The sequence below is a fragment of the Lissotriton vulgaris genome, chromosome 3_1, assembly GCF_964263255.1.
Source record: "Lissotriton vulgaris chromosome 3_1, aLisVul1.2, whole genome shotgun sequence".
NCBI lineage: Eukaryota > Metazoa > Chordata > Amphibia > Caudata > Salamandridae > Lissotriton > Lissotriton vulgaris.
The window spans coordinates 735,634,829-735,779,007 of NC_141689.1; positions in this window are offsets into that span (position 1 = coordinate 735,634,829).

Genomic DNA, 144,179 nt, shown 5'->3' on the forward strand with positions numbered 1-144,179 from the left:
CAAAATTACTTTGCTGTGCGAGCTCGTCCTGATTAGTTTGGCAGTATGAGGGATGCATAGTTGAACAATGATGCTTACCTACACAGTTTGGAGTACTAAAGTTTACAACAGCATGACCTAAAATAATTTCAGGTTCTCAAAAGTATGTGAGAGAAGTGTGATGTCACATTAGCAAATACACGTCAAGAATTTTACTTGGAAGTCCCAAGCAGGATCAAAAATGCGCGAGTAGAGTGGCTGCTCCATCAGCGTTGAAGGCAGGATGAGCTCTCACCTGGATAATCAATGAGCAGACAAACATGCAATCAAGGAAAACAAAATGGCAGTGCCTGGGCCAATTGGGCAAAAATGGGAGGAAAAGGTTGCAGGAAGCTCCTCAACCTATTAAGCCATGAGGGATGGCAGGGAGGGCGGGGCAGAAGAGGTAAGATAAGGAAGGGTGGTGGGCACCCTAATGAGTTGCATCATTTCGGGGCAAAGGGAAAAAATGACGCTTGTCCCCTTTTAAGTAACCACCAAAGTAGAAAAAACTAAAAGAAATGAAAGGAGACCTAATGTGCGTGGTAATGCACCAGCATAAGTGCCTAATGAGCAACACAAATATACTCCAGGTGATTTTCACCAAACGAAAACACATTGGGGCAATTGTGAGCTAACACAGCGATTCTTGTATAATCACATAAACAAATAGCCAATCATCAAAGGGTTGTATATATATTGCGCGCATCTTTCTAGTAGTCCATTCTAAGATGGCTCCTTTTGTGAGATCTGATACGCGTCATCTAATGTGTGACGCGTAGTAGTAGTGCGGGATAATTTTTACTAATTGGGCAATTATCCAATTTAAGAAATGTTTAAAAACACGCGGTTTCTTGCACCATTGTGAAACCTTCTTGAACCAGATAACATCATGATGACGGGAGTGAATATTCGCCGTGAGTACACTTTGAGCCTAGGTGCATATAGCTATGATTAGGCAAGGGGACTGTGGACTTTGCGCAGATTGTCATTAATGGTGAGCGTCAGGGGTCGAATTTTTCTAGCTTTCACTATAAATTATCCAACGACTGATTCTTTGACTGCTAAAAAACAGTTGATATTCTACAAAGATGGCTGCCATAGAGTTTCTGTTTGAGTAGTACAGACATATAGACCATGTCATCGTATATTAACGGTGAGTGCCATGGCAGCAGTCCTTCTAGGGTTTTAGCTCTGATAAGTGTATAGACCATGCTCCCCTTTTGCTAGTGATGAGATAGCTCTGGGTGGTGATTAACTAATGAATGACTGCCTGTATTCCTTACACCTTTCACGCTTTAAGATGGCCGCCTGAGTGATTTCCGTCTGGGCAGCTTATGTACATAGACCATGTAATTTTTAGTCTGGGAGCACTATACAGCGATAATGTCCTGTGCCGAAGTTTCGCCCACATACAAAAAAGACTTACTCGATCGCCATATGGATGAGTATACATTTCCTCATCTTTGTACAAATAGTTGTATACGGATAGATAATATCGGTGCAAACGTTATTTCTCAATACAAATGCGCAATACAGCATCAGTGGGTGCTTTTAGTTTTTTGGGGTAAATCCCGTTAGGGGCTTTACTTTTAATAGTTAGGACATTGGCGGAATTATTTGTGCATCCCACTAATATTTGAGTAATGCCAATGCTGTTCATCTAATTTATATCTAAAGGGGACATATGGCCTGTTTTATTAATTTTTTTTTCAGGATACACTTCGCTTAACTCCTGAGTTACCAAGTTGACAATATATAATTGCTTGAATACATACATTTTTCAAGTAAGTGCTGATATATATGTTTATGCTATACACTAGGTCTAACCACAGAAAATGTGAGAGTCAAGACAAACTAGGTGTTCAGAGGTGTTTCTGACTATGATGAGAATTTAGTCTAAGGCTAGGTTTTCATTAATTAAGGGAACAATAGGATGTTTATTGAGGAAGCATATAAGGATCCTTTGGCTGTTTAAAAAAAAAAATAACAAAAAACCTTAACTGGATTAAATGTGTGATTCTTTCGATGATGTTAGTTGCAACCTCACACATCTACATATCCGTATTCCATCTTTCTTATAGATTTATTGGGTTCTATTTACTGGCTACAAATTAATGAACCAAGACCATTTACTTTTTAAGGTATGTGTACTTTTTGTTTTTGTAGATTGTTATGATATTCTATTGAATTAAACATGGAAGCTTCTTTGGTTAGGCAAACTCTGTCTAGAAGATTTATGATGTCTCCTTCCTTCCTGTTGAGTGGTACACAGTACCTAGAAAATGTTAAGATTTCTGCATATGTCTAACCTTGCTACTATTTCAACGCTTTGATAAATTACCAATGCTATGCAAGAATGTTTTCCCAAAGTCAATCATGTACAAAATATGGGTTTTTTATGGCTGTTCTAAGAACGATCTGGTTCTTTAAAATACTTTTTAACTGCTTTTCTTCAGTATTGTAAATAGTGTTTGTTTTTGTACTTTGTAGAACAACTTAATTAACAAATCAATTAGGACAATAAAGTTAAGAAAATTGTACACAATTTATTAATATTACAAAATATATTAAGAAACACAAGTGGGCAAAAGCGCCACTGTACACAAATAAAAACAAATAAGTTGAATGAAAAATAGTTAAAACGGTTTTTTGACATACATGGAGATCAAAATCGACCAGCAATATTGATACCAGGAAGGGGGAACAGACAACAGTACGACATCCAATTGTTACAGTACTAGGTGTACATTCAAACTCAATGTGATACCCATGTGCTGTGCACAGTTTTTATATTGTATCAACACAGGTATCCGAGTCTAGGAATTGTACTTGAAAGTGCGTCGACGCGTTTCGGTGGTTGAAATAGTTTTGGACCACCTTTATCAAGACTCTATCTTTTGTCTGTCGTGTATCTGGGGTCAAGAACGATCACCCTAAAGAGTGAATATACAGAGGAATTAAAATTGATATAACATTATATTTTAAGTTAAAACAGAATTTCACAAGTATTATACAATGTCAAAACCCTTTTTCTTAGCTATGCATTTTAAGTTTATAACAATATTCACCTTTAGTCAGAGTGCATTCAGATATGGAGATTTTAAATGTTTTAGGACTCAATGTTGTTGTGATGACTGGCGGGGGGACTATATTTATCATTAAGAAAAGACATGATTTTTGCAGTGGACGGTTTGGATTATTTTTTGACTTGGGGAAATGCATTATGTTAGAAACTAAATGCATTGGGTCCAGTCTTCTCTGGTATTGAGGCCATTGCGAATAGTATCCAGAAAGCATTGTACAATGCAATATGTTTTATAGCGATCTTTCTGAGACCGATGCCAACAGTACCATTGTATGTGCTAAACATGATCTTGGATAAATTACAGAATGGTTGTTTTTCTAAAAAATGTCACTCTATACTGTTAGTGAAACAATGTTGAAGGACATTAGGTGGATTGTCCCCGTAAAATGTTTTTCATCGACAATTTTCTGTAGCAGCCATGTTGTACCATCATGATAGATTTTCTAAATTATATTAGGTACACTCTGACTAAAGGGGAATATTGTTATAAACTTAAAATGCATAGCTAAGAAAAAGGGTTTTGACATTGTATAATACTTGTGAAATTCTGTTTTAACTTAAAATATAATGTTATATCAATTTTAATTCCTCTGTATATTCACTCTTTAGGGTGATTGTTCTTGACCCCAGATACACGACAGACAAAAGATAGAGTCTTGATAAAGGTGGTCCAAAACTATTTCAACCACCGAAACGCGTCTACGCACTTTCAAGTACAATTCCTAGACTCGGATACCTGTGTTGATACAATATAAAAACTGTGCACAGCACATGGGTATCACATTGAGTTTGAATGTACACCTAGTACTGTAACAATTGGATGTCGTACTGTTGTCTGTTCCCCCTTCCTGGTATCAATATTGCTGGTCGATTTTGATCTCCATGTATGTCAAAAAAACGTTTTAACTATTTTTCATTCAACTTATTTGTTTTTATTTGTGTACAGTGGCGCTTTTGCCCACTTGTGTTTCTTAATATATTTTGTAATATTAATAAATTGTGTACAATTTTCTTAACTTTATTGTCCTAATTGATTTGTTAATTAAGTTGTTTTATTGAATATCTCATTCAAGGGAACTTCTTCTCAGTATTGGTTGGTTAACCCTACTTCCCTTGAATTTATTTAAGGGGTACCTCTCACTTTGTTTCATTTGTACTTTGTAGCCCTGAAGAAGTCCGATTGAGGGTGAAACGCGTTGGCCGTTTCGAATTTTAAAGAACATGAATAAAGAATAATTTTCAACATCGCAAGATCTGATCGACTTTTTTCATTTTGGAAAACAACTGTTCACTGTAAATCATTTGCAATATGGATGTTGTTTAATAAAAGTTATGTATATACATTCAAACCTTTTGACGAGTGCAGGGATATTTTGTTTATGTTGTTTGTATACACAGATTGATACAGGCATGAGAAAAAGTGTTAATTCAGCGTTTGTTAATAACTGAATTCCATTCTTCAGTCCCATTAAATCCATGGTTGGTGGAGTCCCTGCAGTAGACACTTCATAGCTTATGATGATTCAACCCCGTAGGATTTCACACAAATCTCTGCCGCAAGTGCTTTATACACCTGGACTAGCTTATCTATTTGAATCTCAGAGCTTCTGGATTAACACAGATTTTGGTGGTCGCCACCTTAAAATATATTAGCTTTATTTTCATCACATACATTTATCAGGCAAATATCGCTAGTAAGATACTCACTTGACACATTCTTCAGTGGTGAATAAATATGCTCCAATGAGTTGGATAATAATAACACATATAAAGAAATGGCAATACATTGGTAAACATCTGTTCTGCTAAAGAAAATGAGGTGGGAGTGTTGTACTCCTCTGCAGTTTGCATCAAAAAGGGAGACAAAGGGGGAACTTACTTTTGTCTACAGGAAGGGCTTATACGCAGGGCTTTAAGTGGGCCGAGTCTCACCGGGTCTGAGCACCGGAAGTTTTTTAAAGGGGGCCTTGAACCGGGTCTCCGTCGGGCTCTGTTTTGTGCCCTGGCACAGGATGACTGCAGTGACAGTAGGCACATCGATGTGCACTGCTCATACAGCTAACTTCTTATTAGTGTGCGCGTGCTCACACTGCTCGCTTCTCACTAGTGGAGATGTTACGGCATGACGTCATGCCAGGTGAGTGTTGTAGGAGAAGGGAAATCCTTTAAAGAGAGTCATTTTCCCTCTGGATTTCCCTTCTCTTTTTGAAAGTCAGGAGCAGCAACACTGTCCTGGTGTCACCAGGGCTCTAAGTGGAAGATTTTTCAATATTACATATAAAAAGCCATAATTGCTGCTAATTTATCTAATGTAACTAACAACCATTGACAAAGCCAATAGTCCTGACTTTTTGTAGGTATGATGTTACTTGTTGTATCATATATCTAGATGCAATGACAGAAACAGCAAATACACGTCGTGGGGCACACTATGCTAAGCACAGGTTTTTTTGTTTAAGTGTTTTAAGCCACGCCCTTATTTACATTGGCCATGCCCCTTCGGGAGACCCTCCAGTTTTTTCATCCCACATAAAGCCCTAATTATAGGTTACACTTGGCTTCAGAAAAAAAAGGCATCCCTGCCTGCCTTACAAAGACGGCATGAGACAAGCAAAACATGAACACCAGAAATCACAGTTAAGCAAGCAAGGCGGCCTTGGGAAGGAGAGCTTCTCTTTTTTCTGTCCTTTTCAAATGGACAGAAAACACATTATTCTCGTCTTTGAATGTCAGCATTTGTGGGACGAACATTAAGGTAAGTCACTTAAAACAATAGGGTGAAAAAGTGGCCCTGACCCCCTGGATTGATGGGGACCCAGGGCATGTTCCACAGTCTGGGTCTCGCGCACGACAGAAATAGCACCTGAAGACGGATGGCCGCAGCCTCTCGGGACGCGCGCGTGCCACCGGAAGCTGCTGACAGCCAACGGACGGCCTGCAGGGGCGGTTATAAATGAGCGAACATTGCAGCTGTCAGGGAGGGGAGAGGAGAAATTAGCGGATGCGATGGTCCCCCGTTCGCAACTTGTGATGCCGTTATAATAAAAAGGCAGAGAAACGCAGCTTTATAAAGTTGTGTGAGCCAGAATGATGGCAGCACCTTGCAGTACGTCACTCACAGGCCTCGGTTTCCAGCCTCGATCCCTAATATTAGCCTACATCTATTTCCGGCACGCTGTGAAAACTGTAGCTGAGGATAGGCGAGAAAAATAAAGCTGAAAATCTGCCTCGGAAAGTGTGAGAAACAGAATGTGAAGCATAGGCGCGTTTAACTAAACATGCGAAATACCGCCCTGGTGCTACGCACGGGAGCTTGACTGTACACGAACATGGATTCTTCCTTAATGGGACAGTTTCTGCCGAGCCCTGCATCCACGCGTTCACTGTTCCAGACCCACTCAACTCACTCATCCATCCGTCCGCCTGTGCATTCAGTCGGTATTTCACCATTCCATTCTTCCTGCCACCTATTAATCCATCATCCACCCTTTGACTCCTCCCTCCTGCTAAACATCCATTCACCCATTCTCACATCAACCAATCCATCCATCCATCCATCATCCATCCATCCATCCATCCATCCATCCATCATGTTATTCAGCCTGGCATCGTGTCAGCCATCCACCCATTCAAACTTTCCTCCATCCATCTGTACATATTATCATACATCTGTGCTTCCCCCATCGATTCTTCAATTCTTCTATCAAATCTTTCACCTTCAAGTTCAAGTTCAAGTTTAAATTTGTATAGCGCACTACTCACCCAGAGGGTCTCAAGGCGCTTGAGGGAGGGGAGGGGGGGCCAGGGGGGGGGCTTTACTTATCAAATATCCCAGGGGCATATTATCAAGCCTGTGCGCTAAAATTATCGCCGCTTTATCGGCCGAAAACGGAAGATAAAGCGGCGATAATGGGCTTGATAATATGATCTATGGAATTCCAATCGAAGCACATGTTAGATGTGAAGACATCTAACATGGGCTTCGATTGGAATTCCACAGAGCATATTATCAAGCCCATTATCGCCGCTTTATCGGCCGTTTTCGGCCGATAAAGCGGCGATAATTTTAGCGCACAGTCTTGATAATATGCCCCCAAGTTTTTAGTTGTTTCCTGAAAGAGAGGTGGTTCTGTGTGAGGCGGAGGTGGGTGGGGAGGGAATTCCAGGTCTTGGCCGCTAAGTAGGAGAAGGATCTTCCTCCCATGGTGGATCTTTGGATGCGTGGAATTGCGGCGAGGGCTTGATTGGACGATCGAAGTTGGCGGGTGGGGGTGTAGAAGGACAGGCGCGTGTTGAGGTATTCAGGTCTTAGGTCGTAGAGGGCTTTGTGTGTGTGGGTGAGGAGGCGGAACGTTATTCTCTTGTTGACGGGGAGCCAGTGGAGGTCTTTCAGGTGACCGGAAATATGAGCTTGGCGGGGAATGTCTAGGATGAGTCTGGCTGAAGCGTTTTGGATGCGTTGGAGTTTTTTCTGTAGTTTGGCTGTGGTTCCGGCGTAAAGGGTGTTTCCGTAGTCTAGTCGGCTTGTGACCAGTGCATGGGTGACCGTCTTTCTTGTTTCGGTAGGGATCCAACGGAAGATTTTGTTGAGCATACGTAGGATGTTGAAGCATGATAATGAGACGTCGTTGACTTGTCTGGTCATCGAGAGGGAGGAGTCCAGGATGAAGCCCAGGTTACGTGCGTGGTCTGTTGGTATGGGTGCGGTTCCCAGGGCCGGTGGCCACCATGAGTCGTCCCAGGCGGAGGGGGATAATCCTATGATGAGGACTTCCGTTTTGTCTGAGTTTAGTTTTAAACGGCTGTTCTTCATCCACTCGGCTACTTCTTTCATCCCTTCGTGTAGGTTGGTTTTGGCGGTGTTTGGGTCTTTGGTGAGGGATAGGATCAGTTGAGTGTCATCTGCGTAGGAGATAATGTTGAGGTTGTGTTGGCGCGCAATGGATGCGAGGGGACTCATATATACGTTGAAGAGGGTGGGACTGAGTGAAGATCCTTGGGGTACACCGCAGATGACTTCGGTGGCCTCTGATCTAAAAGGGGGGAGGCGGACTCTCTGGATTCTTCCGGCGAGGAACGAGATTATCCAGTCCAATGCTTTTCCTTGTATTCCGAAATTGCTGAGGCGTTGTATGAGGGTGCTATGACAGACTGTGTCGAAGGCTGCGGAGAGGTCAAGTAGGATGAGGGCAGGAGTTTCTCGTTTGTCCAGTAGAGTTCGAATGTCGTCTGTTGCTGCGATGAGGGCGGTCTCGGTGCTGTGTTTGGCTCGGAAGCCGGACTGTGAAGGGTCGAGGGATTTGTTGGATTCAAGGAAGGCGGCGAGTTGACTGTTGACGGCTTTCTCAATGACTTTGGCAGGGAATGGGAGGAGCGAAATGGGGCGGTAGTTCTTAAGTTCAGTGGGGTCTGCTGTAGGTTTCTTCAAGAGGGCGCTGAGTTCGGCATGTTTCCAGCTTTCCGGAAAGGTGGCGGAGTTGAGGGAGCAGTTGATGACATCTCGGAGATGGGGTGCGATAATGGAGTCTGCTTTGTTGAAAATGTGGTGGGGACATGGGTCGGTTGGCGATCCTGAGTGAATGGTGTTCATCAGGCGGATGGTGTCTTCTGTGGTGATTGGGTTCCAGGCGTAATGGTTGTTGGAGGGGGGTTTTAGTTCGGAGGTAGGTGGGGTGGGCTGGTCTCCAAAGCTGTTATGTATGTCAGCGATTTTGTTGTGGAAGAACGAGGCTAGAGAGTCGCAGAGGTCTTGGGATGGAGTGATGTCGTTGGTGCCGGCGGTGGGGTTGGTAAACTCTTTGACGATGTTGAATAGTTCTTTGCTGTTGTGGGCGTTGTTGTCGAGTCGATCCTTGAATGTTGATTTCTTGGTGGATCGGATTCGTTGGTGGTGTTTGCGGGTGGCGTTCTTGAAGGTGGTCTGGTTGTCAGTGTTTGGGTTTTTTCGCCAGGCTTTCTCCAGGGTGCGACAGATCTTCTTGGATTTCTTAAGGTCATCATTAAACCAGGGGGCTTTTTTGCTGCCTTGTTTGATTTGATGGTTTTCAGGGGTGCTAATTCGTCAGCGCTGTGGGTGATCCATTGTGTGAGGTTGGTGGTTGCTTGGTTTGGGTCTGATGATTTGGCAGGAGGGTTTTGGTGAAGTGATGTGAAGAGCTGGTCGGTGGTAATTTTATTCTAGTTTCTCTGGGGAATTGTTTGTGGGTGGTTGTGGGTCGTAATCTTTTTGTAGTTGAAGTGAACGCAGCTGTGGTCCGTCCAATGGAGAGCTGTGGTGTGATTAAAGGAGATGTGCTTGCTGGAGGTGAAGATTGGGTCGAGCGTGTGCCCGGCAAAGTGGGTGGGGGTGTCGACAAGTTGCTTGAGTCCGAGATTGGCGAGGTTGTCCAAAAGGGTGGTGGTGTTGCTGTCGTTGTTCTTTTCCAGGTGGAAGTTGAGGTCTCCCAGTAGGATGTAGTCCTCGGAGGGGAGGGCGTGAGGGCTGATGAAGTCAGTAATGTCTTCGCTGAATTGTGTGCGGGGTCCGGGTGGTCTATAGATGAGGGTGCCTCTGAGTGTGTTCCTAGGGTCGGTGTGAATCTGGAAGTGAAGGTGTTCGGCGGTTGTGAGGTTGTCATCGGAACTGGTCGTGATGCGGATGGTGTTCTTATGAACGATGGCGATTCCTCCTCCTGTTTGGTTGATGCGGTCCTTTCGGATGATCTTTTAGTCGTCCGGGATGGCTATGGCGATGTCGGGCGCTGATGAGGCGTTCATCCAGGTTTCTGTAAGAAAGGTGACGTCCGGTGATGTGGTGTCGAATAGGTTCCAAAGTTCAATGGCGTGTCTGTGGACCGAGCGGGTGTTGAGTAGGATGCACTTCAGGTGGTTAGTGTCGGAGCTCTATTTGGAATCTGTGGATTTGGTGTGGGTCCTGATGCAGTCGAACTTGCAGGAGTGGCAAGTGAAGGGTCCATGGGTGTGACCTGGGGCGGCTTGGTAGCAGTTTGGGAGTCGGCCGGGGTTAAGTGCCAAGAGGGTAGCGGAGTTGTACGTTATGCGGGTGGAGAGGAGTTTGCGGGGGCCAGGGGTCTGGCACTGGGCGCGGTCCAGGGGCGGACGGGCGTAGACGGGCTTACCTTTGGCGCACCTTCGGCGCGCATGGGGCGCGAACGCTGCGCGTGAACGCTGCTTCTCCTGTTTCCCCTTTTTCACCCTTCCATCCTTTCACCCCTCTGTCCCTTTTCACTCTTGTTTTCTTTCTTCCTTACTGTCTAGCCATCTACCTCCCTTTTCCCCCCTTTTGGCTTTTTCTATTTTTACATTTCACTCTTTCAGTTATCTCTCTCACTCATTTTCTAACACTTTCGTCATTTCTCTGTATTCCTTCACTGTACTTGGCTCATAGGCAGCACTGGCCTCTCTGCTCCTCAGTTCTGTATTACTTATTATGTGATCTACCAACGTTTGTCTATCGATCTGAAGTCAGAAGTGACCCATAACTAAATAATCACAATTTTAGTGGGACCTAGTTTAAGAGCCCATGATGCCCTGTGGCAACCCCTCCAACCAATGCGCTACAACAGCATGCTCCTCTCAATGCATTACCACTGGAGGAAACAAAATACAGCGTGAGATTTGAACTAATGTCTCTCAGGAACAGACACATACACTCAGACACACACCTCTACAACAAATTAAATTAATTCATATTGTTATAATGAAACTGTATCACATAATTTTATTCATCAACAAACCTTTGTTCTACATATAATTTATATGCAGAACAAAGGTTTGTCCTGATATCAAACTGAATAAAGTGGGCACATTTTGTTGACTAAGCAGTTGATCAGACATCACTGCCTTCTCAGAAACTAAGGATAAGGCCATCCGACGATGGGTCAAATGTACATACATCTATTGGTACTTTTAGACTTCAAATCTTAAAAAAGAGCAAAGGAGCACTGTACAATACAGCAAGGAGACACCAGGTGATTGTGATCAAAACACTTTACAGCAGCTGAGGGATGAATGCCATCTGACAACCCTGGGAAGGCCCTACTAGATAGAGGTAGCTGATGATGGAAGAGATGTGAATTCAGTTATTTTCTCAATTGGTGAAGCAAACCCTACATGCCAAGTTCGAGGAGGGATAGTCCATATTCAAGGCACTCTGCTAGAGAAGGATTGTCTGCCTCTAACGTGATGTGGGTTTTTAGGGGAACTGATTTAGTTCTATTACGATGGGAGAGACATGGTCAAAATTCTACAGCTCTTTGGTGCAGATTGCTCTTCAGTGGGACCAGCGCGAAATGATGAATTCATAAACATCGGGGAGTAGAATATTACCACAACCCAGGTGTGGGATGACCAAGGTTTGAATGGTGGTTCGGTTTGGATAAATGATGAGAACAACTTCCATATTGATTGTTATTTTGGTAGATAGGCCCTTGACATCCATGGTGACAAGGAAGGGGTTATTCTTAGAGTAATCTTGATCAGCTGGTTGGTGAGGAGAATTATAAGTGGTTCCATACATAGGCTGAAGATCAATGAGAAGATAAAAGTGATCCTGCACTTCTTCAGCGGCTGTTCAGGAGGTCTGTGGGGCGTCTCAGAAGTGATTTAGACGCCGGTGAGGAGAGTTGAGGGAGGAGCGTCGTGAAACTCACATGACTTTCAGTGATGTAATAAACCTCATTTGGGAGGGAGGGGTGGGGGGGGGGGGGGGGGGAGAAGCAGACCAAGAAACAGAACTGTGTGAAAAAGGCCGCTTTATTGAAACAGGTGCAAATTTAACAAATATAAACCTCGGCAAACGCCTTACAAAACTAAACCTCACTAAATAAACTTTTACCTCAAAACCCCAGGCCCATCCCCCACCCCTAACACGTCATTGACCCCGCCCCCACCCATACATTACAACATATACAATACCAACAATGCAAATTCCATCATAATCAATTAAACATAACACATCCCCCTTACTAATAACCAAAATCCCCGGCCTGCCCCTCAAACAACGTCATACCCCCAACCACATGAAACAACCCAACAGATCAGCCTGCCCAAATCACCCCTACAACGACTCAACCAAAACAACGAAACATCAGAATCCTGCCAATCCTGGCAAAAAACACCATTGACCCCCGCACGGCACCTGTTCCAAGCAACAATACAAAACGAAACCCTATGTATACCTGTTCCAACAAAAACCACCTAAAAGGAATAAAAACCTAAAAAGATAACAAAATATATAGGGAGGGAGGGAGGGAAACGAAAAACACTATAAACCCCGGCCACCAGGTCACCAAAATCTAAAATGGTGGCCAAGGGAGGAGTCCGGAGCAATATATAGAGGGGAATTGGGCGCTACGAAAAAGAAGCCCAAATACGAAAAATGCGCACTGTGGTCTAGGATAAATCCCCGCCCCCACCCCGACCCTCCCAAACTGCCCAGGGGGGGACCTCCCTGTGGTCGGCGGCCCCCCAAACCCCCCTTGGGAGGGAGGGGTGGGGGGGAGAAGCAGACCACGAAACAGAACTGTGTGAAAAAGGCCGCTTTATTGAAACAGGTGCACATTTAACAAATATAAACCTCGGCAAACGCCTTACAAAACTAAACCTCACTAAATGAACTTTTACCTCAAAACCCCAGGCCCCTCCCTCACCCCTAACACGTCATTGACCCCGCCCCCACCCATACATTACAACATATACAATACCAACAATGCAAATTCCATCATAATCAATTAAACATAACACATCCCCCTTACTGATAACCAAAATCCCCGGCCTGCCCCTCAAACAACGTCATACCCCCAACCACATGAAACACCCCAACAGATCAGCCTGCCCAAATCACCCCTACAACGACCCAACCAAAACAACCAAGCATCAGAATCCTGCCAATTCTGGCAAAAAAAACACCATTGACCCCCGCCACCCAGGAAGTGGGAGGGAAGAAACTGACCTCCCACTTTCTGCCCCCCAAAGCAGAAAAAAGAATGAATCATCCTGAACACCTCAACCAGTAAACTCCTGAACCTTCAAACAGCGGGACAAAACTTCCCGAAGTTCCAACCGATATAAATCCATTCCCAACCGCGAAAGATGAACACCATCACTCCTGAAGAATTCAATCGAAACGAATATCGCTATGTACAACCCTGCCAAAACCTAGCCCCCTACAAAACCTGGAAACTTCCAAATTAATTTTCCTGCATGCTCTGTCTACTGCTTGATGGCACCCCTCCAGACTCTACGAGGAACCAATTCCGTCCACAGAACGTGGCAACCTGACCACTGCTCCTTCACCAGCATAATATCTCTTTTCATGGCCCGTAACAGCACAACGCCCTTGACCCCACACATGTCGTTCTCCCCCAAATGAATAAGTAACACATCTGGGCATCGACCCCCAACCAACCAGGAGTTTGGAGCAGGAATCAATTCCCTCCACAACATCCCACCTTTACCCTTCCAAACCACAGAAAACAAACGTTCATTGAAACCAAGGGATGGACCAAAATAACTGCAGCAAGCCTGAACATGAGCTCATTTGACAAACGAATGGCCCACAATCCATATGGTCATTTCTGCCGCTCTGGGGCCAGCCACAGAACCTGAAAAGAGAAAAACAGCATCAAACTTATGACAAAGCAGATGACGCAAGCGCCTCCTCCCCCGCTGGTCTCACATAACGCTGAAAGCAATTCGATGACCAAAGCCCTAAGGGCATGATATCCCGCCTAGACCAACCCCGTTGATAAGCTTCAGTGGCAGCCCCAATTCGAAAAGAATGAGTACCATAACGGGACTCGTCCAAACCGAGACTCCTCAAAGCCTTCCGAAGGACCATGCGAAGTTGGTATTCAGTAACTCGAGACCCATCAAGATGACGAAAAACACCAGCTGAAACGTCCCCACCAGACAAACCCAACCAACGCCGAGCCCACTGTAAAGGACAAGTCCCCGGCGGAGAGGACGCAAGTAACCAGATGCCCTTCCCTGAACTCCTCTCATCTGTTTTGGACCTGCGAAGCCAAATGTGAACCCCTCTGTCAGACAAATGAACCTCTTGCCATAACAAACCTATAACAAACTTAGATCCCAACAATTCCGAAATTCGGAAAGCCCCAAAAAACATCCAGACCATCAGAGTGGAAAAAAGGCAAGACTCAAAGGAATCCCTGCACACCGAGGGCAACGCCTCAACCACCCTCGCTAAAGTCTGCCAAGACAAAGGGGAGCGAACAGGACGCTCAGATCCCTGCTCCCTGGACCAACCTTCCAACATTCTCTTCCACACTTCCCCTGCCGAAGGAGAATACCCCAAAGGAGCTTACCCATAAATGCTATGCCCGCTAATTTGCCAGCTATGGTTACTTTAGACAAGCCTTTGTCCATCAGGTCAATAATAAACTGAACTACATCTTCTGCCCTTTGCCAACCAAAATCCCTTCGACAAGCACCTGACGCTAAAAATTCAGACCAGGCCAATGAATACGCCTCTCTAGTAGAAACCGCCAACGAGTTTACCACCAGTTGCATGACCCTACATTGCCTACATACCACAGATGTTCCGGCATGGGGGTCGGGGTCCTGTCTGCGTCCTTGGCAAGCCCATGGAATCTCTCCCACTGTGAACGAGACAAAGCATCCGCAATGTCATTGTTCACTCCGGGGATGTGTAAAGCTCTAAAGCTGATATCAAATTCAGACAACCCAACACAAAAACTAGAAGCAATTTCAGAACTTGATTATCCCTGGCTGACTGTCTGTTAATGATATCCACCACAGCCATAATGTCAATTTGAAAAAGGACCTTCTTATGGGCCAGATCCGATCCCCACAGTGTCAAAGCAACCAGCACCAGGAAAAGTTCCAAAAAGGTAATGGACCTCCCCCCACCCTTCCAGTCCTCAGGCCATTGTTCCGCGCACCATTTGCCTTGCCAATACAAACCAAAACCTTCACTGCCTGCCGCGTCTGAAAATATCTGCACATCCCACAACCAGTCTTCCTCCCGAGCCAAAGGAACTCCATTAAAAGACTGCAGAAAGACAGACCACATCCGAAGATCTTCCTTAAGTCCGGCAGACAGCCTGACATGGTGATGAGGCAAATGATGGCTAGACAAAGCACGACCCAGGCATCTACAAAATGTCCTCCCCGCCCTGACCACCCGGCATGCAAAATTCAAATGGCCCAACAAAACTTGTACATCCTTCACAGTTGCTTTGTGACATTGCAGCATGGATGCCAAGAGCTCCAACATTTTAACTTTCTTTTCAACAGGTAAGCGAGCTTGCATGGCTACAGAATCAAGTTCAATCCCCAAAAAAGACATGGTCGCGCAAGGACCCATGGTCTTTTCTGGCGCTAAGGGCACACCAAGGAACTCCATAAGCCTCTGAAACGTGTCCAGAGCTGTTTGACACTCCATAGAACCAGGGGCACCCACAAAAAAGAAATCGTACAAGTAATGCGTCACTAAGACATGGCCACTGCGCTGAGTGAAAAACCATTGCAAGAAGGTACTAAAGGATTCAAACAGGGAACAGGACACAGAGCAACCCATTGGCAATGCTTTGTCCACGTACCATTTACCTTTGAAATGGATGCCCAGAAGACTCCAATCATCTGGATGGACTGGAAGCAAACGAAATGCAGATTTAATATCGCATTTTGCCATTTCTGCAGATGGACCCGCAGACACAACCAGGGACATAGCAACATCAACCGAGGAGTATGACACAGAGGCAGCCTCCTCATCAATAAAATCATTAACTGAACACTCCTCTGGCCATGAAAGATGTTGGATTAACCTATATTGACCGGCCTCCTTCTTGGGAACTACCACAATCGGAGACACAATCAAGTACTGCAAAGGCCATGAATCAAAGGGTCCCGCCATCCTACCCTCTCGCACCTCTCTGTCCAGTTTGTCCTGTACTACCTCTGGGTGTTCGTAAGCCGATTTCAAATTTTTTGCAAAGCGTCTCTGACGCGGCCCGTTGTAACCAAGGTGAAAACCTACAGCAAAGCCTTCCAATAACAACCTGGAAACTCGCACATCCTCATATCTCTGCAATACTTCGGACAACGGACCTAACTTAACTGGAGTATGAGCCTCTGGGCCCAGACCCCTGAGGAGCCTTTCCCCCCTAGAAGTCTGGGGCTGTTGTGAGGGATTGGCAACATTGACTGCCGGGTGCACCCACTGCTGGCTGCTGGAGTTCCCCGCACCCCAGCACTTGAACAAGGGATGCTTTCTACCACACTGGGAACACTCATGCCTGAAGCGACAATATTCTCTGTTGCATGTGCCTTTATTGAAATCCCAGAAAGTACCGGTTCCAACCTGTGGCGATGAAGTACTCCCACCCCACCCCGGGTGGGCTTCCCCTGAAAGGGCCGATAAACTAAAGGTAATCCGCTAGCCGTAAAAATCGTTTTACCTCCAGCTGATGCACCCATCGTGTGTTGCCATAAATCCGTATCCAGCTCTCCCCACTTTGCTTCCGGATCCCAAGCCATGCGGGCTCGAAACTCCTCATCGTACTGAGCCCAAGCAAAGCCACTACCAGTAATTTGGGCTTTGCGTATCACATCCATATATTTAAAAATAGCAACGCAGCGCTCAGGAAATTTCTCACAGTAAACGCTAGCATAAATCAAAAATGCTGAAGTCCAATTCTCAATATTCAAAGGGACTTTAGGGCGCTTAGCCAGCTCATATTCCTCCTCTTTAGAGCCTTCTTTAGAACGAACTTCTCTATGTAAAAGTTTCAAAATCTCAACATACTCGCCCTTCCAAATTCTTTCCTTAGTGGCCAGCATCAAATGTGCCCCCAACGGTTTCGTAACTCCCATGTAAGGCAGCTTCTTAATTTTCAATTCTTTACTATGTAGAGGTTCCTTACCAATGGTGACTTTGTCCGTGTTCACACCACTCTCCACCTTGGAACCTAAATCTCCCCCATCCTCCCGTGTATGAACACCTTAATCTCACTTGTTTCCCCTGCCTCATCACCCCCTGTCCCCACAGACACCATTTTTGGTCTGGCCCGTGGTTCATAAAGCTCACCTGGCTGTAACAAGGGGGCCTGACCAGGCACCGACTGCCATAACGCCGGGTAAACACTGTCCACCAGACGAGGAACCCTCACCGAGGGGCTGCGCTCCCTCCAGGTCCAGACACCATAGCCACTTGAGGCGGTATCACAGGCGGTGCCTGAAAGAAACTACGAGAATGTGAGAGAGCCCCCCCTGAACCTTGGGATCACGAACTTCCCCTTCTTCAGGACTTTCCTCATCATAGTCCAACACCAATCGCTCCTCCACCTGTGCAGGGCCTGCAGTAAATACTGCAGCACGGGCCTTACCGGGCCCAGTAGAACCAACCAGGGCCTTATCGGACCCTTCATAACCAAAATGAGCCTGACCAGACTCTTTCCACACACCAGCAGGAGGAGCCGACTGTCCACGTCGGTACTCCCCAACCCTTTGATGGTCCAGTAGTGCATCTTCTGTCATCCGCTTAATCCGACGTGAAGGCCTAGAAGTTGGGGCCAGTGAGGTCACACCGGACCTGCGTGTACTGGCCGCGCCGGGATCCCCCGACGGTACGGAATGTGCCGCGCCAGGCTCCACCCTCCCTTCTCCTCTGCGCCGCTGGGCCGTGCTACGCCCTACCGAGTCTTTGGGTCCTGGAAAATCCCTAACCTGTGGAGAGAAAGATCGGACTGATGTGCCGGGACCCTGCAAAACACATACACCCTGAGAACCACTAGAATGCATCCTACCAGTCCCCAACGCCTGCGCAGATTCAAACAATCTACCCTGTGTAACCTCCGCCCTATGCGACATCGGCGCAGTAGGAGGGGAATCAGGCACCTCATCAACACCGCTCCAGTCCAACATAGATTGTAAAATAGACGCTGCAGGGCCCAAAACCCGAGAACCTCAAGCTGCGTCACCAACAGACAATGGCACCCTGGCCTCAACAGACTGACTCCGAACAATCAAAGGACGACCCTGTGAACCCCGAATCTTCTGTGCATGATGTTGTCCAAGCACAACCACACCAGCCTCCTCAAATGCTGCGCCCTGCAGCCCCTCCGACCAAGACGGAAAAGTATCCAAGCCTCCCCAAGATCTAACGTCTCTGTCTGGGCCTCTAACCTCAGAAGATCCAACCAAAACTGGCCTGTTACACAAAGAATCTGCAAAAACCTGCTCACCTAGAGACCAAGAGTGGGCAGGGGGCATAAGACCAGGTTCAACCTCCAAATTCTGCTGCGGAAAAACCTCCCACCCTTCCATCTGCGTCCACTCCCCTTTACCCACAGAAACACTGTGAACCATAGACTCATCTCCCTTCGGAGAATCCTGAGGAGAAAAAAGGAGGGGACTGAAGGGGGGGCACCGAAACCTCCAACTGCCCCAAAGAACCAAAAGCAGCACGCATAACCCTGGAACTGGGGGGGGGGGGACCAAAACAGGAGCTGGGGTAGAAACTATAAAACTCTGCCCCTCCCCAGTCGTCCCACCTGTGCACACTTGCTCCGATACCGCTACTGAAGGGGGGGCGCTAACCAAACTCTGAAAACCCTGACCAGACTCCGATTCAAAAATCAAGGCAGGCGTATGCACACGAACCGGCTGCAGGCTTCCACCTGCCTCAACCAGCTCCGTTCCAGACACCGGTAGGAACGACACAGAAGCAGAACGCTTCTTTGAACCACCCCGCCCCCCGCGCCGACCGTGCTGCGCAGGAGCGGACGCGGCTCGCTGCCTTGAAGCCGGAGCCACATGGGAAATCGGCGGAGCCAGAAAAGCCCCATCCAGCCCCACCTGACCCTCCACAACCCCCATACCCGGCGGAAGAACAGCGCCCGCGTCCTGCACCAGAAAAGCATGTGCCTTCGCACCTGGAGCCGCCTTGCGAAAACGCGGGCGGCCCTTTTCACTCACCCCATCCAGCTTCTGACGTTTCGGAGTCAAACACGCAGCGACCACCGCTGCCACACCAGCAGAAGCCTGCCGAGTAGGCCGCGACGGTCCCCCCACGTCCCTCAACACAAGGTCAAGGCGGCCTGCTTCGCTAAGCAGACGAATGGCCTCCAGAACTTGATAGTCTTCAGCTGCCATAATCTCAGATAACAATTCACTACGCCATAAAACACTTCAAACGAAAAACACTATAAACCCCAGCCACGTGGTCACCGAAATCTAAAATGGTGGCCAAGGGAGGAGTCCGGAGCAGTATATAGAGGGGAATTGGGCGCTACCAAACAGAAGCCCAAACACGAAAAATGCGCACCGTGGTCTAGGATAAAACCCCGCCCCCACCCCGACCCTCCCAAACTGCCCGGGGCGGGGGACCTCCCTGTGGTTGGCGGCCCCCCAAAACCCCCCTTCTCCTTCTCTGTTTAAGGTGGATTGGAGCGGATCTGCGTTCCAGACAACAGACGCGTGAGTCGCTGTGCATGGCCAAGCACGGATGCCATTTTGGATAGTGTAAGACAAGTGCACCATTACCTAGCAACATCGCAGACTCTGTTTCACTCCCCGGAACAATTTGGGAAGACTGGTATTTGGAGTTTATTCACAAAACTTTTACTGCGCTACAGTTATTTGGCAAGTTACTGCGCTACAGTTCTTTGGAAATTATTTGGTGTTTATTCGCAAAACTTTTACTAAGCAACCGTTCTTTGGAAATTATCGTGTTTAAGATGTTAATTGGAGACAGTCAAGACATTTCTTGCAGTGTTGTGTAGTATCTTCACAGCTGAGTAACTTTCTGGTGTTGTTGGTTCATTCATATTTCACTATTGCCAGCTACAAGAAAAGTCATGTGTATATTCTTCGGTGATTGGCACACCTTAGTTTATGAGTAACATGGTGTGCTAATGTGTAGACATAACAATATTAACACACCATATCTAGAAATTTAGCAAATAATACTTGTGTATTTGAGGCTAGTTTACTTCTTATTTAATTATATGATTTTTTTAGTTTCATTGAAAAGTAAAAGCAGTATAACCATGCAGAATGTCACACAACCACCATTTTTCTTATGAGACCAGGAGAATCCACAATAACGTGGCAGAAGTGGAAGAAGATTTTCACAAACTATGCAAGAGTTTGTGGCACAAATCTAAGTGCTGAATGTAAACACTCTTTACTGCTTCATTGTCTTGGAGGGAAAGGGCAAGAGGTGCTTGAACATTTGTTGGAACTTAATGCTGCTGATCGAAGAGCATTGAATGAATATGAAATTTGCATACTACAATTGGGCAGGCACTATCGTTCCTGTGTAAGCACTATTATGGAAGGATATCATTTTGGTTTATGCGAACAAAAAAAAGATGAGTCTGTTGAGGTATTCGTGACTAGGTTAAGAAAACTTGCGTCATCTTGCAATTCTTATGGTGCTGTAGAAGAAAGGATAAGGGATCAATTTGTTTTGAAATGTGCTCATGATCAAATTAGGGAGGAGTTATGGTTGAAGGATGAACCACCCTTAGATGAGGTGTTAGTAATTGCCAAACATGTTGAACACATGATGAAATGTGTAGATGAATTAAACAGTGAGAAAAACAAGGCTAATGTTAGCAGTACTAATTTAGATGAAGTTGTATACTTAGTTAAGACCAAGTCATCTAATGACTCTGAGAGTGGGAAGTTTGCAAGACCTGTAGAAAAAACGTTTTCGCAAGATGAAAGGGGAAAACATTGTTTACGACGCAACTTTTAGCAAGCAGTGCTATTACAACGCAGACTTTAAAACGCATTCCATTACAACGCATTACACTGGGGGGCGCTCTAGGATAGGGAATAGTTTTAATTTACTATCCAACACCTTCCCTAGTGTCCACGGGGACTGGTGTTGGAATAGTAAATTAAAATATTCACTATCCAACACCCCTAAGTGTAATGCGTTATGGAATGCGTTTTAAAACTTGCGTTGTTACAGCATGCGTGCTAAAAGCATGCGTTGTAACAACGTACATCCGATGAAAGGTCTATATGTTTTAGGTGTGGCGGATCTGGACACATAGCCAATGCCTCCTTCGGTCCTGCTACACAGGTCTATTGTAATACCTGTGGGAGGAAGGGTCATTTTGCGAAATGATGCAAAAGTAAGATTAAAAGGAGAGAACAACCTGTAGCCAAAGAGCAACCACCGGTTAAGGAAATTCTTTATCAATTAGATGACTTGAAAGCTAAACATCCATCACATGTGGTTTCCATTGAAGGTTTCGAGCTTGAGATGAAGTTTGACTCTTGCTCACATTTCACAATTATTAGCAAAAAGATCTTTGAAAAACACTTCAGAGACAAGGTTGTCTTAATGAAAAATTATGTTTCTCCCATGGGTTATGGTGGTATGCCCATAAACATTATAGATTATTTTATAGCTTGTATTTAATTGAGTGAACGTATGGCTGCTGGAAAAGTATATGTGGCTATTAAAGGTGATGCACTTTTGGTTTGGCCTCATCAACATTTATTGGGTGTCCTCCTTAATCCAAATGCGGTGCCTCAAGTCCAAGTACAGATTGTGGACAATCCTGCAACTGTTCTTGCTGAACGTTTTTTCAGATGTGTTTGAGGACAAGTAGGGTTGTCTGAGGGGTTATAAACATCATATAAAATTAAAAGATGGTGCTATGCCCGTTGTTGCCAAAGTTAGGAGGGTACCTTTGAAGAACTGCAAAGTGTGCAAAAAGATATCCAGCATTTGACTGATATGGGTGTCATTGAGCTTGTTGAAGCAAACAAGTGGTTATCTCCCATATTTGTCGCCAAGAAGGCCAGTGGCAAGATTAGACTTTGTATTGGTTTGTGCGTGCTCAATAAAGAGGTGGTTGTAGACAGGTTTCCCCTGGCCAATATTGATGAGATTGTCAGCAACTTAGCAGGTGCTAAGTACTTCACGACTCTTGATCTAGCGTCCGCATATCATCAGGTGGAGCTGGCAAGACTTCCCAGGACTTGACGGCTTTTGTAACCCCCATGGGTACTTTCACATTTCTTAGGATGCCTTTTGGGCTCATTTCGGCAGCATCTGTCTTTCAACGGATAATGATTAATGTTCTCAAAGGTCTCAGAGGGGTTAAGTGCTATCAAGACATCTGTTAATTAATGGAAGTACAAAAACAGAACAAGTGTGTGCGGTGTTGGAAAGTCTAAGAAAAGCAGGATTGACACTTAAAAAAGAAAAGTGCAAGTTTGAGGTGGAAGAGGTCAAATATCTAGGTCAGTGTATCACTAGTCAAGGCGTATTTCCAAGAAAAGAACTGGTTAATACCATTGTTAAAATGAACATAGCTTGTAACAAGGAGGAGTTGTTATCCTTCTTGGGAATGGTTGAGTTCTACTCTAAGTTTATCCAAGGTTATGCTGACAAGACACAGAATCTTTGGAAATTAGCTGGTAAAATGTTGTGTTTGCGTGGAGTCATGAATGTGCTAGAGAACTTCTTTCCATCAAGGAAGATTTAAGGAAGGCTCCTTCATTGCTAGCCTTTGTGCCTGGTCATCAGACCTACATATTCACCAATGCCAATTCTAAAGGTGTAGGAGCTGTTCTTCTTCAAAACCATTGTGGTATGGAACATTTGATTGCTTGTGTCTTCAGGTGTTTGAGGGGCTTGGAACTGAATTATTCCGTTATTGAAAAGGAGCTGCTGGCGATTTTTTGGGTCTTTGAGGAAATTTAAGAATTTAATATGGGGTATGAAAGTTAAGCCCTTAAAGGAGGTATTTTCAAAAAAAGGGTTCGATGCCATTTCATCTAGGATAAGAAAGTGGATTATATCTTTTCAAGAGTATCATTTTGAGGAAGATTACATTCCAGGTGCGATTAATAATTCTGCAGATTCTCTGTGTCGTTTGGTAGATGTTAAAGAAGTTGACAGGGAGGAGGAGTGCCACTTTGTTGATGTTGTTAATGTCTGCGAGATTACTTTGGGTGCAATTGACAAGACAGAGTGGAAATCTGTGGCAGCCAAAGACCTAGAAATTAAAAAAGTTATTGAGCTACTGGAATCAGGGAAGAACAAACATCTCACTAAACCTTGGTTATTGGTCTATGTTGAGTTAGCTGTTATGAATGGCCTGCTTGTCCATGGCACAAGACTTATTCCACCTGTTGGTGTTCGTAGCAAACTTCTTAGTCTTGCACATATTGGCCATTTGGGAATTGTAAAAACAAAGGAGTATTTGAGGATGCAGTTCTGGTGGCCAGGGATGGATAAAGAAGTTTAGAGAAGGGTTTGTGATTTAGTGGAGTGTTGTTTCAGTAACAAGATTCTTAAATCCAAACATTTACCCATGGTCTGTAGGGAGTTACAAAAACACCCTTGGGACGAAGTTGCCATTGATATTGTAGTTCCCTTGCATGGTGTCAGTGATACTCCATATTTGGTTCTGGTCTTAGATCTTTATTCAAGGTGGGTTGAAGTGAGCTCTGTTAGGGATATTTCTTCAGCCAATGTTCTAAAAGTTTTGGAGGAAATTTTTAGGAGGGAAGGTTATCCCAGTTGTATTCTTTCAGATTATGGTCCTCAGTTTTGTTCTGCTGAAATGCTGACATACTGAAAAGATTTTGATATAATTCATAAAAGGAGCTCTGTTTATCACCCGGAGACAAATGGTGCTGTTGAGAGGGTTAACAAAACTCTCAAAGAAAGTATTCAGTTAGCCAGGGCAAATAATCTCAATTGGAAGAATGTCCTCCAAGATAGAATTACTGCTTATCGTATGTCTCCTCACACAACCACAGGGAGGTCTCCGTTTGAGGTATTCAAAGGTAGGGCTTTGAACTCTAAGTTATGTCCAGGATGGATGAGTTTCAACAGAGGTTTGAGAGACTACCAAGCAGGTGATTGGAGACACAAGGAATTAGATAAGCAGTGGACAAGGAAAATCTATTTTGACAAAAAAAGTATGTTCAATTCAATGATGTGAAAGTGGGTGACTGTGTAAAAATTAAGGCACCTGTTGGTTGTCAGCCGTGGTCAAAATACACTGGTGTAAGACGAGTTATAAAAATCTTTAAGAATGCAGTGAAGACTGCTGATGGTAGAATTTGGAATAAAAGCAGAATAGTAGTGGTAAAGTCTACTCAGCAACCAGTTTTGGATGGTATGGTTTGATCTCTCTCTTACCCAACGACAAGTCTACATGATTCTACTTCCTCAGGTTCTAGTTCCTTACCTGTTAATTGTAGAGTGAGGAGTCAGAGAATTCGAAGACAACCTCTGGTTATGAAGGATTATGTTTGTTAAGTTTTCTTTTGTTTTTTTCTCTTTCTTTGTTGTTTTTTCTTTGTTATATAGAGGAATGATGTGTGACATGGTACATTACTTTGTGTTTCTAGTTGTTTTTTCTCAGGTGATGACTTTCTTATGTTCTAAGTGGAACATCACCATGTAATGGCATTTCTGTTCCTAATGGAATCTGACGATGTAATGTGATTCTGGGAGTGTCAGTTACTCTGGAGCAGTTGATGGCTGAACCTGAGACTTACTTGAAAAGTGTGGCACTCTCTTCTTTGATGGACACCACAATTAGTGTGTGCTGCAATCACGAGGAGAGGAACCTGAGAGATTAAGCACAAACTAACACAGTAGGCTGCTGGTGAACCCCACTGAGGTCATGTTAATGAGGGTTGATGGTCAACAGCACTGATGGCTGCTGACAAGCGAGTAGGACATGAAGGCATGGGTACGTGGTTCCTGGGCTTCAGAGTGCATCATCCCTATCTTTCATGGTTGCACTTGAAGCTGGAATGTTGTTATTGCTGTTCAGTTTGAGAGAGGCCACATGGGGGTGTGGGATGTTCACAATTAGATTGAAGGCCCCTGCCAAAAATGCAAATCCATTCAAATGTTTTCCTGTATCACCTATTCATGTTCTACATCACTCACTGGTACAAACAATATGATGATAATTGGAGGAATAGTAGTTTAAGCATATATAAGATGCCATGTGATTGGAGAAGCTCGTAAAGGCACAAATAATTCCATTGGCAGTCGTGGCCAGCTGTTGTTTGGATGCTTGTCTAAACTTCAACCAGAGGAACCTATCAAAATTATCTAGGGCTGCTCGAGGAGGGTTTGTTGTACTGTTGTTTAATGAAATTTACCATACAATGGTACAGAGACTGCTGCCTCACCAGATTAAAAGGCTGGCTGAGGCAGGTTTTGTACAATTGTTCACTATTCCGTTCTCAGTGATCATGCCGTTATCTTCCAGTTTGCCAAAAAGCCGTTGCTCGTTCTGTTTGTTTGAAGAGCATTCCTTTGAGGGTAGGCTGCAGCTTGAACAATACCATCAAAGGGTTCAATCCACTTTGGTAGATGTCATGCCATATTTTAATAACTCCCTGATGCAAAGCGATAATTTGCTTCTTTTTTGTTCTTTTTTCTTTTATGTCTAAGAATATGATCTTGATAATTTGATTTCTGAATGTCGTGTCTTCATTGTATGCTTAGCTTAGCTGATTGTAAGAATTTATTTTAAATGTGTGTGACATTGGTAATGAATGCAGAACATACACTTTATGCAAAACTAACAGTTAAAAAAAATATTTTTTTAGCTAGTTCTGTGGTTTTGGTCTTTTAATGGGTATATATAAATGCTGCTACCTCGGTTTTGAGTAATTGGCTCTGGCTATTAACTCGGGTAATCCATGTTATACTAGAGCTGCCATTTATACTGTAGTCGCCTAAAGCATAGGGGCTGATTTAGATACACTTATTCCAGATTTAGAGATGTGCGCTGCCCCAGTGGACATCTCTTACATTGGAGGAACTGCGCTTCCTGTCAATGGATCAAAAGTGTGCTGTGTGGCTCCATCAATATGATGGTGCTGTACAGCACGATTTCAATATCTTTTTTTATTTTCAAAACCAAAATCCCAAAGCAGGATTTTCTTTTTTGAAAATTTAAAAAACACAGTGATCCCTTCACCAGGGGAGTTTGTTCCCATAGCAAGGGGTCATTAAAATGTTTTTATTTTCACTTACTGTCAAATTTTGGATGGTGGTGTCGGAAAGTAAAAAACTGCCCATTTGTCTGCCTACTCTAAACAGGGCAAGTGGACAAATGGGCAAACTTCTGCCAGCCCTGACTCCGTCAGGCCATCGGAGGAGTAGGTCTGTGGCCGAGATGGAGTAGACTCATTCACTGACATACTTAAATTCTGCTTGATTCTAAATGAGGGGGGCAGACCTTCAGTTTGGCGGACAGGGTACTCCATTTCCGTTGTTACGGGTACCCTCTCCGCCAAACTTTAAATCAGGCCCTTAGTTTTTTAACCTGGGTCTTATTTGGTTAGCAAGATTAATCTTCAGTTTGACCTCAATAACCATAATTAACTTAGTTAATTGAGGTAATATTTCAATAAGACCATTATTATAATATGAATATATATATATTATTATTTATAATATATCTATATACACATACACAAATATATCTATATATACGTTCAGTTCAGTCCAGTAAATCTTTATTTCGATGATTAAAAACCATCATAAAAATACATTATGCAAAATACATTAATCACAATTCTGAGCCGTACATCATTAAAAAAGAAAGGTTAAAACATTTAAAACATGGGGGCGTGGCTTGGACGCCGAGCATGGCGGACGCGGCTTAGCTGAGCTCCGTCCTGCCGGCCAGTAATCCGTCGATTTATCCTGCTCCCCATCACCCAGCAGTAACCCCGAGGGTGGAGAACTGAAGCGGAGATCAGCGGGCCCTAGTCGGCGACAATTTGGCTGGTTTTGAGCCCTGGGGGCCGGGTATCGGCGGACGGACGCGGTGCGGCCTGCGTGGCCAGTAGCAGCCGGGGCGCTCGAGTTTGGCGACCCCGGATTGTAGAGTGCTGTGGAGCTGACGGGAGGTGTCGCGGCGGCGGGAGGTCGCATCCGGACTGGTGCAGCCTGGGGATGTCCGGGTCTCCGGCCGTGACTGCCTGAAAAGGATCGGAGAGGTGCGGCTGGTTCGCGAGCGGGGGCAGCAGTACCGGCGTTGGGCCCCTCTTGCAGCCCTCCCACTGGATCCTCTTGTGGATCTCCCGGAGACAGAGCGAGTGGTAGGCTGGGAGACCTGCTGTGTCTCTGGTTGGGAGTGAGTCCTACACAGATGACCGCAGCCGGGGACCTCGATTTTCGCGAGTCCCGGCGGTAAACATTGGAAGCTGGCTGGGAGTCATCGCGGGGCACCTGAGGCCCGGACCACGGCCGAGAGAGAGGAGCACAGGGGCTCTGGCCCCCCTTTGCCTTAAGGTATGCGCGTAAATGACCCTGGGCCCCCCCTAATATAACTGTGGACTGGCTCCCCACCCAATTGCGGACATTGGAGGCTAGTGGAGGTGGTTCGGGCCCCGGTTGTCTGCGTGGCTGCTAGTGAAGACAGGCATTGAAGGGGCTCACGCTGTCAGGGGCCTGACAGGAAACGTAGACATAGCAGTGGAGTGCCCTGCCAGACGATTCAGCGGTCGGATCGGACCGCGGGGGGCCCATAGGTGGAGTCGTGAGCGGCGGATCGGAGGATTTGGGACAGACTTGGATGCCGACGCAGCCAGACAGCTATGACCCGTGGAGCTGGTGGTGGGGGAGGCCCCAGGCAGGGACCGAACCGATTGATAAGTTCACGGGGCCTGGGGGCAGTGCGGGAGCCTCTAGTGGACCTCAGGCGACTGGACCAGACAATGCGGCACTAATGGCGGCCATTACTCAATCCCGGGATTTGTTGGACGCAAAGATTGGAGCGGTGGGGTCGGATGTAACACTACTGCGCCAGGATTTGCGGAATGCGGTCTCACGCATCACCGAGGTCGAGACGCGCATCTCCGGAGCAGAAGATGACATTGTGACTCTTAAACGCAAGGTGGCCAGCCTGGAAACTGTCCAAAAGGGGTTGGCGCTCCATGTGGAGGATGCAGATGGGCGCGCCAGGCGCAACAACCTCTGCTTTGTTGGACTGCCCGAGGGATGTGAGAAGGGAGACATGGAGGGCTTCCTGGGGGGATGGCTTGAGAGCTGGATGCCGCCAGATGCTTTATCCTGCTGCTTTGTTATTGAACGGGAGCACAGGGCCCTAATGCAAAAACCGCCGGAGGGGGCACGGCCGCGACCGGTGATCGCTAAGCTCCTCAATTATCATGATAGGGATGTGATTCTAAAACAGACCAGGGCGAAAGAACCACTGCGGTATGACAATCACACTATCCTGATCTTCCTGGATTATACCCGTATGGTGCAACAACAACGCCAGTCTTTCACTGCTGCCAAGGCCCGGCTGCGTCACTTGAAAATACAATATGCCCTTCTATATCCGGCCCGATTGCGAGTTGTGTATCAATCCCGCACCCACTTCTTCGACTCCCCGGAGGAGGTGTTTTCATGGACTGATGAAATCAGGCCGGTGAGACTACACACACCACCAGGGCGGGACTCAGACTCCTCGCATGATGAGGCACGGGCGAAGTCTTCCGGAGACGCTCGGAGCAAAGGCAATTGGAGGTCCAGATCACGGCAGCGATCAGTGTCGGGCACGGCCTCCGAGAAGGAGTCGGGGCGGAGTCGGGGCGGCCGAGAAACAGAAGAAGGGCACGTGAGTGCTCTGCGAGACATTTTGTTGCTGTATTGCTTTCCGTCCTCTCTGATTGGGGGTTCCACTCTGGGGTGTAATTGAGCCCTGTATGAGTGGGGAGCGGTGCGGGCCTGATGAGAATGAGGGTTCTGATGAGCTAATGGGGGTGACTGGGGATGGGGGGGGGTACATGGGCGGGGAGGGGTCCCCTAGTAGTGGGTAGGTGATTGTAGGTGTTTTGGGTGTTTGTTAGGGGTAGGGGGATCCATTGGTGGGGAGGTTCGTCGACCTCACGTTTGGGGTGGAGATCCTGCTACACCGCGACGGGTGCTTCATTGTTTCTTGAGGTATGGGGCGGGGGGGATACGGGGAAATGTTGGATGTTGAGTTAAGGGGGAATGCACGGTCCTGGCAATGTCAATGTGGGGGTGGAGGGTACATGGAAGTGGCGAGCGTGGCGGTCGCTTGATACAATGGGTCCTTGATGTCCAGTCCAGATGACGGGGCCGGTGGGCCCAGGGACACACTCCGTGTCCTTAGTTGGAACGTAAGGGGAGTGCTGGATAAGATCAAGCGGGGGGGTTCTTAAATATGCTAAAAGGGCGGGGGCAGATGTAGTGATGCTGCAAGAAACACACCTCCTGGGGACAAAAACACTTTGTCTCCAGCGATACGGCTATACCCAGGTTTTCGATGCAGGCTTTGCCAGGGGTTCCAGAGGGGTGGCTATCCTTGTGCATCGTAGGGTCCCATATGTCCACTCCACCCACTGGCTAGATGTGTAGGGCCGATATATTTTTGTTCAGGGTACGTTGGGGGAGGAACCTGTTGTGTTTGGCAGCGCGTATGCCCCGCCCCGTTGCAGTGGTCGCTAGTGGTGAAGATATTGGCGATCTGGGCTGATGTTCCGAATGTGCTGGCTGTTGTAGGTGGGGACTGGAATGACGTGGTGGATCAGGCATGTGATAGGTGCAGGCTTGGGGGGGACAGTGGCAGCTAGACAAACTAAACTGAGTGATATGATACGGAATCTGGGATGGATAGATATTCATAGGAGGCACAAGCATGGCGCACGGCGAGAATATACCTTCCTCTCGGCGGTCCATAACTCCTTCTCCAGGCTGGACTATATCTTTGTTCCCCAGGTAGCTCAGGGTAGAGTGGAGTCTGCGGCCATATTGCCGCGGGGGTTGTCGGACCACTCCCCAAGGGAGGTGACCATAGGTTTAGATAGGCGGCGGCAGCCTTTTCGCTGGCGCCTCTCGGTATGGCACTTGCAACTGGGGGACTACCAAGCACATATGAGGAAGGCCATAGCGCAGTACTTAGCCGAGAACGTCGGGACAGTGGAGACAGCGGCAGCGCTCTGGGAGGCTATGAAACCCACGCTACGGGGCATAGACATTGCCTGGTGTCCGGCGGCTAAGAGGAAGCGTAGGGAGGCCCTGGATCTGGCCGAGGCCGGAATATTGGAGTTGGAGCACCGCAGTGGCATTGGTGGGGAGGACCAGATGCTGGAGCAGTTGCTGCTTGCGCAACAGTCTTATAACTCATTGTTACTGGATGAGGCGCGGCAGATGTGGCTGGCGGCCCGCAGCAGGGTCTATCAATGGGGGGATAAGGCCGGGTCGATGCTCCACAGGCTGTGTCAGGGTCAGTTCCAGGCTCAGACCCCCCGAGGATCTTAGATGATTCCGGTTCCCTGATGACGGATCCCAAGTCGCTGGCGGAGGGCTTTGCGGCTTACTATGCTGATTTATATTCCCCGCATGAATGCATCTCTGCAGACCTTGTTGCTAAGTTCATAGCCGATTTGCCGCCATGAGCAATTTCGGATGAAGCCCGAGATCGACTAGATAGTCCATTAACTGAGGACGAGCTGGGTGTCGCCCTGGGAGAGTTGAACATTGGGAAGGCTTCTGGCTCTAATGGCTTCCCCAGTGAGTTCTTTAAGAAATTCCATCTACAACTGGGGGCCCACTATAGAGCGGTAGTAGAAGAGGCGCGGGAGAGTGGCAGCTTGTCCCCGGACTGGAGAAACGCTGAGGTGGTAGTGTTTCACAAACCTGGTCGACCCCCTGAGCAATACGCTTCGTACCGTCCTATCTCCCTGCTCAACGTGGAGGCCAAAGTCTTGGCCAAGGCGCTGGCCAATAGGATATTGCAGTATATCACTGAACTTGTACATCCTGGCCAAGCCGGTTTTATGCCCCAGCGGGCGACACGGCATAATATCCGGCAGGCCCACGTTGCAGTGGCGGCTATTCGGTCCTCTGGAGCACAGGCGGCGCTATTTCTGGCCGATATGTACAGGGCCTTCGACTCGCTCAGTTGTACACTCGCTCCTGTCGCACCTGAATCTAGCGCCCGTATTCCTGTCTTGTGTGAAGTTACTGTACACGGATTTGACAGCTTCTGTCAGGGTGGCAGGGGCGGTGTCATCGAGCTTTGCTATACAGAGGGGTACTAGACAGGGCTGCCCTCTTTTGCCCAATCTGTTCGCCTTGGCCATGGAGCCCCTGGCTGCCTGGGTCCGGGTGGACGCACAGCTGAAGGGGTTCGAGTGGACGCGGGACCTGGCAGACCGTATTGCGCTCTACGCAGACGATGTCCTGTTTTTTCTCACAGATCTCAATCGGTCGGGTCCTCGCCTTCTACGCATTCTGCAGATCTTTGGCGAGACTTCGGGCCTCTACATGAACCCACGCAAATCCACGCTCTGGGTGCTGGGGAGTGGCCCGACGATTGGGGATTGGGCGACGGAACTTCAGAGGGCGGCTGGGGGCATCAAATACCTGGGTGTGTTCCTGTCCGAGATCCCCGCAGTCTCATGGGAGCGAAATGTGGTGCCTGTCTGGGAACGGAAAAGGGCAGATATTAAAATATGGTCCCGCATGCCGCTGACCATTTATGGTAGATCGGCCATATTTAAGATGGTGGCCCTGCCCGGACTGCTATATCAACTGCAGAATCATCTGTGTCCCATCCAGCCGTCCTGGTTCAAGCAAGTGGACTCGGTACTGGGGCAGTTCCTTTGGGTGGGGGGTCCGGTCCGGGTGGCGCTACGCACGTGCTTTCGTTCCACGTACTGTGGGGGATTGGCGACTTCGGATGTTCTTTCCTATTACCAAGCGTCACATCTCCTAGTATTGAATGAATGGTGGTATGGGGATAGGGGGGACCCGGCCTACGCACTGGAGAGGCTTCTGATGGAACCCCATTCGCTTCACGAGCTACTCTATGTGGCAAGAGGGCGTAAGACCTTGCCGTCGGCAGTGGCGGTTTTTCTATGAGGGCGTCAGGGCTCCGCCCCCATTACATTGTTAAATATGCTCAGCAGTCATCACTTGAAAAATACCCATGATCAATGATTTATAAGCTCCTTGCACACGGGGCACTGTATGCCCCACAATCACCGATACATATCAGCACTGATTGCACGTCACGTGACTCATCCTGCCCTGTTGTTTACTCACATCTCAAGCCTAGCTACGTGTTTGCCGGCTGAGAACATCACAGCCCTGAAGGCTGTGATGTCATTAGCTCGGCAAACAACTATCTTTGAGGCGCAGTCTCCACCCCCTGATGGCGTGGAGGTTAAGTTAGCCCCGGGCGTTTTGAAAACAAGCCCGGGATCGCTAACCCTCCACGTCAATCAGAGAGTGGAGCTTGTCAGCACACCCTTTCCCAACTCGTTACAGGGCGTGGGTGGGACCCCTCCCTGTGACGAGTAGGGAAAGGGCGTGGCAGGTGGGAAGCAGGAATAGGAATTGAGTCTGCGCAGACTCGACCGGCTCAGGCTTCCCGCGCATGAGTCTGCACTCAGTGACTGTGGCAGTTGCCGATGGGGGTGCTGCGTCACATTAGACGGACTCTCTATTCCCAAATCATCAGTGCCAGGCCAGCACTGAATACTACACAGTGTTGCTTGCTTTACGCTTGTAACAGCACCATTTGCAGTGCTTTTGTATCGTGTTGCTCTGCCAGAGAGTACTAGGCCGGACTCGCTGCCTGCTGAGTGCTGACATGTTCTGAAGTAACTCGGGTCAGTTAGTTCAAATTCAAAGTCCAGGTAAGGCCCAGGCGGGCATTTTTAGCTTCCAGTAAATTAGAAATACGAGCAGGACGCTCAGGCTGTCAATACACAGGACTCAGCGCATCGTGATACATGAGCGCTATCAGCCGATCAGAACCAGAAACTTAAAGGAAAAACTAAAGATCGTCGGTTAATAGCGAAGTTTTCAGATTTTTTAGGGTGAAAAAAATAACAGTATGCTGTGTGTGTATTGCATTTCTGCTATTAATGCTAATCTGTTATGTGTAAGCTGGCACTGCTGATCGCATGGCACCTGTTCTAGGTGTCTTCATGTAGCCTGATTAAACGTTTAAATACACATCAAGACACAGAGATATACTTTGCATAGAGAGTAGGCATACTCCCTGCTCCTTGGTGCAAGCCTCTATTGTTTAATTGTTTTTCTCAGAGAGAAGTCCCACTCATGTCTAGGTATACCATTTGTACGTGGGAGTCCCACGTACAAATGGTATACCCAGACATGGGTCCCATGTTTACTGTGCCTTTGGACTTGAGCTCTATCTCAGTGATTTTTACCGGCAGGCTTAAACCAGTCTGGGGTTGATTGTGTGTGTTCTTGTGCATAAGGGACATCGCTTAGCAGTTCAGGCTGCCGCATGCTCTGTGTGGCCATGAGGGACATATGTGGCCACGTGCGGCTCCTGGAGTGACACTTTCTCACGAGCAGTTGAAAACAACATGTAGGGAAGAAAATGCAGTCTGAGGTTTCTGAAGTTTTCCTTCCTCGCATCAGGTCCCAGTGCATCACCTCTGCCTCTAATGTTTTTTTACTAACAGTAGATTGTGATTAGTGTTTCGTATATTGCAAGAATACTTACTGGTAAGGATTACAAAACGGATAATAAAGTATATTTTGTGCAGTTTCTTAGACAACTTGCCTCAAATTACTTCCAACACAGAAGCTGCTACACTCAAAACAAAAATTTCTATATCAGCGTGAATCTGTGCACCCTTTCATCCGAGGCTCAGAAATGTTTTTTCTTGTAAATTTCATGTAATGGGAATTTTGTTTTTTTAAGTGCGAAAATCACTGGTGTTTCTATTTGCCAAATGAATGACCCTCCGTTTACCAACCCTTTAAGGATAGAAGGCTGGTGGTGGCCTTTTTTGGTTTTCGTACTTTTAGCCTTTGGTGAAAGAGACAGGGAGTTGCGAGTCCTCTGAGATCGAGTGTACAGTTTCCAGAGCATTTCCACATTGAGGCTGGCTCAGCCATCATTTTGCTTCTTGTGACCCTTCTAACCCGAGCTGGTCAGCAGGCCAACAGTAATGTCAGGCGTGTTAATGTTTGCATTTGTAGACTGATGGCATCCAGGTGGGTTTTCCTGAGCCATGTTTTTATAATGAAGCTAAGGAATGCATTTTCTAGGTTCTGAGCTGAGGCAAAACGTGTTTGGATGTTTCTTCTTTCTGCTAATTTAGGTAACGCTTATTAGCAGGCCGTGCAGAAACGGAAAGTTGGGACTGGCCACTATGTTCTTTTCCTGGGCTGTTCTGTGCCATAAGATTTGGAGAAAATCATATTTTCCCAACGTTCCCCTATTTCCGAGTCACGCATGTAATTTTACTGCAGTATTGATTTGACTTTAATAAGAGCAATCGGATCATGGCTGGACCGATGCTGTCCTTTCTGAGGCCAGGGAGCGAAGGCTTAGAAGAGCACTGCAGGTAGGGATCATTGATTCGTAAGTAGGTTATATTTATCAAGTGAAAAGGATCTGACAGTATTTACGTTATGTTTGTGATGCAATTTTTCACATTTCACAAGCTGCAGTCTTCTCGTGGCATTCTGGTGTGACAAGAAACCAGCTTCTCCTGTCAATTAGTAACGGGGGCACATTAGACTTGTGAAAGAATAGCACACAGTGGCACAGATGGACAGAGCACGTGGTAGGCCAATTAGACTGACAGGTTTGCCAGTCATTGTCTTTGTTAGAACAGATTCACAATTGCTTGATAAATCTTCCTGCTTTCACAAATTTTCTTGAAAATGCACCATTTGCCTAATCTTTTTTCCAAAATTTTCTTGGGGATAGGTGGTTCGGGATTGCTCGCTATGCTCACTCAGCGCAGTGCAATATGACAATTGCTTTATGCCTCACCACTTTCAAATGTCACCAGCCGCCACTGCAATTGAATTTGCCTTCTGTGGGTTTTCAGATTGCTTGTGTGCGACATTTACATAGTTTCAGTGTACTGTACAATTTGAACACTACAGTAACTGTTGAACATATTAAATGCAGTGAGACATAGGGCAGTTTAATGTGTTTAAATAGTTCAAGAGTACTGTGTAACGTGCTTACAGTGGCCAGTCCTCTGATGTATGGCATTAAAACTGGGCTGTGTACATGCCCCTACGTTAATACTGATGGATTGATTTGCAAACAATGAATGTTAAAAAAGTCGAGGGAATGCATTTCAGCGATTTAGTTCCTCTCTTATTTTACATGTTTACTTAATCGTGCATTCCCCACGAGTTAGTTATTTTATAATATTGTTGTTTATCTGTATTTTTTTCTGTGCATACCTTGAGGCTTGAGCCATGCCAGCTGTTTCTAAGGGGCTTTGATTGAGCACGTAGGCGCTAAGGCTAAAGCCAAACAAAGGGCCTGTCAGTGGGTTGGCTCTCTGCAGAGCACACAGAACAATGTTTGTGTATTCCATCTGCAACTGAAATTCTGTGGAAATGTGTATGAAGGGGGTACACTGATGTCAAAATATTTTCAAGTCCAAAGTAAGACAAATTGGGATGGAGAAGCCCATATTTCTGGCCCGAGGTTGCCCCAGTAAGCATTACAAGATCTGGAAGAGATGGGCCGACTACAGGGGCATATGGCTAGAGCCCCCACTGGAACAGGACCCGGACCTTGAGGTGTGAATGTGCCATGCCGCAAGATGTGTGTACGCGGATGATTGGACTTGTCAAAAACCGTGCAAGGGGGGAGGTGTCTACATGAGGTGGTAATGGAAGTCGGATCACTAAAAAGTAACGACTGGTCAATGATTCCTAGTGTATCCTTGATGTACTTCAGCCAAGGAATTTTGAGTCAATTGTCTTTTTGTAAGCAATCACCAACTATTACCCTGCTTAGTTCAGCTTCGGGGTTCACCCAAATTCTAAGCCATGTCATAATAGGCCTCACCTTCACTTGGTCTGTAATAAATGGGATCCCAAGCTCAGTGTGTACAATTCCTGCTGGGGTACTCTGTGGAATCTTCAGGATCCTACGTAGGAATTTGTCTTCCTCCAATTGTAAAGCTCTTACATCCCTAAAGCCACAAACCTCTGCACCATATAGAGCCTTTGCAGTGCTTACAGCTACGTATAGATTCATTACTTGCTCTGGTGACCAACGACCCAGCCTTCGGGTAAAATTGAGTATCGCACCGTTTGCGGAAACCAGCTTTCTACACCTTTTCTCAATTAAAAAGTCAAACTTTATCTCCCCGTCAAACAGAAGGCCCAAGTAGGAGAAAGAACTTACAGTTTCTAGTGTGTGGGACCCTATTTTAAATACAAACTTCTTGCAAGGTTTCTTACCCGCCACCATCACATACGATTTGTTCAGATTCACGGACAGATCTAATTTGTCCATGAATTCCACAAACCCATCAACAAGATGTTGTAAACTCAGAGCTGTTCGGGCAAGCAGGACTGCGTCATCGGCGTACATCAGTACCGGAATATGACGCTTTCCTTCTTTGGGGCAATCCACATTTAAGGCAACCAGTGTTCTCTCCAAATCATTTATTATAAAGAGAAAATAAAAAGGGGGCAAGGATACATCCCTGCCTCACTCCGCTAGTGCACGGGAAGGGATCAGTACTCCCCCCCCCCGTGCTAAAGCGGACCTTGGCAGTGGTGTTCCAGTGTAATTCCTTGAAAATATTGATGAGTCCGGGGTCAATTCCCAGGTTGCTCATCATGGCCCAGAGTTTACTCCTATTTACATTATCAAAGGCCGCAGCCAGATCCATGAAACCCATATATAGTGTGCCTTTACTAGCCTTTGTGTATTCTGCAGCTAATAAGTAAAGTTTACGGCATTGATCGCTTGTTGATTTACCCGATCTAAAGCCGTACTGGGTATCTGCTATAATGTGGCGCTCTTCTGTCCAGGCCATAAGGCGATTTAAAACCGCCCTGCCTAGCAATTTGGCTGAGACGTCTATCAACGAGATTGGTCTATAGCATTGAGGATTGTCCCTACTCCCTTTTTTGAAGATAGAGACAATCAATGCAGTAGACCAAGATCGCGGAAGACCAGATTTAATAGCTGCATTTAGCACCCTGGTCATAATAGGGGCCCAAAGGTCGATGTTACTTAAATAGAGATCTGTTGGCGTGCCATCAGGCCCCGGTGCTTTATTGCGGGTCAGGCCTTGGATAGCTTGGGTGATTTCTTGAAGTGAGAATTCTGGTTCACCAAGCCGAACCCCGTCCCAGCCCCCTACAGACACAGTATCAGAGCTATGATTGTAAAGGCTCTTAAAGTGAGCCACCCACTGTTTGGGGAGTATATTATTGATAATCACCGGGGCATTACTATCTTGGAAACAGGGTCTATTGATGATTTTCCAGAATTCATTAAAATCTCTATTTTCCCCAGCCTCCCTTAAGTCAGCCCAGACTTCCGCTTGAAGCGTGGTCTTCCTCTGTTTTACCTTTGTTTTATATATGTTTCTACAGAGAGCTACTTTCTGCTTGTCCCTAGGTTGGGTTTTAAGGCATAATTTTAAATCCCTCAGTGCTCGAGAGCAGTCGGAATCAAACCAACGTGGTTGTATTCCGTTCTTTTTGGTCCCTTTTACTTTCAGTAGATCGCCAACCAAATTAGTTAGTGACTCGAACGCTGAGACCAGCACACCTCCCTCAACTAAGGGGTCAAGACAATCATGGATTTGTTTTTTGCCCTTTTCTACTAGAGTTCCATAGAACTCCTGGGCATTAATTTTTCCCCATCTGAGTCGCCTCCCCTGGTCCACTGGTCGCAACTCGATGGCTCCCATTTTCCTTCTCATAGAGTGACCACTATGTATTAGTTCTATCATCAAGGGGTTATGGTCACTGAAGGGACTCCAATCTATTCTCACCTCCTTAACCTGGTCATTTGAAAAGGTAGATATCATGATATAGGCTATGATGGAATGGCATCCCCTACCTTTGAATGTTGGTGTAAGGGTACCATTCCTGCCCGGGGCCACCAAGTCTATTGTGTGTGTTAGAGCATTAGTATCTAATAACTTCATAAAGGTTCTTCCCTCCTTGTTATGCTCGAAATGTGGTCCCCTCTCTCCGGGCATAATGACCAGTCAGCACTTACAGGGAGCAATTTTGGACAAAGATGGCAATTTAGATCACCCATAATCAGGACTATTGGTTCTCCTCCCCCTTTCCTCTGTTTGATCTCGTGGTTGAGTCTGTTATCTAGTTCCTGGATTCCTGAGTAATTCCCATCCACTGGTCCCGAATTATAGATATTGAATATCAGTAACCTCAGCCCTAGACCTTGAAATACAACTGCCTGAATGGTATGTGGCGTCCAGGAAGGTTGTGACCAGGAGCCCTCTACGTCTAAATCGACATACAAAGCTAACCCTCCCTTAGCTCTGCCTGATCTGCCTTCTATAGCTGGTACGAAAAAACACTTGTAGCCCTCTATTTGAAAAGGGGAGGATTCTGCCGCCCATGTCTCCTGAAAAGCTAATATATGATAGCCCTGGAGTGTTTTCTTCCAATCACCATTTTCAAATTTCCCTGCCAGGCCTGCAATATTCCAGGACAGTATCATCAAACCTTCTCTCGGTTCTTTCCCAACCTCTCCTCCCTGGTCGTCTATCCTGGAAGCATCCTTCCTAGCCAATGTAACACCCTGATCACCCTCGTCTACAGGTTCTTGATGTGCATCCACCCTCTTTGCCTGATAGCTTTCTGAGGCCCTCTGTGCACATAATTTATTGCCCGCCTTTTCAGCCATCTTTTCATGACATTTCCCAATTTGGGGTAGTCAGTCATTTTCGTCGAGGGATTGTAGTGGACTGAATCTATTTGCCCTGTCCTCTCTGGTCTTCCATTCTAGCCCAGTGTCTTGTTGGAGTATTTCCTGTTCTAGCATAAGCATAGTTCAGGATATTTACAGCGCGTCTCCTCGGGTAGAAGTATCCTAAAGGTAAGGAACATATGGTGCTGGTGTGGTTTTTATTATAGCTACCTAATATGTATTTCACTAGATCAGTGTTCCTAAAATTTACCACAATACAATCCCCTGTGATATCTTTCCTCCTACTGCCTATCCAGTTTGCCCTTCTTACATGAGGAATCTCCCCACATTCTCCTCCACGCAGGGGCCTATGTATATTTAGCCACTTTATTATTTTGTTTTTTAGTTCCATATGTGACTCTTTCTCCCCTTCCCTTGTTCGGGAACCCCAGTATAAACAACAACATAAGGGCATGCTTCAGGAGGCAGATTAATATGCTGTGGTGCATAGTGAGCAGATCTGTCATTCGTCCCGTTGCTAGTCAGATTTGTGTCAGCATGGACATGAGTTGTCGAGTTTTCTATTTGAGCTGGCAGGGCATTTGTTCTCTGTTGGGCCTTATCCGTGACCTTTGTCCCTCCCTCCCGCATGTTTCCCCTCTCTACCTGGGCCGTAGGTTTAGGTGTTTCATGGACTTGTACAATGGTGCATTGCTCGTTACTCACACAGGTATTATTGCCAACTGTGTGATCGGCTATTGTGTGGCTTGCTAGGGAGCGATTTGCTGTTAAATTACCATCTGTAGGGCCCTTAGATCTTCCCTGCTTGGTCAGTTCATTTATTACTTTATCTAGCCTACTAATTATTGGTTTCAGCTAGTTCAAAATGAAGGTTTCCATGCGTTTTTGAAGGTCTCCTATTACTTCGTCCATCCATCCAGGAGGAGGTTGATGGCGTGTCACTGGCACTTCGGTGACTGCTACCTCCCTGTCTTTGGAGCTAAGTGTAACCCTACTTTGCTTATTTTTCCGAGGTTTGCCCTTCCTGTAGCCCCCTTGTTTTAATTTCCTATTTGTGTCTATGGCTACTTCTTTTACTATCTGCGCACAAGCAATACTATCTGTGGAATTTTCTAGGGAGACATTTTGGGAAATTGCTGATGTATTTAGGTCAATAGGTTGTGTAGGTGTGTTTGGAATAGACAAACTTCTCTCTGTGCGCTCAATCTCCCTGTTAACTTTTTGCAGCATCAGATCAATCGCAGTAGGTTGTAACACAGTATTTAGTTCAGGCCCTAAAGGATTCAAGGTGCGAGACAGATGTACTTTGCTCGTGGCAGAGCGCGTTTTCGTTCTATTTGTCATGACTACAACAGGAAGGGAGGGAGATGTATGAACTTACTCTACAGCAACCCACCACTACACTCCCTCCTAGTCTAATTGGCTGATGAGTGAATCCTCCCTACTTAACAACAAAGTGGTGTCTGGATTCGACCCTCCTGCATTTGCACAACAATCAATAGTCCACTGTTTACAATGCAGCCCAGCCTCTTCTGGCCGCAGATGGTCCCGCCCTTGTCCCGGGCTGCTCCAGGCTCGCTCCCGCGTGCGTCCCGCGGGACGAGGTTCCAAGGGAGCCTTTATGCGCCTCCTGGTGCTTCCGATTTGCGTCAGCGGCATCCTTGCTGCGATGGGGCTGCTGGGAAATGTAGTCAGAGGGGGCCCGGCGGAGCCAAGCCCGGCCAGAGAACGAGCGGAGCAAAGCCCGGCCCACAGGCGCCAACACAGGGGTGCAGGGGTGCAGGGGCTTGGCGGAGCCAAGCCCGGCCAAGGAGATAGAGTGAAGCAATGCCTGGCCCTCAGCAACACAGCAAGCCAGTCTGCAAGTAAGGCTTGGATTGCGACGCTGCCCGGTGGCACCATCTTGGGTTGGGTTGGCCGGCGCACGGGACCCTTGACACACCCCCCTCGTCACTCCTCTATTTAGGAGTCAGCGCTTCCTTTCCCCAGCGATTGCAACGCTGCCCGGTGGCAGAGGGCTAGCGCGCGATAGCTGGAGAGTTGTGCATTGTTTTACCTTCCACCCTGCTGATTGCGAGTAGCGGAGGTTTATCTTAACTGTATTTTAATCTGTGCCACTATTGCGTTGTAACTAACCTGTGTTCAAAATTGACAGGTTACTGACTTAATTTTTGTTTCAGGGGTTTCACGGCGGCCGGCTGAGGGCTGATCGCTGGGGCGGGCTCTCAGCAGCCGCGGGCGCCATCTTGGGTCGGGTTGGCCGGCGCACGGGACCCATGACACACCCCCCTCGTCACTCCTCTATTTGAACGGCCACCATGTGTCAGCACAGCGGACGAGCGCAGCGGGCGCGACGAAGGCGCGCCGGAGTTGCGCCTGAGTTAAGCCCGTCTGCGCCCGTCCGCGGCCGGCAGGGGCTAGGGGCATCCCACTCTGCCCATCTGATTACCTATTCGTTACCTCAGCTTTGCTCCTACTGGACCCCAGGTTCTATCCTACCCTCTGTATCCTCCTGTGTGACTTCCCTTGGCTTGTTCACCTCGCCCCCTCGCTCTCCCCCGGATATTGTTTCTCAGTTGATATCCTTGCCCTTCTCTCCACCCCCCGCCCCCTCCCCTCTTTCACTTCTCATACACCAGTATTTAACATCTCGGCCTCCCTACTCAATTCCAGGTCAGCTGTTCAACATCAGTACGAGCTATTCGATTATATTGATACGCACGAACCCGACCTCCTGTTTTTAACTGAGACCTGGTTCAAGGCTGACTCCCTGCCCAACGTTCTAGCTGCATTGCCCCCCGAGTGGATCAGCCGGAGGGCAAGACGGGCGGTGGAGTGGCCTTGATAGCTCACGCTGATCTCCACTTCCAGATGCTCCCCTCCTGTGGAAAATTAATACGTTTCGGTGAACATTATCTGCGCCATCTTCCCTTTTGCCCCGATGCCACACTCTCTGTCGCACACACCCACCACTTTAGCTGCCTTGACCAGACCCACCCTCTGCACACCCCTGACCCCCAGCACGGCTCTTTGCCTACACAAGCACCCCCACGCACTGATCACTCCCGCTTTCACGTGTCTTGCGCGTAAGCGGCAGCCATTTTTAAGCACCATGACCTTCCTACCCCTCGCTGATAGCCAGCGTCTCTCTCTCTCTCTCTCCTAACCTCGCAGGCATCCCCCGCACGCTGACAACCCCCCTCGCTCTCACATGCCTTGGGTCATAAACCCCTCTTCAGCGCAGATCTGCCTCAGAATCCCATCCTGTTCCCAGCGCGACACCTCCCTTCATTCCTTTCATAGTCTCAGGCCCTCTGATGCAAACCCCCCTCTTTCCTGTGTGCCCGTCTTCCTTGTTCCCAAGCCACCACCTGGCCCTGCGGATACTGTTTATTACCCCGTACAGTAGGAAGCCTCCCCTCCCCATCAAAAGACCCTCGAGCCGATCAAAGCCCCCACCCTACGAGATCCGATCAAACTCCACACATTCCTTGAATCGGCGGAATGTCCTGCTGCGCGATAATCATCACCTGTTGTGACCGAGGTGGGGAATTCAACTGTAAATGTATGTGGGAACGGGCCTGAAGGGGAGATTCCGAGGATGTTCTTTCACATATCAAAGTGTTGCAAGAATGTGTTACGTGCAATAAAGATCACAAACCTGAGTATAAGAGGCCAGGCCTCAGAGATGCGGCTAGAGCACCTTGTGACGATACTTGCTGTCTGAATTGATGTGTTCTCCTCCGGAGAGAATAAACCCTCGTTTCCTGCCTTTCAGTCTCCAGCGCCTGCTTCTTCATTGAGTAAATATTGGTGGGTCATTGAGGCGATACCGCCGGGCAACACAAAAAGGGTCTTTGGTCACTGGTTGTCTTTGCACCCTTTTACAATTGGCGTCCCAAGCGTGGGGCCCATCAGCGACTCGTGGATCCAGTGGGAGAGGTCCTGACGACAGAGTGAATGACTGCAACGATCGGAAGGTACCCTGTCCGATAGACCCTCGTCTGACAGCCGATCATCCGAACTTCACTGGTTCCGAACAGACCTCTCTCGAGTGATCTACGGTCCTGACTGGGAACCATCAGGAGTGCCACGAGGAGTACGAAGGAAAGAGGACGATCGGGCGTTGGATTCGGAAGACAAGAAACTGTCCATACGGTCCGGGTAAGGTCGTGTAAACACGACAAATCGCGAAATAATTGATAATTGATGGAAAATACTAGTATTTGTTCTTTGTTAATTTATTTGGAGTTTCGCTGTCGGCAAACGGAGAAACAACCGGCTCTCTCTTTGCAAGCAGTGAAGGATAGGTAACGCACCCGTCGTGCCTATCTTTCTGCCCCACTGATCAATTGCCCCTCCCCATTGATTAACTGTTACGGATTGTTGTCTGGAGACTCTCTGTCTGCAAACAGGAAAGAATAGGTCCCCTCTTTGCAGATAGTGAAAGGGTAGGTGACGCAAACCTTTGCAGGCCTACTTATTCTCCCCATTGACCATTTTTATTATTTTATTGACCAAACATTGATTGCCCGATATTGGTTCTTGAGGTATTCACTGCCTGCAAACAACGTAGAATAGAAATATTCTGTCTAGTCTTTGCACGCAGTGATAAGATAGGTAGTGCTGACTATTATCCCCATTGTGATCCGTCATGCCTGTCTTCTCCCCACTGATGGATAGCTGGTTCAGCCCGGACCGTTTATTAGAGGTGGACCATCTAGCTCCGCTGGAAGGCACCCCTAATAAAGAAATGTTCACAAAGTATGGATTAATTACCATAGCCTATAGTAAGCTATGGCACAAGTATACCAAAGCAAATCAAGAGAAACAATGGCCACTGATAGGATCCTTCGATTTAGACAAAATAGAAACGGTAGAAATAGCCCTTTGTAATAATAAGACAACGCCTATTATGCTCGATAGTCTCGGTATGTGGCGCAAAGAAGCTACGCAACGAAAGGAAAGAGACGAAGTCAAAGTAGTTAAAGAAACGCGACAGGCAACCCTCCAAACGTCTGGTAGGCAAAGGGAAGGGCCAGCGACGACACAGTTCCGAGGGTTAGACACAAAAAGAGGACGGTGTAAAGGGATGTGCCGACGGGACAACCCCGAGACACAACGACCCAAAAGTAATCCCCCGACACTATGCACAGGACGAACAGATTTAAGGCAAAACCAATGTGCTTTTTGTAGATGTCTCGGGCACTGGAAAGCCCAATGCCCGACTCTACAGAACATAGGTAAAAGCGGAGGGTCGACAGAAATAACAGGTCGGCAGAAAGGGAGAAGGCGCGAGATAAAAACAAATCAGACTAACACGGACAGGACGGATAGAACCACCACGTTTGATTATGCTCGATGGCACAGATTTCGTCAGACCAATTTCAACGACATGTCTGAGTTCTGGGACTGATTGCTCCCTGTTGCCCCCCCCCCCCCCACTCTGAAAAACAGAAGCAATTACAGACCCGCGTAGACAATCCCCCGTTAGAAAAAGGACTCAAGGAAACCAAGCATCTGTTATATATAATTTAGGGTTTAATTATGATAAAGATAACACACAACTAACGATAAATAGAAAAACTAGTAAAACATTCTTTAAAGTAAACTGTACTAATAGGAACAATACAAAACATATTACGCTCACTCCGGAAGTTCTCAAAATGTAACAAGTCAACGGTCCCGCCCATCCGGAAGGTGAAACACACAGCACGTGTGGGGCGGGGCCAGTCATCAGCCATAGACCAAAAGAAATCGCAGGCGAGAAGGTACAGGAGGCTCCATGGGCCGACATGAAATGGTCTTCCCATACTCTCCTTCCTGGGGTGACGTCCCCTGGGCTACGAGTAGGGAGGGGGCGGATGCAGATGACCCCCTCCCTCGTATCTCCTGGTCCGGCCATCACGAATTCCTCCATCGAACTGGCGCAGGGGGACTGGGAGGGAGAGGCGACGCGGACGAACCTCTCCCACCTCCACAGATAGGAGGCTTCCCAGCCCCGGCCCGGCGCCGAAATCCTCCAGCCGGGCCACGGATATACTTGTGCAGCACAGAACGTACAATGTTCGACGGACCTATTTTCTCAGCATAGGACATACAATGTCCGACGGGCATATTTGCGTAGCACCGGACAGACAATGGTCCCCCAAGAGTCAGAGTCAGGGGTGTAGGGTGGTCATCATGTGCACCCCTGATTCAAAGGGGCGGCGTGGGATGCGCCGGGAGAGGAAGGAGGCACGGACGAGCCTCCCTCACCTCCCCAGGTGAAGGCTCCACAGCTGCACCCTGGCGCCCCGAACCAAATGTTCTGCTCCAACAGCATGGTGTTCTGTCTCTGTCGCCACAAGAAGTTTCTTCCACTCCTGAAAGACACGACGAAGGGCGGCGGCTGCAGGGTCCCAAAATCGCGTCTGGGCCCTCTGGAAGGCGGGTCTAGGCCGCTGGAGTAACTTTGTCCGGAATTGCAACTCGGGCACTTGCCCACCTGGGCACGAGCCTCCACCTCCGACAACATCCCCACAGCTTTGAAGATTCTACCAGAGTCCCAGAAGCCCACGGCCCCTACAGGCTTCCGGTAGGGAACAACTGGAACGACCACGACATAGCAACAAGATGGTGGCGCTCTCGTGTCTGCGCCAGCTTCAGTCTGAACCACCCAGGAACATTATGGGCTAACGAACTCGAGTAAGTTCCGGCTGAGCATCAACGTGACCCGGTAAGAAAGATTCTACCTCCCTCCCCCTTTTTGATTGGCGGTCCACACCACCAGCCCCTCTGTTAGCACAGGTTTTCGAACTGCCGAAAGGGACTCTGGTCCAACCGTCAATCGTCGGAGACATTTTGCCCCTGATGCTACTTCCGGACTAAACCGGCCTCGTCCAAAATGGCGCCGGTATCAAATAGGAACTAACGGACACCTCGTGGTGTTCTTTAGCTAATGAGACTTGATGTACTATGATATATGTGAACCTTTGCACACTTGACGAAAAGGAGAGGAGGGTTCGCTTGGCGAACATTTGAAAGGGGTCCTGTCAAAATGTTGATTTCAATGAACGATTTATTTTTTGATATTTATTGTAACTGGTACATAATGTCGCTTATGATGCACACCCACGGTATACATCTAGGAAATGTGATTACAATGAGCTTGACTGTGTTCCCATTTATGAACTAAAATGCCCCTGATCCCTCATCACTTAACGAGACGTTTTTAGTTGCTGGCAAATAATTAATTAGGCCTTTTTTTAACATGTTCTTATGCGACAAACCCCCCTACTGTATGTGCTTCCACCATCGCCACGTCCAGCCAAAATATGATTGCACTCTCACGTTTTACGTACTGAACGATTATGCAAATAAAGGTTTTCCAAACTATGAATGGGTATCACGTACTTTTGTAAATATGGGAATCGGCGGGAGGGCTATTTTTTGCACAACCATTTTGCTCTCTTTTTAAGGTTACTAGAAAAATGGCTGTTCGGCCCCGGATTGATGATCGAATCTAAGGTATGATACGTTGCCTCCAAATATGCGACTAAGCTCAGGAACTAACGCATGAAGAAGGACCTCGACTTCGGAGAATGGGTAAAAGCAAAACGGTATGAATGTTAGAATGTCATAAGGGTATGAAGATCGAAGGTACCAAGGGACAGGGTTAGCCGAAGAACTGATATGCCCCAGAACATCACAGCGTTGGGAGTGATTTTAAAGGTTCCCCAATAGCTGGATACATTCACACACCAGATACCTTGCGCTAGGCACCTCTGATTTCTTTTTAGCGTTCTCCCCACACACACGATCTATAATGCCACCCTCGGACCGTCTCCCCCATGAGCAACATATCGCTCGCCACCCTTGCCACGCTGCCCACCCCCTTGACTTCAGAAACCAAGACCCTAGGGATTATATCCCGAGAAGATAAGTACGAGTATGTGGTAAGTAAATAACTTTCGTGCCCGTACATTTGATATGCTCGAATGTTGTCCCCCCTCCCTTTCTTCCTTTTTCTCCCTCTACAGGTTACATTGGAATAACGACTAGGGTATGGTAAAAGATCTGGAGCCATACCATGTCCGATACATGAAGCGGACCTACGCTGCAAGATGGCTCCTAAAGACACCCGACTCAATGCATGTCCTTATGTACCTGGCCTAATGCTCTTCCGTCCCAAACTGCATGCTTTCTACATTCTAACACAAACCCAAAATGTCTCATGTTGGGTAATGCACTGAATAGCCTAAATAGTACATGGCCACTCCCCATGTCACACGTGTACTATTTAGCCTATTGTTGATCTCTCTCTCTCCCTCTCTATCTGTCTCTCTCTATCTCTCTCTCTCTCTCTCTCTCTCTCTCTCTCTCTCCTCGACTCTTTCGCTCTTCCTAGCAACTGGCACCTAATTGGCGAACCGCTACCCCTGGTGCACCACCTGATTGGCTCCAAATACCACAAGTATTTGCACAAATTTGTCTTAAATATAAATTGCACCGATACCACGTTACTACCTCTCCTTTTCTGCTAAATATTGATGAAACCTAGATTGACTGAAAAGAAAGGGACAGGTAAGACGACTAAGGTTCTCTAATCTGACCCATTTTGAGGGAACTACTTGTCAGTGGCATCCATGATAAAATGTTTCTGGTAAACGCGACCTTCCCTGTCCCGAAATTATCTCAACACCCAAACAGTAAAAGTGATCGAAGACATCCCCGTTTTCCCAGAATGCCCCCAGTTTTGTATCAGCTGCCCGGGACGAGAGTTTAAAAATGTCCCTTGCCCCAGTTCGCTATATTCCTAGTTGTTTTTCATTAGACCCCGCTCACCCCAAGGGTGGGTTGAACAGCCATCGCAAGTCCGAGTTTTTTAATAAAGTAGCCAGGTTGTAGGAAACTATGTAGAATTTAGAATAATGTTTGCGAAGTTAGAATTAAGTCAAAAATGAAAGAACTTGTTGCAAGTAAACCTGTTGAAAGTAAAATGTTTAGCCGAAAAGATAGGATGCATTTATATAATGAAAAATCGTTTAGCCTATGTTCATCCCTCAGAAAGATATCTATCAGACCATGGTGAATAACACGTTACACTTTCCCGTAAAATACAAAGCCCTGAAGACCGGTCAAGCATTGCAAGACTCGTACTAGAGAAATGGGTCACTACCAGGAGTACTGACATGACTGTAATAAACGAATGCAATGAATGGGTATCAGACCTCGTACCACGACAAATGAATGTAATAAACCGACAAAACGTTAAAGAAATAACCACAAAGGGAAGTTGTTGGGAATCCAGCAAACCCATCATCAGTTGTTTATACGTTGGCTGCAGACCTCAATGTTGCGGATGTTTACCCCAGTTGCTTGGTGTTGGGAGAGAAATAGATTTACGTAATTACCTTCCTCTGCAAAATCTCTAAAGACTGTCTTTTCAAACTCATTTAAGGGTACCACTGTCGGAGGAGAAAGAGACCGGATGTGGGAGCACGCGGCCTGACTGCAGATCGTGGAACCTCAGTGACGGAGGCCAAGGCGAGACCACAACAGTAAGGAGTTGCAGGACAAGGCACTGTTTCTGACAAAACTAAAGGAAAGGGCTGACCTGAGGCCCCTGCTCTATGATCGACGCGTGCCGAAAGGTCCCCGCTCTCTGAACGTGATTATGGACTCGCCTGTCTAAAATTTTCCGTCTCCCTGGTCTGTTCCCGACCTGGCCCTGCTCCATCCCCTCCTCCTCCGACCTGCCATAAGGACTATTCACCCACACACCCTCCCTCCACCTGAACTTTCAAAATCCTCTAAATCCTACTGTGCCATCCGGAGAAGGGTATTTCCTGCGTCAAAGAGCAGAGAGCCCCGACTAAGTAGACCACGAACTGTGTTAAATCTCAGAACACGTGACCTAAAAACACCACCAAGGGTCACCCCAAAGAAAAGCTAAACGAAGTATGTGGTTCTGCCCGGTACCGAACACCTTGAAGATGATGGAAGCAACAGGAAATACCCACCACAGAAACCCAAGAACAGACAGACTCCACAACTCAAAGACAATTGCACCCTTCACCACAATCCTTTTCTGTCTCCTTCTAATGACCACTCCCTGGATTATGGAAGAAAATGCATCTGCTCCAAAACCGTAACGCATTCCTCCCATGAGGTCTGGCGAAACAATACAAAGGCACTCTCCTGCCCGCAGACCTCCAACGGCTCAACCCACATGGACATTCCTGCTAACGAACGAATTGTAATACAGGTGTTCAACAGTGCCAACAGAAGACGACAAAGAATGCTGAGAACTGACTAATAATGGTCCACGACCATAAGACACTGGGAACACTGATTATTGTTTTTCCTATGTCTCATTTCTCTCCCAACCACCATTGAATTGACTATGCTCCAACCGAGTACAAAAAGAACCTACTTACGTGGTAACCTATCGGCTCCTATTCCGAATGACTACAAGCATCTACGATCTGTACCCAACGCTCTCACTGCATAATTTTTATCTGATATTGCATTACTATGACTTTCCTGCAACAAAGCTTAACGATGAGCCCGCCCACTGGATGAAAAGATTTTAAAAATGTGATGTTTTCCTTCACCTGGGTTATCACTTCCTTACTTATGACCACAACGGTAGACATAGATAGGAAATAGGCCAGCAAGATGTCTTAGAAATGTTAAAGGGAGGACTGTGGAAAATTAATACGTTTCGGTGAACATTATCTGCGCCATCTTCCCTTTTGCCCCGATGCCACACTCTCTGTCGCACACACCCACCACTTTAGCTGCCTTGACCAGACCCACCCTCTGCACACCCCTGACCCCCAGCACGGCTCTTTGCCTACACAAGCACCCCCACGCACTGATCACTCCCGCTTTCACGTGTCTTGCGCGTAAGCGGCAGCCATTTTTAAGCACCATGACCTTCCTACCCCTCGCTGATAGCCAGCGTCTCTCTCTCTCTCTCTCCTAACCTCGCAGGCATCCCCCGCACGCTGACAACCCCCCTCGCTCTCACATGCCTTGGGTCATAAACCCCTCTTCAGCGCAGATCTGCCTCAGAATCCCATCCTGTTCCCAGCGCGACACCTCCCTTCATTCCTTTCATAGTCTCAGGCCCTCTGATGCAAACCCCCCTCTTTCCTGTGTGCCCGTCTGTCTTCCTTGTTCCCAAGCCACCACCTGGCCCTGCGGATACTGTTTATTACCCCGTACAGTAGGAAGCCTCCCCTCCCCATCAAAAGACCCTCGAGCCGATCAAAGCCCCCACCCTACGAGATCCGATCAAACTCCACACATTCCGTGAATCGGCGGAATGTCCTGCTGCGCGATAATCATCACCTGTTGTGACCGGGGTGGGGAATTCAACTGTAAATGTATGTGGGAACGGGCCTGAAGGGGAGATTCCGAGGATGTTCTTTCACATATCAAAGTGTTGCAAGAATGTGTTACGTGCAATAAAGATCACAAACCTGAGTATAAGAGGCCAGGCCTCAGAGATGCGGCTAGAGCACCTCGTGACGATACTTGCTGTCTGAATTGATGTGTTCTCCTCCGGAGAGAATAAACCCTCGTTTCCTGCCTTTCAGTCTCCAGCGCCTGCTTCTTCATTGAGTAAATATTGGTGGGTCATAGAGGCGATACCGCCGGGCAACACAAAAAGGGTCTTTGGTCACTGGTTGTCTTTGCACCCTTTTACACTCCCTCCTAATCCCAGAAGTAGACTACTTGGTAGCGCGTTCGACCTCATATCAAATCCCCTTGACCTGCGTTCTCATCTACCGTCCCCCACGACCCACCCCATCTTTTATTCCCATCTTCCAAGAGCACCTGGCTACACTGGCGATAAACAATTCGTCAGTCCTAGTCTTAGGGGACCTCAATTTCTGGCCAAACGATCCTGCTGAAAGCTCCCATTCTAAGGAGTTTACTGATCTCATGACCAGCCTTAATTTTGTACCTCATATTCATAGCCCTACCCACATTCACGGTCATGCGTTGGACCAAATTTGGGCTCTGAATGTCCCCACAACTCCCCCCATAATTTCTCCCTGTCCCTGGTCGGACCACTCACTTATTTCATTTTCCCTTGCCCTAGCCCCCAAAGTTAAGCCCTTGCTCCCCAAGAACACCTGGATCAGGAAATGGGGCAAAGCCGATATGCCGTCCCTCTGCTCCTCCTTGTCCAAGACCAGTCCTGACCTCTCAGGTCTTGCTGCCCCAGCTCAACTGGTAACCATCAATAACTGGCTGACTCAAACGGGCGATGAATTCGCCCCCCTGAGACGGATCACGGTCAAACGGGCCCATGCAGCTAACAGGTGGTTAAACTCTGACCTCAAGGTGAAAAAATTAGCTGCACGGAGAGCTGAGCGAGCCTGGAGGAGAGCCTACTGTCCTTCACTAAAATCTGTATACCTCTCTGTCCTACAGACTTATAAAAAAGGCATCCTCGAGGCTAAGACAGAATACTACTCAGGCAGGATACTAGCGGCGGAGTTCCAGTCCAAAGAGATCTTTGCTACCGTTCATGAACTGGCAGCATCCGACAGAGCAACAGCTGAGATTCCCCCCTCCCAACATCTGTGCAACTCGCTCAATGAGTTTTTCATTGAGAAGGTCGCGCAGATCAAAATTAACATCCCACCTCCTTCGTCAACATTTGTCAATACTTCCCCCCCTCCAATTGCCTCTAAATTGGCTAGTATCCCCCTGCTGACCAAGGACTCACTTCTTCCTCTGCTCCGACGGGTGAAGTCGGGTTCCCCCCTTGTATTTTGGTCCCGCCCACGTCCTAAGAGAGATCTTCTCGGCTTGCCCTACCCCCCCTCACTTTCCTCAATGATTCATTAAGTAACGGTGTTGTCCCCAGCTCTCACAAATCAGCGGTCATTATCCCGATTCTAAAAAAAGCTGGCGCTGATCCCCTATCCCCATCCAATTACCGCCCCATTTCCCTTTTGCCCTATTTGGGAAAGGTCCTAGAAACACATGTCACCAGCACTTTGAGCACCCATGTGGAGGCAAACCATTGCCTCTCTCCCTGTCAGGCGGGCTTTCGACCTCTGCACTCCACGGAGAAGGTAGTGATCTCAGTGATGGACGGACTCCGCGAGGGTATTGACACCAACCTTTCGCAAGCCCTTGTCCTGCTGGACCTGTCCGCCGCTTTTGACACGGTGGATCACTCCATCCTCCTCACCCGCAATGCCCGGCCCTCAGCAACACAGCAAGCAAGTCTGCAAGTAAGGCTCCCCTCAATCCGCTCCGCTGCTGCAGTAACAGGTGTCGCCGGGGACAGCGGAATGGCGGCCGGCCTCACAGAGCTGTGCGCTCTCCCAGGCGGCCCAGACTCACTGGCTCCGCACTCCGACTCTTCCAACGGCAGCAGGCAGGGGAGGGGCGCAGACTGCGCTCAATTTAGGGGGGAGGGGAAACGGGAGCCAAAGTGCCTGCAGTGCTATATCTACGTATATAGCTATCTATCTATATATATTTGTGTATATATAATATATTTATATATATGTGTGTAGTTTTCTATGTTTTTGCTCATGAACGAGAGGTGGGTTTGGGGTCTAAAGGTGGATTGTGTGCCACCAAATTATAGGGTAAGTTTCCTTAGCAGCAGGATGATTATGCTGTTTAGAGAGTTGTCTGGTAAGAGTGAGAGGTCGGCTTTAGTTATGAGAAAAAAGTATGAGCTCTTTGATGATGGATGCTGGGTTTTCGATTGCCAGTACCATAGACAGGGACCAGTGGGGCATGTTGGGGAGGGGATCGGTGGCGTTTTAGTAGTTTATGTTGATATGCTGCCGGAATGTGTTGATCTGTTCTTTGATCTGTTCTTATTAATGACCTTGCACTTATCTGTTAGGTTTGATACTGTTGGACCTGGCAGAGGGCTGATGGAACGTTTGATCAGTTTTAAGAGAACTTTAGTCCCATTTGGAACTTTTGTGTTGGTAGACGTGTAGCACATGATAGTGGCTGACAATACAAGAATTCTGATCTGTGACTTTATTGTTCCTTTGCTTGTGGATGGAGCATTTACCAGGACTACCAGGGAGTGCATTGTTTAGTTTTCATGGTTCACATTTTGATTGCAGCATATATATCAACATTGACTAAGGAGGTGTTTCTGAGAGAATCACACAATATCTTTAAATTGGTTGTGGGGAGAGGGTTTGGCTGAGAGGATGAGTCTTTTTTTATGAGTCCACAGAAGTCTTTATTGGAATAAAACCTTTGTTTGAGTGCTTGCGATTGGCAGTGGCATGTGGTCTCTGGACCTTAAAGGTTAATGGGATCGTGAAATGTCCTGTACAGTCCAGTTGCAATGAGGGCGGCAGGTAAGAGATGGCATAAATAGGAGGTCAAAAGAACTGACGAGGACGTGTGGGCATTTGGTAACATATTGCTTAATATTATCTGTTTAGTTAATGCCCTGACTTTGTGCTATGTAGACTCTATGTAGGCTTACCAGAGAAGAAGATTTTCTTTTACCTTAAGAAATGGGTTAGTGCTAAAGAGTTTCAAATATTACAAAGTTGCTTTTAATGTGCCAATTCAACCTAACCGTTTTCATGTCATGCTGATTCTGCAGTTTTGCTAATTGCTAATTGTTCTGCATAAATTGTGTATAAAACCCCCTTGGTTTTGGTGGATTGGGGGGTGACTTCTCATTTTTCTCTCAAGACTTTTTCCGACTATTTTGAGACTTTCTCCTTCTCCCTAAGAATGCTGTCAGTACTCTTTATGAGTTTGACACTTAGGGCCTATTACGATGTCGGTCAGATGAGCGTCCGACACAGCAGTATAGAGACTGCCCAACATGTGGTCAGTGGTTCTTCCTGCCATATTATGATATGACTGCTTGTAGGGTGGAAACATGCCGTTTTCTATTGCGGCTTATGCCGCTGCCCAGAAAAGGACCACAGCACAAGCTGCAGTAGAGAAGGGCATGTGTGCAAACACCCATGCACCGTGTGCCAGGCACCATGGGGTGCCTGGCACACAGTGCATGGATGTTTGGGGGTCACCACATGTGCCCCCTGACCACATAGAGGTGGGCCACAGGGGACAGGGGCCTGCTAGGGGCCCTCACAGACCCTATCTGACAACCTTTACATGGTGGTAGGACCCGCCATGAAAAGGATGTGAGAAATGAACATAGTCCAACTTCTGCCCCAACTCGTTGAGCCTGTCGGAGGCGGCGGTCCTGCCCCTGCCCGCTATGCTCCGACCGCCAGTATCTTAATCCGGCAGTCGGACCATTGCCCTGGATGTCGGGTGGACCGCCACCGATGGCAAGTCTGTGGCGGTCCACCTGACATCATAATAGGAACTTAGAATCTGGAGAGTTTTAATTGAGTAGAGATTCTTGCTCTGATTTTGTATTCTGTATCTGAACCTTCATGGCAATCCATGCACTTATCGTTCATATTATGAATTCTTTAACCCGTTCACCGCGGTGCGAAAATCCGCCGAGGTGCGGGTGATTTATGACTGGACTTGGTTTGGATGGCCACTGGCCGTCCTCCGCACACATCCACGGTGACGTCGGACGACTGGTGGCTGTCCGACGCACGCAAAGGGTTAAGAAATATTTTAAACCTATTGTCGATGTAGAACTCAGTTATTGAGTGGTCCGAGTTCCTATTTGAATTTTACTCTGCTAATTATAAGGCTTAATGTTGGGGACAGAGGTGTTTTTTACCACTAGATCAACAAGGATAACGGAGGCAGGTTGCCTGAGGTAAAATTGGGATACATCAATTATTGGGGTTCAGTAAATTATTGGGGTTTGGCTGCCACATGAATATTGGGAATGTTTTATGATTAAATGAGAGGATTTCAAGGAAGTGTAGGGAGGGGCTAAGAGAGGTCTACAGAGGTGCTTAAGGAGGGACATATACCTAAGCACAAAAGGGTAAGTGCATTCACAATTAGAAACTACACTTCTATAGATACTTCTGCCTAACAACCCCAAACAGTTGTAAATGCGCTCCAACTCAGAGTACCGCACATGGCCAACTACTGATACTGCAAAACTCTACCATTCAAAATAATAAACAAAAAGGCTATAGGAAATAATGTTAAAATAAATTAATGTATTTTGCCTCAGTATATGTACATTTAATGTTAAAAATATATAAATAGTAGTAAATATTATTTTATTTTTTAATGATTTTAATTACCAATTTTAAATTAAAAGTACAAATAAGATGTATTACAAAAAATTTAAATAATTGAAATTCACTTTATAAATACATTTTATTAACTATTAATACTAAGGGGCCGATTATGATGTCGGGCGGAAAGCGTTCTAACCGAATCGGTTTCAGAATAATTTCCGACCAATTCAGATTTGGGGAGTCCGAACGACCAATTACGATGGTTCTGAACATTGTTAGGTCAGACTCCCATTGAATTGAATGGGAGCCTGTGTTTCGACCGAATGCACAGGCTCCCATTCAAGAAAGGAGTGGGTGGGGAAAATCATGCACCCTGTGCCGGGCACCCCATGGTGCCAGCCACACTGTGCATGGTCTGAGAGAGGGGACCAATGGGTACCCCCACTGGCCCCATTCGGAAGGTCCCAGGTAAAGAGGCCCTGCTACAGGCCCCCAAAGTAGGAGTCCGACAGCCAATCTGTGTTGGAACAACCGATTCGGAAATGCTGTCTGAATCCAACATCGTGATAGGTCGGTCGGAAACCAGTCCGTAGACCTGTGCGAGTCAGCTCCGAATGACTCAGTTTCTCAGAACGGAACTCAGAGCCGTTCGGAAGGCTTTCCGAATCAGTCGGAAAGGCGAGTTCCAAATCGGATTCAGCCGACCCGAATGCCATTGGGAGCCTTTCCGACCGACATTGTAATTGGCCCCATAGTAAAAAAAATACTTTTGGTGGAGCTTTTAAAACAAATCTTTAAAACAAATGTTTTAATGTAATTGAATATGCTTTCATTATTCAAAATTAAATTAAAAGTGCTATATAATTTTATATTTTGTCCTACATTTAAAATACAAATAGAAAATTAATATACACTAACATTTAACATAACAAATGTTAACTTTTAAAATTTCAATAAACGTTTATAAATTTCTCTATACGCAAAACACTGTTTAAAAGTCACTACTAGTAGGAACTTTACAGTCATATATGACATTTTCACTGCCTCAAACCCCCTGTTTAGGGAGAGGGGACATGTAAGTCTACACTTTTCATTAACTTTATATTCATAAATTGTGAATGGCCAAAAGTAGTAAAGTTACTCAAAAGTGTAGGAGTAAAGCTACATGTGTAGATTCACTCACATAACATTTACCTTTGTGAATAGCCCCGATGTTTTCAGATACATTTCACAGTAAGCATTCTAGCAATGGCTAACGTCAGGCCACAGGGTGGATTGGAGAGATAATATTATAAAATGACCCAATTTGTTAGGTGATTATGGTACGGTGCAATGCCTATTATAATCTCAGTCACTTGTAGCAATCATCGATTATGGCTGTGCATTTCAATTAAAACAAGCACAATTGTGAGGTTGGATCTTCTGACTACCCACTAACACCCTTGTAATTAACAGCTGTGGAATGTCTCCTTTTATGTTACAAAAGTCCATGCAGAAGATCCTAGATATTTGTACCTGTATCTTGATGTTATTGGCCAAGGCTATTTGCAAAGTGATATCTGCTGATTGTTGCTTACATTTGTTGAATACGTGTGGAGAATGCTCTGGCAGTAAGGTAAACCTTGTTACGACTTCAGCACATGTAAGTGAAGTCAGGGTGTGTGAGTGCTTTGAAATAATAAATATATCTAGGAGCCTGGTATTCTTTATCTTTGTGCTTTGACTATTGACATAGTCAGTTAGCATTGTATATATTTATTTGTCTTCTATAGCATGAACCAAACCCAAGTGGACAGCAATACATGAGAAACACTGAGAATGCCGTGAAATATGCAATATATATGGGATAAACTACACATGTGGTGCATTAAAAAGATATTTAAAACCACCAAGTAGCTTTGTGACAAAGTAGACCATTTATAAGGTCATGGAACTCCGAAGTGATTTGCAATATCTGTTTGATGTATAGTAGAGAGTATTTTATTCCTTACAATTAATGATCACCCTTATAAATCAAACACTTTAATCCTTGGTGGCTGGCTCTTGCATATGAAATAGAAGGTACGGTTGCAGATGTAAAGAATAAATCAGAATCTGAAGTGCAAAATTAAACTAACCAAAAGCAATTAGCAATTTGTTGTAAAAACATACACAGAATCAGTTTCATGAAAATCGGATTAAACAAATGCTATTGCTTTCTGCTGATTACTGTTCTATGTAAGAACAACATGAACAAGCCTGTTCTTGTTTTCCTAATTTAAACTGCAGCTGTAAATGATGCCTTTTATCTGCCTTTCACCTTAACTGCCTTCTGTTGGAGCAAACATTATGATGTCACAACTCAACTGTAATAATTTATTACAGTTGAGCAGCTACCTCATTCTTTTATTACAGGTGGATGGAGACATCACAACTTGACTGTCATAAGTAAATTAGAGATGGTTTGCAAGCTCCCATTCACTATAACATCTTAAAAGTGTTAAAATAATTTAAAAGGGCATATTTCATCATAGGTATAGAAGAGATCTATATGAAAATGTTTAGTTCAATATGGAAAACAGCCAGGGAAATCACACCTAGTAGCAGGTCTTCAATGAAAATGGCAAAAAAACTGACTTTTAAAATCTTTTTTTTTTTTAAAGTATCATAAGAGAGATGTTTTCTGATGGAATGGAATTTCACTGTTCAACACTCAAAGTTCTTGATTTCCTGAAACAGGAAGCTAAAGAGTATTGACACTTCAAAAGAGCAAGAACCTCCAAAGATAGCCAATTTTCTAGTGAGGTAGTTCAAGGACCACAGACCCTAAGAAGTATACCAGCCAGCTTACATAGCCTAATGAAGTGGATAATTTGTTTATTAGTCAATTAAAACCATAAACCTCGACAGAAGGACAGGCATCATGAAAACAGATAAACACAAAATCTAAAAATGGCTATCGAACATGAACACATTATTCTCATTTTGGGAGCAGGAATTATTACAGAATTTGTTGCACATACAGTGGTCGTGTTCGCATAAGGTGCAAATCTGCATAATGCTCAAAAAGCTAGCAAGGCATGAATCTATTTCATCAATATAGGAAATATATAAGGAGTACTAGAACCAAACGGACGGTGACCGTTTAGAATCCCGGATGGGAAAATGAGAATGTCCTTGTTACGGTTGCCGAAATCATTTACGAATACCCTGGTAGAGTGACCAGGTCTGGGAATCGTGCCTTACACTAACAGAGGAGCTATTGAAACCTTTACTTAATGATCGTTGGAAGCAATTGATAAACGATCTTCATAAAATGAAAGAACACCGCCATTTGACATGATTGAATCAGGATAATTACCAAAGGTCAAATCTGCTCGAAATAGATTCATCAATATAGGAGAGGAGACCCTGACCAGTAGAACCACGAGGTGTCTGACTTATGAAGATATCTGGCGCAATATCCCTTCCCCTGCCCCCGTCCTGAAGAAGACCCGCCAGAGACCCACAAATAAGGCGTCTATAGGGTCGAAACGTCGACAGAATATCACAAGGACCAGTTAACCGCGTCCAACACACCACAGCTAACTAATATAGAGTGTTGGATTTGAGTATCACTAAATCAGGAACCGGCTTTCTAACTTCCTACTCCTTATTCACATGTATATAGATCACTAATTGTTATGTCACTGAGTCACAATTTTTCACCTTATGTCACATTGTTCACTGATTTGAATTGATGCGCCGTATTTTGTAAATAATTCCTATGCATATATCAAGGTGTCAGTTGAAAAGAAAAAACAAATCATGAATGAAAAAGTAATTCAATAATAAAACATTTACTGACCCTTCCCTTTGTTTGGATTTGCAATTTAATGATTTGATCGAAGTGGCATAATAAGTAATGAGGTTATGTCATGATTACTGTTGAAGATATGTTCAGAACTTAAAGTAACTGTGTTCATACCCGACAGGACCACTGTTGAAAATATTGAGGAAATTAAGTGGGCTCTGTAGGCCTATTTTTTGTGTTGCCGAGAAATAGCAGCTCATCGGCATACAAGATGCTTGACACTTGCTGGCCCCCCAGGCTCTGGCGTGGGATATCTGCAGGTCCAGTTCTGTGGAGAGGTATGTAATATATAATTATAAAGAAGTGGCACCAGGATACAGCCTTGTTTTAAACCAGATGATGTTTTGACTTCCCTTGAAGTGTGGGTACCAACTCTGATCTTGATCTTGGCCCACGGGTCTGAGTATAGCAGCCTGATTGTTCACAGGATATTGGGTGGAATTCCCCATTGTCGAAGCTTGGCCTATAGCCTGTTGTGTGGAAGACAGTCGAAGACTGCCTTGAAACCAACAAAACACAAATATAGAGGTGTACCTGTAGCCTTGCTCTACTGAGTATCAGGCCCACAACCATGAGGTTAGTTAATGTCCTTTGATTCCTTGTGAATCCGGATTGATTGAGTGGGACCTCCCGTTATTTAGTGGCCATATCTCCAGATCTTGAAGCAGTAGTGTGAAAAAGAATTTAGGAACCTCATCCAGAACTACAATTAGCCGATAGTTGCTAGGCGAGGAAGCCAGGCCTCCTTTATGGATGGAGTGAATTATTGACCCTTCCCAACTTTCTGGCATAACTCAGGTTGCCAGAATGTGGTTGAACATTGTTGCCAGGAAAGTTGCCCATCTTGCTTTCGAGTATTTGAAGAGCTTCACTACCTCTGTTGGTGCATATGCAAGATTCACTTTCAAACCAGGCCCTATCCTGTCATTTTTGGGCCAGTCTAAGCTGTCTACGTCATGAGAACTGCCTTTAAAATGCACTTTTAGACACTCGACCCAAACACCCTTATTGATGTTCACATTGTGGGCTGCTCTTGGACCTTTTTTGATAAGATTGACAAGTTTCCAATTTCTTTTAGAGTCATTTTTTTTAAGCTTTTAGCAGTTGAGCTTGTGTTTTTTTAAGAACCATATATCTCCTTTCAGGCGACTTCTCTCCTTATGGAGACTTTCAAATAGATTCATGTCTTCAGGGGTTTGACGTAGCTGCCTGAGAACAATCACAGATACCCAATCTGCCTGGAAATTACTTATGGTCAAAGTCATTGATATGTTAAAACATACACCAAAGAACCAGTTCTTCCCCAATACATGTAGAGAAACTAGTCTATGGAAATATATAATTTATTTATGTCATAGTATCAAGTTGATAAGAACACAACACAACAAAACGAATTGGAAATCAGATACATCTAGGCTCATCAGGAGCACACACACACATTCTCTCGTTTCAAACTATCAACCACAACCCAAACATACTCCTACATCCTTTTAACTCAAGACTTCATTACCTAACAATATACATTTTGAGACGAACACAACCATTTTTGTATCACAAAAATAGACCAACATAAGCAATATTAGAAAAACAAAAAATGTCATATGATCAGTTTCTTAGTTTCTAATACAGTCCATGATCCAGATCCTACTCATAGAGGAAGATGGAAACAGAGGAGACACAAAACTCTCCAACGCCGACGCACGTTCTGGTGTCCAACCCTGGTTTGGGCCACACCTTCTTCAGGGCGAACAAATAGAGCGTGAGATACAAAATCGGATGCGCCTGGAGTAATCGTCACTGAGTAAAACACAGCAGGTGGTAATACAAGGATAATGAAACAAAACAGGTTCCTCATGGGACCCAGGAGAGGGTAGAGGACAACTGAAGTGGCACATAAATAATGGCATCAAAATGAGGCCAAGATTCTTCGGGTGCGGCGGAGGGATATCCACACTGGTGATTCAAGCGAGTGGATACTCAATGAGACTGGTCGGCACTTCAAGCTCTTAATGTAGAGGATACAACGATTTGGGAAGGCATCCAAAACCAGTGGTGGATATGCGTCAGTCGCAACCATCCAGTGATGGACAGGAACAGGTATCCCGCTGGCTTCAGAGAACATCAGCTGCCCAGCCTGAGAAGCCTACCTACGTTAGATCTTATTCTTAGAATGGATCGCAACATAACTATAGCTTTATAGAAACTAAGATGAGCTCACTTATTCCCTCTACTGACTCTGCTGGCATGATATTATCTGATTAATTTGCTAGTGAATGTTTCCCATACAGATATCTGGTTGGAGCCATCTGCGGCTGTATCCTCAAGGCTGGCCACAGCTTCTTCTGCCAGGTTCTTGATTGTGCTTGAACTCCACCTTAGGCATTTCAGATTTTCAGTGTAAATCTCTCCCTGTAGAGCAATTACTGTGTCATGTTTAAATGGGATATATTTACTGTAAAAACCTGTGGATGATGGTCACTTTCCTCGTGCTGGAATGTTCTAAAATCTCACGCTTGCTTGTGTAGCGAGAGGGTCACCAACGTGTAGTCCAAAATGAAGAACGAGTTGCCAGAAACTCTTTCCAAACGGGAGGGATGTTACCTGTTTTTTGGCCATTAAGGGCGAATAAGCCAATTAGTTTGCAAACCTTTACCAGTTCTTCTCCTATCTTGTCCTTTCGATTTTGATGAGGCATGCTTTGTCTGGGAGTGGCACAACTATTTTAGCTTGCTCCTCACTTGGGTAATGAAATCAATTTAGATTAAAGTCTCCAGAGACTAGCAAGTGAGATTGATGGTATGTGTTTTTTAGGTGAGTAGGTGCGCTGCTGTTACTGCTTTTCTCTTAGGGTTTACATACACATTAATAAGGATAATGAGTTCTTGTAAGTTCTTAGCTAATCATCCATTCTGAGAGCAAAGAGGCATGATTCATCCATGAACAGTTCAGAAACCTCTGCTGACAAGTTGGTGTTAATATAGATTGCCAGGTCACCTTTCGCCCTTCCAAATATTCTGCTTTTCTTGGCTGATTTTCTATATTCTTCATAACCAATTAGTGGAATACTACCTTAGCGCCAGGAGTATTATTATATCGAAAGTTCCCAAGTATTGCACCACCACCGAGTCCTCATATTTGCCTGTATCCCACTTATATTCCAGGAACAGATTGCTAGGCCATCTCATTCAACGATAACCAGCTGCTTCCCTGTTCAATCTATATAGTTAGCAGCCTGCAATATGAATGTTGGTAGCCAGCACCAGTTAATTGGAGGTTCAGGATTTGTTATACATTTTTGTAAATGCTAAAGGATAGTGGTATTGTTTATTAGGGCAAACGGCGCCACTCACGAGAGTAGCACTAGTATCAATATTTGGATAATATCTTGATCTCGGTGCTGCAAGGTAAGGAGAATCACTGATCCACCCAAAGCTAGTGGTCAGAGCCACATGAATAATCAGAAGAAAAAATCCCCAGCACACGATAGTATTAAAACAGAATTATCAAAGTGTGCAGTGTGAGCACAAATTTAATGCAGAGAAATTAGTTCTTGTTCTTGTTTCTTTTATTCCTCGGATCTTCTAACAGCCGACACGTGGTTCGTCGCTAACATGGGATATCGTCCCGCGACTTTATGAAGGCTGTGCAGAAACAAATAAGATACAAGATGTGTCACCACTTGTTAAGTGTACATAACTTTCTTACATTATCACCCTGTGATAGGTGACATAGAAAACTCTGTGCGTTTTACACAAGCATGCACAAGGTTTGTGAAACAAGCAGTTTCCATAAAATGTCCAGCATAAAAGGGATACAAATGTATATCTCAAATACCAAATGTAAGGATGGCATGAGAAATGTGAAAAGCACGCATGAAAAAATAACAAATCGTTATTAGCTCTAAGTGTCGGTTTTTGTTAGGGCAGTAAAAATTTCCGCAAGCAGCCGGGGTCCAGCTGGTGCCAGGCCATCTTTCAGAGTGTCCCTCAGCTGGCCAGCGTCCCACTCGCTCACAAACCTCTGGATCCAGTATGAGCGTCGTCGTCAGCAATCTCGTCAGTAGTCCCGTCTAAACTCTACTCACTGTAAATGGCCTTGTATAGATGAATGTCTCATTTCCTAGACTACTAAATTGAACAGGACGTCATGTAAGAGAAACTACAACCATGGTGATGTGTTCTTATCTTCCGGTACTGCTAGATTAATCAAGCAGCGTGTAGTGATGCCTTAAAGGGAGCAAAGTAAATTCTGTTAACACTAATCAGTAAGGAGTTATCATAGTCAAACGTTGATAGGACAAGTGATTGAGTTATACATCTACAATCCTCAGCTGTGATGAGTGTTTTACTGCACAAAGGAATCTTATATGATATTGTGCTGCTCAAGCTAAAGTGGTTATGTGGGTGTGAAGATTGAGATTTTTGTTCAGAAGGATTTAGCTCATTCAAAAATGAAAGACTTGCAATCGAGCAGAAAGAGAGACTCCAAGATTGGACCAGTATGAAGCAGCGGTGGGTGGAGGGATCAGTAGGAACTCCAATTTGAGTGGGCTCATTTTGGGATGATGAAGCAACATCCAAAAATGAAGGTGAACAAGGGGTTGCGCAAGATAGGGCATGTCATCTGTGGAGGACACTTTCATGTACAGCTGAGTGACATCAGTGTAAAGAGGATAATAAAGGTTTAAGTGTCGGTATGGAGAGCGCTGAGGGGTTTTAGCTAGAGATTTTAAATCAACTGCAAAAAGGATAGTGGAGGATAGGAAGCTCTTTACTGAAGAAAAAGGAAATTAGAAAAGCAATTGGAAAATGTTATTTGCTCAGAACTATTCACTAGATAAAAGAAGAACCACTCCAGAACTATTCTTTTGATTCCCGTCCACTCTTCAAATGTTTTATTGTAGGAATGATTGACCATGTTTAATACAGCTGATTAGAAATGAAGGACAAGGAGGAGAGGGGATGTGAAAAGCATTGTCAGCTATTTGTAACAGTCTCTGCATTTCAGCCAGACCTAAGTCTAATTGAAAGCCATTGAAATGTTTGTTCTCGACTATAAATTGTTCCAGCTGCATTGTAAAGCAAATGTAAAGTGCTTTGGCTAAGACAGGAAGATTAGACGCAGATTGGAAGTTGTGCATGGAAAAAGGCCCGTTAAGGGAAACCTTTGTGCACCAGTTCAGTTCTGAATCAGGCACAAACCTCCTTTTGTGCTTGAGTCAGAATTACTGCAGGTCACTAAATGAGGGGCCGGGGTGGGGCAGTGGCCATGTTTTCATACATGAATCCCAACTGCAACCTCATCAAAGGAATGCTTGGCGACCAGATAGATAAGCAGGGAACAATAATCTTTTTCTTATAGCAAATCATTTATGATTTAGTTTGCTGTACAAAAAAAATACTGGAGTTATCTATTTCAGGAGTAACTCCCAGTTAGGGCTAAACATACTGGTCTTGCACACTTACACAAAATAAGCGATCTTTTGTGCTAGTGTCACAATAAAAAAAGAAACATATAATGTGCTATTTACATTAAGAGTCTTGCAAACCTTTAATCTCTTTTTAGGTTGTTGCATTTTTAAATATTTATGTGGTAGTAGGGGATTGAAATGAAGTAAGGTGGATCACACTGGATCCAGTCGCAGCCGGCACAGGTAACAGCAATGGGGCAGAGGGGCGGTTGGGGGACAAAGTGGAGAGACGACGGGATAGGGAAAGTAAAATAAAAAAATAAACAAAAACACTTACCTTGCGTTCGCCGTATCGCCGATTCAGCAATGCAGCGAACACAAGGTAAGTGGTTTTGTTTATTATTTTATTTTACTTTCACTATCCCGTTGTCAGTCCACTCCCCCCCTGCGCCCCACCACCCCACCGCTGTTACCTGTGCCGGTCGCGCCTACCTGGATCCAAAAATAAATTTAAGTGGCCAATCCAGGATAACTTCACTGATAAATAAGCACTCATATCCTCTGATTTAAAATACTCTCCTAATTGTTGACTTTTTCTTTTTTTGTTTCAGATATGTTACAAATGAGACAGGCACAACAGTTTATTTATTTTATTGAATTTGTGTAGTTATTTTCCCAAATCGCTTCACAAGTAAATTAAACAGCAATACAAATGTTCGAAGAGAACCGCGTGTGAGTAGCATAAAATAATTGGTACAAAAACAATTGTCCTGAAGAGTAAGTCAAACAGTGTAAAGATGGATCAGTGGGAATTGGGAGAGTTAGAGAGACCCATTGTTTAGGGGCAAGTAATGAAAATGACTGGGATATAGAGCAATGGTTGATTGGGGACAGATTGAGGGGGAGAAGATTGACGAATGCAAGATGGAACAAGGAACAACAGTGGAAAACAGATAAGGAGGGGCCAGCTTATGAAGACTTTTAAAGATAATACACTGAAAGTAAACCAGCATTGGCAAAGCTAATGCGTTTTAGTTCCATAGATTAACTCATGCAGTGTTACCACATTAGACTTAGACCACAGGAAGCAACCAGCAGCATCAACCAGGGAGAGATATAATTGCAAGTAGTCTTGCATGCAGTTTAATGTAAGCACTCAAGTTGAGGGAGAAGGATACATCGGGATAGCCAATAGCATTAGGTGAAAGATCAGTACTCGATTGGGCTGAGCCCGTGCGTGATTGACAAAGTCTCAAGCAAGTGACTGAAAGGAAATGATTTAATAAAGTCAATAGTTTAACAATGGAACCCGAGGCCCATTCTATAGATTTATGTAGTTAATGTGTCTGTTTGACAACTGGACTGACCCTGCTCGCAGGGCCGGTCACTCCACGCACCGCACGGCTCCCTGTGAGTGTGCCCAAGTGATCACCGCTGCTGCCACAAGTTCGCTGTTATCCCTGTGCTGAGTATTTTGTACTTTCTGCTGTATTTTGTGCCCTGTAATTGTACTGTGCCACTGTCACTGTAATTGTGTATTTTTGCTCCTTCGCCGCCCTTTCGCGACCGTCTTTTCCCGCTCTGTGCACCCCCCCCGGCTCCCTGCTTCCCGCCGCTGCTGCCCTGCGGCCTGCCCCTTTTTCTCTTCTGGACCCTCTCCCCCCTCCGATTCGGCGCTCCGCCTCCCAGCTGCTCCTTCCTCCCACTTAGCCATTTATGGCGGAGACCGCGCGGTGGTGAGCTGTGACCTCTGACCCTGCTTGCGGGGCCGGTCGTTCCACGCACCGCACAGCTCCCTGTGAGTACGCCCAAGTGATCACCGCTGCTGCCACGAGTTCGCCGCTATCCCTGTGCTGAGAATTTTGTACTTTCTGCTGTATTTTGTGCCCTGTAATTGTACTGTGCCACTGTCAGTGTAATTGTGTATTTTTGCTCCTTCGCTGCCCTTTCGCTACTGTCTTTTCCCGCTCTGTGCACCCCCCCTGCTCCCCGCTGCTGCTCCCCTGCGGCCCGCCCCTTTTTCTCTTCTGTACGCTCTCTCCCCTCCGATTTGCTGCCCCGCTCCCGCCTCCCAGCTGCTCCTCCCTCCCACTTGGCCATTTATGGTGGAGACTGCGCGGTGGTGAGCTGTGACCTCTGACCCTGCTTGCAGGGCTGGTCGCTCCACGCACCGCACAGCTCCCCGTGAGTGTGCCCAAGTGATCACCGCTGCTGCCACGAGTTCGCCGCTATCCCTGTGCTGAGTATTTTGTACTTTCTGCTGTATTTTGTGCCCTGTAATTGTACTGTGCCATTGTCACTGTAATTGTGTATTTTTGCTCCTTCGCCGCCCTTTCGCGACCGTCTTTTCCCGCTCTGTGCACCCCCCCGCTCCCTGCTCCCCGCCGCTGCTCTCCTGCGGCCCGCTCCTTTTTCTCTTCTGTACCCTCTCCCCCCTCTGATTCGCCGCCTCGCTCCCGCCTCCCAGCTGCTTCTCCCTCCCACTTGGCCATTTATGGCAGATACCGCGCGGTGGTGATCTGTGACCTCTGACCCTGCTCGCAGGGCCGGTCGCTCCACGCACTGCACGGCTCCCCGTGAGTACGCCCAAGTGATCACCGCTGCTGCCACGAGCTCGCTGCTATCCCTGTGCTGAGTATTTTATACTTTCTGCTGTATTTTGTGCCATGTAATTGTACTGTGCCACTGTCACTGTAATTGTGTATTTTTTCTCCTTCGCTGCCCTTTCGCGACCGTCTTTTCCCGCTCTGTGTACCCCCCCTGCTCCCCGCCGCTGCTCCCCTGCGGCCCGCCCCTTTTTCTCTCCTGTACCCTTTCCCCCTCCGATTCACCGCCCATCTCCCGTCTCCCAGCTGCTCCTCCCTCCCACTTTGCCATTTATGGCGGAGACCGCGCGCATGCACAGCGGCAACGCGCAGCCTGTGTGCCGATTGCGTGCTGAAGGCGCGCCAAAGGCAAGCCCGTCTGTGCCCGTCCGCCCCTGGACCGCACCCAGCGCCAGAAACCCTGGCCCCCACCAGATCCAGAAGACACGACTGAGATACGACTACGTGGCCCTCCACGCACTCAACACTGACCGACCACCCGCCTGCTACTGAGCCACCCCGAAGCGCACCCACGGACCCTTCACCTGTCAAGCCTGCAAATTCACCTGCCTCCGAACCTGCCTAACACCCTCCAAACCCTGCAACAACAACAACAACCACCTCAAATGCATCCTCCTCAACACCCGCTCCGTCCACAAGCACGCTATTGAACTGTGGGACCTCCTCAACACAACAGCACCAGACATCGCCTTCCTTACGGAAACCTGGATGAACGCCTCCTAGGCTCGCCGAGATCGCCACAGCCATCCCGGATGGCTACAAGATCACCCGGAAGGACCGCGTCTACCACACCGGAGGAGGAAACGCCATCGTCCACAAGATCACCATTGACATCACAACCGCCAGCGAAGACACGCTCCCCGCCGCCGAAAACCTACACTTCCAGATCCACACCGACCCCAAGACCACCCTCAGAGGAACGCTCATCTCTGACTCCCGGGACCACGCACACAATTCAGCGAAACCATCACCGACTTCATCAGCCCGCACGCCCTAGCCTCATAAGAATACCTTCCCCTAGGGGACCTGAACTTCCACCTGGAGAAAAACAGCGACAACAACACCACCACCCTGCTCGACAACCTGGCCAACCTCGATCTCAAACAACTGATTGACACACCCACCCACCTCACCGGCCACACGCTCAACCCCATCTTCTATGCTAGCAACCACGTCTCCTTCAGCCACTCCACAGGACTACACTGGACCGACCACAGATGTATCCACTTCACCTTCAAAAAGAACACCTCCCACCACCGCACACAACAGATCCCCCGCAGATGCTGGAGCAAAATCACCACAGACCAACTGCTCTCATCACTAAACCAGAACTCGCCAGCCAACACCACTGACACCAACGACGTAGCCCACAACCTCGCACAGTGGATCACCAACTGCGCCGACGACCTCGCACCACTGAAGAACCCCCCAGGCCAGACCGGCAACAGGAAAACCCCATGGTTCACAGACGCGGTTCACAGACGCACTCAAAGAATCTAAGAAATCCTGCCGAACCCTTGAAAAAACATGGCGCCATGAACGAACTACAGAGAACATGACAGCCCTCAAGAACGCCACCCGCGAGCACCACCAGCTTATCAGAACCACCAAAAGTACATCATTCAAAGAGCGACTAGACAACAACACCCGCAAGAGCAAGGAACTGTGTTCAGTATCATCAAAGAGCTCTCCAACCCCAGCTCCAGCAACAACGACGTCACACCATCACAAGAACTCTGCAACTCCTTCGCCACGTTCTTCCACTGCAAGATCGCAGATATACACGACAGCTTTGGACCCCAGACTACGCCTGCAGCCACCAAACCAGCAACCCCGCCTCCACCCTCAGCGCCTGGACCCCTATCAGCATTAAAGACACCACCAGCGTCATGAACTCCATCCACTCCGGCTCCCCCTCTGACCCTTGTCCCCATCATATCTTCAACAAAGCCGACACCATCATCCCACCGCATCTCCGGAATGTCATAAACAGCTCGTTCACGTCAGCTACCTTCCCCGAGAGCTGGAAACATGCAGAAATCAACGCCCTTCTGAAGAAACCCACGGTGGACCCCAAAGACCTCAAGAACTCCCCCCCATCTCTCTTCTTCCCTTCCCAGACAAAGTCATCGAGAAGACCGTAAACAAACAGCTGACTGCCTTCCTCGAGGCTAACAACCTGCTCTACCCGTCCCAGTCCGGATTTCGAGCCAACCACAGCACCAAGACTGCCCTCATCGCAGCCACCGATGACATCAGGATCATGATGGACAACGGAGAAACAACCGCCCTCATCCTCCTGGACCTCCCGGCAGCCTTCGATACTGTCTGCCACCGCACCCTAATAACCCGCCTCTCCAACACCGGGATCCAAGGAAAGGCCCTGGACTGGATCACCTCGTTCCTCTCCGACAGAACCCAGAGAGTCCGCCTCCCTCCCTTCCGATCAGAGGCCACCGAGATCATCTGCGGCATACCCCAGGGCTTCTCGCTCAGCCCGACCCTCTTTAACATCTACATGAGCCCCCTCGCCGCCATCGCACGCAAACACAACATCAACATCATCTCCTACGCCGACGACACCCAACTGATACTCTCCCTCACCAAAGACCCAGCAACCGCCAAAACCAACCTACAGGAAGGAATGAAAGACGTCGCAGAATGGATGAAACACAGTCGCCTGAAATTGAACTCAGACAAGACTGAGAACCTCATCCTCGGACAATCCCCTTCTGCCTGGGATGACTCCTGGTGGCCCACAGCACTGGGCTCCGCCCCAGCACCAGCGGACCACACACACAACCTGGGATTCATCCTGGACACATCCCTCACGATGACCAAGCAAGTCAACGCCGTCTCATCCTCCTGCTTCAACACCCTGCCCATGCTCTGAAAGATCTTCAGATGGATCCCCACCGAAACCAGAAAGACCGTCACCCAGACCCTCGTCACCAGCCGACTGGACTACGGAAACGCCCTATACGCAGGAACCACCGCCAAACTTCATAACCGACTACAACGCATACAAAACGACTCCGCACGACTCATCCTCAACATCCCTCGCTACAGCCACATATCCACCCACCTGAGAAACCTGCACTGGCTCCCCGTCAACAAGAGGATCATGTCCAGGCTCCTCACCCATGCACACAAAGCACTCCACGACATAGGCCCCGAATACCTCAACAACCGCCTCTCGTTCTACACTCCCACACGCCAACTCCGCTCCTCCAGCCTCGCCCTCGCCACCATCCCACGAATTCAGAGAACCACCACCGGAGGAAGAGTAGTTCCCCTACCTAGCAGCCAAAACATGGAACTCCCTCCCCACACACCTAGGAATGACCCAGGATCATCACACCTTCAAGAAACACCTCAAGACCTGGCTCTTCGAGCAGTAGCAGCAGCAAGACCTGGCCCTCGAACACTAGCAGGGCCCCCCCGCCCCCTCCCCCCTTCAGCGCCTTGAGACTCTCACGGGTGAGTAGCGCGCTCTATAAATGCTTTTGATTGATTGATTGAAAACTCAAACCTAAAAAGAATGTGAGTTTTAAGTAGTAACCATTAAAGGGAAGCAAGGGGAGAAGAGTGAGAGTCAGATGGACAAACATGGAAAAGGAAGCTGATTGCAGAGTGAAGAGGGTTATGGATAAGAGCATTGGTAAGAGCATAGATAGTGAGGCCGAAGAGGACACATTGGTCAAGACTACAGAAAATGAGACTAGTGAACGAATCGTAGAAATTTACATACGGTCTATTTTTTGCGGATTGTATGACTGGAAAGGTCAGGTGGAGCTAGTAGTGTAAACATGCGCAGGGGAAAAAAATATGGAAAATAACACAAGATAACGAGGCGAAAAAGAGGGGAGTTATGTAGAAGGTGGAAGGTGGGGTGAAGGAAAGGGTTTGGGAAAGACACCCAGAGATGGATAGAGGGAAACCTAGTTAACACTAGTTAACAATGCCAATGGTGTCCATTATAAAGAAAATGTTTTTTCTTGTAATCTAGAGAAGGGACATTTTTTCACAGGAGCTTTCACAAGATCTTTCTATTTTCAGGCAACTCTATTCCCATGTGAAATTTCCTTGACAGGGTGTTGTGAGTGAGTGATATATTGTCTTTCAATAACCTTCACTCTTGGCAATGACTCAGGAACAATCTCTCTCTATGAACGAGCTTTTTCTGAAGTTATTCTCAGGTATACTTCCAAAGCACCATGTCTCAAAGGCCATTTCTCTAATGTCTTCCTTAGGGCATCTTCCTATAACTAGCATTCACTCTTTGGGGCATAACGGAAGTTCTGCAACCCTTGTAGCTTGAGGGGGGCAACCCTTTAGGGGGCCGGAAATCTTTCAGGTGTCCCGTTCAACCCCAAGGACAATGAATATCTGTGAAATTAAGGAGATTCAGGGGCCCTTCTTCACATTCTGCAAGGGGCTCAATCATTTTGTACTATGCCACTGTCTCTCTCACAGACATTTCCTCTGAGGTGTTATATTACAGGCTTTCAATCCGTGACATTCATTCAGGGAGAACAAATGGGGCATTCTACCTCAGCAAACCTCTCAATGGCTGTTTTACACAGACTCTTTATGACTTTCTCTTTCAGGACACCATTTCTCAGAGACATTGTTTCTTAGGGGCTGTCTTCAGGGGCTGCCAATATCCAATGAATGATTTTTGTGGTGAACCTTCTACATAAACCTTTTACATAACTCCCTGCTGATGCTCACTCTCTGGCGTTTTTTACTTTAATTCACAGAATCACTTGAAGCTTCCTGGTGACACAGATTTATTGATTTTGAATTGTATTGCAAGGGCATTACCAGTTGAGCTGTGAAGTGTGCTTTACACGATAGTTATATAAAAAAAATGCTACAAACAGTCTGGATATTACAAAAATCTATATTTTGGAAGCACATTTAATCTTAAACCTTTTTTGCGTCTTTTGTAGTAGCCTGTCTTATAAGGTGTGTAATGTTTAAAATAATGACATACATATTCACAGTGCTTCATGTCACACACTGACCCCGTAGCACAAAACATACCCACATCACTATTTCTCCACTACACCAACCAGGTTTCATTTCTCTGTTTTTCTGGTTACAGACACAGACCACTGCAGTGCATTAGCCAATAAAGGTTACATAATGTATGCTAGTGATTTACCACTAATTAACTTACCTTTTATTTTTTTTTTAATTTAAGTTGTGCATTACTTTATATGTAGTTAACTGAAGAAGACAGATCGAAACAAGTTACAGAATATTTTGGGGCACATGCATCATCCCGGCCTTTTGCGAATTCCAAATTGCGAAAAATAGGGAATCGCAATTTGGAATTCGCAAAATGGGATGCATGTATATTTTCCTAAAATATTTGTGATTCGGTAAAAATCGCAATTTTTACCGATTCGCAAATATTATGCGATTTCCAAAGTGCAAAATCGCTATTCCCATTGATTCCTATGGGCCAAAAGGCCCATAGGGATCAATGGGAAGGCTTTAACAAATTGCGATTTTCTTTTTCAGAATCGCAATTTGTTCATGCATTACATGGCTGCACCCCTGTAATGTATTTTTAAGTGCATGTTTCACACACACATGTCCTAAGGACATGTGTGTTTGTAACATTACACTTTAAAAAATGCATTTTGTGCATATTTAAAATTTTCGCAAATTACCACGAGGTTCAACCTCGTGCTAATTTGCACTCCCTATTTTGAAATTCGCAAATTTCAAAACAATGATGCATTGCTTTTAAGGAATCGCAAAATTGCGATTCCTTAAAAGCAATCGCATTTTTGGAAATCGCTAAAATAGCGATTTTCACAAAAATGCATGATGCATCCCAAAAACTTATTTAGGAAGTGCAAACGGCCGAATTTACCGATTCGCACCGTTTGCTCTTCCTAAATAGGTTGATGCATGTGCCCCATCGTTTTTTTAGACACGCCTTTGATCCTGCCCTATGCTCACTTGCCTCACCCCCACTGCCAGCAGCATCATATTTCCCACACTTTTTTAAATGCATTTCGGCTACTGTCAATAATAAACACCTTTCTCCTTGATGTTTTCTTTTTTACAAAGCAGAAAAAACTACAATGGACAAAAGATAAAAAAAACAAAAAAATAATTAACTCTAAAGTACAGTCTTTTAGGGTCGTTGGCATTGTTAAACACAAATGAGCCTCCTGGCCACACATATGACCTCTTTCTACTGAGAGACATGTGGTCCTCTGCTAGCAGGCTATGCTATCCCTCACATCTGGCAATTCTGATTCTCTAGCTTTCTTTTCCTGACTTTCATTAGCACTAACAGTCCCATTACACAATACATCTTTCTCCACTCTCAAATGTTAATCTTGCCAGTATCTCTTTTCCCGTCTATTTTACAGTGTACCATTCTATTCATGTTACAAAATCTGTATTATGAAAAAAATAACACTATACCTTCAAACCTCAACCACTCTGAAGGAAAAAATTACCGTCACCTACCTTTTAAACGTTATTTTCACAATTTTCTATTCACCCACTAACCAGGTTCCACCTTAATTAACGGAACCGCCTCCCTTATGTAAAAAATATTTTTTTATTACTTTCTTGAAAACATTTCTTCCTTTTAGCTTTAAGCCAATTGCTCAACCCACAAAGTTACCGGTGTCACGGCCATGTGATCTTACATTAACTCAAAAGGAGTTTTTCCCCTCGTTCTAGATGTTTTGAACATGCACACTTCCAAATCATATACTGTGTAGTGTTTTGTCAATCAGGACCACTAGTCAGCGACTACTGCCTATTGTGTCTTATAATCCTATTCAGCCAGTCTTCACGACCGTTGGTAGGTCAGCTATGTAAATAGATTCTTATGTGTGATATAGCGAAAGATTCGTATCCTACATGGGGTACCTGTGAGGAGTGCAATGTAATCATTTGTAAAATGCACTTACATATTATTCAATGCTGTGAAGGAATTAGATCTTAGGAGGAAGTGTGAATCAATTAACATGTTATTGCATAAATGAACCCAATCCAATGCAAGGTTTATTGTTTAGAATGTGAATTTATCATGCTAACCACTATAACACGTTTTAGGTTTTTTAACATATGTGATTTAGTGATGCATCAATGATGATAAGTGCTTTTCTAGAGTAATAATGAATACATAAATATTTATTAATGCAGTCGGCTGATGTATTTGCTAGCCTATCTTGTATGGTGAATCTGCTAACTTAGCTCGACTTGTATTGCATTTGAAGTCTCCATTGCTGACAATGATGTTTTTCTTTGTATGTGAAATTTGTAGAATGTTACTGCATTGCAGGTGGACAACGTTTACTAGAGAAGAGTAGGGGTATTGTTTCATTAGGCAAGGTTGCAGAACGAAGGAGGTAGAGATATCTCGTCGCAGGAGATAGGGTGGAGGGAAGTGTTTTGACACGGGAGACGCAGAGAAGACCAAAGATAAACTGCTACAGAGGGGCGTGTACGTGGAGAAGGCCATGAAAGTGAGTAGACGTCAAGGAAAGGTTTGTAGCTGAGCCCAGTGTACTGCTTGTGAGACGAAAAGCATTGTGGGACATTTGATGTATACTATCTTATGTATATGCAGCATTGTAGAGAGGGACAGTTACCTCACACCATCTTGAATTCCTGCACCTACGCGCAGATGTGCTCTCCCTGTCGCTTGTGGCTTTATGCCTCCGACCCTTCCTATGGTGAAGTAACATCTTAGGGAGGCTTCGTCTACTTTAACTTTTTCTTTTTTCTTTATCGTCCCCACTCGTGGCTTAGTTTAGGGATGCCACTTCAGTGTTAGAGATGGGATAGTTAGATTTAAATGCTGCATCAAGAAGAAGTGCCGATGCAAGGAGATCTGAGCTTCTATTTTCTCATCTCATGTATAATTATAATTGAGATTTTAGTTCTTCTTATGCTCCAGTGAGTGAACCTTTTCAGAAGAATCAGCTTCCTTTTGTTTCCTTTGTACTTCTATACCCCCATGCTGAGATGTGTGTATGTGCAACTATTTTTGAATGTGTAATAAACTGTCTAACCTTCACTTGTTTGTTCATTTGGGTTCTTGTCTAGCCGTTTGTGATACACTGAAATTCAGTTGGCTTATGACCTTTTCTTCCCACTACGCATTTACGCTGCTATAAAAAACCACCAGAAACCCAACATTGAACTGAACTGAGCAGGTGGGCCCAGGCACCTACATGTGGTTTACATCAAGTCTGTACAAGGTCTTGTTTTTCAGAAGCAAAATGGCATCCGCTTGAGTCGACTATGCACCAGTTCTTTCCTCCCCCTCCAAGTGAGACCAGTGTTTTAGAATTGAAGTTAAGCTCCCCTGATGACAGGACCATAGGCATTTATTTGAGTGGAGTAAGCTACCTCAAATGCTTGTACTGGGGGGTTAAAGTTTGTGACAAGGACTGCCCTCTTGCAGCTGCTTGCAGCCTTCGAGACGCATCGCCGATAACGAGTACCCAGCAGGTGGAGCCGAAATAGCCCAGGGGAAATCTCGGGGAGAAATGGTGCCAAAGCACGTGAAAGCAACAAGGACTCGGGGAGTGGTTATGGTTCCCAGAGCAGGAACACAGGAGTAAGCCATAAGAAACTAGTCTGGAACAAGGTGCAACTGTTATGAGACAGCTGCTGTCAGCATTATTTTTGTGAGATCACAGGCCATGGGGGGGGGGGACTGGCACTGCCAGAGAGTCTATTCCACAAATGCTCACCACCTAAGATTGACTTACCAAGCCATGCAGAGAGGACGCTAATATGGCTGATCCGGGTCTCCCCGAGGAGGAGGGGAGAGAAGAGCCACTGCATGCTGAAGTCACATGTACTGGTTAGGAGTCTGAGCCCTTGTGGATGATTTTGCTTCAAAGAACCACAGGCTCTCATGAAGGCCCAGCCGTACTGGAAATATTTGTTGCAGGTATTTTGGAGACATGTCCAAGGCTTCCCTTAAGGGGGCCCTCATCTGGCCCTTCACTAGAGAAACCCTCTTTAATTCATGAGCAATCTTCCCTCGCTTTCATTTTCTGGATCTCAGGTTAGCAGTCGCTTCCGGCATTACTTGCGGGTGGGGGGGGCGGAGGTTGTGCAGGGAGGGGGGGGGGGCGCACGGGAAGGGGTGGTAATTTTAAATATTAAAAAAACAGTAAACTTACCTTTGCTAGCCCGGTCCAGTCCCGTGTCGCCCTGCATCATCTCTGCTCCTCACAGAAAGCAGGCAGTCTCCCTCCTCTCTCCTAAGCCAATCACAATGCTGCAACAGCAGCATTGTTATTGGCTGGGACGCTGACCAAACAGGCGTCTATGGGGAGGCCATTTTCTCCATGTAGGCTATATGCAGACTACATGGAGAAAAGAGATATTGTGTATGACTTGTTTGGTCAGCCATGGGGCCGACCAAAGAGTCAGGGCCATTAGAGTGGGAAAGCCACTCCTCCCCTGCCGTGGAGCAGGACCGCCACCCGCCCCCCCCCCCAATCAAACCCTTCTGCTTTCTAGCCGTGCGAGAAGCAGAAACATATAATGGTATTTATAATACCATTTTATGTTTCTGCTTCTCGCACTGCGAGAAAGCAGTGGGGCGACGCTCCTCTGCCCACATGGAGGAACTGCCCCGCAGGTTAGTGAGATTGATATGAACATTATTCGCAGGGTTAATGCTAAAACTGGGTACTTGTCGGAGGAGGATGATGTTTAAGGTTCTATGGCTGTTGGAGCAGGCCAGATCTCTATGGAGGTTGATGATGACACCATGACAGGAGTTGGCTGCCTTTCCTTCTGGGGCAGTTTTGGTCTGTAAGAGGTGAAGGGCATCTGGGGTGCAAGGGAAGGGGGTATGAAGAGTATCATAGTGGTTCAATTGGGGTGTGGGCGGATTGAAAAATTAAATGCAAAATGAGAAGCAATATATATTTTAGTAAGCTGGCATTATTTAAGGAACGGAGATTAACACTGATGTCCACTAAATTGTGATTGGTGCTTTGTGGAGGTTTGGAAACCATGATTATGAGAAAACATTCAGTGTCTCTCTTTTCATCTTTTTCTATTTCTTCATATATTTCTCTATCTTTATCTTTCTTGCTTTCTTTTTTCACGTTTCAAGATATATATGTATATATATTTATTCACTGTAAAAAAACAGAGGTTTCAAGGACATTATAGTTAGTTGGACATTTCACTCCTACAAAACAAGTGAAATTCGGCCGTTATAATTAGTTCAGCTAACTATAACTCGTGCCCCAGCAATGCACTGCTGATGACGTCACATATTACATAATTCATGACATGGTCAGTGACATCACTGATGACATCTCAAATAACATCAAAAAAGAAGCTGTATAAAAAGGGTCTAGGCGAATATATTTACCGACCCTGGCATCTCCACACCCCCAACTCAATATATCAAAAACACAATAGGAAATGCCCGGTCTAAGAAGAAGTGTGTGCCCTGTACATGTACTCAAAAGATAACAGGAAACATACAGCAACCATTCGCATAACGCTTTATTGAGAAACTCCCATCAGCCCACCCTTCTGGCGGAGCATCATCATGTGGGAATAAGTAATGGATCCAAAGCAGCTATCCAAGCCATCAAGTGATGGTACTGCAATGGATACCAAAAGGTGTATTCTTCCCAAAGCGTTTCTCGAAACGTGGTGCAGATGATGTGCAGTGCATACGTGTAAGTGAAGTTAAAAATAACTACCAGGACAAAAAATAAGTTTAAGGAATATTGTCCAAGTGTCAAGATTAAAACAGCGCCTAATAGTGTAAGGTTATAACTATATAATGGCGCTGTGCAGGGAGGTCAACATGTTTAAGCCGAATGAAAGACACTGTCCGGCTTTCGTCAGGACCCTTAGGATGAAATCCTACTGCAAAGTATTTATAATGTGAAAATAATAGAAGATAAGATGATATAATGGTGATACAGTGTATTCAGAAGTTGATTACCATCCTACCAGGAACTTGGAGCCCCAATGTGCGCTGGTGGATTTAAATATGTTTTCTTTCCTAGAAGAAAAAAGAGAATACACAAAACAGGTTGCATGTACATATACCTGTGAACTAAAAAGACTGTACAGGGAGCACAACATCAGAGATGATCTCTTCTCTGCGACACAAAGAGTATATTACCTCTGTATATAAGTTTTATTGACAATTATTAATAATACGTCCATGAAGTTGACTTTATATAAAAAGAAATTAGTATACTCACCCAGCTTTTTGTGGTAGTATGCCTCACCTCACCTGGCAACCGCTCGGGATACTGAGGCCCGCTCTATTGTATAGATAAGGGATATGGACAAAGTAAACATGAAATGCCAACAAGCCCATAACTTATATTTTATCAATTTTTACAATATAAATACCTTGGTTGTTTGTTAGGATACCAATTTGATGACCAGCAAGGCTCACTGAGTGAGGCTGTACAATGATGCAGTGTAGTCTGTAAAACCATTCTGGGGTTGCGTTGGTAGACCCCAACCAAATGTATCATGTAATGTAATGTCATAAACTCGACTTACATAAAAGGAGTCTAATGCAAGATAAAAGATATAAAGACTCTAAGTTCATGTAAGTCAATCTCCCAAAATAAGTATAATGGGCTAGACACTCGTGGGAGACAAAGCTCGTAGGACAAAAAAACTCATAAAGAGAAAGACCAAGCAAACAGGACAGCAGAGACCCACCTATCCGTCGGTACCCCTCTCCGTCGTCCGAGAGGAAGGGGAGGTACCGGATAGGTGTGTTCCTCGGTCCTTGAATACTCTGGCTGATTGAATAATTGCCAGATAATTGGAACCTGATTATGACTGTTGCGTATCTGTATAGAAATACCACTACTCGATTGCGCATGCGCAGTCCTACCACTATGAATGGCGCATGCGCTACATAGTGAAAACTACTAACACCAAGTATCCACTTAGTAGGGACCGAAGGATGAGTTGTGCGCATGTGCTTAGCTAGATGGAAGATGTGCCTTAAAAGATACATCCGAGTGTGCGTTCTCGATCCGCACATGCGCTGATTTCAAAAAGAACACAGTGACGCGGCAGCATCATTGTTTGAGGTGTGAATGGACACCTGGCCCCAGGAGTCGTACCCGATATAGGATACAAAATAGTAGCCTCAAAAATAAATAAAAATAAAGGCCTGAGATATATATTGAATGTTAACAAAGTTTTAGAGGCGATCTATTATGTTTCAAAAAAACACACAGAAAAAGGATCGTAACTCGTTCTTGATATTCTGCTCAAAACCCTTCACATTATGATGGTTTAAAAACGGGGTTTGCAGCAGATTATTATCCATGTGCCTAAATTAACTCAAGGTTAAAGCAAAGTGAAAGATAGCAGGCTAAAGAGACATCTACAAGTGTAATAATTGGTACTGCCCCTATAATGAGACCCATGGTATTTCATCATTTAAACCCCTACTGTCACTTTTCAATTTGAAAATCCATCTTTGCTCCTTCACAAAAAGGAATCTAGAAACATCACTTATATGAGATGGAATAAACGGGCGTTCTAGAATCACCCACCGCAAATCTTCCACTTTATGTTTCAGAGTCAAGAAATGGTTAGTCAGGCAGGTGGATTGTTTGTGGCAACGTATGGGACTTTTGTGCTCGCTAATCCTGAGTTTGATCTTGCGGGTTGTATGACCAATGTACCTCAAGGAACAGGGACAAGTTATCATGTAGATAACTCTATCTGAGTTACAATTGGTATGCTGTTTGAGTACCCAAGGCTTTCCTGTCCCAAAGTCAACCATTTCTGTTTTGCAGGTCTGGGGGCAAACGCTACAAGACCCACAAGGGTAGTGTCCTCGGACAGTAGGTGATTCCATAGTGTGTTCGTATTGTCTTCTACTCGTCCTCTTGGTCTTGTGTGCACTAGACTGTCACGTAAGCTTGGTGCTTTCTTGAAAAAGAACAAGGGAGAAGGAATCCTAGCTTGTGCTATATTAAGGATACTCCAGTGCCTGCGTACTGTTTTTTGTAAGGACACTGAAGGTGCTCACAAAGGTGAGCCTGTCTAATGGTGCCTTCTCAATACGTTTATCCAAGAGGGCCTCCCGATTGTTATTGGAAACCCGTTTCCAAGCCTTCTTAACCAATTGTTTAGGATATTGCCGCTCTTGTAATTGGGTCGACAACATTTTTGCATGTTTATCAAAAAGTGGCTTTAGGGAGCAGTTTCTACGAACCCGTAACAACTGACCCACGGGAAGATTCTCAGGTAAAGACCTAGGATGGTGGCTGTTGAAAACAAGGAGCGAGTTTCTCGCCATGGGTTTCTTATAGAGTTCACATTTGAGTCCACCATCTTTTGGAAAGATGAGAATGTCTAGAAATGGTAGACTAACCCTACTGAACTCTACAGTAAATTTGAGGAAACTGTTCTGTTCATTAAGCCATGTATGGAACAGTTGGATCTCTGAAGCCGAGCCTCGCCACACCAGAAAGATGTCATCTATGTATCTCTTCCATAGCACCCCCTGATGGAAGAAGGGGTTGCTATGGTTGAGAACATGATTTTGCTCAAATAAATGAACATACAGGTTGGCGAGGCTCAGGGCAAAAATACACCCCATAGATGTCCCAGAGATCTGTAAAAAGATTTGATCCTCAAATTTGATTTTTTTTTCCATCATTGCCAATCTGGCACACTCCATGATGAAATTCACAGGAGTAATACTATCCAAATCTCGTGTATCTAGGAGTTGTCTGATGGCTTCCAGAGTCTCTTCTTGCGGAATGCAAGTGTATAGAGACTCTACGTCAAGGCTGACCAATAGGTCAGTCATGACGTTAAATTCCACTTCTGGGAGAAGACGAAGGACGTCAGCCGTGTCCTGCAGGTATGTAGGCATCTCTTTAACGAGAGGTCTCAGAAAGAAATCCACAAAGGTGGATAAGGGTTCCAGTAAGGAGCTGATACCTTAGATAATCGGACGTCCTGGTGGCGGTCTCGTGGCCTTGTGGATTTTCAGCAAACAATAAAAGCCAGGCATGACTGGGTTAGCTGTCACTAGAAATCTAGCTTCCTGGGGCGAGATCCACCCTTCTGCACTGCCTTCATCCACCAAGTTTTTTTTATCTCTGCAGAGAGCCTGGGGGTAAGATCACTGGATAACAACCGATAAGATCTTGTGTCAGTCAATTGTCTAAGGCACTCATCACGATAAGTGGCTGTGTCCATAATTTCCGTCGCTCCCCCTTTGTCTGCCGGTTTTATAGTGATCGATTGATCTTTTGACAAACTTATCAAAGCACTTCTTTCTCGAGATGAGAGATTTTGGAAGATTTGTTAATCGGTGTTATAAAGGGCCATGATGTCATGTGTAACAGCTTTTTAGAAGGTTGCCACCTGAGAGGGAACTTGATATATAAGAGGGGTAAAGGTAGATTTTGGGCGTAACCCCATATTAATCAGGCGGTCATCCTGGGTGGTGGTTTCTCCCTCTTTATTCTTGAAAAAGAAACGGAGGCGCACTTTTCTGAAAAACTTTTCAAGCTCACACCTGGTTTTGAAAGGGTCAACTATGTTCATGGGAACAAAGCCTAGTCCTTTCTCTAACACCTCATGTTCGGGACGTGTCAGGCTCCGTGAACTAAGATTAACTGTTAAGTTCCGGTCGTGCTCGTGCTGGTTGTCTGCTGGGTCACTCTCCTGCTCCGTGTGTTGGGGAATGTGGGATCTGCTGCCCAGTGGATTCTCTGTTGTCCTCTTCTCCTTCCGCGATTGCGGCCCCGGCTCTGACCCAAAAAAGACGGGTCTGAAAAGAAAAGAGAATGGTGCATCTGCTGTAAGAAAGGTTGTGGTTGATATCCCCAAGGCCCCGGTGGCCACCATTGTCCTTGGTTCTGACAGAAACCTTGCATTCCTCTTTTCTTATTAAATCTACACTGTTGACCGCTCCCTCTAGGTTGCATATTGCCTATATTTGAGGCATCATAATCACTAGAGCTAGAGTCAGATCCTGAAGAAGAATAATTGGACCCATAACGTCTAGTGACAGTTATGTGGCACCTGAGTATAACAACAAGGAGCGTGTTTGCAGAGTGGTGCAAAAAGGGGCATGGCCTCAGACCACCTCTCTGCAAAACAGCTCTGTGGTGCATATTGGAGGTACCTGGTGGGCTAGTTGGCCCCCAGGGACTCTCAGTATTCAAGAGAAATTAATTCCCCATCTAACAACGCGCCAGTAGGCGTGTTTGCAGAGGGGTGGAGAAAGGGGGCATGGCCTCCGGCAAGATGCTGTTTAAAAAAATGTACAATGGGGGCTGTGTGGCCCCCCTTATTTTAAATTTTTGAGCCCTGGGGACCCCATCTCCCAGGGCCTGACCCCTATTTATAATTTTACTTTTTTTAAATGGGAGGGGGCTTGCGTGGCCCCCCTCCCGAGGCCAATTTCGGCCCCGGGGACCCCACCCCCCAGGGCATGGCCAGACTTAAAAAAAAATGTTTATTTATTTATGTGGATGGGGGCCATGCGGCCACCCTCTCGGGCCACTTTTGGCCCGGGGACCCCATCCCCCAGGGCCCAGCCTCTGTGATTGGGACAGTGGTGGGGGCCCAAATGCCCCCAGGGTCCCGCTGGCTCCCCGCTACCTGTGGGAGCCAGCATTGCTTTTGAGCAAGGGGAGCTGCTGACATGCAGCTCCCCTTGCTCAAAAGTAATTCTGTTTTGCTTCATTGAAGCAAGAGCAGGTTTCCCTGCTCTTGCTTCAATGAAGCAAAGCAGAGTTTGCTATGTCAGGGCAGGAGCCGTGCTCCTGCCCTGTCATATCAAACAGCAATGTCCCAGGTGTGGGCACCCCGGGACATTCCAGGAGCCGGCCCTGGGGGGTGGCGGTCCCCAGGGCCATAGAGGGCTCCAGGACTGCGGCCCCCCTCCCTTCATTTTCAAAGCCTCAGGGAGGTGGTGGTCCCTGGGGCTTGGGTGTCCATAACGGACCACCCAATTTCAATATTTAGTGCCCCGGGGAGGTGGTGGTCCGCTGGGGTATGGGGGGCACGTGCGGTGCCCCACCCTAAATATTAAAAAGCCCAGAGGAGGTGGCAGTCCCTGGGGCTTCAGGGGGCTGCGTTCCGCCACACATAAATAAATAATGCCCCAGGAGGTGGTGGTCTCCGGTGCTGCAGGAACCCCGTGGGCCCCCTGCACATAATTTAGCATGCCCCGGGACCTGGACCACCTGGGGGCTTAAATTCAACGAACCGTGGGAGCCCGCGCTTCGTTTCTTTTTTATTTTCCTGGCCGGATTTGCGACCCCAGCGCAAATTCGTCCGGTTTAATAAAAAAACATGCTTTCTTTGGCCCTGGGGGTCCTTGCGGGACCCCCTGAGTAGGGGTCAGAGTGTTTCTACCCTGCCCTCTTTTTTTCCCAACTTTTTTTTACTTTTATTGTGACTCAGTTACCGAGTCACAAGATGGCTGCCAACACTTCATGGTTTGGAATGTTGGCAGCCAATCAGAGTGAAGCTCGTTCCCGGGAGGGTTCGCAAACCCTCCTAGTGCTCAGACATCGATATTTTTCTTTTTCTAATTTCTCTGGAACTACTGAACGGATTTACATCATTTAAGAAATTGCCTCTTTCTGACCCAAGACCTACCTTTGTGCCAAATTTGGTGTAATTTCGTTCAGCAGTTCGGGTGTAGCTTTGTCTAAAGTTTCCCATGCAAATTAACATGGGAAAACGCAGTCTGGGGCCCCCATTTTTCTCAGGCCCGCCCATACATACTGATGCACACATTCAGATAGTTTAGTCACTAACCCATGCATTTAGTAAGACACATTTTTTCACTCACTCATACAGTCAGTCACGCACCTACTAAATCCTTCATCCATACACTTATACATCCACTCATTCTTCAATATGTAAAACATATTTAAACTTTACAGAAACACACAGTCACTGGATGATGTCATCAGTGATGTGATCAGTGATGTCAAATGAGATGTCATCAGTGATGTCATCAGTGATGTCATTTGAGATGTCATCAGTGATGTCCTCAGTGATGTCACTGACCATGTCATGAATGATGTAACATGTGACATCATCAGCAGTGGATTGCGGGTGCGCGAAATATAGTTAGTACAACTAACTATATAGGAGCAATTTCAATGGTTTTTTAAATGCCAATTCCTAACTATATAAGGCCTGAAACCTATGGTTTTTTTAAGTGAGTTTGCAAGGTTTTTAAAATGCTAATTCCTAACTATATAAGGCCTGAAACCTATGGTTTTTAAAGTGAATTTGCAAGGTTTTTTAAATGCTAATTCCTAACTATATAAGTCCTGAAATCTATGGTTTTTTAAGTGAATTTGCAAGACTTTTTAAATGCTAATTCCTAACTATATAAGGCTTGAAACCTATGGTTTTTTCAGTGAATTTGCATGGTTTTTTAAATGCTAATTCCTAACTATATCAGGCGTGAAACCTATATTTTTTTTCAATAAATTTCAAAGGTTTTGTAAATGCTAATTCTATTAGCGGATAACGTTTATATATGTTATTATCCTTCTGGGACCACCTGAGCAGCCATATTGTTTTTCAGGAGAAGTGAGGCACCAGAGAGCACAAAATAAGAGTGAAAAACATGAAAAGGTGGCAGGGTTGAGACCCCCTGACCCCCTAGCCTTTCTCAGGGGGTCCCAGAAGGACCACCAAGTGCAAAAAATGTTTTATTTGTTTTTTAAATCGCGGGGTACGCGCACGGTATGCGTACCCTACGCGTACGGAGCGCATATCCTGTAATTTTTTGTTTTTTTGCCCTTGGGGGTCCTTTTGGGACCCCCTGAGAAGGGCTAGACGGTTGGGGGGTCTCTACCCTGCCCCCTTTTCGTGTTTTCCACTCTTGTTTTGGGCTCTCTTGTGCCTCAGTTCTCCTGAAAAACAAGATGGTGGCCAACACTTCCTGGTTTGGACAGTTTGGAATGTTGACAGTCGACTGCCAGCCAATCAGAAACTTGCTCGCGCACGTAAGGGTACGCGCACGTACGTGTACGGTACGTAATACATACAGCAGAAAGTTATGAATACAGTGACAGCGTGGCCTTAACAATTAGGCAGAAAGAGGTTCAGAATGCAATTAAAGCTCTTCTGGACAGGCATAGGCAGTTGTTTAATACCACAGAGGCTATTGCCAATGTGTTTGTAGAATAATATCAGGCACTTAATGAGGAGGATCTGGCCCCTCCAATGGGCATGATTAAACAGTATTTGAAACAAACTAACATTGCAACACTAGATGAGGATGTACTGGCAGCTCTAAATGCTTCGCTTTCATTGGAGGATCTGAAAGGCCGCGGGACTGATAGGATCCCTTTAGAGATTTCCTGTATATTCTAGTATGTTATTTTGGGGCATTTGGTTACAACATTCTTGGATGACCAACGGGAACTTCCTCCCCCAGCCTATTGTCAGCCCCTAATATTGTAGTTTTCCTGAAAAAAGTGAAGCTTCCATTGAATCATGGCTCTTACAGACTGATCTAGCTTATTAATAGTGATGCTAAAAATGTATTCCGAGAATCTTGCAATGCTTTTACGTTGAGTTTCCCTGTGGCAGCATGGCTTTGTTTCAGGTCAAAGTATGACGGATCACATTAGGCGGGGTATTACACTATTTGAAATAGCCGAGGTAAGGCAGACTCCTATGGCTATGATCCTACTCGATGCAGAAAAGACATTTGATCGAGTCGCCTGGATGTACCTTTGGGAGCTCCTTGACAGGTTGGCACTGGCTTCAAACCCACCATACGGCTGATGTATAGTAGCCCTATGACTAAACTGCTAATGATGGTAATAGAGACTGAGGCTATTGCAGTAACTATAGGGACAAGGCAGGTTTTCCCCTGCTCTTCTCTTTTGTTCAAACTTTATATTGATCCCCTGTTGCAAAGGCTTGTAAAAAGTACATTGATTGACCCTTTGGTGGCAAATAGCTTTACCATCAATATATTGGCTTGTGCAGACAAAATTGGAGTCATCTCCAAGGACCCTGAATGAACTATATGGAGGTAGAAATGGGGGCTGCAAGATTTGGCAAATTCTCTCTGGTAATTACTTAAACAATGGTAAGACTCAAATCGTATGCAAAGACGAAGTTAGTCTGTAAGTTACCATCATGGCCAAGGAAGGAAATATAATTCAATTAAATGGTAATCTATACGAAATGTAAGGTAGATCTGGCATGGATACATAAACTGCAATTTACAATAGTCAGGTGGTGTAATGTCATTAAAAGGTTGATATTACAAAAGGTTTCAAATCTGTTCAGGGCATTTGCTTTAGCGATAGGGCAAGCATGGTTTAAGAAGCTTTCTCCTATCTACAATAACTTTATCTGGGAACATATATATGGGCAAGAAGAGCTCTGAAATATTTAGTGTTGCCATTAAATAGGGGGGTTGGGCAGTGCCATATTTCAAATATTACTGTTGAGCATACATGCTTCTACACATGGACGTTGTTATTACTGGCTGGTGTGGTAAAGTTCTTAGCTTGTAGGGACTGCCAACCTTATATGAATTAACTTTGGGTAAAGAAGCCAGAGGTTGCTTTCTAAATTTTTAAAACCAAGCTATTAAAAAAAAGTCAGATTTAAGATTTTGAAGGCAGCAAGTAAAATCTGGACCAGGTTGAATGGTAAACTGGGCATGACCTGATATAGATATTATACTCCGCTCTGGCATTCCCCACTTTTTTCAAATGTGTTAATTATACATACTGTACTACCTGGGAGCAAGTATGTATATGGAGAACAGGGAATATCTTTCTTTCTGAATAAATGTGCTCCTTTGCGGACTTGCAGCGGAAATATTGTTTGCCTAACCATAGTTTTTAAATATCTGTAAATGAGGGATTTCTCTATAAGCTTGATAAGAGCAAATATTCATTGTAGTAGGTTGCGATTGTTTAGTCCCTGACTGGGGGTCGTTAAAATCAGAACAATATGCAACATGCTGTCTGACCTTGATAGAGATAACTTTAACTTGCGATTGGAGAACTGGTCCAGAAGACTAGATATTAATCTGTGTAATATATTATCCCAGCAGTTATTGAATTTAGGCCGGGAGATATTGCTATCTGTGGGGCAGATGAGTCAACATTATAAGATGATATAACATTTATATTATACCTCTGTGAAGCTTTGTAGTTCAGGAAAAAGATCTGATTCTAACTGTCCATGTTGTGGAGTCAGCCTATCGACATTGTCCATCTGTTCTACATCTGTACAAAGTTATTGACGTTTAAGAACAGGGTCAGTGACTTTTTGAGCGCCAGTCTAAATAACCAGATTCTCATCACACCACAGCTAGTGATGTTAGGGATAGACACACAATATATTAAAGATAAGTGCAAGCTGTATCTAATTTTTGATGCCATGGCAGTAGCATGCATTTGCATTACTGCAGCATAGTTAAATCCAGAATCCCTCTCCTATTATCAATGGTTATCTAGACTATTGCCAACGTATTATCTTGAAAGAAGTTTGTATCAATGTAAAGGCAAAAGAGCAGGGACTAGGGGAGACAGGGTATGGAAGGCAGTGGCAAATTGATAATGACACAATGAAGTCTTGAATACACCTTAATCTTACTCCAGGTCATTTTCTCAATACAGTGAACTGTTTACATTGAAGTCTTATGTGTGGCAGGATGTTATGGTGCAGAAGGATTGCTGGTTATATTAATATATTAATCATGGTATTTTTTTATGAGTTCCTTCTTACCGTTATCTTTTCTTTTTTTTGTTGTCATTTATTAATTAAATTTAAGGGTGTATGACTTTTGGCTTAAAAATTTAGTATGCATGTATTTAATAATTGCAGCTTTTTCATTGGTATGCTTTCCTCCTCAATAAAGATAACAATAAAAACGTCTGTACAAGGTCTCTTGCATGTGTGTGAGAAGTAAATTGAAAATGTGGGAAAAGTTGTAAAAAGAACACTTCATAGTGATACAAACCACAGTGTACAACACTACTCTCTGGCAACAACCCAACAGTCATAAACTTTGGTGCTATTTTCCCAGATGCATTCTACCACCTCTGTAGTGCACAAAGAAAGGACTCTGGTAAATAAAGTTGAATGATTGTCTTCGCTTCGTGCACATCTATCAATCATATATTCAATCTGGGTATTAATAGTAGGCCACAAAAATGTTCTCTTAACCTACACTTAGAAAGAGTGAGTCATGCATCACCTTCATATACTCACTAACTATCTCTGAAATACTCCAGAGGGCACAACGTTTCCCTTCTCAACAGTATTCGTTGCTCTGCCTTCCTCACTTTAATATCAATCAATCTTTAACATCATCAATCTTTAACATCATGAATAAAACTTGATTCGGCTTTAAGGTTAAAACCATAAAAGTCATACGGCCTATGTTATACCATAAAATAGAATACAAATTGACGAGTCTTATAAAATCCAGGTAAACTAAACACATGTAAAAAACATAAGTTACAATACAGATATTATTATTAATGTATCCTTTGTCTGATGGCGAACCATAGAAAATTTAGAGTGTACAAAATGGTATCACTAGAAAGAAGTTGTAAGAAAAGAAAAGCTGGTATCACCCTACTAAAGCCCTTTTTTTTAAGATAGGGATTATAAACAACCTTCTGGGAACAACATGAAAAGTGGAGAACATTAAAAAGTGCATCATGTCCTGAGGAGATTCTAAATCGCAGCCACAGGGGATGAGGCACTGACCTCTGTGAGAACCATCAGGGTATGCCAATTAGTAGTGGAAAAGGTCGAGCCGGAACCTCATCAGAAGAAAACGATTGTGTATGCTTTTCAGCCCTTAAAGATAAGGCTCCGTCATAGGTACGGTTTTCAGTACGACGTACTTGAGCACACTGAGCTTAGACAGCTCATTTCCTTCTCTATCACTATGTCGCATTTTAAAAAAAGACTCCTTGGCCCAAATGAGGTCCCTTTCACCAATTCCCTCAGGATTCGTAAAGAGATCAGCTTTTCCTAGTCTAGCAAGTTCTACATTTATATACTGGAGCCATCGAATACGTGAAAAGTGATCAAGAGAAAGACAGTCCCCTAGGACGTCTTTGCTAAGTTTGCTCTCTTGCTTGGCCCCTATTTAAAACCAAAAAGCCAGAGGTCGAAAAGCCAAGTCATCAGAGAGATAAGGCATCCCCAATTCCTCATGCACAACATAAGATGGGGTACCTTGCGGGACAGATAGAGCTCTTCGCAAAAATTAGTTTTCGGAGCTCTGCAGGGTCCCAAGCGCAGTGTGGCCCCATATCTCGCCTTCATAACTGACCTTTGAAATACATTTCGCTTGGTAGATCTTCAGCATGGCCCCTACTGGCTTCCCTTCCACCCTGCCAGCAAATTTAAAAACAGCAGCTGAAGATTTCACTAGCTCACTTTCTTTCGGTTAAGCAGGGGGCTCCAGCTCAGTAAGTTGTCAAACACTACTCCCAGATAGGAGAAAACATTTGTCTTAGGTATTAAATAACGCCCTAGTTTAAATGTGGGCAGCTTAGCCTTAGCCTTTCCAGGGCCCACCTGCATAATATATGATTTAACATGGTTCACTGACTGGTCCAGCTCCTCCATAAAAGAGGCAAAACAGTTTCAGAGAAGTTATAATCCCCTTGCACTCCTCTCCAGGAGGACTGCGTTGTCCACATATAAGAGAACTGGCAGGCTTTGCTTGCCTACCTGAGGAATGTCAGCTCTGGTTACTGGAAGGGCCTTTTCTAGGGAGTTGATGTATAAATTGAAAAGGAAGGGTGCGAGAATGCACCCCTGAAGCACCCCCTCCTGATGTTAAACTGACGGAACTCTTTCAGGTCCTTAGAATAGCGAACAACCGCCCTAGAATCTCAGTGAAGTTCCCTCAAGAACCAAATGCTGCTTTTATCAATGCCAAGGGACACCATCAACTGTCATAACTTGGACCTGTTCACACAGTCAAAGGCTGAGGACAGGTCCATGAAGGCTAAATATATCGGACATGAACGAGCCACAGAATACTTGTTCAGAACAAGATATAAGTTCAAACACTGCTCTACAGTAGACCGGCAAGGGCGGAAACCATATTGTATTTCAGATTAGAAGTTGCTTTTGTCCGCCCAAGTTAACAACCTGTTAAGAATCATACGACCTACCACCTTCACCACAGAATCTAGGAGAGAAATGGACCTGTAACATAAGGTACTGTTGCAGTCGCCCTTTATAAATACAGGCACAATAGTCGATAAAGCCCAGGAAACCCGCACAGCAGCATTAATAACAGCTGTAAGGACAGGCACTCAAAAGTCTATATGGGCAATATAAAGGTCAGGAGGAATTTCATCTGACCCTGAGGCCTTTCTTTTGGTTAGACCTAATATTCCAGCTCTTCATTCTTGGGTGGCAGTACGAGATCCACCTTACCTTTCACACTTTCCTGCCCTACAGATCACGGGGATTTAGGTTGGAAAATACACTCAAAGTGGTGGACCCAATCATCCTCCGTGATGTGGGCGTCCAGTGATATGTCGTTCTCTTCTGAAAAAAATTGGCTATTAATGATGGTCCAAAACTTAGAGCTACTGCGCAGTGTGCTTGCCTCCACTAGATCAGACCAGGCCTCCTCCTTTAGCAAGGATTTACGATTTGCCAGTGCAGCCTTATATGCTTTACGCAGCCCCTTTACCACCACCACGTCTCGGGCCTGTAGCTTAAGGCCTGTCTCAGCTTCCTAGAAGTAAAGTAAAAAAGTTTCCCTTGGCAAGATTACTAGCTAATCAGGCCCAAATGTTAATATTGGACATTCACGTTGGACAAGTATGACAAAACATATATGTATAAAAATTATACCAAATTTATTGTTATGTTAAAAACATAAAAAATACATAATAAAAACAATTTCACATTCTATAGGTATGTGCTACTAAAATTATCACAGTTCTAAGTCACACAAGAGTTATAAACATAAGATACCAATCTTAAAAAAAGACAATGCCATGCAGTTAATCAATTATAAAAACACAACGAGGGGGAGAGACAAACAAAAGACAATATAATTTGTCATTAAGACTTAGCACATCGAGTATCCAAAGTTCAAACACCCAATCCTGGACACATTTGATTCTTGCGGTATACAGGAATAGCTTGCTTACTCGATTGTGCAATTTTTGTGGGGTGGACACGTTTCGATGGCTTTTATTTCAATTTTATGCCATCTTTTTCAAGACTGTTTTTATGGTCTCTCTTAGTGAACGGCAAGGATTTACGATTTGCCAGTGCAGCCTTATATGCTTTACGCAGCCCCTTTACCACCACCACGTCTCGGGCCTGTAGTTTAAGGCCTGTCTCAGCTTCCTAGAAGCCTGGGAACAAACTTAGTCGAACCATCTTGGGCCTAGTGGCTCACGGCCCCCGTCCGGGGCTTGTAAGAACCTCCGTATGACAATGGACATGTTTCTAAAAGCACCCAGGATGTCAGGAGCACTAGCCTCACCATCAAGACAGGTGGCAAACTCCCTGCTACAATGTGTTACAAGAGATTTGTGAAAGGACTCAGGTGCTATACGTCCCCATATTAAACTCTTCCCTGCCTCTGCCACTTTGAGTGGGATACCCCCCACCTTAGTATGTCTATGTACTCGAGCCCATCCTGTTGCTAAACAAATGGGATTGTGATCACTTAATTCAATTGACTGAACAAGGAAATAAGTGACCAGAGAAAATAAAGGAGTGGATACAAAAGAGAAGTTTATAAAGATCTCACAACCTCTACAGATGAAGGTGGGAGTAATATCTGTTTTACCCGGAGGCAACTTGTTCATGACAGATGTTAAATCAAGTTCAAGTAGGATTAAGTTAAGCTTGGTGCCCTCAGGGTTAAGTTCCATGTGCAGACCAGATTGTCGGGCAAAGCCCATGGCTTCCACTCCTCCTTGTCTAATATCCCCACACATATGGATGTTGAAGTCCCCAGTTAAGAAAATATGATGACAGGTCAGTCCTTTCAAGATACCACCCCGTAACATTGACCCAACTGCTTTATATTACCCTACCCCTCGTGTGTTACTCCTGTGTTGTAAAAATGTATCGAGAGAAGTCAACTCTTGATGCTAGTCAGCAGCATTCCGTGTACATTGGGTAAAAAATTGAGTTACTGAGATGTCAAGGATAGCCAGCGAGATGAAGGTGGCAAGTCCCCCCTTGGCTTTACCTTTTGTGGACGGTGTTGCTGGGACAGAGTTTTATAGCCATCCAGGTGGAAGTTATTCTCAATTGCCCAGGTTTCATGTAGACATATCATGTCAAAGCTTTTCACAAGGGCCAGCCATCCTGGATTATCGATCTTACTTGCAAGCCCCGCAATGTTCCAGGAAAGAAATGTGCACCTCCGTACTCACTCTGGTCTTGTTCTGAGGGTACGATGATTCCCTGAGGGGCAGGGACCATGTGGTACAAAGGATTCACGCGGCGTCAGTCACAATCCTCCAGCGTGCTCAAAGGGGCAAACCTGTTTGCAGTGCTTACCCCCACAGTCCCTCCTATGGGGCCCTGTAGGCCGCTCTCGTTGGGCTCCAGGATGAAAAAATCTGGTTCGGTAAAAATAGCCCATTGGTAATGCCAGGATAGCAGAATTCTAGAACCTATACTCAGACTGTATTACTGAAGTAAGGATATGACCAACAATGGTAGTGTTGTTAAAGTTAACAATGATACAATCCCCCTGCCAAGATTTATTTGAGCTACCAACCCACTGTGTCTGACGCAACATGAGAATCCCTTGGATCAATGGCAGTGTTGGAATTGAACCAGTGCACCACCTTCTTCTTTAACTGAAAAAAGTCTTCATTGTCCCCGGATTTGAGGCGGGGTACTTTGGCCAGCACTACAACAAGCGGTGTGGATTCGGGCGGAAGGTGAACAGAGCCTACGTTAATGGAGGATGGTAAGACATCAGGCCCACCTCTCCCATTGTCAGGATGATGCAAACCACGTACAATAACTCTCTGGGGTTGGCGAGGCTGAAGATAGGCTAGATTCAGGGAGTCCCCTCCCCCCTTGAGTGGTTGAACAAGCCTGAGGCTCATGCGTGGTCCTAGTGAGTGTTGTTGAGGAAGCTTTTTCAAGGTTTTGGGCTGGTATGCATCAATTGGCACCACTGGGTCTCCAACCCACATGCCACTACCACTGGGACTGGGAGTAGCGGACAAAGTCGTGGGACCACATTTCTTGCTACGTTTTCAGGGTCCCCCTACCACGGGGGCTCCCTCTTTGCACCTCTTACCCTTAAGTCAATCCCGGGAAGCTTGTCCAAGCCTGACCCAGGAACTGAAGCTGGAGCTAAGGTGGGCACACTGCGCCGAGCAATGGCTATCGGGGAGAGGGGAACAATGCCACCCACCTGGGATAGTGACAGATCTGTCCAATCCTCTGGCGGCGACTGTGACCCGGTAGGGGAGCCAACATGTGGGATTGTCTGGGTTAACATGGTTGTTAGTGTGGGACGATGAGAAATTGAATGAGATAAACGTCTGGCAACCAACTCGATCTTCTTGTCCAGGACCTCTGCTGCACACTGCAGGAAAGCGTCCATAATGCAACCACTAGATGTAGGCTGTTTACTTATGGGTCCGGCCACTACCCTGCACCTCCCCATGGATATAACGTTTGGCCCTATAAGAGCGGAGCCACAGTGCCACAATGCCGTAGATTGTGAGTCCTCCAAGGGCAATTGCACCAACTTGGTCCCCAGTCCCCGGCCACCCCTGAAGCCCCCTGCGACGGTCTACCTCAGCTCTGGGCTCTGGACTTCCAAACCACTCTTCCTGAGTCCCGGTGTGCCTGGCCCGGCGGTTCTCCCACCTCTGCTGGAACGGTCCACTGCACAATGCACAGTACTCTGCTCCCTGCTTCAATAAAGGGGTTGACGGCGGCTGTGATGGCGATTAGAAGCAGGATGATGTGGGTGATGATGATGGCGGTATAACACGGAGCATGGCTCAAATGCCACCCTCGTTCCACTTACCGTTCTGCTTCCCTGCTGCACCCACGCTCTCAAGGGACGACCTGATCCTAAACAAGTCAGCCGATTGGCAGGATGGGGACAAGCGGGCTCAGACGGGAGCCGCAACCACCACCGCTACCGGCTGCAACTCGCGGTCCGCAGTCTGCCAAACTCGTGCTCGCTTCCGGTTCCCAACAATTAATTGTACATTGTACTCAATATTTTTCTTAGACAACCATGCACCTACAAGCACAATCTGTCCCTCAGCAATTCACTGTCCTCTGTCCTCACCACAATATCTTTCCCACTTGTCTTTGGATGCCACTTCAGCCCCAACGCCCTGTAGCAGCCGGTACTGTGCTAGTGCACAGCCTCCACCCTCCTTACACGCGTCTGTTTACCAGAGACATCTCTGCCAAAGGAAGCCTCCACAAATATTCGCCATCACAGTCATCATCTCTGGAATGCATTCGTACCTGTATCCGAATTTATGTATTTATTCAGCCGAGCTTGCTCACTTTGCCTCGTTGTACTAGCTTCTTCCACTTCTAGAATAGGATCAAGCATCTTGTGACCAGTTTGCAATGTGATTTCGTGCTTTGCTTCCGTCACCCAGAGTGTAAGATATTCCAAAGGCAGAGAAGAGGCTCAATGTTCCTTTTCGTAACAGAGTTGTTTAATTCTGAAGAAGAAAAAGGAAGAAGCAAAATCCAGCACTGTGCTGGGTTCACCCCTCCCCTGTGCAATTATTGTTCTTTTTAAAAACCGAAAGCATCAATTGGAATATAACATTCGATAAAAAGAGTTCAAGAGGCTAATTATTATTGCTGATTTCTCAATTACTGACTCTCCCTGCTGACCCTAATATCTCTTGCAAGGGTTTGACTTTGTCAGACGCATTTGCTACAAATGTTGCATAATATTCTGCAAGCCTGAAAATAAGTTAAACTAATTAAAAATATTCATCACTCCCTGAAGGTTGGCCTTACAAACAGCCAGCACTGGATTCTCACCACATTGGTATAGCTACCTTTAGAGTTCCTGCTGATGAGCTCAAACAAAAACTGAAGAAGCTTTCCATGAGACACCGATTGCCCTGGCTTGCTCTTCCCACCTAAACAACATAGGTTCCTCTACCTTTTTTCCTTACATGCCTCTTAACATCTTGTCCCCCTTTCTGCTGGAATCACCTTCATGAACATCCCTAGAAATGATGGTGTGAAACTGAGCTCATCAAACCCTTCACACCCACACCACCTATCACGCCCATTTCCACAATGAAAGTGGGAGATTTGGAAGAACTGTTATTTCCTTCTGCACTCTCTGACAAACTCATTTGTTTTCTCATTCCCACGTCCAACAAACAACACTTCACCCTTGCATTCCAACCCACAGACGGTGGTAAAATGGTCCTTATAACTACAATACTGTTTGTTGCCTTTGTGTGCCTTGCACCCACACAAACGGCAATTGATTTATTGAAGCACCACATGTTTTGATAGATTGATAGGTTCAATAGTTGTCACACTAGGAGGCATTTCATTCTGCATCAACATTTCCATCCCAGTTTACTTCTAGAGAAACAAAAATCTCCATTTCAAAGATCCACACTCTCTACACTCATGAAATTCTGTCCATTTCATCATATGGTAGAGTTCTTACACATTATTGGTATGGAATCCCCATTGAAGCCCTGTTATGGTATATGCTTAAAATACATTTAATTTTCGAATAATGAATGAGATATCCCATCTCCACAGAAAGGTCAGAATTTAGCATATTCTGCTTATTGGAGATACGTTCAGTTTCAATTAAATGTTTCCATGTGTCTTTCAACCCCACTATGTCCCTCCCTCATATCAGATGAGTTAGATGTGCTCTTTCAGTCTGCGTATGTAAATGAATCGACAGTAACTGACTTGCTCTTTGACCTTCTGTTCTCCCCGTTTCATTATCACAATCAGATGAATTGATGTTTTACTTGTCATATAATCTATGTGTTCCCTGGCAATGAATCATCCTCTGAATGATCCGTTGAAACAGAATAAACATGCATTCTTTTCATAAGGGGTTATTAGTTAACTGCTGCTGGCGGTCTGCGTCCTCGAGTGTTCCTTTATATATGAAACAGAAGGGAGAAAAATATATTGTTGCATTCATAAATTAATATAGCACATTCAAATCATGCATTTTTCTTTGCTTCCAGAACTACAATATTAAATCTAAGCTGCTCTAGGATACGATTCTCAAGCAGGAAAAGGAAACAAGATAATATAAATATTTGTCAAATACCATTTAAATACTTTTTCTAATCTACAAAAAAGTATATATTCACTATTTCTAAATTATTGAAATAAATCTATTGCAACTTTAAAGTTTTGCATGTCCACACGTGTGCGTGCGCACACGCACACATATTATCCCACTCTTTTGCAAATCTTGGAAAGCAAAAATTTACAAAATAACCACCCCAATAAATAAAAGGTTACATCGCCAGAGATGGGACTATTACATACTAAAATGGGACAGGAAATTGTCACGTGCACTGGTGGAGTGATAACTCACTAAAATCCCCAGCAATACTTTAACTGTTGCCCCACCAGCCTCCAACTTGTAATCACGTGATGCAGAGTAGTCTTGCATTGCACAATGCTTGTTTGGGTCTTCACTCTTATTTGCCAGGTATTACTGCCCTGCATCTCTCAGGACCCAATCCGTGGTGTGTCTATTTCTGCTATAGACCTGAAATAACTTTATTTCCTGCCCTCACTTATGGCACCACGTACCCATTTTTATTGCAGAGCTGCCTTTGGCTATGCGCATTGCTTGGAGCTTCCCTCTTCATAGTGTTCCCATTTATACATGATTTGGCAATCCTATGAACTTTCTGCCATTACCTTTTTCATGGGTAGCTGTTTCAATAGAGTGGTAATCCCATTGGTCTTAGTCTCATAATGGTGTGTTTCACCTTCCTAGTACAAATCAACATTTCTGTTTGACTTTAATTTTTTACATTTCCCTATATAGAAATGTTCTAGCATTTTGCTACCTCAAGGTAAGGAATTTATTTCCTGCTCTATTTTTTTTAGCAGGCCTCTCTGTAAGGATTTAATTTATTTTACCTTGTTTGGCTTATTTCTGGGTTTGACCTCGCCACAGTTTTTAACTTCCGAGTCCTAATGAGGACCCCATTCAAATTATTTGTCCACTAAGGAAGTGAAACGTTAACTTACTCACTGTCTGACTATCCTAAATTTAACTTAATAAATATGTGTTTTGGAATGCCCTTAAAAGATTTGAGGCCTTCTTCGGAAATCAAGTGATGCAGGCACCCTATGCCTGCCACAGACCAACCTCCCAAAAAAACGGTAATATTCCAGTCTCTTTTCATCACTGAGTTATTCTGGCCAAATTCTGGAAAAGAAAACCTGGATAGATACATTGTTTTTTTTTTTTTAAACTTTATTGTGCATTTAAATACGGTTACACACACGGGTCTACAACCACATGGGCCGGCCGCTAGCAAAAGTAGAAGCAATCAGTGTTTACCACAGTTCCGTCGGCGACATCCCAGAGGTCCGGCAGCAATACAGGATAAGATTCGTAGCAACAGAGGATGAAACCAAGATATAATAGTATTTTGTTTTTTTATAAAAAGAACAAAGAAAAGAAAACAAACAAGTCTCAGGGCCCAAGACATTGTATATGAAGTTGTGCTCGTACGGGGGGGACCCTCAAATGCAAGATGAACAAATTAGTAGGTGGTGGAGGTGGTCAGGGGGGGGTCAGTGGGAAAGTCAGAAATTAGGGACAAAAGTAGACTAAACATGGAATGTCGGATCAGGGGGAAAAGGAGGTGTCTGAATTGTCCTCGAACGGGGGTGTACATATGTTCCCTCGATAGGTGTTCCACTGGCTCCAGATTCCAGTCCACGCCCCAGGCTTGCCCGTAGCCAAATACACAGTCTTCTCTCTAAACATACACCAATCCATATTCTCCTTCCACACTGACATGGTGGGCGGCCGTCGGGAACCCCACAACTGCGCAATGTCTCTCTTTGCGATCATGTTCCCAAGGGTCGCCCACCGAGTCTGGGCGACGTTGTAATCATTCGGCTCCCACACATTCAACAGATATCGCCGGGCCTCAGGCAGCAGAGCAACCCCGGTGACACACTCCATCACAGCATGCACTCGATTCCAAAACGCGGCCACCTCTAGGCATTCCCAGATGATGTGGAGGAAAGTAGAACTCAATCCACAGCCACGCTTACATAACCCATCCGCAGAAAAACCCATGGAGAACAGCCGAGGACCGTTGACATACACATGATGAAGAATCTTAAGCTGGACGAGACGGAGACGGGCGGGAATGGCCACCTCCTTAGGGGAAGACAATGCAGACTGCCAGTCTTCATCATCCAGTTCCAGCCCGTCCCCGGTCCAGGCCTCCCTGAGACGCACAAGGAGATCTGCCCGATTGTTGATCAACTTCTTATATATTAGTGAAATCGTACTATCCGGCAGATGACCATCAAGTACACGGTCTTCCAGCGGGGAGGACTCAGGAATATTGGCATCGGAGGCGAAGACCGAGGTCAAGGCATGACGAACCTGTGCATATCTAAAAAACTCCCTTTCACTCAGCTCATATTCATTCTGTAATGTCTCAAAAGTCTTAACAGCACCCTTGGCCCAAAGGTCACCCATTTTGCTAATACCAATCATATCCCATTTCTCAAAACCTTTCGTTGTCCAGAGGCATCCCAATCTCTCCGACGCATACAAAGGAGTCGCGCGTGTCAATCGATCCTTCCAACCCAGGGCAGCATTTGCATCACACCAGACTCGCACGGCAATCTTAGTGGGTCCTGTTAGATTTCTCCCTGCTACTTAGAGTAGAGCACCCTGCTGTAATTCCCACCCGGCAACTGATATTTGTCCATCTCAAATGCCGAGTTTGGGCTGGGTGCATACATTGCGTGATTAATCGCGCTCAACTGAGAGGCCCAATAGTACCGCCTGATATCTGGGAACGCCAAACCCCTGTCAAACCAGGGGAGGGTTAGCTTAGCGAGAGCGATTCTTGCACGTCCGTCCCAGATAAGCCGCCTCCGTAAGCTTTCCACCTCCCGGAAGTAGCTTGCCGGTATGATGTCGAGTGAATTCTGGAGGGCGTACAGAAAACGCTGCAGGGACATCATTTTAAAGAGCGCGGCACGACCGAGCGGCGACAGTGGCAATCTACGCCAACGAACAACGTCAAGCTTCAACCTCTGGAGAGGGGGGAGCAAATTGCGCTCATAGCGAGCAACAGGGTCCAATGATATAAAAATCCCCAAGTATTTGAATCCGGCAGCGAAACCTGGATGGGAAATCTTCGCGGCAAGGGGGGAAGACCACCCAAAATGACATAGACACAGGATTTAGTCCAATTGATAACTAGACCTGAGTTCTTGCCAAACGAGGTGAGAACATCGAACAAGACGTGAAGCGATTTTCGGGGGGAGGTAAGGTATAATAGGATATCGTCAGCATAAAGCGAGATCCGGTCTTCAAAATCGGGAGTCCACTGAATACCCTTTATCGAAGGCTCCCATCGGAGCCAGGCTGCGAGGGGCTCTAAGGCAAGCGCAAAAAGCAGGGGAGACAACGGGCACCCCTGTCTCGTACCCCTTCCACGAGTGGAGGAATTGGATACTCGGCCATTAACGACCACCTGAGCCAGCGGTTCCTTGTATAGAAGTTTCACCCACTCGATAAACTCCAAACCGAAACCAAATTTCGCGAGGGCGGCCCAGAGATAAGGCCATTCTATAGTATCAAAGGCCATCGTGGCATCCAAGGAAGCCAAGATGGCAGGCTCTTGAAGAGACCCCGCCCTCGCGAGAACACCATTCAAACGCCGCAAGTTGAGTGCGGTGTTACGATACGGGATAAAACCAGATTGGTCCGGATGGATCAGGTCACCAATCACCGTAATCAACCGATTAGCCAGAACTTTAGCTAGGACTTTAGGTTCAGCGTTCAACAGGGAGATGGGCCTGTACGAGGAGCAGCGATCCCGAGGCTTAGGAAATTACCACAATTGTAGTTAAACGCTGATCACAAGGGAGGGCGCCAAGGTCTCGTGACTCCAGGAACATATCTCGGAGATACGGTGCGACTTTATCGGGGCGTAATTTGTATAATTCGATGGGTAGACCGTTTGGGCCCATGGCCTTGCCTGAGCGAACGGAACGAATAGCGATCGCAATCTCATCCACAGACAATGGAGCATCCATTAGGTCTCGGTCCACCTCCGATAGGCATGGCAGCGCAATATCGCGTAGCAACAAATGAGAGTCTTCCACATCTCTATCAGACAGCGGGGAATACACTGTACGAAAGTAGTCCGCAAAACACTCCACAATCTCTCTTGGATCAGTCACACACTCTCCATTCAAATTCTGAATCACGGGGACCACACGATTCGCCCTTTCTTTCTTATCAAGCCACGCAATCAATTTACCCGCCTTGTCTCCAACATCGTACAATCTGCCCTGTTGCTCCCTGTTCATTGTTTTGGCAGCATCCGTGACAAGGGACCTATAGTCCAGCTGCTTCAAACCAAGGGCGTGGAGTCTATCATGGGTAACGCCTAATTCTAAGTCATTCTCCAGTTCGACTATTTCTGCCTGAAGACGCACAACCTCTTGATTCTTAGTTTTCTTGGCTTCAGAAATCAAGGATAAGGCATGCCCACGAATGACAGTCTTGAAGGCTTCCCATAGTGACACAGATGAGGACACAGACCCCTCGTTTTCAAGGAAGTAGCGATCTAGGGACTTTATCAAACTGGCACGGGTCTTGGGATTATGCAAGTACCAGGGGTTTATGGGAGCGACTCGCCCCGTACTAATCACTCCAGTGTCCATACAAAGCCACAATGGGGAATGGTCTGAAATGCCCCAGGCAAGGTGTCTGATCTCTCTAACAGAAGGGGACTGTGCAGCAGGCATGAGAACGTAATCGAGTCTGGAGAGACTTCCATGGGCCCCAGAGTGAAAGGTGTATTGTCTCTGCGTTGGATGCATCAACCTCCAGCAGTCTACCAAACCAAAAGTTTCCAAAAATCCACCAAGCCATGACTGGGGCTTAGGAAGATCCCTTGGGGGGTGACGGTCTACAGTACCAGAAACAACAGAATTAAAATCCCCACCCATAACCAGAGTACCATCAGGGAGTCCAACCATCACTCGCCCAATGTCTGAAAAAGTGGAGGTCTGGAGACCCGGCGGAACGTATACAGTGAGCAACGAAATAGTCCTACCCTCCCATCTACCAGTGAGGGCGGCGTAGGTCCCCCTGTCGTCGAGGATTACATCATCTATCTCCAGGGGGAGAGAGGACCGAACAAGAATGCCCACCCCCCTAGAGCCAGTGGTGAACCCAGAGTGTGCAACAAGGCGATAAGCCCACCTATTCATGGCATGGCACGTGTGTCCACCAGATGTGTCTCCTGTAAAAGAACCACATCGGGGGACAGGCGACGCAAGAATTGCAGCACCACTCCCCGTTTTATTCTATCACCCAACCCATTGACATTCCAAGATATTAACCTCAACCCACTATCCCCCATCCCAACAAGTGATGCAGAACTCACCCCACAAAGAGCACAACATTCGAATCATGGTGAAAAACAATACGTTGCCTTGAAAAAGAAAAACAAACTCACTAACACTCCCCCCACTCCCAAACCGACTCCCGTTACAACTCCCCCCTCCCTGCACCCCTGCATTAGACTAGAAAGCCACCCCAACTTGCAGTGTGCCTGTTGCCCTACCATTACCCAATCTACAAAAAGACCCTGGAGGAGGAAAGAGACCCACCACCCCCGCCACCCTCGGGTACTCAACAATAAAATACAACAATAAGGAAATTATAGAACCCAGCTGCACAAAGTCAAGTGTTCGGAAATCAGGGGCCGAGTCATCACTTCTGTTCTGGCTCACCACCCTCGGCACCACCAGGGTGCTCAGTTTGGTCGTTCCGGGCAGGCAGAGAATCCAGCCAGTCACTCACATTCTCTGGTCGGTCAAAGAAAAATGTCCTGTCCTCGTACTCCACACGAAGTCTGGTAGGAAACAGCATCGCGTATTTCAGGCCCAAGTCTCGGAGTCTTCGCTTCACACCCTGAAAACCCATCCTTTGCCTCTGGACGAGCTGAGTGAAGTCCGGGTAAAAGTTTACTGTAGCGTTTTCGAATTTTACCGGGCCGCTCACCCTCGAAGCCTGCAGGATAGCATCCCGGTCTCTGAAATGAAAGAGCTTGGCAATGATAGGCCTCGGAGGGGCGCCCGGTTTCAGCTTTCTACCCGGAACGCGATGGGCACGCTCCACTGCAAAGAACTTGCTCAGTCCTGTAGGGGCAAGATGGTTCAGAACAAGGTCCTCCACCAGGAGGTCCATCGAATGATCCTCGGGGTTTTCCGGGACACCTATGACGCGGATGTTGTTGCGTCTTGCCCTATTCTCGAAATCCTCCAGCCGATGAGACATGAGGTCGTTGGTTGATTTCAGATTGCCGATTTCGGTTTGAAGTTCCGACACATCAACCGTAAGGCTAGAAGTCTTTAAATCCAACGATTTCACCTTCTCGTTAGTTTTAGACAAATCGGCTCTGATCAAGGTGACATCGATAGCAACTGTGTCGATTTTATGAGCTAGAGCCTCATACTGCTGGCCGATGGTCTCCTTCATGTTGGTAATGGCGCTCATGACGTCTTGAAGAGACAGATCAGTAGGCGCGGTTGAATCTTCCTTGGCGTCCTCCGGGGTACGGCTGGCGCCACCAGGGGATCCTTTAGATTGAGTATACCGATCCATGATATTGGTTTGGACCGGTCCCCCGCGAATAGGCGCCTTAGTTTTCCGTTTCTCGATGTCGGCCCTAGCCGCCATACTGGAGGATACGCCCCGGAGGGGCCCGTGAGATCTAGTGAAAATGGCCTCCTGCGGGCAAGACACCAAAAGTCTACAAAAGCAGGCTCGGGTGGCCGAGGTAAAGACACAGTTCGACACAAATGCGTAGAGGATAGAAGGCACACTCTGATAAGACAGAGCCTGGACAGATCTCCAACAGAACAGAACTGTCTCGCAGTCAGACAATGCCAGGACTCAAAAGTGAAACCAAAGGTTGAGGCAGGGCTACTGGGGGAAGACCCCTCCGCCGTTGTTGTTCAACTTCGTCCCGGCGTGCCAACTTGCCAAGTCCCCGGCTTACCGCAAGGTGGGCCTCAAAAGTTCCGATCAACGTAACTTCGGTTCCCAAAGTCCAAATCAAAATTTTTAAAAAGCAAAGGGATCAGCTGAGGTTCATCGTCAATAACCCATCTGAAAAATCAGGATAGCGTCAGGATAATTTGCGAAGAGTGGCGAGGGTCCCGGGAGCTCTGTGCTCACGCTGCCATCTCGGATGCTCGCGTCGCTTCTCCCCCGATAGATACATTGTTGATAATGCATTATGAACATGGGTGTGAATAAAGCTTGGGAGAAAGAAATTAATGGGCTGTAACATAAGACAAAGGTCTTAAGAAAAAGTATTAAACTTAGCATGGTGTGATGATCATCCCCTCAGCTTGTCCAATCAGAATTAGGAATTTCATAAGGTTGAAACATTTAGGGGTGGAACATGCCAATAAAAAGGTATAATTGGGGTAGTTGGCCCAATCGTTGCTCAATTGCTGCCAGAACGCTGAGAGATAGAGATGCTGTCCGATTGCTAATCAAAGATTACCTGAAGAAGCTTAGAAATTTCAAACAAATAGAATTAGGAAGGAGATCGCAGAAGAATCGAGTAGGTAATAGAATTAGTAAGGAGATTGCAGAAGAATCGAGGAGGAAATTAGTATCAGAGAGGGGTCTACGTCGAATCCAGAAGAGGCTACTTGTCCTGACCTATTGCTGTCCTGAACCTATCACCTGAATTTTCCAAGGGGTCCATAACTCTTTGCCAAAGGGGTCTGATCCTGCACCATCCTAAGTAAATATAAATCTGTGTATTGTGTCAATGTGCCTTTTCTCTCTATCCTCTTTTCCTGAGGTACTTGTCATTGAAATTATAGTTAATTTTAGATACATCGAGTCTTACTTCTTCAGAATGATGGAGTTAACACTGTAAATTGTCTTTGATTCTCATAAAATTTCAGATAAACCTTTAAACTTATCTGAGTCTGTGGTTTTTAATGAACAGAACAGGTAAACACATAAATGGTTATAATTACCATCATAATCAATTAATATAGATCCATTTGTAAAGAAAAGGTCTTAGCATTAAATAGGCTCATAGCTGAGAAGTAAACAGACATATATATTTAGCACTAAAATTGATCCTCAGTGGGGTTTCATTGACCAGATTGTGTGTGTGTGGTTCATGGGCCCGAATGAGTATTTTGTGATAATTGTCCGCAGGTTGGTGTCCCGCTGATTCAGTATGCAGTGTTAAAGTTTTCATAATGATTGAAGGCTGACACATTGGCTTTGGACTGTTTCTAGCTAAATAACTTCACGCTCTTGATATAATTCTACTATTCAAACATTCTTTCTTGCACGTTGAAATATCTGCATACCTATGAAAACAACTAATAAATAATGTACTTTGAAACTTTTGGACTCTTGCATCTAGTATTTGAAGAGAGAGACCATCAGTCCTATCATATGCTGAACACATACTCCGGTTATTATATACACCAGTTATTATGTGTCACCATTATGTAAATGGTAATTTCAGTTGACAGCAGGTAGTGGCAGCATGAGGATTTCTTTGGTGTAGGCCGCATAAGCATATTGAATGACAGCGCACAGGCATGACAAGTAATACATATATGAGTGCCAAGTAGAGTGTGCCCTGTTATGCTGTGTTTCCACTAACGTCTGAGTACCTATCTCTGGAATTTGGGAGTCATACTGTGTTGCGGCTTGGAATTCAGTCATGAGTGAGTCCATCCCCTGAAACATAAATTGGGTACGAAGCCCACAAGCTTATTTGCATCTGAGCACCTTGCTCACCGCTGCACCCCACATCACTCGCACCTACCTGCATTCAGAAACATGTGGGGGAGCATAGCCTTCCTGCATCGCATTATAGCCCGCTTACCCAATAGGAGGGCTTGGTCCAGGGATTTGGCATACAGTTTATTTTTCCTTGTGCGTTGGAACATTCACAGAGCACGTGCCACACATGTGCGTGATTCTTCCTTTGTTATGTGTTAGTGAGTGTGAAGGAAGTGTATTAATGCCTAATGAGCTAAAAAGTATCCCCTATAAATTTTATTTTGTTCCATTAATCCTTCAAATGGCAATAATTGTGCCTCAATAAACAAATGGGCCAGCATCTGAAGAGCAGCATCGCTCCACTGTCCCAAGTCCAGGGGCATCTGAAAGTTTTTATTTCTTGGGAGGCCCAGTGAAGGGATGGCCAGTGTGTGTGGTATGGCTCGTGCAGTTATGCGCAGACTCCTTTGAAAACAGTAATGCCCCATGTGTCGCAGTTGTGGGAGCCATCCAATAGTGTCTCCATCCAATAGGCGCTCCCAGCCCTCCTTTGTCTGCAGCAAGTCACATTCCACGTCCTTCCTGGGCCATATATCTGGTTGCAAGGTGTCCATAACCAACTTCTTCAGGACATCAAGGATTTTTCTAAATCTTCAGGTCCGCCAAATTTCTTATTCTTGCCATCCAGCTTAATTGACATTGTTTCAGGTTAAAATAATCCATACTTAATGGCCCACTTTCAAAGGTCGGAACGTAATTCTTGGATGTGTTTTACAGACGCCTCTTGCGAAAATTCTGCTAAAATGGGGATTTTGTGATTCTGATGCAGCGATGGGCCATTCTGTTTCTTTGCCATTGTAATGATGTTTCACGTCTGCTGGTGGTGTAAAAACATGCAAGATGGACCTCAGAGACTCATGTTTCTGGGAGCCTCAAATGTGACTCTGTGGGCCTTCTAGAATTTCAAAGTTTGAGAGAACTCACAATGCAAAAGATCTTGGAGGACATGTGTTAGACCTGGCATGCCTGGCATGGTTTCTCTGACATTTATTTGCCTTCAGACCTGTTATTACTGTTTTAGCTGACTTTGAGTTTTCCTGGCTTGAGGAATCTGGGAACCTTACCATTGCTAATCAGTGCTAAAGTGTGTGTGTGCTCTATACTTAAAATATGGTAATATTGTCTTACCCACAATCAGCATTTTTAATTTACTTTTAAGTCCCTAGTAAAGTGCACTACATGTTCCCGGGTCTGTAAATTAAATGCTACTGGCGGGCGTACCACACTGATAGTGCCATCCACTTAAATAGTTCTGCAAATGTCTCAGGCCTGCCACTGGAAGACCTGTGTGTGCAGTTTTAAACTGCCATGTTGACCTGGCAAGTAACTCACTTGCCAGGCCCAAACCTTCCTTTTTACTACATACCAGTCGCCCCTAAGGTAGACCCTGGACAACCCCTGGGCAGGGTGCAGTGTATTTAAAAAGTAGGACATGTACTTTTTAAGTTTTACATGTCCTGATTGTGAAATACTCTTAAATTCGTTTTTTCACTACTGCAAGGCCTATCTCTCCCATAGGATAACATTGGAATTGCCTTATTACAATTTATAAGTGTAATTTCTAATTGGGAAGAGACATGACCCCCAAATTTGGTGTCACTGGAATCACAATTTAAAAACACGACTGATGGTGAAGTTGGTTTTTAAATTGTAATTCTGAAAATGGCACTTTTATATAGTTGGCAATTTCTTACTGTAAACATTTGGTGCCTTTTGCCTGACTCTGAATACACATCTGGGGTGGGTGACAGCTGTCTTTGTGCATTCCCACTTGACAGCCACACACAAAAGGACCTTAGGTGTGACTGATGGGCCATTCACATTCTGATGGGCCATCCTGGGCAGGATGGAAGAGAGGAGCTGGCACTTACACTTGAAAGGGTTTTATCCTGTCCCCACACAATGGGCTGCATACCACCCAGTAGTGAGTCTGGAACCAGGGCAGGACAAGCAGGGACTTGTACACTTCAAAGGCATCATTTTGAAGTCTCCCCCACTTCAAAAGCCAAACTGGGTATACGTTGATCCCAGGTATCGACCTTTCTGAACTTTCGAGTAGAGGGCTCCAAGATAGCCTTCTCTACCCATTTGGTATTTATCCAGCATATATGCTGGACCCAAAACGGGAATGGTAAATCAAGTGATTTACCACAATCGACTGCGAAGCCCAGTAATATAATAGCATATCTGGGCGCGCAATCCCTCCATTGTGCCAACCCTTTGTTAATTTGTTTAGTGCTATTCGGGTCCTTTTCCGTCCCATAGTAGGGTCTGAACCTCACTTTCTATGTTCTTGAAGCAGGAATCGGGGACCTTTTGGGCAGTTTTGGAGGATATATAAGATACAGGGAGAGGAAGCATCTTAAAGAGGGCAGCTTGATCCAGTAAGGAGAGGGGCAGTGACCTCCAATGCTTAACGTCATTACCCAATCTCTCCAGAGGGACTGCCAAGTTCATACCGTTAAAAATCTGAGGATCCGGAGTTATATAGATCCCAAGGTAGCGAAATACTTCAGTAGCCACCTCCACCTCACAGCCTGTGGGGAGTTTTAGGATCGGTCCCTGGATCACAAAGATCAACGATTTAGACCACTTGATCGAGTAACCGGAATTCCTGCCGAAATTCGTGCAGACATTCAAGATTCTATGTGCAAATCAGTCTTGACTCTGTGCCTCATGGGAACAGTCCAGCCCGAACAGCCAAGCCAGGTCTTCCCTGGAATGGAAACAAGCATCCTGGGACCAGTTTTGGGATAACACCCCTCATCTGCCAGGCTCGCTTGAATCCAGTGGCAAAGTGAGCAAGGGACCCACTTCTGGGCATAAACAGCCAACCTAGGACAAACAAAGCAAACACAAGGAGATGATGGACAGAGTGCCGAAACTTTTCAGACACTTGCCCCCAATCACAGATCTGGATTGAATCCATCATCGTTCTTTTGCTCACTTCACCACCCCAGTTCAGACCCAGCTACATGCAAATTCGTCTTGACCCTGTGCCTCATGGGAATAGTCCAGCCCGAACTGCCACCTACACCCAGGAGGCATGTTATTTGTCAATTGCTGTCTTCCAGTTCCACTAACTTCGTCTGGACATTCCATAGTTTCTAACCCCTCTCGAGATGTCAAATTCACTGTCAGCCACCTCTTAACTGTGGCCTGTTTATGTAGCCTTGACTGGAATGATCATAGCTCCACCTTCATTTATTTATCCTCTGCAGCTATTTTCAAAGTACAGTCTCGCACTGAACCAGTGGTGTACTTGATCATGGAGAAATTGCTCATTAGGTTGTCCAACATAATTTTCACCATGTCAAACACTTATTTTGGTGTTGAGCCAGATTTCCTCTAGGCCCCTGTGACTGCTTCTGAAAAAAAAACAGCCTCTTTGAATTGTTGCTTTCTAGATATCAGATTGGAAACACAATGGAAGAGCTAGACTTTGAAAGGCAGACACTGATCTTAGGTGTCTCGAAGTGAGAAGCCAGAGAGATGCACAGCCAGTCGAGTAATTTATTTTTTACTGCCGCCACCATTGAGGAATTGGCAAATCCTAGTCAAACTGTATGAGCAACATTTCGATACACAGGGGAACTTGCTTGCATCCCATGAGTAGGTGGTGCCGCTCATCTGCTCCCTGAGGCTGTTTTCACCTGGTGTGAGCGGCTCCGCAGTCGGCGGAGAGCACAGTCGCTCCCAGTAAGAGAACGGCCCAGGTCGAGCCTCTTGGTGAGAACTCAGCGCGTGGAGCCTACCGGGGGACTGCGAGGACCAGCATCCTCCATTCCACACAGCTAGTGCCTCTTCCCCCGGCGGCCACGCCCACAGCCTCCTCGTATTTTACAGGCGCAATCGCCACCGCGACGTGGGACGCGCGCGGGGCGGAGCACGGGGCGAAGATTGGGCAAAGAGCGGGCCGTTTGAGGCCGTTCGAGTACGTGAGAGTCCGGTCCGGGCCCCCCCTTTTCTATTGCCACTTCTGGTTTCCCCACTCTATGGAACAATGAGTACCAGAGAAACCAGAAGTAAATCTACACTTGCCGCGGCAGGAGCCGCAAAGGGCCCCATTGACAATTATTTCGTTAAAGCCGGATCTCTTCTGATTGAGGAAATTGAGGTCTTGAAAAGAAGAATTTCCCAAGAAATAGACTGGGTTAGAAGATCTTCAATCGGGCCAATGGCTCAAGCTAGAACTCCGGAGGGGAGGATCGAACTTACAACAAATGAATTGACCGACCAGGTAACACACCAACTACCTAATCCAACTATCACTGACCCCGATTTTACAATCGAGGTTCCCAGTGAATTTGAGGACATGAGTCTAATGGCCCTCCCAAACACCCAACTGCCACATACATCACCAGTAATTTTACCCTTAACGCTTGATCCGAAAATAGTGGTAGTTAACGACCAAGAGCCTAGCCTCGATAGAGATAGGGGGGCCAGAGAAGGTGCAATACAAAAAAGAGGGGGGGTCCCAACAAAGAAGCTAACAGGACAAAATCCCCTAAATCTAAACCATCTAGGGGAAAGGGGCAAAGGGAGGGACTACAGTTACCAACCCAGAAAAGCAGGGCACAACAACAACCCCCACAACCCATAGTACAACGGTACCAGCAATGGCCACAAACACTACTCCAGCGGATAACTCCAGTGATGACATCACACTGGAGGACATCGGCACACTTCTTAGATCACTATTGAGTCCCCTTGAAGCTCGATTGATCAAGATCGAAGCCAGGCTAGTTAATATCGAAAAATCTACTGTGCAACAAGCGGATTCGAAGAAACTTGTTCCTAATGAAGCTAAAGTAGTAAAAGGGGGCCCGATTCAAAGTCCAAAAAGGGTAATGTATCCACCATAGTTGCAAAGAATAACTTACCCCTCACTGACTCCCACAATCCATCGACCATCCCTGTTAAGACACCTTTACCCCCGCCTAACCTCAATTCCAATAAAGCACCTTCACCAACGCCACAAACATTAACTGCTTCACCGATTACCATCCCCCCACCCAAAGATACTGCTCCCACCCAGTCTAAAACCAAAGGTGATTTAACACTTATGGGAGAGAAACCCAACTACACCAGTAAACCAAACCTGTTAACCTTCCTCCAGAGGCTGCCCCTTATACGCTAGTTTTGGCAGGGGTCCCGGAATTAAAACCCACGACAACAGAATCAACACCATCATTCAGGAACAAGGTTATTAGCTGGTTATCCACATACAGACCGCTTCCGAGAGGAATAACCAGCGATATCTCTATGGTCAGGCGGGTTACGTGGGTGGGATATTCTAGAAAATCAGTAAGGGGAGACTGCGTTTTGGTCACCTTCAGAGAGCCGGGCACTGCTGCTTACATCTGTGACTGGGCCTCTGATGACCAAGTCAGCAACATCCAACCCCTTCCTCTCTCATTCTTTTATCCATCAAGCCCATATAACTTGGAGGATCAAAGATGGGGACCTACTGGACGAATGGGGAAGTGGTCGCAGGGAGAGAAGCGGTCCTCTCAATTACAGGGGAAGACCTACAGAGCATTTCATACCGTATGGGGAGGATGCAGGTTGGGAAACTATTACAAGGAGGAGGGGCCGGGGGGAGGATTTTCAAGAGGAATCCCAGGGCCCCACAGAATGCATTATCCAGCCCTTTTCCCCACCTACAACAGATATAGCAGTTTGGAAATGGTGGATTGACACACGGATAATGAGGGGTGTGAACTGCCCGCATCAGAACGGATGGGGAATAGTCCACTCCCAGTACCCACACTACTCACAAGGGCACAAAACTCATTGGAACTAAATCCAGCTTCTGAGTCCATCACAGAGGGTCCAACTGCGACCCACACTAATCAAAGATCCGCTCCAGCTCATTCACCCTTAATTCAGATGGTCACTTCGGAGATTAGGGTTGCTAATAATAACACCACTAAGGGCCCATTCTCTACCAAACTATGCCCCTTAACTCTGGTTTCATGGAATGTCGCAGGACTAGCCAGCAAAATTGACTCCACAGACTGGGGTTCCTTCATTGGCTCCAAAAATATTCTACTTTTTCAGGAGACCTGGGCGCGCGAGGAAATTTTATTTCAGGGATTTGCAGTCTTTTTTAAACCTGCTAAGTGGGGGGGAAGGGGAAGGCCATCGGGCGGACTCGCGACATGGATAGCAACGGATTTACGCTGCCAGGCTAACTGCCTGGAAACAGACTCCGACGATATTTTGGACGTCCTATTAGAGTGGCCAAATTCCTCGAAATTGGTGGTCGTAAATACATACTCTAGGCCGGTACCAATGTCAAAGGAATCCAGCACCATAGAGCAACTCTCTGTGTTTCTTGACGGTATTCCCTGGGAACTCGCATGCCTGGTGGGAGGTGATTTAAACTCACAGTATGAACCACTATCAGGTCTACGTGATGGCCCCTCTCTCGAGGAAGACTCACGTTGGCTTGTTCCTGTGACGGTGGCGCCTCCCCCCAGGGCTTGGACCCCCCTGGCCCTGCAGATAACTGCCCTCACTCTAAATCAAGGTTTAAGGGCCTGCAATGGCCGTTGCAAATCAGACACACCTAGTATCTGCACTTACAATAAAACTGGCAGAGAATCGAGACTAGATTATATCCTTGTTAAACTATCCATGTGGTCACAAGTAGTTGATTTTAAAGTCATTGAGAGAAGGGACAGTGACTACAACGCCATGGAACTTTCTTACATCTCACCAGGGAACGAAGCCACTACGTTTAGCACGGATAAAGTCAAGTCAGGGCTCCTACTAGAAAATAACCGGAGGAAAGTCAGGTGGGAGAAATTGGTCACTAGCGGAGATAGAATACCAAAACTATATGCAGGGATCATCCCGCACTTGGAGAAGGCTTTCCAGATAGGGAAGGAGGTGGAAGGTGTAGCTAATAGTGAAAAGCTTGCTCATACACACGCTGATCTAATTAGTACCCTAGAGTTAGATCTGTTTTCAAAGTCAGCAAAAAGATCAGGACCCCCAGCCAAGACGACTTGGTATAATGCTACTTGTAGGGAATCTAAGGCCAAACTGCTACATGCCATCAAGAGTGGCAAAAGCAGGGAGGAAATCCAAGACAGGAGAAGATCTTATAGAAAGCTCCTGGTGGATGCGAGGGCTGAATGGGACCAAGAATATTGGGAAAATCTCTCGAGGTCATTAACCATTAGAGACTCGCGCAAATTCTGGTGCCTAGTCTCTAATGGTACAGAGGACCTATCCTCAGCAATCGAGCCTAATATAGCTCCCAGTTTATGGCAGAGCCATTTCGAGGCATTATACTCAGCAGAAGAAGGGTCTCCCAATATCCCAAACAGTACGTTAGGCCCAGGTACAATTGGTGACCGTTTCACAGAAAAAGAGGTGAGGGCGGCTATAGCCGGGCTGTCCGCAGGAAAAGCCCCCGGTCTTGATGGGGTACCTGGGGACCTATTTAAGCAGGAACCAGGGATATGGGCCCCATACCTCACATTGATATTTAACGCCATTCTGGGGGGTATGGAGGTCCCGGATACTTGGCTGGGCGCAGAGGTGGTTCCAATTTACAAAAAGGGGTCCCCTCTGCTCCCAGCCAACTACCGCCCAATCAGTCTTATTGACATATCCCAGAAGCTCTTTGGGAGACTGGTTCTGAATCGGCTACAGGACTGGGTAGATGAGATGGGTATTCTGACTCCCTATTAGGCGGGATTCAGACAGGGGGTGTCCACAACAGACCAAATTTTTAGGCTGAACCTCCTATATTGGAGGACAGCTATAATCGAGGGCGGTACCCTGTATACAGTCTTTGTAGACTTGCGTGCCGCCTTTGATTTGGTACCTAGAGCGAAATTATGGAAAGTTTTGGAGGAGTTGAATGTCCCTGGAGATATTTTGGCTATCCTGATGAGATTGCATCACAACAACTATGCCCGCGTTAGGTGTGGCAGAGGTGGCAACTTAACCGAAAGGTTCCCCATTCGCAGAGTGGTAAGACAGGGTTGCGTGCTTGCACCGACCCTGTGCTGCCTCTTTGTGAACGGGGTAGTTGCCCACCTAACCAGGATTCCCGACACTGACACCCTGCTGCTGTCCAAATCCCCTATGGGCATTCAACGTTTTCTGGACGGGTTCTTACAGTTCTGTTTAGATCGGGGACTTGAAATTAACCCACAAAAGACTAAATATATGATTTTTAATCCGAAGCCCCATAACCGTGCCCCACCCAGGTTGTGAGCGGTCCAATTGGAACGGGTGCACACAACTGAATATTTGGGGATCACTCTGAACGAAAACCTAACGTGGTCGTCTCATCAGTCGAAAGTGAACATCAAACTGGCACAGTTGGCGGGTGGCACTATGGGACTGGTGAACAAATCCCCCTTCCGTCCACTTAGCCCCATTATTCACATTTACAAAGCCCAAGCACGGGGTGGTGTCCCATATGGGGGTGAGCTGTGGGGGCACATTCCATCATCCAAATTATTAACAATTGAAAATAAATTCCTGAGACAGATTGTTGCTCTTCCACAGAGTACTCCATTACTCCCACTCAGACTGGACTTGGATTTTCGACCAATAACGGAGGAGCTGGGCCTAAAGCCCTTGACATTCTGGCGGCGTCTATGGAGTAGCCCAGACCTATCAAACTACAGAGCTGAGTTGCAGGAATTTTTAGAGTTACCCAATGCCAAAAGAATTCCATGGTTGATCTACATCAAGGGAACGCTGGAGGCAATTTGACTCTCTGAACTATGGCTGGACCCACTAAACATCTACCCAAAGACCCCAAAAAAGGCACTGGCGAGAGCTTATTACGATCACATGCTCCTCAGAGCCACAGACGGTGCCCGGGACGGGTCATTGTCCAATAAGTTCATACAAACAAAAGACTCCTATCAACTCGAAAGTGTCCTAGACGCCATCTCTCCACAGCTAACTAGGAAATTATTTCTCCAATGGAGATATGGAACTCTTCCCCTAGCAGCGTTCACAGCATCCTGGTCTTCTCGCTCCTCTTCAGAAACTTGCCCGGCATGTGCACATCCAAAGGAGAATGACGTTCATGTTGTCTTCTTTTGCAGGGGCTATGAGAGGAGCAGGATATATTGGCTAGGCCCTTTGCTTAGGAATTTGGGATTTAGAACTTTTCTACCCGCTTACAGAGTCTTAAAGACAGATTTATCCCCTACTGTAGTTTTTGCTCTATCTAAATTTTTAACCTCCATGTGGTACGCTCGAAGTCGTCGTGTAAAAATGATTGCGTAAAAAAACTTGAAGACTCGAGACAGTTCTAAAATTCTGGTACATTTTTAATTCTAGCTTTTATTCTGATCACTAATGTTGTTTAATATGTTTTTTAAATTTTGTATAGAATGGAATGTATATCTTTTATGATCTTATGATCGAAATAAAGATTATTCGAATCGAATCGGTATCCTAAACAAAAAGTAATTGACTTTCCAGCGCCCAAATCACTGAAACAATACATTTGTAGAAGAACATTATAATAGCAACTAATTTCAGATAATAAGTGAACAGTCCTTAGTCAGTCATGATCACTACCAACTGTGACAGGACAATGAGTCATAATATTACTCCAATAACCACTACCTCTTACCCTTTCTTGAAAACATACCTTTAAATAAAGTTTGCCTGGGGGAAACCAACTTAGCAAATAAGGTGTTTCATTGGTTGGAACTAGACTGGCAGGTGAGTGCCCTCTTCTGCTGATTTCATATGCTCACTTTTCTTTTCTCTATGGGAAAACAGTTTTTCTTCATATAAAATACTCTTCTACACCACAGCAAATCTAGGGATGATCCATTCCTTTTTCCCGTCATGGAAAGGGAGTTTCTTTTACTTGTCTGGAGTAAATCTCTGACCTTTTGGGAATTCCCAAACTTTCAAGTCATACCACACCAGATTCTTCCACACTTAGGGCAGAGAAATCTGCAGCAGCAAATGCATTCAGGACTGCCTGGAATCCTTGCCAGTGTAAAACATTCCTGGCAGATGGAAACAATGTATTTTCTGTCATTAACCTGTATTTCCAGGCGTAAATACCTTTGTGGATGGGCCCCATTACATTTTCTTTCCTCCCTCACTTGGGGCATATTTAAAAGCCCCTATCCCCACCGAAGCATCACTTTTTTTGACACTCCGGTGGCTTAGGCCCATTTTCAATATTTACAAAGTGGCGCTAAGCCACTTAGAGTGACTTAACGTCACCTTGTAAATATGCCCCTTTCTACCGCAGTCCAAAGGGCTTGCAATGACTGTTGCTGTGGGCATTCCGCCACAACACCCATTGCTTTTTGATGCTGCCCCAGAATTACAGGGATGTGTAAATCTGTGGCAGCATCAAAAATGAATGCCATGGAAGAGCAGGCATTAGAATGGCGCGCAAGTAGAAATGCTTTTATTTCTCCTCGTTTTTGAAAGAGCAAAAAGCCATTAATGATTGTTCATGTGCAGGGAGGGACACATTCCTGCACATAAACAATCATTAAATAATGAGGATTTGCTACTTCTATGTGTGCTGCAGAATTTAGCACACATAGAAGTAACAAATAGCCATTATAGATTGTTTATGTGCAGGAAGGCACACTTTCCTGCACACAGCTAATTTTAGTGTCAGTGCTAGAGAAAATACAGCGTTGCAACATATTGTTGTAAATACTGCGCATCACTGTGTTTTGAAAATAGAGCGCGGCGCTGCCAAATTTAGCATTGGTTCACGCTCCGACATTTTCTAGCAAATATGCCGCAAAGTCTGTTGTTTCGCTCCAGCTTTGTAAGGAAGAACACTTTTAATACATATAGGTCCTATTTTATAGGTTGCTCATAAAAAGCAAATCCTGCATTCCCTAACATATCCCATGTTTGGGTTCAAAGCACAGCACAGAATCTTTAAAGCACTACTTCAAGGGCAGCAACAGCTCTGTTAAAACTATATTGTCTTGCTGAATCCACGAGCTGGAATGAAATATAATCATGTTAATTATCATCTATCTTCAAGCAGTAGCTGCACCCCCCTCTCCTCAGTGCCTTGAGACCCTCACGGGTAAGTAGCGCGCTTTACAAGTACTCTGATTGATTGATTGATTGATTGATCTATGCGAGGTACAATAAAAAGAAGGATTTTGAAAGACATAAACATGCAATAAATGCTGCTTTTTAGGTCTCGGCCTGCGTAGGCTGCGCTTGCGCAGTTTCGCTGACGATATTTTATGTTTCTTAATGTGGGGCATTACCCCCCTCTTCTCCATTGGCTGGCTTCGAAAACGGAGGCCAGCCATTGGAGAAGACAGGCGTCTTTCCATTTAGGCCCCGTCTTTTTTTAATTGAAGGGCATGGTTTTTCCTGTCCTTTCTCTCTGTAACGTCATTAGGAAAAAACACGCCCCCAGTCTGAAAAGGATGGGGCTTAAAGGAGGGGGCTTGGAGCAAATGGCGAGCGCTTGTTCCTTAGCGCTTCATGAGGCTTGTCAAGGGGGTTTCTTGGAACTCCTCATTGTTCATTGGCTGTTGAGAGCTACGGTTCTGAGATTGGCTGAGAGACGGGCTTGCCTGTTGTTCATTGGCTGCTCTGCGATGTCACCGAGAGTGCACGTGCACCAGGCTCTCGCCTGAGTGACTATCACCATCCCACATTCCACCTGAGTCCGGGCCCGTGGCAACCGTGAGACTGCAGAGCTCTCTGGGCTCAGTACGGGTGACCAGTCTCTTCGCCGAGGAAGTCCGAGTCTGTCAGGATTCCAGCTCCGACCCCACCTTCTTCCCCCAGCCAAGGCCGCAACCAGGGCAGTGAGTTTGACAGTCTCTGCCCCTAGTGCTGCAGGACGGGGGCTCTACGGCGCTTTGTGGGGGGCGGGGCTGCCCCGCTGCATCACCAACCGCATTTGGTTAACCCCCTTCAGAAAGCATTGCACAAGCATGCAGGGGGGCCTGTGAAAGTCCTCTGGAATGCATTGTGCATGAGGGGGCATGTGCGCCTTCTCTTTGGGAACTTAACCCCCTTTCCTCTCTATATTGCACTCTGTGCATTTTCCAACCCTGATATCAGCCACGGACAAAAGTAAAATTAACCATTTTTTACATATTTTATAATATAGGAAATAGCTGTACACCCACTACGGTTTTAGTCTTCTGCATTTATTTATTCACAATGCCAACGCGGAAGTGTGTTAAGCTGTGCCTGATGGATGGTATTGACAAATAAAGACTACTGCCCATGACGAAGTGCAGACTGGTAGCAGGCTCGGAAATACATAGGTAGGCCTTGGATTGTGCTGAAGTGCCTTAGTTTCAATGACTTGCTCGCCCCATAAATTGTCCACCCCCCAAACCTCTTGCATGCAAACCCCGGCACCACCGCCACAGCAGCCATTATTATTATCCTTGCCTAGCTCAGTATGCCAGGGATGGCGATGTCACTGTGCTAGGCTAATGCACAGCATGCCAACTGCTGAGCACCCAATGTTACCATGCGGGATCCGGGACACTTCCCCCAGCTGCAAAGGTTCTCCATCTTTGCTGCAGCTGCCAATGTCTGCAAAACAAACGATTCGTATTAACTCCAAACTTGCCTCTTTCAAAAACACTGGTCTCTGTGTATTTTATAATACAATATAATCAAAATGCATGCATTTATGGCATGCCTATCTGATATATTTGACAAACCCTATGAGCATGTGTTTGGCAGTTGTATACGATTGTTGTGTTTTTACATTTGAGTGACAGGCTGCACAAGTGTGAGGTGCAGCCTAGTTGGCTGTCATTTGTCAGGGGGGTCATACCCCCCTAGATCACAGCCTGCTCAGCAGTTTCTTGTAAACAGACCTCATGCGGCTTTGTCAGGATCGCTTCACATGAGCAGCCTGCAGGGTCAGGGGATGGCGGACGTCCAAGGCTCTGCATCTGTGGATTGCGTTCGTGGAATATTAGTTTTGCGATGCCCTGTGAACACAGTCATGGAACAAACCGGGACTGGGGCCCTTTCTCATTTGGGATCCATAAATAATAGAATTCTGTGTTTGCGTTTGTCTGGAGAGCCCCCCTCCTCCGAGACAATCCCCACCTAACACGTGCAACCAGCGATCCCCCTACATAACCATGTTGGCCGCTGTGATACAATGCCTGGTGGTGTGATCTCATGATCAGATCATCAGATCCTGCTTTGTAAAACATATTGAGGAAATGTGGGCAGGGCTCCTATTTGAAGGAATTGTTTACTACAAATATCTGTACCATGTTTTTTTACAGTGTACCGCTCAAAATATTTGCTTTCCCTACTGTTTGCTTGAATAGATTGTTATAAATGCATGTTTCTTTTTACGTTGCAAATTTATTACGCTAGTTTCTTAATACTACTTGAAATGCAGATACTGGCGTTAAATACAATGAAAATTAATGTTGCTCGCTGTTGAATATTAATAGCAAAGCATTTACCCTATTTCGGCGTACACATCAAACTGGTTTGGCGTTCGTAAAATGTGTGTTGTTATTATCCATCTCGAAGGTATTCATCTTATACTAGTTGAAATGTGGAATCATTCAGAGTGGTGATTCATATCTGCCGCTTCTAGGCTACTGATGCCCAACCACTGAGCAGTAACATAGTTTTGTTTGTCGACAGTATCCGCAGTGCACTGTCAGCGCCTCGTGTTCGTATAGAAATCTAGGATATTCTGATTGAAACAGTTAACGGGAAGAAGCGAGAGGTATTACAGAAACGAGTAATGTGCTATTTGATTAATAGGATCCGAAAAATAATATAAATTATAAAAAGTATTGAGGATTTCGTGAATGGGCGGTGCTTTGATTGGCTGTGTACGGCTCTATGCAAATTATATTACCCATTTTCTCATGATTTGAGCTTTTTTAGTGTGTGTGGCTCTATGTGTGTGTGTGGCTCTGTGTCTGTGGGGCTCTGTGTGTGTGGGGCTCTGTGTGTGGGGTTCTGTGTGTGTGTGTGTGGCTGTGTGTGTGTGGGTGCAAATGCACTAGATCTCGCATTTGCGAGAGATGAAGTTATTACTCTCTACTACTCTCTAATGCTTACCTATTGCCATTGTAATTGACAATACCATATATTTATCGGTTCAAACAGGCCCGGTTCTAGAGGGTGGGCCGGGTGGGCCAGGCCCACCCAAACATGAGCCTGGCCCACCCAAACACGAATCTTGGCCTTTGCAGCGGCGTCAAGAAGGCAACAGAACATTTGTACTATAATTTAAAACGTTCCTCTGAACGTCATTTATCATCTCCTTCTAGGAGTTGCGTGATTGGGCCTTGGCGCTCTCTCAGGCACCCCCATCAGATCGGGCTGTGAGACAGATTTCCAACCCAGCAGGTGTGGCTATTTCGTTTGCAAAAAAAACCTGCAAAGGCCCAACAAGATACATACTTCATTTATGCTCCGAGAATGTGTGGCTATTTTCATATTTTTAAAATCTGTGAGGGCCCAGCAAGACACATACTTTGTGTATGCCTTGTGTATGCCGTGTATATTTCACTTAAATTACTTGTATCATTTTCATGAGAGGCTCTGCCACAAATGCAAGACAACAGTCCAAATGTCCAGATAACTCTGGTGATTAATGGTCCTGCTGGATAGAAATATTTTGTCTGTTTGTAGTTTTGGGATGCAGATAAACTGTAGTTTATGTGGATAGCTCAGTGGGTTACTGCCTTTGTCACATAGATCCTTTTGTTACTTGCAGTTCAGAAGTTACAGATCTAACATAGGACAGTGACATATGAACAGTATTCTAAGAGCTACATACAAACCTGAATGATATAATTAGAAGGTTTTTTGTGTATTGCGATATAGTTAGAATTTCCCCACTCTTTCATTATTCTAATGTTGCTATAAAGAGTTCGTTTTGGCAGATGTACATTTTTTATCAGTAAAGACAAACCCTAACCACTGGGGTATGCTTTAAATCCTGATTTTGTGCTTCTCCAGACCTATTCCTCTTAACCCATACTGCCCACCAGTATGGCTGACATGTGAATCCTACACCTGGTAATCCTCATTTGCTTATGTGACATTCCCTATAGGCTGATTTACATATTTGTATGATTCATTGTCTCTGCATAATGTGTGAATTATATAAAGTACTGGGAAACCCTACACTATGAGTAGCGATATACCACAAATGAAAAGCATATGAGAGTGGCTACGGAGAGATGATGGGCACTGTTGGAGGGTGGCAATAAGGGCATCCAAGGAGGAAGTGAATATGGGGAGAGTCTATGTAGAGATGAGGGCACTGTTGGAGGGTAGCAGTGATCTAATCAGAGGAGGAGGTCATGGAGGGCTACGCAGAGATGAGGGGCACTGTTGGAGGGTGGTAATGAGGACATCCGGGAAGGAGGTCAATAGGGGAGAGTCTAGGGAGAGATGAGGGGCACTGGTAGAGGGTGGTAGTGTGAGAGTCTGAGGAGGAGGTCATGAGGGTGAAAGGCTACGGAGAGATGACGGGCACTGTCGGAGGATGGTAGTAAAGAGAAAGAGGTCAATGGGGGGGCACCAATAAAGACTTCCACCCCAGCGCTAAAGCCAACCCTATCATGGTCTTTCTGTTTTTGCTTATTAAATTAGCAGTCGGGTCATTAGGGCCACTGTGGAACATATTTTAAAGTGTGTGCTAATTATATTTACTGGTATATTTATTGTTTTAAGTTTGAGGGGGATTTTACTAATTTTTTTAACCAGGAATAATGAAAAAAGATCCGGATGGTGGCTGATATGGGGCTGGGGCCCAAGGTCAGCTGTGAGATAAGGTGCACAAGAGATGGATGGTAGAAAATGGATAATCAGGGCTGGAAGGGAGTGTGCTGCAGAGTCCAGGGTTAGGTGGCATTAGTAATGAAGAGAGATTCTCTCTGAAGGCTGGCAACGAGGGAGGCTGAGTAGTGTTACTTGCCTGATACTCCCACCTCAGAAACCTCCTTTTCACATCAAAGGGACCTTACATGGGATGCATTTTAAAAAAGAAAAATTAAATGTCTGTTTCATTTTTGTTAAGAGCAGGCAGCAGTCCGTGGGACCACTGCTTGCTCTTAAAAAATATGTTCACATCCTTTCACAAAGGGGAAGGGCTCCCCTGGTGACCCCTTCCTCTTTCAAGTGGATTACTACCTATTTGGAGTAGGAGCTAAACTGCAAGTGTTTTGTGACTTTAATTGTGGTCGCAAAACAATGATGCATACAAATGCGGCTCGCTATTAGGAAGGGACGACCCTTGTTAATACCGTCTTGCACAATAGCGTTTGTACATGCGAGCAGGGCAGGGCCACATAGGCCCCTGGCTGGGTGGCATACTGACCAATCACCGCGCTGCTTAGAGCATTGTGATTGGCTTAGGGGAGGAAGCCTGGCTGCCTGCTTCCTGTTTTTTTTAATGAATATTACTAAATTGAACCCCTCCCCACCAGACCTCTGCACGCGATACCCCGCCAACCCACTTTTCCTCGCGCGATTCGCGACTGCCGCAGTGGCCCACCCAAATGCACTCTTGGCCCACCCAAATAAAAATTCCTGGAGCCGGGCCTGGGTTAAAAAAAAAAAACAATAAATGAAAACAATGACATTTGCAATGCCAACAGCTATAACTTTAACAAAGACGAGACCATTGCCGTGTAAATGCTTGTTTAATAAGTTACTGCTTCGTCTTTCACAGTGTTTGTCTGCAGTGGGCGGCAGAGCTTACAGGATCAGAGGAGGAGGATGGCGAGGGCATGGGGTCAGGTTGTTTTCCTGCCCAGAGATGTGCAACACATTTAATACAAGTCAGTAAGGCCAAAGCAATCTCTGCGTGGAAATACAGGCCGTGGCGTTTTATCCATGAATTGTGGGCTCTGTGACAAAGTCAAGATTGAAAATCCGCAATCAGAAGAATGTTCTGTAGCTGCTGGAAATCCAGGGCTAGAGAAATATTTGTTGGTGGAAAGTTGAAGAAGGAGTTGTCAGACTACTGTAAGTCATGAGCTTTTTATCTGCACAGCTCTGGGCCTTCCATACTCCCGCTGTCACAGCCGCGCAGACGGCGATATATGCGCGCGGCTTTAAAGGGAAACCGAGATTCATTGAAACAAGATGCCAGCCTTCGTGGGCACGTCTCCCTGGCAGGAGAGGACAGCATTTGTATTTATAAGGATACACCAATGCACAGACTCCTTCAGCCTTGCAGTGTTTATCTTTCTGTTCCAGCACCGACAAGAGTAATTGTTAGGCATAAAACACTGGCTCCGCCGAATTAGCTGCCACGCGCTATGTCCTCTTTCCACAAGATTGTGTCTATGCTCTTGTAAGTAGAAATGTTTATGTCGGCACATTGAGAGCGGCGCAGAGAAAAATGCCTTCATTCGTTCTGAATTCTGCGCCAAGTCGAACTTTTCCTGTATCCTCACGTAGGCCTTTGGTGTCATAGAGACTGCGGAATTAATTGTGGGTAGCTGGTCTTGACAGCAGCGGGGCATTCTGCAGAACACCGAAGACATGTGAAAACAAAGGAGGCCCAATGACACAAGCAATGTAAAGCAATTCACTGGGTTATTACAATACTGCGCAGTCAAGTTTGAGTTTATTACCACAGTACAGCAAAAAGTACATGAGAAAATCCCATGTTACTGCTTCACGGATTGCATGCAACAGTTGCTTTACACAGGGAATCAGCTCTCCTCATAGCTACAGGGTCTCTTCAGTAAGATTGTATCACACTGCACACATTAAACTCCTTGCATCCTGGTTTTGGTTCAATAACTTTTCTTTAAACAAGTACACATTGACAAATATTATGGCATAAACTATACCTGCAGATGTGCAGAGTGCGATTTATACTATTGCTGAGGAGGGGAGAGGCATCAAGACTCACTCGAGGCTTCGCCTATCATGAATCATGGCTCCTCCCCACACCCTACTAGGGCAATAAATAGAATATTACACTCTGCTCATCAGCATACATACTATTGTCCTTACAGTTCTATGCTTTTACCTCACTCTCAGTAAAACAATCAATAATACAACTCCAAGTTCGTCTAAGTAATCTGTAATAAGTCTCAGTCTCACTGGTTTGGGTTTGCGCTCCTCCTTCATGACTATATTAGCTATTATAAAAAAAAAAATCACCACCTCCCTAAAGTGGACCCTCATGAAGTAACCCAGCCATTCTGCACATGTAGGCCTGAACTGCATCTGGCCCCTCTGCTACTCATGGCGCGTGCGTGCTATGCTGCATATGTCTGCATAATGGCACAGAGAAAAGAAAATACAGTTGACTGCTATGTATGCCAGGCATGTGATACTACCCACAACCATTTCTTCCTCAACAGCCTGCACTGTTGCAGGTATAAATAAGCAACACACGACTCAAGTCACTGACTTCATTATACAACGCATAGCAAAGAAATATAATTGAACAAACAGTGAATGAAATGCGTAAGTTCAAATGCTTTCAAACAGAATAGGTAGCCAGCAGCTAAGCAAGCATTCACCAGAAGAAGTAATGCGATATAAAGAAAAAGAACATATGCAGGAGTAGAAGTCTACATGATATTAGATTCATTCTCTATGCGCCTTACCCGCTTCCAACCAGCTCTGACAGATATGTTCTGCATCGAACTGCTGAGCTGAAATTTCTACATCATCACATCTCATTCCGTATTGCACATATTTATTATACAATGCAACAGAACATACAATGACATAACTACCACATAAAGCGCATTCATCATTCGTTAAGAATTATTCTCATTAAGAATCTAAATGTTACAGTGCATTGCTATGGATACTGATTTGTATGCCAAAGGAGGGTCGTGGACTCGTGGTATGAACAGAGTTCAGTCTACCACTGCTTTTGACTGCAGCAATCATGGTTGATTATCATGTTGCTGAAGAAATTGATGATGATATTTCAGTTCTATGGCAAGCCTTCTAAAGGTTTAAGGGGCAGATTTATGAGGCCCTTGCGCCACGTTTACGCCGCTGTTGCGTCACGCAAGGTGGCGTAAACGTGGCGCATCCCTACGAACGATTTACAACGTGACGCATCTAGGCAGATGCGCCATGTTGTAAAGCCCTGTGCCGCTTTTGGGCGTTCCAGCGCAGGGTGGGCGTTCCGGGGCAGGTGCGCCTCGCAAAAGTGGCTGAGTGAAATCTATGAGATTTCACTCAGTCACTTTTAAGCCAATGCTGCGTCAAAAGCCTGCGCCTGCTTGAAGCAGGCGTAGGTCTTGACGCAGCATTGTTAAAATGGGGCACCCCCGAGCCTTGCTGGAGCTGCGTCGCGCTTGCGACGCAACTCCAGCAATGCGCCACATTTCCGGCACAGATGCGTCACGCATCTGTGCCGTTTTTGCACCATGGTGCGCCGCATTATAAATGCGGCACACCATGGCTGGCGGAGCTGTGGCGCACTGTGGCGCATGTTAACTGGCGCATCCCTGGGGATGCGCCAGTTAACATAAATCTGCCCCTAAGTGTCTGACAGTTTATCCAGTGTATAATGCTTTTGTCCTCTCCAGTCTGGTGTGCATGATAGCCATTTTAGAGTAGTGCTATTTTTAGAACTATACGTTGGCGAAAGGCCTATTTGGTAACTGCTCTTTTTTGGGTGGATTCCCTGAGGTCGTTGTCCAACTGTATTGCTGGGACTTTTGCATTGGCTGGACAGGGAAATGGGATCATTGAGGAATGTGGGCCGCAAGTGGTTGAGAAATTTCTGCAAGTAGCTATGATCCAAGATGAAGATCTCCATCATGAAAGCAGTCAGCTGAAGGCTGCTTTTTTTCTAGTCGGCTTGCAAGGTAGCAATATGGTTGAAAGCCATTGAGTCCTGACACTTTGGGGAGATTTTGAGTGGCATTATTTTAGGAGTGTAAGATGAGCCGACCGTTCCTAGGGACACATGACAAATCATGATCACTTTAAAGAACATGGGGATTAGAGGTGACCCTTGTACCGTCTTTTACACCTTCTTTCTGGGTCCTAAGACAATAGAGTGTACTTTGCACTTTTATATGGTGGGCACCGTTCTTTGATACTGATGTCAAAAAACTCTCACTTTGTACACTTGACTTTGCAAGGGTAGCTAGTCGGAGTGGTCAAGGCTTAATGTACAGATTAATAAAAGTTTTACAACTTAAATACAGTTTGACAAACTAATCACATATAATAAATTCAATGTCCTATCAGAACTATTGTTTCTGAAAATAATATGAAAGAGGTGACGTTTATGACATTTATGTTAATAGAAAACACAAAACACCAGAAAGTTCTATCATCTTCTGGGACTGACAAATTGCCCAACTGTTCTTTGACACTTGCAGCCTAGGAGATAATAAAGAAAATACCTATTAATTTGATGATTTTCTGTAGCGTCGATCCAGGGTGTCAGAGCACTTTACATTAAAATTAGTACATAAATAAAGTATAATAGTAAATACCATAAACCCGAAGTGCAGCTCAAATAAATACTTATTCATTATGAAGGATACAATAACTAGACATTAATGACATAATAAAGTTCGTTTAGGGGAAAAATAGATTCAGGGAACTAAAGATCAAGGGCCTGATTTATAATTTGGTGGACAAGATTCTCCATCGCACTGGAGCACCCTGCCTGCCATACCCTCACTTTACCCTCATTTATAGATGGGCAGACCTTAAGTAATCTTTCTATGAAGCCCTTGTTGGGTCCATCGACTGAATGCTTCCTCTGATGGGCGAGCAAAGTACGGGCTATCAGAGAAGGGATTTTATACTGCCTTCCCTGTTGAGGGTGGAGGGTTAATGTCATTGTTTACCTTATCCTTTATCATCAGGAAACACCTGACAGTGAGGCATAGTAAAACTAACAAAAAAATCAATAAATAATGACCACCCACACCCTGCAAAATAGCTTCTAGAGTATGAGGGTCATTATTTATTTGTTTTTTAGAAACAGTTATTGAAAATTAAAGCCAAAAAAAAAGTTTGGCAAACAGTCATCAAAACTGATTTCAGACACCCACCAAACATTTCGTGCATAGAAAGGAACTGCTGTGATGGCTGTTCCACTCAATGTACAGAGATGGTTACTGGGCTGGCGGTCATCTCTAAATTTGGTGGTCTGTCAGGGTGGCAGAGGGATTGTCATCCACCACCCTGACTTATGGACTGTACTCTGGCTGCTAAATCTCAAACCAGTACCCAAGTTAACTGTTGACCAGTTGATTGTGATCAGGATCGCTCATTTTGGGTTTGCTGTTAGATTTTGGGAAATCTGTGATTTTTCATAGAAGGAGGGGGCATTCTGACAGTGGGTGTTTCAATTTTAACTTAAATAGATAGTATGAGGTTATTGTTCTGATCTCCGAGGAGGAGGGGGATGGAGTTCCAAAGTGAAAATAACATGAGAGTTTATGGGACAGTGTTATCTATGAGGTGACGAGTATGAGTCCTCAGTAATATCTGAAAAGGCTTCTGGTCTCAGCGGGTACTATGGGCAGTACATCTCAACAATTACAGGTGCCTAATGGGATGTTACAGTTTTATTTACTGTACTGTGATTTGCCTTCCCTTTGTTCCTACTTCTCAGTGCCACTCAGTGTAAGGATAAGGTGACCTAGGTGCAGTGACCTGAAAATCTGCAAAATAATATTACAGTTCTGAAACTTAAAATGAATTGGAATAAAATGGTCTCTGGTTATCAAAATGGAACTGACAAAAATGGCAAAATTGCAGGATCCAGTGGCCACTAGGGGATTAAACTGTTAGTGAAAAGTACGTGTAAGAAAAATTCAAAAGGGCAGAATCACAACTCTAACTGCTCCAGAGTTAGAGTTCCAACCAGTGGAGAACTAGTGAAAGCTCTTGGAATCCAAAGTTGGACTCCTGTGGTACCAAACTTAATGGAGCCTTCTAAGCCCATATCTTTTAAATAGCTTGTTCCATGTCAGAGTTTTCAGGCGGCATGGTGCCCAGTTGTACCTGGGACATACACTGGAGCTAGTGTTTCCCTAGTAGCTCTCCCTAGACCAGTGATTTAGGGTCGAGATCCTATTGCACCTTTAAAGGAGCGGTATCCCTGGAAATCTAGGAAGTACTTCCAGAATGAGGGAGAACAGCTTCAGCTAACTGAAAATTTCCATACAACCTAGGATGAAGGGAAACAGGCCAGTGGGTGAATCAGGCACTTATAAAGAATGGAAAGGACAAGGAAAATAAGAAGCTTATCACTGGTAAACATAACATATATGTCTCTAGTCGACGTTAAATCATCTTTCATGTTTCGTTCACTAAACGAACATATCGGATTTGATTTTTGTTTTGGATTAATTCCTTTTAATTAATGAAATAGAAATGATGATATAGCAGAATTAGATGAACACATTAAAAGCCAAGTAGAAAAAATGAAATTTTAAGAAACATATATATTTTAAAATCATATTTCACATATTCACTGTCCACCACCAATTGCTCCCATTAGTAGACTGTTTCATCGTGTATGTATTTGTAAATATTCAAAGAAAGAAATACCAATGTTTAGTCCTAAGTATCACCTTAGGGAACCTGCAGCCTTTAGAGTGAGTCCACAATTTTAGGAAAGAAAGTCACTGAGTCCTGCTGAGAGTCCAGGCTTATAAATTCGTTTGAACACTGATTATTGTCCATAACAATATCCTTTGGAATATTGCTGTTCAATTAAACACTCCTCAGCTGTTGAAAATCTTGAGATGTTGTATTTCGACCTCACTGCACAGGACTGTATTATAACTGAGGCCTTCATCAGGATGAGGATCCTTAGTTGGTAGTAATATCCGCTTCCCTTTATTTTACTCAAAAAAATAGGCAGCAGGGTTCTGTGTATGCCCCCAATTGAGATTGTTTGCATCAATCTTTAAAGGAAACACAACGTTTTCTCTGCCTTTGTTTCATCAAGATGTGAGCAAGGTACCTTCCTTCTGAAGTGGAGTGCTGTGCCTCCATTCTGCTTATTTGATATCTTGATGGTCAATGCACATTGAATCCATTATGCAGATCTGCCTTCTGCTTTTGAAGCATTAAGCTTCTCACCACTGGTGCCATCCTTAAATGGTCTAAGCTTCTCCTCAAACCCAAATGAAGAGGATACTTTGAGTTCCATAATTCTCAACTAGTTGCTGACTTTTGGGGCTCTACAACAGGAGTCTATTTCTTTACGCTTCCCCCACGCGCATATAACTGGACCTTGCTTTAATTCTTCAAGGCCAGCCAACTCCTTTCGGGGAAAAACATCTCCAATTTCACTACAGGGCACAATAGAAGGAATTTTCTAGAGGCAATGGTTTGGGATCGACCACGGCGAAAATAACTACTTTCAAAGTCATATTTCCGGCAAAATACCACTCCCAGCTAATGCCATTGAGCTTATCCAGAAGTCCAGACAAATACAATAAACAGACTCTAGCAGGCTATTCTATTCAGTTCAAGTAGCCATTAGCAAGAACCTAGGGCCAATCAAAGGGCATGTCATGTTTAAAGTCATAGCTCTAACCAATCTGGGCGCATATTTCAGGGTATTTACACAAAGGAGGGAAGGAGGCAAGCAACAAGCCGTCAAACACATGTGTATTACAGTAGGGGCATGCCAGACTTCCCCAGTTTTCAGACAGCTATCTACGCAGAACAAAAGGGAAGGCCCCATATGGCCTTAAGGTTATGTTTTAGACAGTGATGGTCTTAAAGTCTAAACTATCTCCGGGCATCAATGAGGCATAGTTCCTAAAGAAACAGAACCAGTTTTGGCCAGTTCTTTGTTCTCCAGACGAGCCCAGTACTCACAGCTTTTCCATGTGTATTGCGTAATCACTTTCAGATAACGAGTTATGGGAGGGCACTATTGGAAGGGTGGCACAACAACAAAAGGCAGCATCCTGGGCACCATTCACCCAAGACATGGGCATACAAACATGTAACATTCAACCACAATTACAACACTCAAATGTTATATACAGCACTTAGGGGCATATTCACAAGTCCCTATTGCCACCACAATGTCACTTTTCATGATGTTGTGGTGGCGATAGGAGCTTTGCCTTATTTACAAGCCAGCGTGTTGCATTCTCTTTGTTGCACTTCTTTTCTCCTTCCCTGTTCCCTGCTCCTTTCCCTGCCTGGAACATGGAACACTGTACCTGCGTTGTACAATTTATGCTCCATGTTTCAGAGCCCTTGTTTTTGAGCTGCTGCTTAGCCTTGCTTTAATATACTTGTGCTGTGCCTTGTCTTAAATTAAACTTGGATCTTTTACTCACCGCTTAGAGTCCCTTCTTTATGCAGTGTTAAGCCACTTAACATGGCTTAACGTGCCATTGTAAATAATTCCCGCTGTACTTAGCATGAAAGGGGAGGGCAATGCGTGTTGCTGTGGGCGTTCCACCGCAACATCAATTGATTTTGACGGTGGCTCATATTTACAAGGGCGGCGTAAATATGGGGCAGTGCCAAAATTAAGACCAGGGAAAACCTGGTCTTACCCTGGCAAACGAGGAGACATTTTTAATTTCTCCTCGTTTTTGCTGTTTCCATTTGTGCTGCGTTGTGCAGCACACATGGAAACAGCAAAACGCCAATGATTGCTATTTTACATACAGAGGGAGGAACATTTCTTGTGTGGACGTTGCGATTCCAGACAATGAGGCAAGCGAAGAGTTGAAAAGGCTCATGCCATATTTGGCTAGAGAGAATGAAATTGGGTTTGATCTCACCATTCACCTTTAATGTATTCACCTGAGTGAACTAAGGAACCTCCATTAAGAAACGTATTTCAATTGAAAACTCCATTGTCATTTGATAACAGTCAATATTTTTACACTAGTCACAAAAATGCCTGGCATCTGCCACCACAATTATCAACTTACTGAAAGATGTCATGAAAAGATCTTTTAGCGTCAGCATAGGACTGAGAGGATATTTGTCAGGGTGCCTTTGAGGTTTGTGTTGCGCACCTACGAGCAAGAGTGAAAACCAGCACCTGCGTCACGGAGGGAGTTTGCACTGAAATCTACAGCGTGACGTACGTTATCCAGGATAAATAGTAAATAACAACATTTTGATCTGTTGTGTGTGTTCACTGTGTGAGTAGGAATTCCTGAATACATTTAGTACCACCACCGTGAAATCTCACTAACAGTCCACTTACAGTTACAAAACAGTCATCAGTGACAACAGGAAGCAAAAACAGTGCATAATAACACCCCAGGAAAAAAAATGCCACAGAACGCAGTAATATCTCATTTGAATTGCAAAATAGGTCAATTGTTTACTTACTACCTGCTGCCAGTGGGAGTTTTGTAAATAACGTCATTTGCGTTGCCAAATTGACAGATACATGTTGTTTTCACCTGCACTGCAAGCTGAAGGGTAAGCCGAGCAAGTGGCATGTTTATTGGACCTTATTTGCTTTTAGTTTTGATTTTCTAAAACGAATATCCTGTCACGGCCCTTGCTAAGGTACTTAACGCAGGAGTAGAATGCCACCACACACAGCCTGCGAATGTCTGACATAATATCGACAGACAGAATATCTACATACAATAATATCAACACAAAAATATTGAAATCAAAAATATCGGAGTCATATCTTCATAAAGGTAAGTACAAAAATATCGAAAAATTAATATCGTAGTACAAAAATATCGAAATTAAAAATATCGTTTTTTTAAAATGTATTAATAATGTAAAAATAGTTTTAAAATACATATAATTTTACAAATATTAAATAAAAATATTAAAACATAATAAAAAAATGAAAACGAATACATATACATTTAAAATAAATTAAAAACTTAATAATTTAATGTAATTTTTTTTTTTTTTTTAATTTCATTTAATTGATTTAATTTAAAATTATTTTATTTTTACCCTGTACGACTGTACCCCAAAAATCCAAAACTGACCCTGAACCCTAAAAATACCCCTTTACCCAAAATCCCAAAACTGACCCTGAACCCTAAAAATACCCCTTTACCCAAAAACTGAAAACTGACCCTGAACCCAAAAAATACCCCTTTACCCAAAAACTGAAAACTGACCCTGAACCCTAAAAATACCCCAAACATATATTAATTCATTAATTATTATTAAATTACTTCCCACCCTATTCCCCTATAAACCCACAACCCGCTCTGATACTAAAACGCAAAATGTAAACAAATTTACAAATTTTCAAACATACATTACAAAACATGTTTAACAAACATGTAAACAACATAATAAAATACATAACACTAAAAAAAATTCGATATTAGTAAAATTCGATATTAGTAACATACATACCTTAAAAAAACGATATTCTGTCTGTCGATATTTTGGACATCGTTATTCTGTACTGTCGAAATTAAAACATCGATATTATTGTATATCGATATTTTAATTTTGATATTTTGTCTGCCTACCACAGCCTGCAGGCACCTGATATTTCTGTAGCGAACTGAGGCTGAGCTCGGGCGTGAGGGGAAATACGGAAGGTGACGCATTGAAATAGATCCTACGAAGGTAGATTCCAGGTTCTTTGGGACATATTTGCAAGGATATTGAGGCACCTCACTTTTAATGATGTTCCCTGCTCCCTGCTCCAATTCCCTGCTCTATATTTACAAGGCGGCCTTAAGACACTTAACAGTCGCTGCATCAAAAGGGCTGGCAATGGGTGTTGCTATGGGCGTTCCACCTCAACACCCATTGCTTTTTGATGCAGCCGTAAATATTTGGCAGATCCAAAAATAAGACCAGGGAAAACCTGGTCTTAAACAGGCGCAACAAGGAGAAATTATTAATTTCTCTTTGTTTTTGCTGTTTCTATCTGTGCTGCATTCTGCAGCACACATATAAACACCAAATCACCATTAGTGATTGTTCCATTGCAGGAAGGTGTCCCTTCCTGCACATAAACAATCATTAAAAAATTGCATCTTGCAAATTCAATATGTGCTGCATTCTGCAGCATACATAGAATTACAAATCGCCATTAGTTATTGTTTATGTGCAGGAAGGGACACCTTCCTGCTCATCAACAATCATTCCCTGCAACGCAGGGCACCCTTCCACTATGGTGAAAGGGTGCCTGTATTGGCGCTAGGCAACTAAATTTAGCGCTAGGGTAAAGGCAGGGGTGCACCACATTTTTGTAAATACCATGCATCCCTGCGTTTTGAAACTGTCTAAGTGTGGAGTTAGCAAATTTGGCTTAACCCAGTTCTCCAACAGTTTCTTGTAAATATCCACATTTGTGCCTTGAAGCATTATCTAAACACTTTGCTTAATAGTCAAGTAGATCCCACCCGAGGTAGAGTCTGTGTTGATGTGCGACTGAAGAGGTTAGGATATTAGCTCCCAAACATTTTGTAGATAAGGGGAAGTATTAGCTCCAATTGTTTCAAGATAAGAAGAGGTTAGCATATATACTAGCCAATAACAACAGAAACTTGCAAGTCGCAATTCTACATATACCTTGGTAAAGTTCAATATTCCATGGGGAACAAAGTCCCAAGGCTGCAAAGAGATGGTAACTCTCAAATAGTTTATTTCACTCTTTTAGAGGTTTCCTCCCTGAATGTTCCCACTCACTTTCGTCGCTGGGTACCCAGACTTGTACTGCTGAAAACCTCGAATGGGCACCATGTTTTTTTCCTGCAGAAAGTATCAATTCTTTGAAGGAAAACAAACAAAAAACTGTCCCTGGCCTGAATCCGCCAGCAGGAGTTCAAACAAACGGAAGCTCCGTATCTCCAAAAATCTGCTCGCACCTGGAAAGGTTGTTGACTTGATCTCACCACATACAGGCCCCTGAAAGTATGGGCTGTAATCTGGCTCCCAGCAGGAGGTCCTGAGCTGTCCCTTAGACCGTTGCAGACTCAGCTCCCACTCTTGACCCAGAGAGAGACAGCATCTTTGCATCAGCTCGAGAACCGTAGAATAGCCAACCTCAATGACTAGTAGTTGAGGACGGCGGCTATTTTGTAGAGGAGCTCCGCCTTTCTGAGCAGTCCTTTGAGACTCCCAATAGGTCACTGACACGCAGGAATGGCCAAATCTACCAATAGTCAAGAAAGGCTCATTGGTACCAATCTACTCCATTTGTGCCAAAAGTGCTTCAGGCCACACCTCCCATCTTTCTGGGGCCTTCTTCTATACATCGCTAAGGTGCATGCAAGTTCCAGTGATTTTTTTTCCAGGCCCCATGAGGGATCCGGACACTACCAATGCAGGACTTCATTTTAGAAAAACAAAAAAAGTCAATGTATCTACGTTTGTATGTCATTTTTGTGTTGTGTGAATATGGCCATTAAGGCAGAGGAGCACTGTATAGAGTCAAAGGCAAGCATGTAGTCAAAAGTGATTGGAGAGGTATCTGGTTACTGGATTGTTCCTGCATTATGATGTAGTGTTCTTTAAAAAAGTATGGGCCATATGTGCAAGGAAGTGGCGGAGTGAGACGTTAGCCGTCTTGGCTTAACGCCTCACTCTGCCACTTCAGAAACGCAAGGCTGCAGCATATTACAAGGATATGGTGCAGCCTTGCGTTTCCCCTTGTGCTGGTGTCTGCAGGCAGGGGAGGATTGCTCATGTGTAGGAAGGTGTCCCTTCCTGCACATAAACAATCCTGAAATGCAATGTTGTCACTTCTATGTGTGCTGCTTAATGCAGCATACATGAAAGTTACAAAGTTTCATTTTTTTTTTACGGATTGTTTATGTGCAGGAAGGGTCACCTTCCTACATATAAACAATCCAAGGCATTTGGCTTTGCACAAGGCAGCACATATGGTAAAAGCAAAAAAAAGGAGAAATTAAGCATTCCTTCTCGTTTCGCCAATTTAAGACTAGGTTTTTCTCGGTCTTAATTTTGGCGCTGCCTCCTATTTACGCTGCCCTTGTAAATAGGGGGCAGCGTCAAAAACAATGGTTGTTGCAGTGGAACGCCTACCACAACATCCACTGCCCTCCCCTTTCACACTGAATGTTGTCGTGTCGCGCTATCGGACGCTGGACAGATACCGAACTCTGGACACAGGTTGGTTATTCAAGGATTCTTTATTTCTATTACATCTGCTGCATGTCCCATACACGTCCGTCCCCTCTGTCCATCCTGGTCGATCTGAATCCCTTTCCTGTCCCCTAACCGGATGTGGTGTCCGGTGACCTAGTCACCTCCCTCATGACCCACAGGGTCCTAGTGTCCTCCAGTCCTTATCTTTCAGGTCACGACATCTCCCCCTTTGTTGCAAACAAATGTTCATGGTACCGTTCTTTGTTGTGGTGAGAAAAGAGAGAGAGAGAGAGAGAGAGAGAGAGAGAGAGAGAGAGAGAGAGAGAGAGAAAGTCCATAGGTCTGGTCAACCCTTCTCCCCAGTCTCTGTCTCCTACGTTTTATCACTTGGTCTCTTTGTCCCCTTGCATTCCCCCTTTGGTCGTTGTTCTCTGTCATCAGCTTTGCTTCTGTTTTTCAGTTGTCCTCCGTCTGCTCTCCGCTTGCCAGCCTCTCTTCGTCTTGGTTGTTGTTTTCTGCCATCAGCTTTGCTTCTGTTTTTCAGTTGTCCTCCGTCTGCTCTCCGCTTGCCAGCCTCTCTTCGTCTGCTTCTAGCTCCTCTCTTTCTACGGCCGCCCTTTGTTGTGTTTGTTCCCTCAGTGATTCTTTTTCGTTCTCTTCCTCTTTCACTGGTCCCTGTTCTTCTCTTCGCTTGCTCTCAGTGTGTCTTTTGTTTTTTCCATATGTCATGGTTATAAGGCCCATCGTTTAGGCGGCGCTGTTGCTCATCAGGCATGGTCCTGGGACTTCGCCTTTTAAAACATGGATGTCCTCTCTGTTCTTTTTGTCTTCATATCTCAGTTCCTCTGTGAACTTTCCCAGGTTTGTTACCTGTTTCTTTGACCCCCAGGTGAAAACCTTCACCTTGGACGCTCTCAGTGTCGGCTTGACTTCCATCTTCTCGTACTCTGATACGCACATGACATTGCATGTTGCACCACTGTCCAGTACAAATTCCGCTTCATGCCTCCTACTCTTATCTTTGCCGAGTCCGTCTTTCCTGGGGTGCTTCTGTCTGTCAGGTGTGTTGTTTCTCCTTTTTTGTCTTCCCCACTCAGCTCTGTGCGCACCTCCGACATGTTGTATAGTCTTTCCACTTTCTCTTCTTCCTCTTCTTCGCCTGACCCTCGTGATGAACTTCTCCTTTCTATGTCGACATACCTGACGTACCTTGTTGTCGACTCTTGTTGTCTTCCTGTTCTTCCTCTGTCGTCTCTGAATTGTACGCCTTTGCACATACTGGCGTAGTGATTTCTTCCATTACATCTTCTGCATGTCTGGCCAAACGCTGGGCACGGGCCTCTGTGTGGAAACTCCATTCCGCACCTGTAGCATTTTCCTTTAGGTTGTCTCCTCTCTTTTTGTTCCCTCCAGTCATTCTTCCATCGGCCTGTGCGATATCTGTTTGTCATGAGGTGTACGTTTTCGATTACAACGTTCTTCCCTCTTTCCATTTCCTTGGCATGTTCTGTTGCTCTCGCCTCTGCTCCCGCTAGTGACAGGATGTTCTCCAATGAGGTCGGTTCCTTGAGTATTCTTGCCCTGAATCCTGTGTCGCGACAACCTTCTATGATTCGTAGCCTTATTGATTGTTCGTTATCGAATTTGTCGAACTCACAATGTGTCACCAGTTTTCTCAGCCTTGTCGCGAAGTCATCTAGCGTTTCGTCTACTTGTTGACACGCAATAGTAAAGGTATATCGTTCAAAGTCAATATTCCGTTGTGGGTCAAATTGGGCCGTCAGGCATTTCTTTAGATTCTCGTATGTTTTTGTTTCTTCAGTAGGCAGTGCCACCAGAAGTTCTTCGACGTCATCCCCTGCTAAGTTCAGCAGTAACCCTAATCTCTTTCCATCTGTTACATCTGTTGCTTCCATATATCTTTCAAACCGTCTGATCCATTTCTCCCATCGAATTCCTGTTTGTGGCTCCGATAAGTTGAACGGCAGTGGTCTCCTGTATTGTGCGCTGGGCTTTGGGTCTGCCATTCTTGCCTTTATCTGCTCTTCCCTCCTCTTGTTCTTTTTCTCCTTTGTGCGTTGTTTTATGTTCCTTTTGCTCTTTGCCTTTTTCTTCTTTTACTATCTGTTTCCTCTCTTTTCTTTTTTGTTTGCCTTGTGTCTTCTTTTCTCTTTTTTTTGTTTGTCTCTTTCTTCCTTTTTCTTTTTGTTTGCCTTGTGTCTTCTTTTCTCTTTTGTTTGTCTCTTTTTCTCCTTTTATTTTGCTTTCTTTATCCTTTTCTGTGTTTTCCTAGCCTTTTTGCCTTTATTCTTGTCTTTTTCTTATCTTTTTCTGCTTCTTTTCTTCTTTGCCTGACCTTAAAATGGCCGCCCTGTTGATTTCTATGGTCCCTCTTTGTGTTGTCCTTTTTCCAAAATGGCCGCTGCTCTTCCCGTGAGATTTCGCGATCGAAATCTCGCTCGCCTGACTTGGAAATGGCCGCTTCCCCGATCTTGCCTCTGATTGGCCCAGCCGCCTGATCTCAAAATGGCAGCCGAGACTCTCGCGAGAGCTCAAGCCTCTATTTTGAGATCACGCGTTCCTTCGCGCTTACCGCAGTTTGCCAGGCGATTCTTCAGAAGCGGTCGGGGGGGCTCCGATGTCGCTCCTTTTCTCCTCTTGTTCTTTGCACATCCAGGGTGGGCACCTGGTTCTTCCCAATACTCCGATGTCACCGTCAATCGATGTGCTACGATCTGCGCGTCGGTTCGTCTCACCCTTCGTCGCCAGTTGTCGTGTAGCGCTATCGGGCGCTGGACAAATACCGAACTCTGGACACAGGTTGGTTATTCAAGGATTCTTTATTTCTATTACATCTGCTGCATGTCCCATACACGTCCGTCCCCTCTGTCCGTCCTGGTCGATCTGAATCCCTTTCCTGTCCCCTAACCGGATGTGGTGTCCGGTGACCTGGTCACCTCCCTCATGACCCACAGGGTCCTAGTGTCCTCCAGTCCTTATCTGTCAGGTCACGACAAATACAGTGTGAAAGGAGGCATTATTTACAAGGCAGCGTTAAGCCACTGTAAGTGGCTTAACGCTGGCTTGTAAATAGGGAGGCCCCTATCGCCACCACAACATCACTTAAAGTTACACTGTGATGACGATAGGGGCTTGTACATATCCCCCTATGTCTTTAACTCTTTCGTAAATTGGAGCAGTGTTGGAGCAGTTCTTCTGGATATGGTGATGTTATTCCAGATTACTGGTGCATAGCTAGGCAAGGCTTGTTACATTGCTTTTTACCTTTTTTTCAACCTCTTAAACTTCAGTCTGATGGTGGCCTTCCTGCAGGTGTGCAGAGAGCCACCAGAGAAGGTGAGCTTCTCTGCAACATATGTAAGGCTGCTTGTCATGATGGCTTTGTAAATGATGCAGCTGGTTTTGAAGATGACCCTGACGTGCAATTACTTTTCACAATGCAATATCAGGCTATTGTTTTCTTTCCCTCCAAAGGACCTCCATGGTGCCCATGTGGGTCCCGGGAAGGGAAATTCAGTGACAGTCGCTCTGTTTTTAACAGGGCAGTGCTGCAATCACATTGATCTCTGAAGGGAGGCTACCAGATGAAGGGTTCCACATGCCGCGCCCAGCTGAAGATAAACCAGTGGAAATCCTGTTGTATCCCTTCCTCTAGGTGAAGCTTGTGTTTGGTAGGTGGGATGTGTGCGGGTTTTGGCAAATGTCCTTTAATAACCAACCTCTAAATGACCACCTATCCCTTGAGCCAGCACAGACTATACAGGATCACACTGCAGATTTCCTTAATGTTGAAAGATGATTTGTTGTTAGGATTCTGTTATCAAAAGTACCATGACCTTATTGTATTTTTAAACCTATTGAAAGCTTATGAGTCACAAATCATACTAAAATTAATATGAATTCAGGGAATATTCTATTACACAATGTAACATTTTATTGATTAAAGTTCATGTTTATAAAAAGCTTTATCTAGTTAAAATCTCTCAGTCCATGCCTACTCCTAATAAAGTAGGTTTTCTGGTTTAATTTTGTACATACAGGAATAGAAAATAATATCCATTCATGTTATAAATGCTTGGTGTGCACTAAAGGTCAGCTAATCAGGACATATGTTTCTCGGGTCCTGTACATAATATACGTCAGGTTATTAGACTATTACAGAAAACTAAGCTTGTTTCTACACCATGCATCAGCTATATTACGTAGTGGACACCCAGGGGCCTAGTCACAAGCTGCCATTTGTTGTACATTAGTTGTGCGAAAATAGTGCAACTAAAGTACCACAAAATGCTATTCACAAACCTCCATATCTTTTCTAAGGGGAGAGCCTCACACACAAATGTTTACTACTTAGGGGCCGATTTAGATGTCGAACAGACCTGAGTTCGTCCAACATTGATCTGGAAGTGGGACCGACTGACCTCCTGTTGGTGGTCCTAAGCCAGCAAGTAGGATGCAACGGATACTGTTCGGTTGCAATCCTATTCTTTACAATGGGCGCATACATTCCAAACGGAATGCATGCTCTCATTGTAAAGAGCAGAGGTGCAGTTCATCCCTGCACTGAAGGTGCCTGCAAACCGGGTGCAGGGATCAACAGGGGGTTCCATAGGGGGCCCCTAGGCTGCCATCTAGAGGCCGTGCACCCATGCAGACCCTGCTGGGGGCCACCAAAGTCGAATTCCCACAGTCTTTTGTTGTCAGAAAGAGCTGCCCTTGGGATTACAGGTCCCTTTCCGAAATGGCAGACGGGCTCTCCGAGCCCGTTGGAAAGCATTCGGAAAGCCCGTTTGGTTTCCTTTCCGACCGACCACATCATAATTGGTCGGTTGGAAAGGAATCTGAACATGACATTTTGATGCGGTCGGAGCCGTTTCTGACTGCATCAAAATCGGTCCCTTAGTAGTAAGTGTGGAAGAGCGAAGGGAAGTTGTTGAAAATAACTGCATACTTGCTACAAAATAGGTGAGGTCAAGAAAGTAGTAAGTAAGGGTTAGGGGAGGGTTGAGGAGGAATTTCAGGAGTGACAGACACCCACCCACAAAAGAGTAAGCACATTGCTGTTCATCCACTACACTTTAAAATCTACTACATCTAAAAAGGCTGCAAAACAGTAGTAAATGTACTCCAGCTCAGACCTGGAGTTAAGTCTAGCACCAGACATAGCCACCCACAAATACAGCATAACCCTCCCATAGAAAACAAAGGAGACAGGCATTTGAATGAATGAAAGGAAAATCTTTACTCAATTATTGAAATAATCATAAAAGAGCATTACAGCAAAGAAAAACAATGCAAATAGTATTTAAATATCTATATATATAAAAACGAATGTATGTCTGTTTGTCCTTTATGCATTACTACACCATTCATCCGATCGCCATGAAACTTTGGGAAGTTGTTGAGTACACTCCCACGAAGATTTCTGGCAAAAAAAAAAAAATGTAAAAAAAAAATTGTTAAACGTTGTTGAGTACACTCCCGCAAAGGTTTCTGGCAAAAAAAAAAAAAAGAAAAATGTGTTCAATATCGGCCCCCAGGGCCCTCATAATCTTTCCAATACTGAACGTTTACAGTTTACGGTGCGACTCGCTTTTGCAACGACCATCAACAAAGCACAAGGACAATCGCTGCAAGTGTGTGGACTACATTTGGAGAATCCGTGCTTCTCACATGGACAACTGTATGTGGCCAGCTCAAGCGTCGTAAAACCTTCTGTTTTATTCATATACGCACCAGACAGAAAAAAAAAATTGTGTATTCAATTCAATTCAATACCACTTTATTCGATTAATAAAAAATCATAAAAGTAACAGTACACGAAATGGAGGGATTACATTAATACGCATAAAACAGTTAAAAAGTTATATATATACATATGCATTTTTTGGTTAAAAAAACATATTTAATTTGACCTAATAAATGTACAAGAATAATAACAGCACTCGAATAAATAAACAGAATTAAAACAACACTTTAAAATGTTTTCCATATTAAAATGAATAAGTTTCAATAAAAATGACACAATGTAAATTGAAAGTTATCATACCAAGTTTCCTTAAATTTCCTTTCTTCTGGGATCGCAGCAACGCGCGACGGGTAAGCTAGTCCCTCATAAAAGAATGACACATTGGACATACTTGGCTGCATATGAAAGATATAATACAATATAGTGCAGAAATACTACTTGTAGGTAAAAAAAGAAAATATAAAAATTCATAACATTCAGTTCAAATAGTATTTAAATATCCTCATAAAAGAATGACATATTGGACGTGCATAGCTGCCGAAGGAAGATATGACAATATCATGCATAAATGTTACCAGTAAGTATAAAAGATAAAAAATTCATAACAATCAGATAAACCACTAAGTTAAAACCCAGAATGTATTAAGAATTCACCATTTTGTGCCAGTACAAGGCACCTTAAAAAAATCTCTAACAGCGAAACAGACTTCCGGCTAAGATAACATTTGAAGATAAAAGAAGGCTGGTCTTTGTTGGTGAATCACAGAGTTTTAAGAATTGGCAACAGATACCTGCACCTAAAGGGATCTTAATAGCTGCAAAATGCTCCAATGTTCCTCTTTTACCTCCCTGTTCTCACTTCTCCTCATCTGTTTCCCTCTTGCCTACAGCGCCAAGAAACCGTTTGGTGTAAGTGCGCTCTTTAAGAATTTTTTACATTACATCACATCACAAGGGCAAACCAGTATGGAGGTTGGGTCAAATTGGCCAGGTGGAAAGCAAAGATGAAATCTAATTGAGCCCATTCGAAACTTTGCTAGAATAGATCTTTCACATGGATTTCTTACAAGGGAGATATATGGTTTGGACATATCATCAATTTTTATGACCAAACAATCTCTCAAAGTTGGTTTGCCCAAGGCTATGATCTCTCATTTACTAAGGGTGTTTAGTAGACAGCTCTTCAATTTTTAAGCAATCCCCTTTGTTTACCAAATGAGGGGAATATATAGATCTGATCTACCTAATGATCCTGGCTGTTTTAGTTTCTACTGCCTATTTGGGGTCCCTCCCTCAGGCGCCGAGAGATCCCTCTGGGATGATTCGCGGCGCCATACAAATGAGTAAAATAAATAAATAAAGAAATAATCAAGCCATGGGATTTTAGAGCCAAGCTCACAGTTAAGGCATTCTTGGATCACATCACGACTGAAGGCAGTATGCTGACAACTCCAAACTGCTATCCATAAGAGGAGTGGAGTACATTTGACAAAGTCTTTGGCATAGTCTAGACTCAGTTTGTCATGAATAGAGAAACTAGAACTAGCGGGACCCAAGCCCAGGAACCTCCTGCAGAAGCAATTCTCCTCACACTGTATCTTCAAACAATCACAGTAGCCCCAAATAGCAGTACTGCAGGTCAAGACAGGGAAGCACTTCATTCTATACACTTCCATCAACACTCGCAGCAAACCTAAATAATGGGCTGCATGCTAGGTTAAAGCGCAAGCATCAGTTTGCCAGAGAGGGTAACCAACTGTTCCATGAATCGAAAGTAACACCCAAATAAGGGAACTCGCTGCCTTCCTCAGATAGTAGTCCCCTTAATGGATATTGGTCTAATTTTAGAAGACTGCCTCACAAACGCCATCTTATTTGTTTTGAATATGTTTGTGTCTAAATCTAGGTCATCCATGAACTTTACAAAAGAATTGATAAGGCCCCTAAGGTCATTCAGGGTGTGGGAAAGTAGCACTGCATTGTGGGCATATAAGAGGGCGGGGACAAATGCAGATTTCACCTTGGGCATATCTTTCCCATTGGCAATCAGAAATGAGTTCAAACCATTGACATATAACAGAAATAAAATAGGGGCCAAAGGGCAACCTTGTCTAACACCCAGAAAAGGCAAAAGGAATCTGTTCCTTTCCCCCTTACCATATCTAAAAGAGGCATTGACACCCAAATGTAGAGCTTCTGAGTCGTCAATCAGCAGTTGGGGCATTCCAATGCTAGTTAGGAAGACCCATAACTTAGAAATATTGACCCGGTCAAATGCGCTGCTTAAGTCCATAAATGCTAAGTACATGGTTACTTTCTTTGCTGGTACATATTTTCCTATAATAGGGTTAATTATCAAACACTGTTCTAAGGTTCCCATACCTTCCTTAAAACCTCATTGCATTGGGCATAGAATATAGAATTGTTCAGCTCAGTCCTCAATTCTTTTTAGGATAATACAACCCACGATTTTAATTGCAGAATGTAATAGAGATGCCTTTGTCAACCCATCCTGCTTTTCGTGTCCTGCCAGAAGCGAGTATATCAGGCATAATTGTTCTGGTAGAGTGGTTAAGGGTCTGAAAAGCATCTAAGGTAACAATGGATGGGGTGTTAGGAGTTAAGAGTGAGTTCATAAATAGACCCAAATTAGACCTAAATAGAGAATTCATTGGGGTAGGAATTGAAAATCCTTACAATTTTATCCTAAGGCCCAAGTCTTTTTGGGCAACAGAGCATCTGCTATCAGGCAAGCTAAATCAAACTCAATGAGGTTACGATCACTATAACAGTTTTCATGGACCCCCCTCCCAAGCAAGCTAATTGTTCCATATGCCTATATATGAAAACATAATCAGTGGCTGAGCCACGGCCTCAGCCAACAAAGGTAGGGGGTTGATCATAAGGATCCCCCACTGTATTCATCAGACTAGAAAGGCCTGCAAAACACAGGGCTTTATGCAACCTCCCCCCCCCCGGGCCGATTCACAGAACTAATCTGAGACAAAATCCTAAACTTACTACTTTTGGTATTCACAGAAGACATTTAGCAGTAGTAAAGTCAGGATTTTGCGTTAAGTTAGGATTTTGTCTTAAGAACAAACTTAAGACAAACTTAAGTTTAATTTAAGACAAAATCCTAACTTAAGACATAATCCTAACTGAAGACAAAATCCTAACTTTATGACTACTAAATGTCTTCTGTGAATACCAAAAGTAGTAAGTTTAGGATTTTGTCTCAGATTAGTTCTGTGAATCGCCCCCCTGAGATCAGATGAATTAGTACAAATTGAGGCATCACTAATAAACAAAGCATTGCATAGCCAATAGGTCTTGCCTTTGGGACCATATAAGTGTTTAGCAATTGAGCACATTATCCAGTTCCTCACGCTGGAAGCCTGTCCATCTACACATAAACATCCTGCATTTGGCTGGACGTCTACGTTTACAGTGCTCCCAAAAGCCTGAAAAGGTTGTAGTGCTGGCTTCAGAAGACACTAAACACAACTGGATGTCTGCACATGTGTGCGTGCCTGCTTGTGTATGAGTGTGTTCAGTTACATTGTTGATATGTGTATTTAAATGAATATTATCTAGCAAATGTAGTGCATGCATGTCTCCTATTTTAATTCTTATTTGCAACATATCTATATGTGCATATTATACACCTACATTGGAAATAGAAGGACAGACGGAGGTGGGTGTTGGAAAGACAGTGGGTGAATAAATGGATGAACGGATGTAGAGGGTTGTTGGAAGGATAGTGTGCGGGTAGACCAATAGAGGGAGTTGGGTGTTTGAAGGACAGTGGGAGGGTGGATCAGCAAGGGGGCAGCAGAGAAAACCTCATGGAGACTCCGAGACAACCTCACCCACTGGGAATAAGCACAGGAAGCCTCGGCCACCAAGAGCTGGAGAGCAGAGGCGGCCTCAGCCATCAGGAGACACAGAGATGCTGTGGAAGTCTCAACCGCCAGGGGCTGAGAGTCACGGAGAGAAAGAGATGAACAATATGAGGGAGAAAATGTGCCTAGGGTCCATAGCCATGCAATCACATATTGAGGCGTATCTTAATCCAGGTCCCAAGACTGAAGAAGAGAGAAGCCTGAGCATCAGGGAGCACACTCCTCAGCGGAGTTTGAGGACAACAAACATACACACGTGAAAACAGCTAACCTTGGCAGTGGGACTAAACGCTGCAGGTAGGAATGTGGTGCTTAAGGATCACAGTGGGAATGCACACCTGGGATGGGGGTAGAGGATCACCAATCGAGAGTAAGTGGGCACTTTCCCTGGCCAGAGTAGAGGAGAGGCTTTTAAGGCTGGGCTAGGGGTCTGAGGCAGCACACCTAGGAGGGGCGGCTGCACACTCCTGGGAAAAAAAAACCCGATTAGGAGAGGTTGCGTGGCGGAGGGGGGCGCACCTGGGCATGGAGGTAGAATCACTGCAGTGAAGGTAAAGATCTT